This window comes from Homo sapiens, chromosome 12 (genome assembly GCF_000001405.40).
Source record: "Homo sapiens chromosome 12, GRCh38.p14 Primary Assembly".
In the NCBI taxonomy this organism is placed as follows: Eukaryota; Metazoa; Chordata; class Mammalia; order Primates; family Hominidae; genus Homo; species Homo sapiens.
In genome coordinates, this window is record NC_000012.12 from 77,199,105 (window position 1) to 77,343,283 (window position 144,179).

The 144,179-nt window shown below is 38.4% G+C and overlaps 1 long non-coding RNA gene across 6 annotated transcripts, besides 3 other annotated features; it reads right to left on the minus strand.

Moving 5' to 3' along the window:
- Positions 1-20,498: 20,498 nt before the first annotated feature.
- On the minus strand, positions 20,499-118,130 carry LINC02464 (long intergenic non-protein coding RNA 2464). 6 transcript variants are annotated; one of them, NR_187544.1, is made up of 7 exons: positions 117,826-118,130; positions 113,046-113,126; positions 44,438-44,551; positions 30,470-30,570; positions 29,812-29,978; positions 29,432-29,727; positions 20,499-20,708 (listed from the first exon to the last, which is right to left on the minus strand). It is a non-coding gene; the product is annotated as a long intergenic non-protein coding RNA 2464 (long non-coding RNA). The 6 variants fall into 6 exon arrangements; NR_187546.1 differs by lacking the exons at positions 30,470-30,570; positions 44,438-44,551 and adding exons at positions 74,698-74,967; positions 82,220-82,296; NR_187543.1 differs by lacking the exons at positions 30,470-30,570; positions 44,438-44,551 and adding an exon at positions 26,427-26,666.
- Positions 38,901-39,402: an enhancer, noted in NCBI's record as "H3K27ac-H3K4me1 hESC enhancer chr12:77631785-77632286 (GRCh37/hg19 assembly coordinates)". NCBI's record gives its function as "activates a minimal SCP1, AML or CMV promoter by ChIP-STARR-seq in primed H9 embryonic stem cells {active_cell/tissue: H9 hESC(primed)}" and the evidence as "EXISTENCE:reporter gene assay evidence [ECO:0000049][PMID:30033119]".
- Positions 40,605-41,106: an enhancer, noted in NCBI's record as "H3K27ac hESC enhancer chr12:77633489-77633990 (GRCh37/hg19 assembly coordinates)". NCBI's record gives its function as "activates a minimal SCP1, AML or CMV promoter by ChIP-STARR-seq in primed H9 embryonic stem cells {active_cell/tissue: H9 hESC(primed)}" and the evidence as "EXISTENCE:reporter gene assay evidence [ECO:0000049][PMID:30033119]".
- Positions 125,862-125,921: a silencer, noted in NCBI's record as "silent region_4678". NCBI's record gives its function as "represses an Ori minimal core promoter by ATAC-STARR-seq in GM12878 lymphoblastoid cells {active_cell/tissue: GM12878}" and the evidence as "EXISTENCE:reporter gene assay evidence [ECO:0000049][PMID:35858748]".

Sequence of the window (144,179 nt, forward strand, 5' to 3'; positions counted from 1 at the left end):
TTTCTCAGCTGCCTCAATTATACTTATCAACTCTGCAAGGGCATATTCATTTTGTTACCGTATTTTTTATTTGTGACATTTATATTTGATTCGGTTTCATAGTTTTCAGCTTTCTGCTGAAATTTCCTAATTGTTTATGAACATTGTCTGCTTTTTTTCACTAAAGTCTTTACTACGTTAATCATATTTTAAATTCTTTAATAATTGCAAGATTGAGGTTATATCTGAGTCTAGTTCTGTTAATTGCTTTGTGTTTTGAAAAGGTGTTATGCTTTCTTGTCTTATTGTATGTTGTGTATTTTATCTGAAGGTTGGACATTTTATGTAGAACAAGAGAGACTGAGACTAATATTGTTTACGTTTGTAAATGTCCACCTTTTCTTTTGCTAGGTTTTAGAATAAAGATGTGAGGGAAATTGAGTCAATCTAATCAGGAGTGGAGCCGGGTGTGGTTTTGTTGCAATTGTGAACCTCAGCATGCCACAGCCTTGAAATTCCTTGTCCTTAGATTAGTGGCTGGTTTGTTGGAGAATTTTATTAATATCTGTTCCACCTTCAGCTTTAGGCTTTCCCTGCATGCCTGTGCCTCAGACTGGGTCCCTTTCCAAGCTTTTGGGCCTCTCCCAGCAATAGACTGCTATTACTTATTGTGCAGTGCTTGCTGTCTTGGTTGTACTATGTGGGGTGCAGGACACTTAGGCTTTGTTATACTAGTTCAGCCTCAATTATAGGAAAGTACTTATGTTCCTGAGGATGAGACATTTTCAATGATTGTTTCACTCTCCCAGGTGTAGGAGAGCACTAATCATCTGAGTTTAGGATGACTTCTTGCCTTTCCTGGAAGAGCAAAAGAATTTTATCTATTCTCTTTCTCTAGCTGCAATAGATCTTGGCTTTTTGCCCAATATTTAGTGGGTTTGCTGAATCTTCCCTCAGCGGTGTAAGGCTTTTGTTGCCTAAGAAAGATGGAGAGAAGAATCCAGGTGGAGTTTTGTAATTTTGCTCGAGTGGATAATATTTTCCTCCCTCAGCTGACTTTATAAGAAAGGCTTCTTACCTGTAGTCCCAGCTACTTGAGAAGCTGAGGTGGAAGGAATACCTGAGCCCAGGAGGTCAAGACTGCAGTGACCATGCCTCAAAAAAAAAAAGTCTTCCTCCTAACTCTTTAGTTGCCCCACATCTCTCTTGTTAGTAAGTAAGGTCCATAGAGGAGCTCCTGTGAGTGGGTGCAAATTCTCTTTGTGTTTGTGATCCCCAAGGTTTCTATTCTCTCAAATTAGGTAACACTTGGCTTTTAGCAATTTGCTTAAAATTTTGGTTGTTTTCTTCTCATCTTATATACTGTCCAGTGTATTCTCTAGCTAAGTAAGGACTTATACTCTTTATCTCCTGTCTTTCTTTAGATTTTGTGTTTGTTTGTTGCCCTGAGATTGTAAATGTCTGGCAAAAGTTATGAATTTGTAGATTATTTTACTTTTTTTGTAGAAAGAGTGAGAGCAGCACTCTTTCCAGATTTCTAAATTCAAAAGAGAAATCTAAATTCAGTTTATTTTGAATTATTATTATATAAGACAAATCTCTTATCACTGATTTAATCATGATATCATATACAATATGTTTATTTTTATGTCATATACAATGTGATACAATATCATATACAATAAGTGATACAATATACAATAAATATATAATACATATAATTAGAGATACTTGAACATGCATTATAAATATTATAAGTTTTGGAATCAGATAGACCTGGGTTTGAATCTTAGACCTGCCATATTCTTGCTATGTGACTTTGGAAATATATTTTTTTGTCTGAATCTCCAATTCTCTCATCTGTAAAATGGAAAGAGAAGTACCTATGCAATACAGTTCTCTTTAGGATAGTATAGAACATGTAACAGGTGCCTATTAATGTTTTCTTGGTCAAAGATTACTTGGTTACAAAAATAAAAACTTCTTGTTCAGCATTGAATAAAGGCAGTTTATTGCAACAACTAAACGATTAGGCCTCTCCTAGAAGGGTGGAGAGAAGAGGTATTTCAATTGTAATACATGGACTTTTACTTTTGTGCTCTGCCATTAATGTGACTTAACCACCAATTGGCTTAGTCACCATATTTCTTTAAATTTTAAGAGTGGACATCTGCTTCATTCAGCTTAACCTAGCACTGGTTTCTTTTGGATTGTTGATTATCTCTGGGCTCATAGTTGTGGCTAGGGAGAAGGAGGCAGGTGATATGGTTCAAACAAGGTTCTGGAGACTTTGGGCAGAAGAAGCTTATTTGGAAGAAGCTATGAACAGCTGGACAATGACTGCTGTCTCCAGTTCAAGACTAATTTTTTTTACTCTTCCTTTTCAAATAATCTTTGCTTAGGATGAAACAGCAGATTATTTAACATCTATGAAAATTATTAAATTAATTTTATAATTCAGCCTGAACTTCACAAATTAACATGGATCCTTTTCTATGTACATAATACCTACATTTGACACAAATATGGCCACCTTTCCCTAAACCATTACATTTTTACACCCCCAATACATCCTATAATAATAGAAAGGAAGCCATCTTTGATTAATCTCAATGGACCAGGCTCACTTCTTGACTGGTAAATGCTTCAGGTGGATGAGTAGACAGACTGTTGTGTTTGAATACCAGCTCAGCCATTGACTAGCTATAAGATGTAAATTACTTATCTTCTCAGTTTCTTCTTTTCTAAACTGAGAATAACAATAATAACACTTGCCTCACAAAGTCATTGGGGGATTAAATCGGATGACACATATGGAGTACTTAACACATTGCTCAATAAGTTATAGGTACATAATAAATATATTTTTGTTCTTATGGTAGTGGCATGCCTCACCAGAGATTACATTTGAGTTTTTCCTCATGAAAGGGGATAGAATAGTGGAAAAACCAAAGACAGTTCTTCTGCCCACCCCTCAACCCATAAGAGTGGGCATCGTATGTTTAGGGGAGCATATTTAGGGAAGACTTCGTTAGAGAGTAATCACCTTTGAGTCACAGAAGGCAGCTCCTTTATGAAGTCTCCCTCGTTGGAACAAGGGAGTGATCTGTCAGAATTATTGAGAAACCACATTTTCCAAAGAAAAGAGATGCAATCACATCTTTCATGTGCCATGAACTTGTGATTTTAAAAAATCGTCTAGACTGCTACATGGATCTCCTGTAGGAAGCAAAAGGGGCAGTATTTAGGGTCTTTGAAGGGGTAACCATCTGATCCACACCTAATCAAGCACTGTGAATGCTGGCCATTACTCTGTGAGAGGGTAGGGAGTGACCCCTAATGAGCTGATAAGGCAAAACTGCAACCCTGGGGACTCAAGTGTAGGACATTCTTTGCCAACCTTAGCTCTGAAGAAGTAGGGTGGTTCTACTCTAAAGAACTGAGGTGTCCTGCATGTTAATAGCTGGTGGCATTTCATTGTAGAGTGGGCAGCTTCATCTGTCAGACTTCGGAGGACAAGTTTTCAACAATAACACCATGTGGCAGATGGAAGCAACATGTTAATAGCTGACATCTATTGTGCATTTACTACATACTGCACAATTCTAATCTGTTTTCATGAATTGACTCATTTAATTCTCATTACATATTTTATAGGTGAGGTAACTGAAGCCAAAAGAGGTAGTAAATTACCCAATTGAAAAAGTGACAGAACCAGAATTCAAACCCAGGCAGTCTCTCTGGAGACTCTGTGACTAGCCACTATATATGATGTGGACATAAATGATCTTTCCAATAGGCAGGAGAAGGCAGACAAATCTCCTGTTGCACTGCATGTATCTGCAGGAATTCGGATGATTCAGAGGGAGAATGAGAGCCCCATGAGAAAGATTTCTTGCTTTTGCATAAAATGTGACCATATTAATAATATTATTATTGTAGTCTCTAGGTAATTTTCTACATATGATTTTCCAATTAGATGTTAACCTCCTTGAGGAAATAGACTGTTGCTAATTTGTTTTGTAAACCATATTTTCTTTATAATACTCTGAAGAGCATTCTCCTTATAGGAGATAATTGGCAAGGTTTCTGTGACAGAAAGATAAGACTAGGCCTAAAAATTAGATTTAGGCAAATTGAACGTGGAATAATACCTAAGAACTCATGATGTATTTAGGTTTCTGGTGACTGAAGCCTTCGGTTTCACTATTGCTAGGAAATCATTTATAAAGAAAATTCTGAAACCATGGTTTACAAGTTACCCTCCTGAGAAGCACCTTAAGTGAGTAGTTTGAGTGGCACACATTCAACCTCCTTTTGTGGGTAGAAGTGACCCAACGTAAGATGACAGTGACTATTTGTCAATACAAATCTTTTCAAAATATAGGTCAACAGGAGAAAGAACATTCATTTTCATGTTACCTGGGTTCTTCTATCTCTTGGGAACATGTCTGTTGATGTGGAGCTTGACACCAATGCCATCTGAATTAGTCCCTGCTAAAATTTTCAGGAAAAAAGCCTATTATCCTTGCATTTTTTGTGTACTGAGAGGTAATTATTTAACTATCAATATATCCAGAGCACTGTAGTATTTTATAAGCAGTCTCAAAACAGTGACGACCAAAAATCAAAGCATGATCATTTTCCTCAAGATATAACAGAAATAAAAAATGACACTTTTTTACCCAGCAATAAACTCTTTTAAAGAAAAAGTTAGGAAGGAATGATGGTATCTTACTATAGATTCTTAGAGAAAGCAGCAAATGTCACTGCACCACAAAAGAGAAATTCATTGGCACTTTTAACAGTACCTTATTATTTTCTCATTATAAAAATTATACTTTATTGTTTGAAAGTATAAATTGTTCATATTTGCATATAAGTGAAAAAATGAAACTACCTGTAACCTCACTATGCAACAATAACCACTGTGAATATATTATTTCAGGGTTTTCTTTATTCATCTAGATTGAGATGTAGATCTACATTAATATCTACATAACCTTTCCCACCTCGCTCTCTCTCTAGATCACAAAAGTGACATCACACTGGAGATATTTTGTTGTGTGTTTTCTTCTACCTAGGCTAGAAATTGAAACATTCTCCATTGTGGCAGAAATGGCTGGTTGAGTTACAAAGACATGAGCTCCCCTTCCACAGTGGGGAGCTGTTGCTGAGAAGCAGTTGCCCAGCCAAGAACTGCATCTTCCAGCCCCTATGCAGCTATGTAGGCAGGATGTTACCACTTTTGGTAAAGTGTAATAGGAACTGAAGTGACGTGCCACTTCTGGGCCAAGGAGATTAAGTATGTGCTTAACTATGTGCTTCCCCCATACTTTCATTCATTTCATTCATTTCCAATTTAACTCGGAGGCCACTCTTGTACTTTTCCATTGCCATGAGAAAACATGACATCTGGATAACCTGCTGGTCCCAGGAGGAGAACAAAAGACACATGGAGCAGAGCCACCCCAGCCTCCCCATGATGTGAAGCTGTACACTGAAGCAGAGCTACCCCAATTGGCCTGCAAACTTGCGATTAAGATATAAATGATTATTGTTGTATTGCATTAAGTGTGCAAGCTAATGTACGCAAAGTACATGTAATTGAGTATGGAAAGACAGATGTGTCTCAGAAAGAATTGTGCCTGCTTTATTTCTCTTAGCATTTTGTCCTCTAGGGATGTCCATATTGTCAAAAATGGCAGGAATTCCTTCTACTTAAAGGCTGAATGATATTCTGTTTTCTTTATTATTCATACATTGATGAATACTTCAATTGTTTTTATGTCTTGGCTATTGTGAATAATACTATAATCAACAAAGAAGGGCAAATATCTTTACAAAGTGATCTCATTTATTTTTTTGAGTGGGGTGGGTATTGATCCAGAATAGAAAGAAAAATACTCCATGATCTCACTTACATGTGGAATCTAAAGAGAAAGAAACTAAATACATAGAAACAGAGAGTAGAATGGTAGTTACCAGGGGCAGGGGGTGGAGGAAATGGGAAATTGTAGGTGCAAAGCTGCAATTATAAAGATTGAATAAATCTAGAAATCTAATAGTAGCATGAGGACTGTAGTTAATAATATTGTACTATACACTGGAAATTTGTCACAGGGTAGATTTTAGATACTCTTAGCACCAGAAAAGAAAAAAGTAACTATATGAGATGATGGATATGCTAATTTCCTTGACTATAGTAATAACTTTACTGTATATGTCAAAACATCATGTTGTACACCTTAAATGTATACAATAAAAATTATGCATGTGGTTTTTTTTACAAAGAGCCTTTATTATAATCAAATACATGGAAAGCCTCCAGAGTTTATGAGAAAATGGTATTGGCAAAACAACCCCAGCCTAGACTAAAACAAATTGATACTTTATGAGGTAATAAAATAACTCCTTAAGATTCTGTAGGTAGAAAACAGGCTAAGAAAGCTATTCAGGATTCAAGAGTGGTGAATTCTCTACTGCTCTTTTCAGAAGTGACCAAGGAAGAGAATGTAAAAGGAAAGCTCTTCACCTGTACCCACGAAGGGCTTTGTCAACACCTTTGGAAAACAATGCACTAGGCAAGAGACTCCCAGGGATCAGATCTTGGGTCAAATCAAAGAACATATTTTTCCCTCAGAATAAAATGGCAACATATTGACAATGGGCTTTCAGAATCGCTAAGGACCAGTGAGCAATTGCCATGCGCCTCTCATTCTTTCCTTTTTCAAGTGCGAGTGTTTATTGTGGGTATCTCGTCCCAGTTCCACTGTTGTATATTGAATGCAATGAGGGACGGTAACTTATCTGTTTAGATCATGGGTCTCTGGATCACACAGGGAGCACAACAGGATTTTATGTTGGCCATGAGATCTTGAACTCTGAACCAAATGTTATCAATGGACAAGACACTTTTGGAGACTTGAGATGGGGGTGAGTATATTTTGCACAGGAAAAGAATATAAATATTTATAAACAATATAGAGAACTGTGATATATTAGACAGTTGCTTAGAAATATTTACTTCCTTCCTTCACCCTGACCCTTCTCATCATTTCACCCTGGCCACATGACTTGGCCCTGGCCATATGACTTGCTTTGGCAAATGGTACATTGCCAGGCTTGGTTCAAGCAAATGCTTGAAATATGCTTGAGTTATAAGTCTTACCTTTTTGTGCTTCTGTCTTTGTCATGAGATGTACAAACCCCTGGCAATCCACTGGTCTCAGGTGAAAGGTAAGGGACACATAGAGAAAAACCACCCCAGTGACTGCCACCTGAAACAAAGCTACACAGATCACCCACAAAATTGTGAACAAGAAATAAATCTTTTGTATTCACATGAGTTTGAAGTTGTTCCATGACATACCTATGTGGCTTTGTCCCTCACCCATTTCATGTTTCTGCTAAAATGTTACCTTCTTAGTGACTGACTCATCCTATTTAAAATAACAACCTTCACTCAGGCCAACACATTGCATCCGTCTTCTCTGCTATATTTTTCTCCATAGCGCTTACCACCTTCTAATATACTATACAGCTTATTCATTTTGGGGGTTTATGGTCTGTTCTCACCATCTAAAATATAAGTTCCATTTGGTTAGAAATTCATGTCTGTTTTCTTTACTGTTGTATCCGCAACACCTAGCACATTGCCTGGCACATAGTAAGTGCTAAATTTTTGCTAAATGAATAGACTAATCAGTGTAAACATGGAAAAAAATACCAGAAAGAAGTATAGAAAATATCAGTGATGGATATCTCCAGTTTCTATGAATGTGGGTGATTTCCACTTTCTTTATATTTTCTATAGTTCCTAAATAATGTACAACATATATGACTTGTTTAATGAAAACAAAACAACTTTAAAAAATTATTTCAGGTAGGCATAGAAATCTCAGAGAGTTTTTTCTGTTTATTTTAATATTATTGGGATTGTCCATTTCTTAGTAGGCAGAATTTGTGTCCTAGTATATCTTGTGGCATAAGGATATGTGGGCAGGGGAGAGTCAAAACAGAAGACAAGTGGGCCAAGGAGAGGAATTTGAGAAGCTGAGAGTTGAGAATGGAGACTGGGTATGGGAATCACATCCTAGAAATCAGTTCCATACGTCTCTGCACAAATCTGGGCAAATTTTATTTTTCATCCTGTCTCAAGCTAAAGTGTTGCCAAGGACTCTCATTTCTCACTATTCTTGAGCTTTAAGATGAGTTCAACTTTTACTACTTCTTTAGACATTTTAATGATTTATTTTACTGCACCTGTAGATTTATGATGAAACCACAATAAGGAATCTAATTAATAAGCCCCTAGTTAAAAAAATGTTGCTGTCCTATTTCATAGGGTACTGGTCAGGATACTGAAACAGCAGCAGTAACAATTGTAGCCAGAATAATACTAGTAAGACATCAGGTATTTGCCAAATTATTAAACTCCAGTTAGAGGAGCTGGAGTCATTTCAGAAGTTGCTTCTTGTGGACTGAATGATAGCTTTAAGTCTGAGATGACCATCACAAGTTGTAACAGGACTATGGATGAAAGTAGCACAGGCATATCTCAGATAGATGGTGGGTTTGGTTCCAGACCACTGCAATAAAGAGAATATTGCAATAAAGTAAGTCACATGAAATTTTTTATTTCCCAGTGCATATAAAACTTATGTTTACTATACTGTATTTTATTAAGTATTCAGTAGCATTATGTATTAAAAAACAAAATACATATATTAATGTAAAAATACTTTATTGCTATAAATGCTAATGATCATCTGGGCCTTCAGCAAGGCACAATGTTTTTGCTGGTGGAAAGTCTTGCCTCAATTTTGATGGCTGCTGACTGATCAGGGTGATGGTTGCTGAAGGGTGGGGTGGGGTGGCTGTTGCAATTTCTTAAAAATAAGACAATGAAGTTTGCTGCATTGATTGACTCTCTCTTTCGTGAAATATTTCTCTCCAGTATGAACTGCTGTTTGACAGCATTTTACCCACAGTAGAACTCCTTTCAAAATTGGAATGAATTCTCTCAAACGCTACAGCTGCTTTATCAACTATGTTTACATAATATTTTAAATCTTTTGTTGTCAGTGGAACAACGTTCACCACATCCTCACCAGGAGTAGATTCCGTCTCAAGAAACCACTTTCTTTGCTCCTTCACTTTTGTTCACTCCTCATCTGTTCAAGTTTTATCATGAGATTGCAGCAATTCAGTCACATCTTCAGGCTCCACTTCTAATTCAAGTTCTTTGCTATTTATACCACATCTGCAATGTCTTCTTCCACTGGAGTCTTGAAGCCCTCAAAGTCATCAATGAGGGTTGGAATCAACTTCTTTCAGAATCTGGTAAATGTTGATATTTTGTCCCCCTCCTATGAATCATGAATTTTCTGAATGGCATCTAGACTTCTGATAAATTCTTTCCAGAAGGTTTTCAATTTACTTTTCTTAGATGTGTCAGTTGAATCATTGTCTATGATAGCTATAGCCTTATGAAATGTATTTCTTAAATAATAAGACTTGAAAGTCCAAATTACTCCTTGACCCATGGGCTGAAGATGGATGTTGTGTTAGCAGGCATGGGAACGACGTTAATCTCCTTGTACATCTCTATCAGAGCCCTTGGGGGACCAGGTGCATTGCCAGTGAGCAGTAATATTTTGAAAGAAATGTCTTTTTCTTGAGCACTAATCTCAACGATGGCCTTAATCTATTCAGTAAACCATGCTGTAAACAGATATGCTATCATCCAGACTTTGTTATTCCATTTATAGAGCATAGGCAGAATAGATTTAGCATAATTCTTAAAGGCCCCAGGATTTTCAGAATGATCAATGAACATTGGCTTCAACTTAAAGTCACCAGCTGTATTTAGCCCTTAACGAGAAAGTCAGCGTGTCCTTTGAAGCTTTAAAGCTAGACTTTGACTTCCTCTCTCTAACTATGAAAGTCCTAGATGACATCTTCTTCCAATATAAAGCTATTTTGTCTACAATGAAAACTTGTTGTTTAGTGTAGCCACCTTTATCAATTAACCTCAGTAGGTCTTGGGATAACTTGCGGCAGCTTCTCCATCAGCACTTGCTGCCTCATCTTGCACTTTTATGTTACAGAGACAGCTTCTTTCCTTAAACCTCACGAACCAACCTCTGCTACCTTCAAACTTTCTGTCTGCAGCTTCCTCAACTCTCTTAGGCTTCACAGAACTGAAGAGAGTTAGGGCCTTGCTCTGGATTAGGCCTTAAGGGAATATTATGGCTGGTTTGATCTATCCAGACCACTGAAAGTTTCTCTATATCAGCAGTAAGGCTGTTTCATTTGCTTATCATTTGGATATTCACCGGAGTATCACTTTTAATGTCATTGCAGAACTTTTTCCTCTGCGTTCACCACTTGGCTAACTGTCTGATCTAAGAGGCCTGGATTTCAGCATATCTCAGCTTTTTACATGCCTTCCTTACAAAGCTTAATCATTCCTAGCTTTTGATTTAAAGTGAGAGACATGTGACTTTTCCTTTTACTGGAATGCTTACAGGCCACTGTAGGGATATTAAATGGTCTCATTTCAATATTGTTGTGTCCCAGGGAATAGGAAGGCCCAAGCAGAGAAAAAGACATGGAGAGGAAGAGAGACTGGGAAATGGCTGGCTGGTGGAGCAGTCAAAACGCACACATTTCTCAATTAAGCTTGCCATCTGATATGAGTGCAGTCTGTGGAGCCTCAAAACAATTATAATAGCAATATTAAAGATCATTGATCACACATCACCATAACAGATATAATAACTGACACTTTTGATATATTACAAGAATTACCAAAATGTGACACAGAGACACCATGTGAGCACATGCTGTTGGAAGAATGGCACGAGTAGATTAGATTTGCTCGATACAGAGTTGCTACGAACCTTCAATTTGTAAAAATATGCAATATCTGAGAAGTGCAATTAAGCAAAGCACAATAAAACAAGGTGTGGCTGTATAGCACGGGGTTAAGGGCATGGGAATTTGGAGTATGATGGAATTTGATTTAAATTTCAGCTCCATCTCTTACTAGCAGTATTGTCTCAGCAAGTAACTAACTTTTCTGAACCTCACTTTTATCACATGCAGTTGGGAAAAATACAGTTGAAAAAAGATGCCATTTGTAAAGTGCTTAGTATTTAATCACTAGCAAGTACTTAATAAATTCTAGTTGCTATTACTACTATTGCTACTCCTATGACTATAATTTTCTTAATTAATACCTGCTTAGCTTGCTAGAAGGCAGGCTGGCAAGCTGGCCTTTCACAAAATGAAGAGAGGAAGAACTTGTGAGAAATCTTTACAAAAATTTTTAAACTTAAAATTTTTTATGGGTACATAGTAGGTATATACATTGATAAGGTACATGAGATATATTGATACAGGTATATGGTGTGTGATAATCACATCAGGGTAAGTGAAAGATCCATCACCTCAATATTTGTCATTTTGTGTTACAAACATTTCAATTATACTCTTTCCACTATTTTCAAATTTACAATAAATTATTGTTAACTGTAGTTGCCTTGTTATTCTATCAAAACTAGATCTTATTCATTCTAACTATATTTTTATACCCATTAACCATCCTCACTTCACCCCTCTTCCCCGCTAGCCTTCTCAGTCTCTGGTAACCATCATTCTATTCTCTCTTTCCATGAGTTCAATTTTTGCTTTAATTTTTAGCTCCGTCAAATGAGTGAGAACATGCAAAGTTTGTCTTTTCATGTCTGGCTTATTCCACTTAACATAATGTCCTCTAGTTCCATCCATGTTGTTGAAAATGATAGGATCTCATTCTTTTTCATGGCTGAATAGTACTCCATTGTGTACATGTACCACATTTTCTTTATCCATTCATTTGTTGTGAACACTTAGGCTGCTTCCAAATCTTGGCTATTGTGAATATTGCAGCAGTAAACATGGGAGTGCAGATATCTCTTTATTATATGATGTCCTTTCTTTGGTGTATATACCAAGCAGTGGGATTGCTGGATCATGTGGTAGTTCTGTTTTTAGTTTTTTTGAGAAACCTCCATACTGTTCTCTATAGTGGTTGTACTAATTGACATTTCTACCAACCGTGTACAGGGGTTCCCCTTTCTACACATCCATGCCAGCATTTGTTATTGCTTGTCTTTTTGATAAAAGCCATTTTAATTGGGGTGATATGGTATCTCATTGTAGTTTTGATTTGCATTTCTCTGATGATTAATGATCTTGGGCACCTTTTCACGTACTTGTTTGCCAATTGTATTTCTTCTTTTCAGAAATGTCCATTCAGATCATTTGCCCATTTTAAAATCAGTTTTTTAGTTTGTCTATGGAATTATTTGAGCTCCTTATATATTCTGGTTATTAATCCTTTGTCAGATGTATAATTTGCAAATATTTTCTCCCATTCTGTGGGTTGTTACTTTACTTTGTTGTTTCCTTTGCTGTGCAGAAGCTCTTTAACTTGATGTGATCCCATTTGTCCATTTTTGGTTTGGTTGCCTGTGCTTGTGGGGCATTACTCAAATCTTTGCCAAGATCAAGGTCCTGGAGAGTTTCTCTAATGTTTTCTTTTAGTAGTTTCTTAGGTTGAGATCTTAGATTTAAGTCTTTAATTCATTTTGATTTGATTTTTATATATGGTAAGAGAGAGTGGGCTCAGTTCATTCTTCTGCATATGGATATCCAGTTCTCCCAGCACCATTTATTGAAGAGACTCTCCTTTCCTTGGTGTGTATTCTTTGCACCTTTGTCAAAAATGAGTTCACCATAGATGTACGAATTTATTTCTGGGTTTTGTATTCTGTTTCATTGATCTGTGTGTCTGTGTTTATGCCAGTTCCATGCTGTTTTGATTACTATAGCTCTGTAGTATAATTTGAAGTCAGTAATGTGATTCCTCCAGTTTTGTTCTTTTGTTCACAATGGCTTTGGCTATTTTGGGTCTTTTGTGGTTCCATATAAATTTTATAATTCTTTTTTCTATTTCTATGAAGAATGTCACTGGTATTTTGATAGGGGTTGCAATGGATCTGTAGATTGCTTTGGATAGTATGGAGATTTTAACAATACTAATTGTTCCAATTCATGAACATGGAATCTGTTTCCATTTTATTGTGTCCTTTAACAATTTCTTGCATCAATGTTTTATAGTTTTCATTGTAAAGTTATTTCACTTATTTGATTAAGTTTATTTCAAAGCTATTTTATTTGTAGTTATTGTAAATGAGATTACGTTCTTGATTTCTTTTTTAAATTGTTTGCTGTTGACATATAAAAATGCTACTGATTTTTGTATGTTAATTTTGTATCCTAGAGAAATACATTTAAAAAATACTCCTAAGATTCCCAACTTTTCACTAAGTGGTGGCTGTTGATTGTATTATCTTTTTGAAATTTAACAGCAGGGCATTACTATATAGCTTCCACAGTGTCATAAAATTTGGTACATCTTGAACTTAAGTGATGCTACACTGGCACAAGCTGTTGTTTCTTGAGTGTTCTAGCAATCAATACCTATCCTGAATCACAGCTGTGTTGATCAAATCTATCTATCTATCTATCTATCTATCTATCTATCTATCTATCTATCTCTTTTTAGAGACAGGGTCTCATTATGTAGCCTATGAACTCATGGGCTCAAGTGATCCTCCTGTCTCAACCTTCCAAGTAGCTGGGACCATATTTTTTACGGGGAAAAAAAAACTTAGATCAAATATTGTGTGTTCTCATTCATATGTGGAAGGTAAAAAAGTGAATCTTGTGAAGATAGTAAAGTGGTGGTTATGAAAGGCTGGGAAGGGAGGAGAGAATGAAGGAAAAAAAGAGAATATAAATATATTTATTACCACTGAACTGTAGGCTTAAAACTGGTAAAGAAGGTAAATTTTATATGTATATATTTTCCTCATTTTTTTTAAAAGAGTCTAGAGCACCACCAGCATGGAGGATTGCAGCAATTTCTCCTGATAAATATGTAAGACATAAAATTCAGTGGATGGACAGCAGAGAGTTATGAAACACTCCCCTTGACTGAAAAACAGTACCGGGGGAAAGCTAATTCACTCACATTACACATTTTCTTTTTAATCAGGATTTCCTCAAATTAAACATACATTGATGGGCAATGTAAACATCTCATGTGATATTGAAACAGTTGTCAACATCCTTAAGGAATTAACCCCCCTCCCTCCATGTTGGGCCTTTGCTGCCCTGCTGGTCTTTTTTTGTTTTTGAGTCTAGCCTCATTACATTAATAGCTCAAAACCTTCTCAGGCGTGTTAAAAATAGATTGCAAGAGAATTGAATGCAGTGTTTCCCTCCTCCCTCCCACTTTTTTTCTTGACTCTAATATAATGGCACTCCTCAGAAACAGTCCACGGAAATCCAGATTTTCGCAGTGGCTTGTGTGGGAAGTGCAGACTATTGTGTGCAAGTGTTGCAGCCTACTGCTTGGCAGGAAGTCGTTTTTCGGAAAAGTTAACTGAACAAACACCTTCCATTGTCTACAGAGGTTGAAAGTCCAATGAAATTTCCTTATTGCTATCTCTAAAGCAATTTGGTGGCTGTGATTACATTTAACCCTTTATTTCTAAAGTCTCATTTTTATTGAAGGCTCTTCCCTTCAGTGATTCTTAACCTTTTCTGATTCTCAGACTCTTTTGAGAATTTGGTGGGACAATAAACTCATGTATTCTTTTTTAAGGGGATCAACAGTTCTTTCTCTCATCCTCTCTCCCATGTCAAACTGTAGCAGGTCTAAGTCATTAATTATCAAGGGAAAAACTCTAAAGAAGAGAAGGTGAGGATCCAATGCATTTCTCATTTCTTTTATTGCAAATTAATTTTTTTTAAAGGCTGAGCTTTGCTGTGAACTATTTTAAAAGCTGTTAATCACTTTCATAGTCTCATTTATCAAAGTGATAATAATACATAGGCTTAGTTTTCCTGTGCTGTAATACAACTGAAAAAATTAACATTATAAATGAATATACAAAGAGTTCGACCAGAAAGGCAAAAATAAAAAATAGGCTACATTAAATTTGGTGATGACTGCTTTCATACTCTAAATATTTCACATTGCTTCAAAAGAGAATTTGTGAAAAAGTCTTTAAACAAAAAAACACATCTTTTGGTTTAATTTAAGATTGTAAGATTTAGCTATTCCACGGTGGAATTTGTTGACTCATAAGATAGTGAGTTTGCTGTCATTGGGAATATTCAGTAAAAGCATACTTACATTATGTGTCAGGTATATCAAAGAAAACCTTTCTGTTCTGTGGCCAGATAACTTCTATCAGGCCTTTGCATCAGAAATCCTACAAGTTAAAACAGAATTTAGTTGGTCTATAGGAGGAAAACTTTTGAGATGTATTTCTTTTTGTTTTCTTTTTTCCTATGCATATGACCAAGGCAATGGTTTTAATTAGTGCTGAGATGGAGTTCCAACTTTCCAGTATCATTTACTTTCTGTATGGTCTTGGATATCTATGATGCTATTACATGAAAACTACAACCTTTTCCCCAATGTCTAGAAAGTGACAAATTGTCCTATTATTCACTGGGAATTGATTTGGGAAGAGGGAAACTATTGTGTTACCTTCAGGGAAAGAGTACATCTGAATCAACTCTTTTTATCAAGTGCTTCGATTTTTGTCCCAAGTATTTTGATTAACTAAAATTTGAGAGTGTATATATAAAAGTATTCTTTTCTCATCCAATCTGTTGTTATTTATGTTGAATGTATGGGTTGTGAATTGCCAGGTCAAGTAAATGTGATGGCATTTAGCATCTATGGCTATTTTCCAAATGGATTCCTCATAACAAAGCCTTTGCACAATCTGAAATCCATTATCCTGAAGCTTTCCTATAGCCCTAAATTTGGTATATGTATTACTCAGCTCAGGCTGCCATAACAAAATTCTATAGACTGAGTGGCTTAAACAACAGAATTTGTTTTCTCATGATTCTGGAGGCTGGAAGTTCCCTACAGGGTGTCAGCATGGTCCAGTTTTAACAAGGGCTGTCTTCCTGGTTAGCTTCCTGCCTTCCTGCTATGTGCTCACATGTCCTATTCCTAGAGAAATCTCTCTCTTTCTCTCTCTCTTTCTTTTTATAAGAAGAGCAATCCTATCAGATTAGGAACCCATCTCTATTATCTCACGTAACCTTAATTATCTCCTAAAAGCCCTATTTCTAAATACAATCACATTGGAAATTAGAACTTCAACGTATGAATTTTGGGGAGGACACAATTCAGTCCCTAGCAATATCACATATGTTGATATGGTTTGGCTGTGTCCCCACCCAATTCTCATGGTGAACTATACTCCCATAATTCCCATGTGTTGTGGGAGGGACCTGGTGGGAGATAATTTGAATCATGGGGGTGGTTTTCCCCATACTGTTCTCATGGTAGTGAATAAGTCTCATGAGATCTGATGGTTTTATCAGGGGTTTCTGCTTTTGCTTATTCCTCATTTTCTCTTGCCACTGCCATGTAAGAAGTGCTTTTTGCCTCCCACTATGATTCTGAGGCCTCCCCAGCCACGTGGGACTGTAAGTCCAATTAAACCTCTTTGTCTTCCCAGTCTCAGGTATGTCTTTATCAGCAATGTGAAAATGGACTAATACAGTAAATTGGTACCAGAAGAGTGGGGTGTTGCTGAAAATATACCTGAAAATGTGGAAGCACATTTGGAACTGGGTAACAGGCAGAGGTTGGAACAGTTGGAGGGCTCAGAAGAAGACAGGAAAATGTGGGAAAGTTTGGAACTTCCTAGAGACTTGTTGAATGGCTTTGACCAAAAGCCTGATAGTGATATGGACAATAAGGTCCAGGCTGAGGTGGTCTCAGATGGAGATGAGGAACTTGTTGGAAACTGGAGCAAAGGTGACTCTTGTTATGTTTTAGCAATGAGACTGGTGGCATTTTGCCCCTGACCTTGAGATTTCTGGAACTTTGAACTTGAGAGAGATGATTTAGGGTATCTGGCAGCAGAAATTTCTAAGCAGCAAAGCATTCAAGAGGTGACTTGGGTGCTATTAAAGGCATTCAGTTTTATAAGGGAAGTGGAGCATAAAAGCTCAGAAAATTTGCAGCCTGACAATGTGATAGAAAAGAAAAACCAATTTTCTAAGGAGAAATCCAAGTCAGCTGCAGAAATTTGCATAAGTAAACAGGAGCCAAATGTTAATCCCCAAGACAATGGGGAAAATGTCTCAAGGGCATGTCAGAGACCATTGTGGCAGCCCCTCTCATCTCAGGCCCCGAGGCCTAGGAGAAAATGGTTTCGTGGGCTGGGTCCAGGGTTCCCATGCTGTGTGCAGCCTAGAGACTTGGTGCCCTGTGTCCCAGCCACTCCAGCTGTGGCTGAAAGGGGCCAATGTAGAGCTCAGGCCATGGCTTCAGAGGGTGCAAACCTCAAGCTTTGGCAGCTTCCACACAGTGATGAGCCTGTGAGTGCACAAAAGTCAAGAATTGGGGTTTGGGAAGCTCCGCTTAGATTTCAGAAGATGTATGGAAATGCCTGGATGCCCAGGCAGAAGTTTGCTGCAGGGGCAGGGTGCTCATAGAGAGCCTCTGCTAGGGCAGTGCACAGGGAAATGTGGGCTCAGAGCCCCCACACAGAGTCCCTACTGGGACACCACCTAGTGAAGCTGTGAGAAGAGGGCTACTGTCGTCCAGACCCCAGAATGGTAGATCCACCAAAAGATTGCACTGTTCACCTGGAAAAGCCACAGATGCTCAATGTCAGCTCATGAAAGCAGCTGGGAGGGAGGCTGTATGCTGCAACACCACAGGGTCAGAGCTGCCTAAGACCATGGGAACCCATCTCTTGCATCAGCATGACCTGGATGTGAGACCTGGAGTCAAAGGAGATCATTTTGGAGCTTTAAAACTTGACTGCCCTGCTGGATTTCAGACTTGCATGGGCCCTGTAAACCTGTTGTTTTGGCCAATTTCTCCCATTTGGAATGGCTGTATTTACCCAATACCTATACCCCCATTGTATCTACAAAGAAACTAGCTTGTTTTTGATTTTATAGGCTCATAGGTGGAAGGGACTTGCCTTGTCTCAGATGATACTTTGGACTATGGACTGTTGGGTTAATGCTGAAATGAGTTAAGACTTTGGGGGACTGTTGGGAAGGTGTGATTGGTTTTGAAATGTGAGAACATGAGATTTGGAGGGGCCAGGGGCAGCATGATATGGTCTGGCTGTGTCCCGACCCAAATCTCATCTTAAAATGTGTTCCCATAATTCCCACGTTTGTGGGAGGGACCTTGTGGAAGATAATTGAATCATGGGGGTGGTTTCCCCCATATTGTTCTCATGGTAGTGAATAAATCTTATGAGTTCTGACAGTTTTATCAGGGGTTTCTGCTTTTGCTTCTTCCTCATTTTCTCTTGCCGCCTCCATGTAAGAAGTGCCTTTCACCTCCTACCATGATTCTGAGGCCTCCCCAGCCATGTGGAACTGTAAGTCCAATTAAACCTCTTTTTCTTCCCAGTCTCGGGTATGTCTTTATCAGCAGTGTGAAAATGGACTAATACATATGTCTATCCTAGAGCTTTTTCAGAAAAGTTTTGGACACCTGTCAATGAAAGAATGGGAAAGAATTTCATTATAACATGATGTCACCTATATATGTTATATATACCATTATAACATGATATCACCTATAATATGTTCTTGTGACATGGGCTATGTATAAAGACATCAAATTTCCAATATAATTGAGACAGTTAAATATGTGCAGATGATATATGACACACAGAATGAATTAAATCAACGTGTGATTTTAAACTAATTTAAGTAAGTAAAGTGAACAGCTAGATGTAATGAAAGATACATCTTTTTTCCTCTACAACAAACAAAACCCAGAAAGGTATTCACTCTGCCCTCGGGTTCTGAATTTATTTGGGGGAGATTAAAAACTATACAAACAAATTGTACATTAAAAAGGGAAGCCCAGTTTGTGTTAAGCATTGAGTAATCAGATTAGACAAGAAGTGTAGTGTTCACAGTGTCATGGTAGGGTGAGAAGGTAAGGGAAGATGCTGATCTTATAGGGTGTAGGATGTAGAATAAGCTGGGTAGTGATGAAAGTTGAGGATTTGAGGGGATCAGAGAGGGCTTCTTGGAAGGGGCCCTTGGCTAAGCAGTGAAGGACAAGAGACTGGGATAAGGGAGCAGGCAAAGCAAGCAGACACGTGCAGCAGCAGGAAAGAGTGCAAATAGCGTGTGGGGTAAACCACAGGCAGGGACTGTAGCTGGAGGGGGAAGGTCACGCATGGAGGGAGAGAGAAGAGGTGGAGTAGCTTGTCAGAATTTGTATCCCTGAGGGCCTTGTGGGCCATGTTTTACCATGTAGACCACAAGACCTTTTCTCAAATGAAAAGCTTATGTGAAAGCTTAACATTCATGACCGATAAGGGCAAAGCTGCTCTAGTTAGGGCCAGAGTGGGGGTTAGAGTCTCGCCTCCTCCTCACCACCCCTGTCTGTTGCCGTCCCTGCAGCTACCCTGGTAGCTCAGACTGGCATTTCCTGTCACCTGGATTATAGCGACAGCTTCCTACTTCCAGTCTTGTCCCATTTCATCTACCCTCCACACTGTACTAGAGAGCTTTCTAAAAGGTAGTTCTGATTTTGTTGTTCCTCTATTTTAATCCCTGCAGTGGCTCCACACTGCCTTTGAGGACAAACCTAAAATTCCTAGACCCTACCTACTGCTTTTCTTTCCATTCTTGCATCACTTGCATCACACTTGCACACAGCTTTATGTTCCACCCATCCTGAAGGGCTTGAAATTTGTCTTGCTGAGCCCTTGGTTTTGTTGCTGTCACTGCCTGCCAAGGCCTCCATGCCAACCTCCGTTTAAGCCTCTGCTCAGTCACCTTCTCCAGAAGATCTTTCCTGACTTCCTTTGCCCCCCAAGTGGATCTGACCATATTTTTCTTTGTTTCAACTGTATCCATGAGTACAGATCTTTTTTTTTTCTTCACATTTTGGCTAGTTTTGTTTTTTGTTTTTGTTTTTCTCTTTCAGCTTTTATTTTAGAATCAGAGAGTACACACACAGGTTTGTTACAAAGGTATGTTGTGTGATACTGAGGTTTGGAGTATGATTGAACCTGCCATCCAGGTAGTGAGCATAGTACCCAGTAGGCAGGTTTTCACCCCTATTATTGTAACTCTGTGTGGGGACAGATATGAGATATGTTAAGAAAGTCAAACTGACAGGATTCTGTCAGGGAATGGATATGGGTGAGGGAAGGATTTGGAGGTGTCTGGAAAAACTCCCAGGCTTCTATCTGGATTGACATGCTGCACTGTCAGAGAGAACACAGGAGCAGAAGAGTTCGGAGAGGGAGAGACAATGATTTTTGCTTTGGTAAGGTTAAGTTTGGTTTGTCTGTGGGGATCCAGGTTGAGTTGAGCAATAGATTGTCAGATATATCAGCTTGGAGCATAGAAAAAATATCTGAAGGTACACATTTGGCAATCAACAGGCAGGTGGTAGGTAAATTTATTGGTGTAAATAAGATGATTCCAGGTGAGACTTATGTGAGAAGCTAAGAGAGATGTGGATGAAGTGGTTAAAGAAGGTGGAGTGGAAGCAGATGTCAGAAATCATCCTGGTTTCATTTTCTCCATCATTTTGGTCTTTGGGGCCACAGAGATAACAGAGCAACTTCACAAAAGGCCTGCAAACAGAAAAGTTATATGTATTATTCAGGCCTGGGCTACTCCAAGGCTCAATGAGGTGGCCAATCTTATCAAAGGCCAGATGATTTATCCTGACTACCACAATGGGGAAATCTCTCTAATTTCGTTATATAGTATTGCATATAATACCAGTACAATTATCATTCAATATTTAGAAAATATAAAATATAGTAATATTAAAATAGGGCTTTGAGCTTTGGGAAATTTCTGATTATTACAAGTTGATTACTTAAGTAATTTAGACACTATTGAAGTAGTGTCTCAATTCTCTGAATGTAGGAATTCTGTAAATGTTGTTCCTAGGCATAGAAGTACATTTCCACTAGAAATTATTTGTTTTTCCAAATTAACATATAAACAAATAGATAATACATTTTACAGCAAGAGAAAAGTAAGTATGGACACATTATCCCAAAGATTCTCTGTATTCTTTACCAAGAAGAAAAAAAAGTCTTCTTAGTCACAGGAAAAGAGAATAATAAATGTCTAATCATAATGTGTGGACTAAGTGACTTCATCTTGTGATAGATGAAGGTGATAGATAATTCCCTTGATGTCAAATGTGTGTTAAGTTAAATCATTCAAGCTATCTATGATGGCTGCTATGTTATTCAGTGTGAGCATTTCCTAGAGCTAACACTTTTTATTTATTCAAACACTGAAGAAGAACTTTTTTAAAACTAGAATAAGGGGGCTTTTTAGTTTTCTGGAGTGCTATATTTCATTAAATAATAACCTGTAGAAATGGTACCAGTTTCTACATGTGGGTTTTGAAGGCTGGTCTCAGTTGTCCAGGGCACTGGACTCATTTTCTTTTTTTGGGGGAGTGCTCATTTTCTACAAGGTGTCAATGAATAGGCAGGATGGAAAAACAGAGAGGCTGCCTCTCAGCCAGAGCAGTTAAATCAACCTTGGCCCACTGGGTAACTTGTCTCAGCCAGGCTACTCTTATTTCTATGTGGTCAATGAGAGGAATATCTCATGAGAAATGAAGAAGAAGAAAAAAGAATGATGTAATTTCCCTTATACCCTTCCTGGCAGGATTTCTATGAATATTCATTACTGCACGTGGGACATATATATTTTATCAGATCTGGGCTTAAACATAGAGGTACCTTTGTGCAGAAAGAATAATTCAACATGGACTCTGCATTTTTCTTAAGGAGGTATGAAATATTCAGAGCTTGTATAAATTAGGGACATAGGCGTATGCTAACTTGTTTCCAAATGTTTATTTTCTGCTATCTACCCATAATTGTCTAATTTGGGCAGTAACTATTTTTGTCTTAAAGTGAAAATATGCCTTCAAGTCAAGCAAAAATTATGTGCAATACGTTTCAATTATTTTATAATAGGAAATATGTATTTTCATTAGGTAGTATACTTATTTTTCAGAACTTTCTTGTTTTTTAAACTAGAATTTGATAAAGATGAAATGTTTATGCTATCATTTTCATTGTACCATCTGTTTAATTGTTTATTTTTACAAAAACAAAGATTTCCCATGTCATGTTTTTAGATATCTTGGGGGAAGAAATTTCAAAAAGCATTTTAAAGCACTGGTAAATATGTAACAAGTTATATTTTACATATTTTAAAAATATCTGGCTGGGTGTGGTGGTGTGTGCCTGTAGTCCCAGCTACTCAGGAGGCTGAGGCGGAGGAAGGCTTAAACCCAGTGGTTCAAGTCCAACCTGAGCGACGTAGCAAGACCTGGTCTTTATGAAAAACGTTTTTTAGAAATATATTTCAAAATAAATTAAATCAGAGAAATTTAAATGATATTTCAAGGTCAAAAATAGAGTTAGGAAGAAAATTGGGGAATACTTTCTGGTTCTCTTTAGCTCTAACCTCTCTCCAGCTCTAGCCCTGTATACAAACTCCATTTAGATGTCTTTAAGCTCCAAGTAGAACCCATCTTTATTTCTACCAGACCTGTTTCTTCATTATCTTCTCCATTTAGGACAGTTGTATCATCAGTCATGCAATTGATTAACCCCCAAACTTGGGTTCATTTTTTATTCTACTTCTTTCATCCATCCATCCTGTGGCAAGTCCTGTTGGTTTGACCTCCAAATTACTTTTCACTATTCTGCTGCACCCAAACTCGTCTGAGGCACCAGTACCTCTCACTCTGATCACTGCAATAACCTCCACAATGGCCCATTGGTATTACTTTCTCCCTTCTACCATTGATTTTTTCTTATTGAAACAAACAAACTCAGAACAAAACACTGCTCCATTTAAAAACCTCTGTAGTTAGAAGAAAACTCAACACTCTTAACCCAGCCTGTGTGGTCTGTCATTTGCTTTTCCCCTCTGGCCCTGTCTCCTCCTGTTCTCCCAATAGCCTAAGTGCTTTCTGACTTGTTCATCAGTCTATCCACAGCAGAGTGCCAAGCTCACGAGTAGGCACTCAATACATCTGTCAAATTTATGAGCAAATATTATACATATATTTTTCTGAGCCTAAAAAGAAGTTCTCTTTTGCCTCAGTGATAATCAGAACTCAAACTAAATCTTTAGGTGGATGTTCCTGTGAAATTGTGGGGTCAATAATCAATAAATGAAAGTTTAGTGCAGTCAGGGCCTGTTGTGTCACCTGTACTCTGGTCTTTCCTATAGGCTTAGTTAGCTACAGCCAATGCTGAGTTAAGATAAGAGTGATTCAAGGGCCTGAATTTTATCAGCAGGTGACTCAACTTGATGTTGCCTTAATACCAGCGCAACCCTGATCTTGTACCCTTACACTTGAATTTCTGTCTCATTTCTGAACCCAAGTTCATCTCTTGTGCCTTGGTTTGGTCACTGAGTTTCTGCCTGTTTCCTTCTGCCTCAACAACTGCTCAGCAATTCCTTCCTTCCCAGTCCAGGACTCTCCTATATTCTCGTGTCTGTGTCACTCGACCTCTATACCCAATGTCTTACTATAAGGAACATTGCCATAGATCTCCTCTAAAACTGATCCTAGTTGGGGCCCGATAGTACCACAGCTATCCATATGATGATGAATGAACAGCCACAATATTGAAACTAAGCCTTTAGAAAACACCCAGAGCTATTTATGCATAATTGTGTGAAATCTCTCAAAAGTAATTAAAAAACAATTACAACAAAATCCCCATGGTGTTCAGTATTTGCATAGTCCTCAAATATTTCTAGCTTCTTTAAAGCAAGGAAAAACAGAAGTAAGGACGTAATGTAGAGCAGCTTCTCATGTCCTGAAACATCAGTTCTAGTTATGGACCAAGTGGGCAATGCTTAAGGTAATGCCCTTATAAATTACTTTTCAAATATTGGAACTCACCATTGATTCTATCAGAGAACCTGGATCCCACCATGACAAATAGCAAATCTCTTTTTTTCTAGAAGGATATTTATATGTTTAGAGGCATTCTACTATTGGAGATATAATTTATGCCTTTTAAAGAATTTAAAATTATAAGGATAAAAATTGTAAGGTTATAATTATAAGGATATCAATTATAAGAATATAATTTATACCATTGCAGTTATCTTGTTGGGAGTTTCTGCTAAACTATAATGCACAAACAAACCAAAATAATAACTCTATTACTGTTTTTTAAAATTGAAATAATACTTTGGAGTATACATTTAAATGTTATGATAACTTGGAAAACACAAAAACAGTAAGTTTCAGTACTATTATTGGGGATATATTTTATTGTTAAGGTGGAAATAGGAGAAAACAAATGAAAATAAATTTTATGAAAAATGTTCATTTAATCTAGTAAACTTCACATTCCACAATTGATAATGTACCATCAGCTGAGAACCACTAGTCTAAGAATTATTAAGTTACTGTTGTGGGTTAACTTGTGTTTCCCTAAAAGATGTCAAAGTCCTGACCCCCAGTACCTGTGAATGTGACCTATTTGGAAATAGGGTCTTTGTAGATGATCAAATTAAAGTGAGGTCATTGGGGTGGGCTCTAATCCAATATGACTGGTGTTCTTACAAAAAGGGGAAATTTGGACACAGAGACAGGTACATTCAGAGGGAGAATGCCATCTGAAGTTTGGGATGATGCAACTGCAAGCCAACAAACATTAAAGGTGGCCACAAACTACCAGAAGCTAGGAGAGAGACAGGGAACAGATTCTCCCTCACAGTCCTCAGAAGGAATCAATCCTGCCAACACCTTGATCTTGGATTTCTATCCTCCAGAGCTGTGAGTCAATGAATTTCTGTTGCTTGAAACACCCAGTGTGTAGTGCTTTGTTATGGCAGCCCTAGCAAACCAATGCAGCGAGTCGGCTAGTTCTATGCATTATTGCGCGTGCACTCTCTCTCATTTAAATACTATTGAGCAACAGTAGAATGATTTCTTCCCCAAATTTCTACCTGACAGCTGTGCTATCTTCTATTTACTCCTCCTGGTCCTCTCCTTTCCTGCCGCTCTATGCTCTAGGAGGCGTCTCTATGAACAACATCAATGGACTCCCTTGCCCTCTGGATTTCACTAGGGTTCATCCAGTGGGAGGCAGCAGCAAGTGATGCAGAGACAGACAGAAAAGTGAGGTTGAGGTATTCTTTGCCCTGGTTCCTCCTTTTTCTCTGGCTGAAGGTCACAGTTCCTGTCAGGTCTCACAGGTGTCCTCTCCATACAACATGACTCTCTGTGGCCACTCCCTCCATTGCCCCTACAGGCCCAGCATGCTGCCCTAATCCCTGTGGTTCCCCCAACCCTGCCGCCACACATTAAACCTTCCTCAAATCATCTCACCTTCAGTGAGCCTTCTGTTTCCTGCTGGGAAGCTTGGGCTATCAAACTCAGTATGTAAAAACATGTGAAAATGCTGATGATTGGTTTAAGGTAAGAGGTATGGTCTGGGGCCCAGTTTCCTAAACTTTTAAAACAAATGCCTTCGAGACTTTATAGTGGTTCTAGTTTTCTGGATCCTTGAAGCCTAGAAGCATAAATTTAAATGCCCCCAAGGACCAGTCAGGTAGCAAAAACAAGTGGAGTGGGGGCATTGGGGCAGGACTTTGGGGACTTGTGGAAGAAGCCGCAGTTGAAAGGGCTGCAGCTACCCAGCTTAAGCTGACTTTTTGCCACTTGGAAATGTGAACCCAGTGTGCTAAGACTGATTTTTTAAAAAAATAGAAGCCAGAAATCATCACTATTTTTATGTGGATGCCATGGTTATTTAATACTATCAACCAGTCAAACACTATGAAAACACAGTAGGCTAAGAAAAATAGTGCTGCAATCTAGATTTGGGTCACAGGCCACAAATCTGTGACCTCTGCTCAGCTCAGTCATTGCATCCTCTTGGATGGCCAGGAACCACCTGGACCACATGACCCTAGACCCTCTGGAGGAATTACAATATAACAATATGCCTAGGTTGTATTAAATTAAAAGTTGATGCAGAAGAAAACATCCCTACCATTTGTGTAATGCACTTTTGAAGACTTTTTTTTTTTTACTAGATTGTCATTCTTTCCTTAAAGATATACAAAATAATTTTTTCTCTAGAATTTAGCTCCAGAAAAAAAGTCTATACTTTTCCTTAACCAGAAAAACACACACCTTGTTTTTCTGGTTAAGGAAACAAGTAATAGAGTGGCTCCTATGTCAGGCATCACACTTGGTATTTTACTTAGAGCAAGCTAAGCTCTAAACTCTGAAATCCCATTGACTAAACACCCAAAGTTAATCTTTCACTTACACAAAGTCCTCTATGGGTCAGGTAACTCTCCACAGCCGCTATTTCCTTTGTGATCCAAGCTGCCTGGATGGGGTGGCGCCACTGAATCAATATGTCTGCCTCACAGAGGTGGTGCGGGGCTTGTGTGGCCTCAGTCTGGAAGGAACACTGTGTTGCTTCTCCTCACAATTCATTGGCCCAAACTAGTTTCGTGCCCCTGTAGAATTGTCAGGGGGCTGAGAAATGTAGTTTTTCCATGCACTCGGGAAGGAGGGGAGATCACAAGTGGTGAGCGCTAGCCATGTCCTCTATAGAGTCATCTTCAATCCATTATCTGAATGCTATGAAAGCTATTATAGTTCTCTTTTTTTGCCTTTGATGACAGAAGCTCAGAGCTACTAATTGTAGTATAGAGTTTTCCTAAATATGCTTCAGACATTTTTCCTTCTTCCTTCCCATATTAGGTATTCTTTCTTATTTTAATGTCCTTATTGTTTATATACTTTTTTTCTTTAGGTAAACTGCTTCTGAGTCATTGTGGAAGAATAGTAAAGGAATTAATTAATGGAAATAAATAGGAAAAAGTGAAATATACAGATGTTTGCTTCATAGCTATCACTGATGCTTAACCAGGGTTCTTGAGTCTAACAAGAGGCATGGATACTAACAATGGTGATGGTAGCAACAAAACTAGTCCTCTACTCGGCAGGGCCTTTTCTCTCCTGTTCGATCAGTGTTCTCCAGAAAACAAAAACAAAAACAAAAACAAAAACCAGAATCAATGGGATGTGTATATATAAAAATAGAGATTTATTTTGCAAAAGTGGCTCATTCAACTATGGAGGTTGACAAGTCCAAAATCTGTAGTTCCAGTCTGCTAGCAGTCAGGAAGGGCCTGGGGACAGGCCTAGGGAAGAGCTGATTTTGCAGTTCAAGACAGAAGGCAGTCTGCTGGCAAAATTTCCTCTTGCTTCAGGGAGGTGGGGTAAACAACTAATACAGCAGGACAGCTGGCAAACAAACAGACATCTGTGAGCTGTCCAAGAGTATGTTATTGCTATTATTCTATTCAGGCCTTCAACTGATTAGGTGAGGCCCAACCACATGATGCAGAGAACTCTGTTTTACTCAGAGTCTACTGATCCAAATGTTAATATCATCCGAAACACCACAGAAACATTCAGAATAATGTTTGACCAAATTTCTAAGCATCATGGCCCCAACAAGTTGACATAAAATTAACCTTCACACCTACCATGCCCTTCCCTGAGATGGCCCTTGTGAGCTCACTGTAATCCTACCGTCTTGCCTCCTTGTGGGTCCCAGTATGCATTGACAGCCGTTGCTATACTCCTGCCTGGTTCTGACCTCACACTGCTACCTACTGTCTTCACCCAAGTCTCCCTTTTCATTGTAATTCTTTTCCCAGGTTCTCAAGAATGGTGGCCCTGTTCTGACAGTTTTCTTACAGTCCTTTGCCAGAAGAATTTAAGATAAGCACCTCCAGAGGCTTTTTGATACCCAGTGATAAGCATCTTGGAGGATATTTCAGTAGCTTTATTTATTTATTTTGAAACGGAGTCTTGCTCTGTCACTCAGACTGGAATGCAGTGGCACGATCTCAGCTCACTACAACCTCCGCCTCCTGGGTTCAAGTCATTCTTGTGTCTCAGCCTCCTGAGTCGGTAGCCTTATTTATTATGGTAAGGAGTTCTCTTTCAGTCGCTACCACTTCTCAGAATCCCAAGCCTGTTGCGGCTCAGGGTGTCTTATTTGACTACAGAGTGTTCTGGGGGCTTTGATTTCCTCTCATTTTGAGACCTTGTCAGTCCTAACGAATTCTCTCTCACAGTGGACCATTAAGTTGGCATACAGCCTGGGTAACATGGCAAAATCCCATCTCTACCAAAAAAAAATAGATACATGAAATTAGCCAGGCATGGTGGGGTATGTGTGGTCCTACTTACTTGGGAGACTGAGGCAAGAGATGCACCTGAGCCCCGGAAATCAAGTCTGCAGTGAGTCATGATCCTGCCTCTGCATGCCAGCCTGGGTGACAGAGGAGACCGTGCCTCAAAAAAAAAAAAAAAAAAAAAAAAAGGTGGCATAGATATGGAGCTAGAGGCAGGGTAGCTGCAACCAAGTGGTGAATGTTTCTGGCAGAAGAACGTTAAAGGTTTTTATAAACGTTTTGTTCTAATGATCGAATGCATATTATGTGGCAGGTTCATGTGCTATTTAATTTCTCACAACAACCTATGAGATTTACAGTATAGCCCACTTTACAGATGAAAAACTGAGTCTCAGAGAGGTGGATTCACTTACAGATAAACAGCTAAGACAATAGCACAACTGGGAAGGGAACAGTCATCTGAGAGACATTTAAGAGTGCTCTGTTGGCCGGGCACGGTGGCTCATACCTGTAATCCCAGCACTTTGGGAGGCCGAGGCAGGTGGATCACCTGAGATCAGGAGTTCGAGACCAGCCTGGCCAACTTGGCGAAACCCTGTCTTCACTACAAATACAAAAATTAGCCAGGCATGGTGTCTGGCACCTGTAATTCCAGCTACTCAGGAGGCTGAGGCAGAAGAATCACTTGAACCCAGGAGGTGGAAGTTGCAGTAAGCCCAGATCGTGCCACTGCACTCCAGCCTGGGTGACAGAGTGGACTCCATCTCACAAAAAAAAAAAAAAAAAAAAAAAAAAAGGAGTGCTCTATTGCCACTCTACTTCCCTGTCTCCCAGACCGAGGAGTCCATGTACAAGATGAACCTTCCTCTGAAACTCCAGCTAAATGGCAATTGTTCAGAAATGGATTTATTCCATATGCAATAATTAATAATATTCCACGATGGTCCATTTATTGGTAAGTTGTCAATGACTCAAATTCCTCAAGATCTCCACCTTAAGGGGATTAAAGAAAAACCAGCTCTAAGGAAGGCATATTATTTATAAAAAGCTGAGGTAGGAAGCAAATGAACTTATCTCCAGAGATAATCTCTTTAAGCATGAAGGAAGCACCTACCTTGACTTCTTAGTTCCTTCTCTAGAGCTACTTTCCTGACTGAGATAGGAATGTAGGATAAAGTGAGGTGTCCTCTTCCTGATGCTGCAGCTAAGATTTTCATCTTGCTAGGGTATACAAAGCACTCTCAGGCTCAGCAGGAAAATATTGAAGTTAAGTTTTCTCTCCCCTCATGAGCTTTATCAGATTTTCATGCTACAGAGAATAGTGAACATGCTGGAGTGGCAGCGATAAATGAAAAGTCCCCATGGGTGAAGGGAAGACATGATCACCACCAGCACTCTACTTTTTCATTTCTGCTGAACAAAAAAGAAATGGTTTAGCAATCTGTGGGTAACTATTGTGTCATAAGGAAAACATGCGATTGGATTTGCACTTACTTCAAGGATAAATGAATCTCTTCTTAACACTCATTGACTTCATTCTTCAACTTCATCATTTTCAGTTTTCAACCTTCTTTCTCTTGAGGAAAAGAAGAGGAACAGCAAGAAATAACATTTGGGTGCTCTTCTACATAAAATAATTTGATGAGACCTTTTGATAACACCTAGGAATGGACAGACATCAAGATAGTTTTAGACATCTCCCTATTATTTGCAGGTACCAAGAAGCTAATGAACAGTGCAAGAGCAAAATTAATACAAACTCAAAAAAAATTATAGATTTCAAATGAAGTGTTTATTTTTAAAGAATAGGATCTATGCCTTGAGAATGATATAAAATTGGGCCACTAAAATCTTTTTTATTTCCTTATCGGATAGCATTTTAAAACCAAATTTACATGGACACATAGTTGAATTGGTCAATTAATCCTGTAAGATGTATGAAGACCCCAGTTTCCTTCCTCAATTTAGGGGATGCTGGTTATGTTAATAGATTTTAACAAATGACAAAAGAAGCGGAGCTAATTAACTCCTGTTTTGTTTTCGTCTTCTCTAACAAAAACGATACTCTTAAAACAGGAAAGCATTTATCAAGCAACATACAGGATAAACTATAGTTTAACATGGGTTAAGGTGTAAAGAGAAAACAACCTACTTTGGATGAACTCAAATGTTCATGCCTTAACAACTTATTTCTAAGGATGCTGAAGTAACTTTTTAGGTTCATTTTAGAACTCTGAAATTCCAAGCCATCACCTGGAGAATGAGAAAGTGTGTAAGAAAGGTAAATGTCCTATTTAAAAAAAAAAAAAAAAAACAACAAAAAAACAGGAAATGGCTGCTTAAATTCCAAAGTGACTTTGCAAAAGATAATTCACAGCATTTAGAAGCAAATGAAGTGGTCACTAAAAGGCACTCTGATTTTCCACTCTGGGTTCCCAGGATATCTAGTGTGTCAGTGAGTACAGAGGGTGGCATTGCTGCCTTTCCCTTTCCTCGTCTCAGTAAGTTTGGGAGCATATGCTACAACAATGTTATAGCTAGCTTTCAAAAACCATTTGAAAAAACATTAGAATATCTTTGTGAATAATACGGAGAAAGTTAGGCTGAATGACAGTATGGCACGGTGATGTTGTGGTTGTTTGAGCAGTGCTATCTCCTCCTTCTCCTCCCCACGTCAAAAGGTTACTATAGAGAAATGTCAAGCATCAGCATAACTGAGTGAATTAAAGCTGTTGAAATTTCAGGCATCAGCGAGGCAATGGGGAGATGGTTTCTGCAAAGGTCTTTTTGGCATCCCCTCAAATAATATCAAGTTGGCAACTTCTTGGTTATAGTTCCTGACGATAATATCCCTTGAGTAAATATTTTTAAAGCCCAAAATGAGCTTTGCAAAGAATGAGAAAAGCAAAACAAAGGACTGTTTCATATTTAAGATTTAAATCTCTGTTCTTGGACCTGTGCCTAGTTCTATCAAAACAGTGATATCCATCCAACAAATCCCATACAAACTTTCTGCAGTGAACATCTACAGAAATGCTGATTTTCTAAATGAACTATTGAAAAACTACTTTATTTTCTTTATATTTTAAAAAGCTCTTTAAAAAGCTAAATGTATCGAGACCATCCCGGCTAAAACGGTGAAACCCCGTCTCTACTGAAAATACAAAAAATTAGCCGGGCGTAGTGGCGGGCGCCTGTAGTCCCAGCTACTTGGGAGGCTGAGGCAGGAGAATGGCGTGAACCCGGGAGGCGGAGCTTGCAGTGAGCCGAGATCCCGCCACTGCACTCCAGCCTGGGCGACAGAGCGAGACTCCGTCTCAAAAAAAAAAAGCTAAATGTGCCTAATAAGTGTCACTTCAGAAAACTTATTTTCACCATGAAGTAAATAGGAAGATGGTTTTATTATTTTTACAAATGACAAATAAAGCCCTTATACATGAGTTGGACAAGATAACTGACTGAAAAAACTGGTGTCAGACCAACATTTCTCATCTCCTTTCCTTGTGTAACTTGCATTAACTTTTTTTGAAATGAAGATTTTTATTAAATAAAATTTGTATCTGTATTTGTATTTGTATCTGAATTATTTTTATTTTTATTTTGAGATGGAGTCTTGCTGTATCACCCAGGCTGCAGTTCATTGGGGCGATCCTGGCTCACCGCAACCTCTGCCTCCCCGGTTCAAGCGATTCTCCTACCTCAGCCTTCCGAGTAGCTGGTATTACAGGCACATACCACCACACCCGGTTAATTTTCTGTATTTTAGTAGAGATGGGGTTTCACCATGTTGCTCAGGGTGGTCTCAAACTCCTGAACTCAGGCACTCTGCCCACCTCAGCCTCCCAAAGTGCTAGGATTATAGGTGTGAGCCGCTGTGCCTGGCTGTATCTGAAAATTTGATACTGAGGTAGAAAAAGCTTCTTCACTGTGATATTTCACAGTGACTGGCAAGATGGAAGTCTTGCATCTATGCTCTGACAGTTTGAAAGGAGGAAAAATGCAGCTTGGTTCACTGTTTAGGGTGCTACTTTGTTCAGTTGTACAGATTTAATAAATCCTGCCATGTTGTGGTTCAGCTTTATTTGGTTTTGTGCTCACCCAAACTCTTGAGAATAAACTAAATCACTTTCTCTCTCTAGTACTGTGTTAGCTCTGTGCCTTGAATGGAAATGAAATGCAAATGCTTTCATTGCACTATTCCCTTGTTAATTTATCACGTTTAAACACAGCAACATATTGGAAAACCTTGTTATTTCGTAATCTTCAGATTCTTTGCACAATGATATTAAGAACAGAATAATGAGTAGAGATAAGCCAAAGGGAAGCACATTTCTACAGGGCGACTGGCAGCGGTCCCACAGCCATTAGTGTGTGGTATCTGGTGAAATTGCTGGAGTTGGCTTGCCCTCCGACTTCATGACAGAGCAAAAAAGAAGGAAGAAAAAAAAATCCCCAGAATTAGAGGAAGTGAGTGAAGCACCACTTTAGAGTCTTAATTATGCTCTAAAATCGTTTATTCTCTCCTTCAAAAATGTATGTTTTGGTAATGCTCATGCTGTGTGGATTTGTAGTTAAAAGTTAATAACAAATACTAATAAAAAGCAATACGGAGTTTCAACTTCCAGGAAAGGATGAAGTGAAAGAAGTGTTTAGCAGGGTATAGCATAAACTCTTACACCAGAGGTACCCAATAAACATTTGTGGACTTGACTGATGCTTCATGAGTGGATTTAGAAGCTGTTCTGTTGTAGTCTTGACATAGCAGGAGTAGAAGTGCTAACCACAGCCAGATGTTGGGGATCATCCAAGAGGCTAAGTTTGTGGGTGGGAATAGGCACTCAGAGATGATTATACACACATGAAGGGAGAGATAAAAGGTGTTGGAGCTTCTTCCTAGTTGGCTCTTCTTTCTTAGCACATCTTTTTATCCAAGTTGGAGCTCTGACTCATCAGATTTGGTTTCAAATCCCGCCTTAGAATAAACAAACATCACTCAACATGCATTTAGACAACATTTTACAAATGGTTGCAACCTAAACCTACTTTCCTTCACATATGCCATTGTTCTGGACCTCATTCTCAAATCTCAACAATCGTGTTTCAAAAATAGCTGGTATGGTTTTCTGTAGAAGTTTTTGACCTCAGGAGAACATTGGTGAGCTTGATTGCACATGAAGTCATAGAGACATTTTACATGGCATTTGCTGACCATATATATCATCCAATTTGTTTTATAAATTTTGACCCTCTGTGATGCCTGTCTCCAATTCTTAATATGTATTAATAGTTTAAAATTTGGATCAACAAATAAAGCCTAAACAACCCCTGAGGCAGTTTTTGAAAGTATTTTGTCCACCAAAATTCTATTTTAAAATGTTCATGTCTGTTTATATATTCTCCAGTATCATATTATCCTATTAACCCGTTGTCTTACCTAATTTTCTACCTCCTTTTCTCCCTTCCTTTTTCCTTCCTTCCTTCCCCCTCCCTCCCTCCTTCCCTCCCTCCCTCTTTCCTTCCTTCATTCCTTCCTTTTTCCTTTCCTTCCTTCCTTCTTTCATTCCTTCCTTTCCTTCTTTCTTTCCTTCCCTCCCTCTCTGATATTTGATAATGTACCTTACTTGACCTTTCCTTTCCTTTTGTTTCCTTTCTTTCCTTCCCTCCCTCTCTGATATTTGATAATGAACCTTACTTGACCTTTCCTTTCCTTTTGTTTCCTTTCTTTCCTTCCCTCCCTCCCTCCCTGATATTTGATAATGTACCTTACTTGACCCACCTTTCCTTCCTTCCTTCTTTCCTTCATTCCCTCCCTCCCTTCCTTCCCTCCTTCCCTTCCTCCCTCCATCCCTGATATCTGATCATGTACCTTACTTGACTCAGCCTTAGAAAGCCCCCTTCCTTCCTTCCTTCTATCCATCCATCCATCCATCCATTCATCCACCCATGGGGGGTGGTGGAGCTATTTACTAAGATTGGCAAGACTGAGAGAAAGAGGGGTAATCAAGAGTTCAAGTGCAGACATAAACATTTTATATTTGAAATGTTAGCAAATGTCCAAGTGAGGATGTCAGGGTACAGGGTATATGAGATAGGAGCCCAGAGGAGGGGGTTAAGCTATAGTTAGACATTTGAAAATCAACAGTGAATTAATATGCTTATAGCCACAAGATTCAATAAAATCGCTTAAAGAGTGAGTGCAAGTAAAGAAAAGAAACGGCCAAAGACAAAACTCAGGGCATTCTAACATTTCAAGTTCAGGTAGAGAAAGAGGTAAAATAATATTTGAATGTTAATGCAATTTTATTTTAAAGAGTCACTCATCCCTGTTGACCTGCTATTTATTTAGAGTTCACATAATGCATAGTTATCTCTTTGGAGAACTTTAAAAAAATTGCTGTTTTTAGTCTAGAATGTCTGATGGAAGTTGTTTGGCCCAGGACTGTGAAGGTGATCATATTAGTATTAGGAGTATTAGTTGCGAGGCCAATTCTTAGATAATGGGGCTTTCCAAGGCTGAGTCAAATAAGGTACGTTATCAAATATCAGAACTACAAAGGTGTCAGTACCTGTCACGGGGAAAATGTAAAATGCAATTGGGGAATAAGATAGGAGTGTCTAGAACTGGGGATCTCAGAAAAGTGAAGGTAAAATTGGGAGGAAGCAAGATAAACAAAGGTAAAACTAGTAGGTCAGAATAAGGCTGTTTGAGATGAGGCTGGAGTTTGAAGTCAGTTCAAGAACCAATCTCCTAAACACTTTCTGCCATATTCCTTTTAAGCTGTGCCTGAAACAGCCAAACCACATCAGACAAAAGCTACCCTCCCTCCCGCCACTTTTTTTTTTGGCATTTCTAATTTTGAAATGCACAGTCAGTTTCTCCCAAATGTTCTCCTCATTTTCAATTCTAATGATTAGAATCATGCCCAATGCTTCCTTCTAAGAGTATCACTCAGATTTAATCAACATGACTGAGTGTTAGCTATCCACCAGGCTCCAGGCTGGTCAACTGCTCAAACACTGGCTTATTTTTAGGGATTAAATTGTCATCTCAGAAAAGGCAGAAGTTCATTTTAATAGCTTACACTGCCATAGTTTAGAAACCATGTGTAAATTTCCTAAATCCTCTTGTGTGCCATATTCACTTAATAGTTTGTCTCATCTGGAATATTTGAAAATTTAGTCCTGTATGATTTAAATATGGTGTCAGGGGAAGTCTTCACAGTTAATTTTCTTCTCCCATGCAGAGAAGGACACATCTGACATAATATAACAAGTCACATTGCCAGAGTAAGAATAAATAGCAAGCTATAAACCAACAAATAAGAAACCGAGTCATAAAATGAAAGTGCTTTAAAAATGTGGCCAAATACTGTTATTGTGGAGAAGCCTGAATCTGGCATTAAATTACGCCAAGTGGACCTTTGGCTATGTTATCCAGGTCATTGTCTTTTCTGAGACCAGATTTTTTTTTTTCCTGGGTTTTCTGGGTTCTTAAGACCCTCAAGTGAATTAATGGGATTAGAGAATCATTTTCAAAATTTTAAGAACTTAAAGAACATTTTACACTTACTCATCCGGGACAAAGCTACACCAGCTCAGTAAAACTTTGTATCTTTGCCCTTACCTTCATTTTCCAACTGTACCATCATATCATTTCTGACAACCTTGTCAGACCCAGAAACTTCAATGTGTTCCTCTAGTCTCAGTTCTTCATCCCCTTTCCAATGGGATGCTGGTTACTTTATCATGAACAGATTCTATTAATATATCTTCAAACCAACACACATGAATAAATTGGTTACCCACTAAATGGTATACACTCCCTGTCATGTTTTCCACTTGGAGTTGATCTGTTCCTCTGGAGAGGCAGGATGGGCAGGAGAGCAGCCAAGCTTTCCCATCCCCAGATGTTAGGAGACTGAGCCTCTACTGTGTCCCATTCCAGGGTTCTCCCGATCCCTTCCTGTCAGGGACGCTGCTGTGTACATCAGATGGATCAGTGTCATAGGAAAGAGCATGATTTGTTACTTGACTAGGACCAGTAGCAGAAAAAGAAACTCTTGAGGTGCACAAGCTTAACTCTTTTACTTAACGTCATCTTCTTCCCCTTCAGGACAGTGCTCTTTGTCTCTGGTAGAAACTTCTCTCAGGAGACCCCCAAACCAGTAATTAAAAATATTAGATATCTATTAGAATCACCTGAAGAGTTTATAAAACTCAGTTTTTTAATGTTTTTTTTGTCTGTTTTATTTTTATTTTTATTTTTTTGAGACAGAGTCTCTCTCTGTCACCCAGGCTGGAGTGCAGTGGCACGATCTCGGCTCATTGCAACCTCCGTCTCCTGGGTTCAAGTGATTCTCCTGCCTCAGCCTCCGGAGTAGCTGGGATTACAGGTGTATGCCACCATGCTTGGCTAATTTTTATATTTTCAGTAGAGACATGGTTTCACCATGTTGGCCAGACTGGTCTTGAACTCTGGCCTCAAGTGATCCACCCACCTCAGCCTCCCAAAGTGCTGGGATTACAGGCATGAGCCAGCATGCCCTGCCAAAACTCAGCATTTTTTTTTAAAGCTCCCAGGTAATTCCAATGTCCCTCTAAAGATATCCACCCCTGCAATATGCCTTCTCCCAGGTTCCAGCTAACAAGATCAAAAGAACTCTGCCTCTTATTATCATCTCATTGTTAATTTGCATTTTTTCCTAGCATAATGTCATTATGATCAGGTGGAGGCAGCCAGGAGTAGAATAGGTACAACTGAGTTTGACTAAGACTTTTGCCTCTACTTGGTAAAACTCTGTGTTCTTGGCTGCTCCCACTCTTGAGGTTAAAAGAATGCAAGCCACTTCACATTTCTGCCAGTTTGCTTTTGTTTTATTCTTCTCTCTCCACATGGTTTGGCTCTCTCTCTCTCTCTAGAAGTAGTTCTGGCTGATCTACAAAATTTCTCCAGAATTTGATATTTAATAGTTTGATGTCCTTCCCATCTTTTAAATACTTGATTTCCCCTCTCTGGTCAATATTTGCCTGTCAATAGTAGATCATATCTTATAAAACTGGGTCTTATGGTGAAAGAGAATAAAAGAGACTTTGGTGAAAGAGTGGGTGATTTAGAAAGTGTCTGTGCTTGGGTCAATGGTAGAGATTTTAATCACCACGTGGTGAAAGTTGAAGGTATCTTGGGCTCACTGTTCAGGGTAGCAGAGACGGCTCCCTGGCCTGCAATGTCTGTTCAGGGTACATAGCAATGCCTAACTGGGGTCTTTACCAGAATCAACCTGCAAACCACAGACCAGGCTCCATCCCTGAAAGGAACTGGCTTGCTCTGACATTAGTGGTTTTGAATTAGGTCAAATATTGCTGGCTTCACAAGGTCTCCAACTACAGCTGGGACCTCCACTAGTATATGTACTGAAGTCACATCAGCATTCTTTTTGAAACATCAGGGTTAGCTCATCCTTTATGGGCCAGGCATATTCATTTCTATGGGTATCTCTTGCTTGACATCATGAGTTGTGCCTCCCATCTAAAAGAAGACCCCAAATTCACTGGTCCCTGAACCAAATTTCATTCCATGATCAACCAGCTTCTCTATATTCTCACTTTGTTTACAGAATGCTCTTGTTATTTCTTTACCAGAACTAAAATATGACTTCCTCATGAATGTATGTCATTTCCACTGGATCTCCTCAAATTCAGGGACCATAAAGTCAAAAGATGGTGTCAACCTTCTGCCTTCTCTACAAAATGTAATTTCATTATTCTTCCATCTTCATGAGAAAACATTCTGCCATTCTGAAGATTCTGCCATCTAGGATGATGTCCTTTCTCTCTCATCCCCAGCATCTACTTCCCTTGGTTAGTTCCTTATGTGAATTATAAATGTGGGCAACTGTTTCACCATCATCATGTCCAACACAAATTCTAACATTATTCTTGCTATATTAGCTATATTTTGTTTGTGAGTAGAGAAGGGTGGAAATTTGTATATTATACTTCATCTGTGCATAAAGTAGGATGCTGTTTAGAAGATAATTCATCTCATCTTGCACTTTAGTCTCCATTTTCCTCATAGTGGGAAAGATAATGATAACACCAAAAAAAAAAAAAAAAAAAAAAAGAAAAAAAAAACAAAACTAAAAAACCCAAAGCTTAAGCTTATCCTTTTGAAGTATGCAGTCTTTTTGAACTTTAAAACATATCTTTGAGGTTGTTTCAGGTTCGTCATTTGGATAAATGATCATTTAAGTCAATGTTGCATTCTTTATCAGGGTAATTTCTCCCCTTTCTTAAAAGGAGTTCTCTTTTATCCTCTTTCTCAAGAGAAAGTACAAGAGATGCTAATAGACCTCTTAGCACTGAGGCAGAGGTTCCTGGTCTGAATCTACCTGGACCATTGCTGGTTTTGAATGCAGTGGGCTAAGCTGATCTTACCCTAGGCATTGGCGTTGGCTGGGGTGTAGCTAATCCTGCTTGATGCTTTGGGGAGTGTGTCCTGGTATTCATATAAGTTAGAGGCACCCACCACAAATTCCTTGCATGCTGTGGCCTTCTCATCCCTACCTAAAACCCACTTCTGGTTCAGTGGTTCTCTTAGCACCTCTATGTACTCATTGGGGGTTCAGAGACAGGGAACCCTCAGCCAATTACTTTACACCATGCTGGAGTATGCGGTGCTCTGTGTTACTCTGTGCCATAATGGAGTATGTGGTGCTCTGTGTGAACTACCCTTGACTTGAACAGCTAGTTACCTTCCTCAGACCCTTCTAATCCCTTGTCCACAAGATCTCCACTCACACCTCCAACCAGAAAGTAAAACACAAGCCTTTTCTGTTTATAACTTTCCCTTCAAATCCCCTAAGATTTCTGTGCAGCTTTCTGCCTTCTGCATCTTCCTTTCTTCTCATCTGTATTTCTCAAAACAGAGGCTGCTGCTCCCAACATGGTACTGAAACTGCTCCTCATAAGGCCACAGGAATTCTTCTAACTGCTCAGGCTTTTCTGTATTTTCTTACTGTGCCTCTCTGCTTCATTCAACATCCTGGTCCCTTTATTTTTTAAATGCTGCTCTTTCCTCGTTCCACTCAGAACCTTTTGCCTGTTTCCTATATTGTTTTCCTTTCAGTGCTGGTGTTTATGGAAACTCCGTCCTTGAATTGTTTCTATTCTTATTACAGCCAAATCCAGGAAGAGAGGATATTCTCCCTGAGTGACTGCTTTTATTGTCATGTTAAAACACTTTCTTTATATGGCTGCTGCAAAAAAATATGTGTATCTCCAGCTCAAAACTTTTCTCCAAGCTTTAGACTCAATATTGAACTACCTCCTGGATAGCTCCAGGTCTCCCAGACTCAACATATACAAACTGAACTCATCATTCTTTCCTGCTTTTAAAGATATACTATATTTTAAATCTCAATCCAGCCACCAAAGCTAGAGAACCTCATCTTTGGTTCCTTTAACTTTTTAAAATCACATATTTATTAAATCCCAACAAACTTCTTCTTCTTCTTTCATATCTGTCAATGACCTGTCAGTCATCTACCTATCTATCATGTAGCTATCATCTCTCTCTCTCTCCTATCTATCTATCTATCTATCATCTCTCATCTATCCATCTGTCTTCCACCATTATTTGTCTACAAAGAAAATTTCCTAAAAGTTTACATATAGTAAGATGGTTAAATGTTAACACAAATAAAAATTTCAGAATAGGGTAAATATACATTTTCTAGAAGGGGAAAAAGAAATATGTAAATAATTAAGACCCAAATTGTTAGTTGTTGTTGCCATAATTAAACCTTAAATTTGGCACCAAACTTTTGAGCAGCTAAAGTAAAAGTAAGACTAGGTCAGTTACCTAACTCTTCTTATTAGAGAAAACAAGGGAATCTTCGTAACCTAAGTTGAAAACTCTGATTAGCTGAAGCTTTATGCTGAGAAAGGTTTTCTTATCTTTTCCTTTTACTTAAAGGTCACCTGAAATTAGCCCTTTAGCCAATTCCCTGTGGAAAATGTCCTTTGAGTATTTAATGCTGTCAAACCTCTCTCTGAAAGAAAGATCTTTTTCCATTTTTCCCAGCCTGACTGTCTGAAGCTGAGGACCTGTATTCTCTGTAGTAGTTCCTAGTCCTCCTGTTTGACTTACAGTTGTTGTTTCTCTTTCTTAAAGTTCAGGTTTCTTTGCAACTCGCATTTTCAAACCATCAAACTAGTTTCAAGCAGATTTACATGTTTAGAGATTTTTAGTTTGGGTCTAAGTTGTGTTCTCTTTTGAATTCAGATATGTCTAGACAAGCCCATGGGCCCAGTGGGGCTGACTCACTTGCCAGGGCCATATTTCATCAAATGATAGGGGAGTCTTTGAAAATTGTACCTGCATTAATGCCATTAATGGGTAGTGAGAGTGCCTCTTACAGTTATGATTCATGAATGAAGCAATATCTTTACAATGGATGCTTGTTAGCCTACATCTACATTGAGAAGAAGAATATAGTAGTATCTTCCGGCACTAGAGCAGGGAGGCCACACACAATGTTTCTAGTATTTGTGCCATCCCTTCACTGGGAATAGAGGTGGCAGTGGTGTGTTGTGACGGAGGCTTCCAAGTACACAGTGCAGTGGTGAAGAGCTCAGGCTGGACTGGAATTCTGGATCTGCTTTCTCATGTAGTGGCCATGGGGCAACTTCCTTTGCCTCTCTGAACCTCAGTTGCTCTGAGGATTAAAAATAAGGCATGTGTCACGCCTGTCATCCCAGCACTTTGGGAGGCCGAGGCAGGCGGATCACCAGGTCAGGAGATTGAGACTATGCTGGCTAACACGGTGAAACCCCGTCTCTACTAAAAATACAAAAAAACAAAATTAGCCAGGTGTGGTGGTGGGCGCCTGTAGTCCCAGCTACTCAGGAGGCTGAGGCGGGAGAATGGCTTGAACCCGGGAGGTGGAGCTTGCAGTGAGCCGAGATCGCGCCACAGCACTCCAGCCTGGGGGACAGAGCGAGACTCTGTCTCAAAAAAAAAAAAAAAAAAAAAAAGGCACGTGAAGTAGTTGGCACACAGTAAGTGCTCAATATCAGATATTCCCATAGAAATGTGGGTGAAGGGAGGGGGAAAATGACATGCCATCACAGGTGAAGGATAGTTTTGGACAGCTCAGGTGAGATACCCTGTAGGGGCTTCATAAGCCAATTGAGGAAAGGTTTGAGGAGGGCTGGAATTCTTCGACTATATAATATATGGAAGCTCAATAGACCTGTGTGGTCTCATTTCCTGTTTGCAGAAATTGGGTCCTGACCCAGGGATATGGTAGTTTATAAGAATTAGGATGAGAAAGTCCTTGCTTGAGCTTCTTTCCACCTCTGGATTTATTAAAGTCATATAATCTAGAGTCCTTTATATAAGGTTTAGAACTGTTTCTAAGCTTGGGCTTTATCCTATAAATATTATACAGCTATATTTGACCTTTCTGTAATATTTTACAGAGTCGACAGCTCCCTTTTTCTTGAAGTTGTCTTTTCCCTGGACTGCTATAAAACCAACTTCTCCTGGTTTTCCTCCAGCCATTCAGATATTTCCTTCTTGGTTTTCTTCTTGGAAACTAAGATTTTTTTCCCTTGGCATTTCTCCATTTTTAAACCTCTTAAGTAACCATGTTTCCCAAGATCGTATTCGATCTTTAGAGATCTAATCGTCTCTAGCATACCGCAAACCCATAGCATAACCCACCATTTATAGGCAGATGACTTCCAAGTCTGTTATTGGAGCTCAGATCCTTCTCTTGAGCTACTCGGTCTATATACCCAACCATGGCAGCATCAGCAAAGATGGCTTAAAAACACAATTGTTGGGACTGAGCAGCAGCCATTGAAACAAATAGGGGGGTTTCCATTCACACAGGTGCCCACTTGGCCTCAACCATTTTCCAGCCCCAGGTCTAGGTGCAATCATCTCAGTGGGAAGAGTACAGACACTGGATCAGAGAGCTGGGTCAAATGATTTCTACTGCTTTTTAATTGTGTAAACTTGAGAAAGTTAACTCCAAGCAGACTTCATTTCCCCATCTTTAAGATAGAGATAGTGTATACTTTTAAGAATTTGTTATCTCGCAGCCTAATGTATGATTCTGGGATGTACATATGTTCTTGCTCTTTGTTAGATTTTATACATTTTCTTCTTGGAGTATTTTATTTTAAAGGGGGAAAGGGCTCCATACATACAATTATGACAATGTTAAGTGGTATTTTTCCAATATTTCATTTTAAATTACCTCTTCCCTACTGGTTTGATCCAGCTTGCTAGAACATGTATTGTAATGTCACCTTGGTAACCCAGCCTTCACTCCATTGGTTAGAATGTCCCAAGGTTGTCCATTATATTCCATCTCCTTTCTTACCCTCAAGAAAGCAAATGTCCACTATATTAGAATTAGCCTTTAACCCTTAACAATCTGTTACCCACATTTTAAAATTTGTTATGGGTTTTTTATTCCTAAACTGTTAAATAGACTTTTTTTTGCATGGAAGCAGATTTTTTTCCCCCACAGTTTTGCTCTGAAAGCCAAGCGTTTGTGGTCCATAGTTTTATGATCGAGAAGTATATTTCCTGTTGATAAAAGAAAGAATCCAAAGTTGCTTCCTTCCTTTCAGTATGCTTGCTTTAACAATTTAAGATGGGTAGGGAGATTGTCCCTCTGGAGTTGCTACTGTGCTCAAGCAATAAATAGATTGAAAAAAGAGGGTTTTAACCTGCCCTCTCCAATTGACATAAGCCAGATTTTTCTTCTTCTTACTACTCTGCCTTCTTAGGGAGTCTGGATTACCTGATCTCAGTTAAGAGATGATGATAGCCTTTCAGACCCTCAATATTAACTTTCCTGATGTCATTACTAAATCTGTTTGTTTGCTCTTATCCTAAGCTCTACAAAGCTGGGTGATCTACTGGTGTACATGATCTCTATCTCATTGCTCTTGAGAAAATCACTTTCTTCACTCACAGTTATTGGTATAATGAAAAATGGACATTAAACAAAATAAAAAATCAAGTTGAAAACAATGTTCCACTAGGATATGCCTCTGAATTACGTTAACATTATTAATATATCTATTCTCATTTCCTTGTAAATGTAGTCTACTCAGTGCTTTATTTCTAGTGATCTTTTCTTTTCCTAAATGAACATGTAAATTAAACTACATATATAATGGTCTCCAAATATGTATATATATGTATATATTTTTTTACCATTTGGTTACTTTAAATAGATATAAATTTGAAGCATAACATTGCTACTTGGTTGGATTAAATGTGATATTTCTTATACTCTAAGCCAGATTTTTTGTTTTGAAAAATTAAGTAGTACATAAAGGAAGTATAAGGCATACAAATGGCTAAGTATAAAATTGCTTTTGAAGTTTTCTGTATTATCGTGTCCTGTAATCTAGAGAAGAGAGTCAATGTGGAATCAGAGAAAGAGCATTGCTCTGTGAGTCAGCACATCTACAGTATCCCAGCTGGGCCATGCACCAGCTATGTGACCCTGAGCCATTCCAGTCACCTTCATAGGCCTCAGTGTCCTCACTAATAAAATGAGCATAGGCTGGCTGGATGTGGTGGCTTATGCCTGTAATCCCAGCACTTTGGGAGGCTGAGGCGGGCGGATCACTTGCGGTCAGGAGTTCGAGACCAGCCTGACCTACAGGTTGAAACCCTGTCTCTACTAAAAATAGAAAAATTATCTCGGCATAGTGACACGCACCTGTAATCCCAGCTACTTGAGAGGCTGAGGCAGGAGAATCTCTTGAACCCAAGAGGCAGAGGTTGCAGTGAGCCGAGATTGCACCATTGCATTCCAGCCTGGGTGACAGAGCAAGACTCCATCTCAATAAATAAATAAAAATAAAATAAGCATAGGCTAATAGCATATTTCGAGTTTACTGTAATAGTTATTATGAAGAACGAGCTAGTAGAACCGTAGAAAAATACTTCAACTTCAAAAAGAATTTGGAAAACTTGCAGAATTTCTTATAGAAACAATCCTTATTTCTATAAGGATGTTTGGCATAGGCCAGATGATATAATAAAGAGTTTTACAAGTCCAGAGAAGAATTATTATATAACCCTTACCATATAAGCTTCCTTATTGTTCAGAGGAACTGAATGTGTGTTGGAGCTAGCATATATGTCTTTTGCTTTCAGCATCTCAACTCTTCTCCGGCTTTAAGGAGTTTTCTTATAAACCTGTGAAACACAAAGCTATTGGCTACATTTGCTTTTCTACCATTGGCAGAAAATGCCCTTTCTGTTAGTTCTGTTTGTTGTCAGCATCGGCTGGAGAGAATTTCCTGTGTTTACTCTTTTCTTCTCTCTACACTTAACCTGTACTTGGAAGGCAGAATGATATTGTGAAAAGAGCACTAGACTGGTTGAGATCCTTGAAGTAGGTTCTAGACACAGTTCTATCAGTAACTAGCTCAGTAGCAGTTACACATCATTTAATTTATCTTTGCTTTATATTCGTAGAGTTGTAGAAGCTCCAGGTTTGAAAAGATAAACATCAACAATATAAGATAGTTGATTTTGGCCGGGCGCTGTGGCTCACGCCTGTAATCCCAGCACTTTGGGAGGCCGAGGCGGGCGGATCATAAGGTCAGGAGATCAAGACCATCCTGGCTAACACGGTGAAACCCCGTCCCTACTAAAAATACAAAAAATTAGCCGGGCAAGGTGGCGGGCGCCTGTAGTCCCAGCTACTCGGGAGGCTGAGGCAGGAGAATGGCGTGAACCCCGGGGGGCGGAGTGTGCAGTGAGCCGAGATTGCGCCACTGCACTCCAGCCTGGGCGACAGCGAGACTCCGTCTCAAAAAAAAAAAAAAAAAAAAGGTAGTTGATTTTACCTGTCCCTTAAAAAATAAAGACGTACTTAAATCTTTTAAACACCATCTCCAATGAAAGAATGTATAATAAAATAGACTTGGGAGTCAGAATTGAACTTAAATCCCTGTTTAGCTACTTACTACCTGTGTGACCTTGGGAAAATTATTTATATTCTCCATGCCCCAGGTTCTTCCCTCTAAAATGTAAATAATAATATGCCACATAAGGTTGTGATGAGGATCACATGAGATAATGCATGTAAAGCACTTAGTATGGGGCCTGACAAATGGTGAGATATTCAATAAATGGTTGATGATGACAATGGTGATGACGGTAATGATGATGGTAAAGAAAATAATAAAGATGATGTTGCTCAGACTCAATTTGAGCACTGATAGTGATGGACAACTATTACTATCTAAGATAGCACACTCTAATTTGTGAAATTATAATGGCTAGAAGTGTTTTCTTCTAGCTAACCAAAATTACATCTTCTTATCTCCAGATATTCTTTGTCCAAGTTCTGCCTTCTAGGATCATAACTGCCTTTTATACATTTGAAGATGGCTATCACATCCCCTACACTACCCGCCTGTTGTCATAACTCCCTTGATTGTTTTTCTTTTATTTTCTTCCTTCCAATTTCTTTCAATCAACTTCTATTTAACTATCGAATTCTTGTCATCGACCCCAAACCAACTCTTTTAATCAACATTGATATACTAAGATGTAGTAGTCTTCATTTCCAAGACACTTAGTAATTCTTCAGGTTAATATTCCTTTTCTGCATCTGAAGGAGACCAGAGGTCACTCAGGGCATGGGCCAGCCTTTATGTGTACCACAAATTCTGCTCATTTATTCTGCATCTGGGAGAAAACTCTATTTTATTTATGGTTACAGTGTACTTTACAAAGTTTATGGAGAATATAGGTTAGTAGTCCCAATCCAATGATGATTTTTAAATACAAACACTCATAACATTTTTAATTACCCTAAAGGGTTAGACTGGCTAATCAAATTTCATTTTAGTAACATCCCCCCTGAAAGTTGAGCCTTTTAAAATATTACACAACTCATCCAGAGAATAAGCCTGTGCAACAGAGAGACTGTAGTATTATTTTCTTCAACTTTACAGAGATATAAAACCAGAATTTTCTCAGGGACAATGACCAAATTGCTTCTAATTACAGGTATTTCCCAACCAACTGGCCAATGGATAGGTTTGTATATATCATGGCAGACTGGCCAATTTTGAAAACATATTCTCTCCTTTTATACAGAGTTGTCCTTTATACAGTTGAAGACAACTTTGTATCTCACTCATTTGCCTTGTATCATTGTACTTGCCTCATCCACCCTATCAGATCATAAGCTCTTGCAGGACAGAGAATTTCTCTTATTCTCCCTGGTGTGTCTTGTTCTGCCTAACATAGCACCCTGTTCCAAATGTCACTCAATAAATCTTGTTGAATGGAATTGAAATAAGGACTATAAAAGCTGAGTGAACAGGTGAGTTTAGTTCTGAAGGAGACAGAAGATACATATAGCCATATGGTGACATTGTATATTCTGAAGTTTTAAGAAATTTATATTCAAGTTTCCAATTTCTATTATTCATTTTCATCAGTTGCTTATAGATGGGTCAATTTTGATCATAGTAAGGGTCAAAATAATTCTCTAAATTATGTTAGAATTAAACATTTATTACCATTAAAGATAATTGAAATGCAATAATTATAATTGCATTTTTCACTTTTGTTTTCTTCACCCATTATTAGTGGTGATTATAGCATTGCTTAGGAATCAAAGATGACTAGTATTGATTCTTGTTGACAAAATTTCATTCAACCATTTGTTTCAACATTTATAGAAATACTTATTGAAAAGCCAGTCCCCCAAATGGATGTTTTAAGTATGTGAATAATTCTTCTCAGCTCTTCTGCACTAATTGTGCTATGATCTTTTTTTAATCCCTGTGATATTGTAATAATCCATAGTAAATCACACTTACACTCTTTTCTGTCTTAAAAGCAGGTAATTAAAGTAGGATATGACAGAGTGAGACAGAAAGAGAGAGAGAGAGAGACAGAGAAAGGGGGAAAGAGACACATACAGAGAGAAGGGAATTGGTCTCCACTTTTTCCTTTAATCCACATTCTGCCCAACACCTTCCTGCCATCAGGGATCAATTTGTCATCCCTTCAGACTGAGCTCCAGGCAGGATTGATTCTGAGAATTAATAATTGCTTGGATGATCTGGTTCAGGATCATTTTTCATCAGCACCTCTCAGAGGCTGGCTTATTCTATTTATTCAACATTCAACAATATATATTAAACACCTACCATGTATCAGACACTGTGCAACTTTAGGAAACAGGAACCTTTCTGTAGTGTGCCTGTATAATTTTTGGCTGCCCAGTATCCCTTTACAACTCTCAACAGCATCGTAATGTTTTGGGGGCACCATCTCTCTCTCATTTGTGTAGCTTTGCAGGGCAGAAGAGTCTAGGTGGGTGCCTCTTACCAGAGAGCTCAATGGGACTAGAGACTCTGAAGAAGGCATACAACCTCTGTTCAACCAGTCGCAAGGTCTTTACTGGTCTTTTGAATCTTCAGTAATTGAACTAAACACAGGAGTGACCTTGGCGTTCACTCATTGCAGCAGTGGTATGATGACGTGAATGTCCATAATATGAAGCCACTGCTAAAGTTTCTCTTTCTCGGCCCTCCATACTCCCTTTCCTGTCCAGAACAGAGCCTGTACCTCTGACTTTCTGTCAGTTCTATGAATATATTAATTCGCTCCCATATTCTTCTAATACATTTCCTGTGTTTAAGTTAGGCAGAATTTGTTTCGGCCAAGGGCACTCAGTGATGCACCTTGGCCCACAGCTAGTGACCATTCCAGCATCCCAAAAACTCCAAGGACCAGGCATTGTTTAGATTAGCTGAAACTATTGAAGTTCACCTGGTTTGTATTCATATCTGAGCCCACCCAAATTGTCCTAGACTCTGGGTGGTGAGAGCTCAGAGCTTTACATGCTATTTCATTGACATCATATGAAAATTTAGGCCATTACTTATTTTCAGCAAAGAAGATAAAAAGGAGCTCTGTGTCATAAACAACTACCAGCAGAGGGAAGGAGGGAGAGATGAGGATATACCTTACAGGCCTGTGCCAAAGGAAAGAGCAGCAAAACCTAGCTCAGCCCCAGGATGAGAGAGGCCATAGGAAGTGAACACAGATATCCCAATATTTTCCAGATAAGAAAGAGAGAAAACGGGAAAATGAAATTCCCACAGGTTTGAGAGGGTTGTGTGGGAATGTAAAGGAGATAACTGCCAACATTCAGTGACATGCTCCAGGCCTTATCCCAGGGGAACCCATGAGACTAATCGTGCTTTCTCAGGAACACTCACGTCCACAAATCTTGGCTCCACTTATCTGCCCACACACATGCTGGAAGGCCATCTTTGTCCCAGGCCAGATCCTAGAGGGTTTATAGGACAGGGTTATCCATGCCTCTGTGTGTGTGTGTGTGTGTGTGTGTGTGTGTGTTGTGAGTGTGTAAGGAGAGAGACACACACACAACTAAGTTCTAACTTTGTCAGGACATCTTCTTGTTAGAGAGAAAACCCTCTTTGGAATGTCTTATTCAGTCTCCCTAAATCTCCTCTTCCCCTCGGCCCCTCCTATTATCTACATGTTTACTCTCCCTGCTCCTCCAAACCCAGTGTAATGGGCGCTTCTTTAACTGTGCATTTTGATCCTGTCTCCAGACCTTTCCTTTACCCTTTTTTGGGGGGGGGGGACTTAGATATACACAATCCTTCTTATTTCTTCTGCAAACTGAATAATTATCCTAGTGTTTTGTTCAGTAAGAAAGCTATTCTGGAAATCTAATTTTCCTTCCAAGAGTTGCATAACAAATTTGGGAGCTTCAAACATCTGTAATCCTAAGAAAATTTTAGGGATTTTTTATAAACCCCAAACTCAGACATACACAATTTTAAAAACCATAAAGTAAGTTTGCAAAGTGAATGTCTTCTCATTCTAGGTATTTTTATCTCTCCAGTACAGTTTCGCAGGAGTGTTTCCTTACTAGTCTTTTCAAAGTACTTCTTGCAGTTACTGATTTTCAGGCTTAGTGTCTTTTCAAAGATGCTTTTCTGGGGACTGTTGATTTCAGGCTGTTTCAACTGCATGAGTTATGCAAGTGTGATAACTTTTTCTCCTTCTAAAAAGAGATGCTTCAGCCTATTTTTTTGTGCTCATAATAAAAGCAAAAGATAAAGACCAGCGTTGGGGATTAGTGTAGACTTTGCAGAGATAGGAAGAGCTAAGAAAATTTATATCCCAAATCAATAGCACAATCAAAGCTAGGAATAGAGGACGGATGATAAAAATGAAGCTTCAAGTTAGGCAAATAATTACATCTTTATTGCATTTATAATTACATTTTTATTAACATTACCCTTTTATTTGCTTCTTCAGATATTTAGGGAAACACAAAAAGTTATTCTGACTTTAGGAGTAAGAAGTTATGTAAGATCTAGCTAATACAATGTGTCTGCTGCATGAAACAAGTATTTATTGAATTTTGAAAGTTCTCTTTTTGTCAAGTGATATTAGTTCCCCAGTAAGTGTGTTGCACTGTGGACTCTTGCTGAGTTTGAGAAATTTAGAATCTAAGGGGAATTTAAAATTTAACTCCTATTTTTAAATACAATCTGTGCATGTGTATATATATACATAAACACATATTTAAATAAAACCATAAACATATCTGAGGTTAAATACACATAAAGCAAAATTTGATGAATTTCTATGCATCACTGAATTCCCTGTTGTCTCTTGGAAGTAAAGTGTCTGTTTCTAATAAACTTATTGATATGAATGCCAAATGAAACAAAATGTCATAGGCAAGACAAAGAACTGATTGAGGAGTTGGTTGACTGTTTACCAGTGTGTTTTTTTTTTTTTTTTTATCTCCAGTATTACTGCTATTAATGAAGAACATGTGTCCTCTCACACTTGATTGTGGGAAACTTTATTACTAGAGGTAGAAAGAGCATAGAGATGTACCTCTGAGCATGGCTTCCCTCTTCTCTGTTGACCAGCAGAACTAATCTCTTGGTTTGTCTCTTTTCCATGGTAGCCCTGACAAAGTGGGCTATAACCCTCCATAAATCATGGGATGATTGTAGTTTTACAATCAAGGTCTGTATCAGGTAAGACTCATTCAGCAGCAAGTAATACAATTCTCAACTAACAGAGACTTCTAAAATAAAGATTTTTAATTTTAAAATAAAGGACTTCTCACTTCTCACAGAGTGAGAAATCTTAGAGTAGATGGTTCTAGATTTGGTACAGAAACCCAAAGTTCATATCAAGGAACCAGCACTTTTCTATCTTTCTGCTCTCTCATCTTCAGTTTTTTTATGTTTTAGTCTTCAAGTTACAAAGTGGCACTGAGGAAGCATTACGGCCTCTGGCCACCGTGTTTGATTCAGTGAATACCTGGAGGAAAAGGGCTTTTGTGTGTGTGTTAGGAAAACAAGTCTTTCCCAGAAGATCCTTATTAGACTTCCTTTTGTGGCTCATAGGCAAGAATTGGGTCACATGTTCCTCTACTCTCATAGCTGCCTGGAATACTGGCAAAAAATGATTAACTAGCAAAGGATAGGGCTGCTATGATTTGCTTAGACAAACCAGGAGTCATCTTTACAGGCTGGGCACATCGACTCCCTTCCACGCTACAACATTGGCAGGAAAAGCGGGAAAGGCTGTTGCGCAATTAAGTTTTCCAATTTCCCAGGCTGTGACTTCCATGACATCTCCCTCAGTCTCCTGTGACTCTGCAGTGGGCATCCTCAGAACCTGACTCTTGCTTCACCTTGGGTTCTAGCCCTCCAAGCAAAAAACCTCCCAATCATCGATTCATAGAGAAAGGCAGCTTATTTCTTGTGACTAGGTCTAACTTACCATCCCAAGGTTTGTCACATATAATTCACAGCTTCATATTTCTGTGCTTCTCCAGCTATTTTTAAATTTTAAACCTAAGAGGTTCCAGCTTCAAAATATGCCTTTATTGGGCTGAGTACCGTGGCTCACGCCTGTAATCCCAGCACTTTGGGAGGCCAAGGCGGGTGGATCACCTGAGGTCAGGAATTTGAGACCAGCCTGGCCAACATGGCGAAACCCCCATCTCTACTAAAAACACCAAAATTAGCCTGGCGTGGTGGTGGGTGCCTGTAGTCCCAGCTACTTGGGAGGCTGAGGTAGGAGAATCGTTTGGACCTGGAAGGCAGAGGTTACAGTGAGCCAAGATAGCACCACAGCACTCCAACCTGGGCAACAGAGTGAGATTCCATCTCAAGAGAAAAAAAAAAGAAAAAAGAAAAAAGAAAAAAATGCCTTTATCCTTTTTTCCCTCCACTATGGTTGCTTTTATCTGGGTACGAAATAAAAGGAGATACAAGTCTGTTGCTTATCTTCTCTAATTTCTGGACCCATAAGCCTCTGCCAGAGGATAGCTTGTGATGTATGGCATCTATGTTCCCTTGTTTCTGCTATTAAATACGCTGCTGGCTGTTCTACCTCTCCCATAAATGTTTAACTAATGTGTATAATGGTTCTTTCAGAATGGGTTTTTCATTATGGAAGTTATTTTTCACCAAAGGTGTGTCACTATTTCTAGAATAGTATTTTAGTATGTTTTAAACTCAATTTTTGTACTAGTTTCTTCACAGAAGAAAGGGGGTAGTTTTTAGACATTTTACATAATTTATATGTTGGAAGGTATGCAACTATTCATTTAGACTTTATTTACACTTAACAACTGATTTGAAAACAATTGAAAATGCAGATAAACTGGTGTTATTTATGTTCATGTTTGAGCATACTAGGTGATGTTTACAAGTCAGAAATTTACCCTCAAAATAATATTGTTGTTACAGATAATGAACAATATTGAATACTCCTGCAATCCAAGATGAAGAAAAATGAAGTTAATGAAATTAATTTCTCAGTTTTGAAACAGTTGCTTCTTTTAGTTTTTTTTTAATATTAGAGGTCTTTTTATGTGGAGTTTAATTTTTCTTTCTTCTCCCATTTTTAGTCATCTTTAATTTAGCAATAATTGCTAAATGAGTAATTGTCACAATAAATTGCCCCATTGTCTTGATCATCTAAAATCCAATACAGGTGTCAATTGGTTCACAATAGGGAGGTTCAGAAAGTGGCTAGTGTTGAAGAGAGAAATATGACTATAGAGGAAGAGCCCAAATTGCCCACTATAAAAATTTAACTTAATATTTTTAAAAATTAAAGCTCTTGTAATATGGGGAGGGCCCATCTGTATCCCCTATTACTCCACAAAGGAAGCACTCAAAAATACCTCCAGAAAGGAAAGAAAGATAACAGTTATGCTTCCTTGGGCCTGAAGTCTTGTCTGGCAGATCTTTATAATGAAATGAAGGCGGAGACAACAAGTCATTTTTTTTTAATTTGCTTCATTTTCTTAAAAGCCATATACCCCAAGATACCATAGAACCGAGTAAAATAGCTTAGATACTGATTGAAAAGGCAGACTCAGAGTCTAGAAATGCAAAATAACAACCCATATGCCAAACCACTTGCATTGTAAGGCTGGATACTTCTGAAGGAAGATTTTAAAGGCGACAGAGAATTCCAAATTTGGAACCCACAGAGACATCTGGTATCTTAGAACTTTCCATTTTCCTTTGGCAGATATTTCAGTGAATTTCCCACCTTGGTCAGAGTGTATAATTATTTTTTAAGCTTATTCTAATTTTAACATATTCTATTTCACTGTTACTGTGAAATGGCCCTACTGTCAGGACCAACCATTTAATTTTAACACTTAGGTCATTTAGCAATTTCTTAGAAGAGCCAAATAAGGGGGTGGAATTTAATTAACACAATAGGTACACTATTGACTTTTGTGGGTATTTGTGGCATTTATGTATATTTCCAACTTTTGGTCTTCAAACAGATGCATGTGAAATAAATAACAGATGAATCAAAATACAGAAATGGCATTGCATTCCAAATGGCAATGTTCATCATCAGTGCTCATGAAGTGGCTCTACCAAAACGGTCTTAAAAGGTATCATCATGATAACACTTGCTTCTTGCAAACCATTTGTTAATGGCTGGTCTGTGTCTACTTGAAGTATTCATTAGTTTGGATCCACATTTGCCCAATGTGGGTAGTAGGATGGGATGGGAACTTGAGGAGATTGATGAGGCTTTATTACTGTGAAGAAATGTACTAACACGTGCATACAAGGATTACTGAGCAGCAATGAGGGCTCAGTTGAAATTGCATAGTATGGATATTTAATAGTGTCAACCATATCGATTTAATGACTCAAACAGTATCATAGAATTGTGTCCATTTTAGAGTGGAAAGGGATCATCTTATCCAACTCTCTCAATTGGCAAGTGGGAAAACTGAGGCATAAATAAGCTAAGTAAGTGGCCCAAGTCTACATAGTAAATGGCAGGGCAATTCTAATTTCTAGACCTAAATGTAAGACCTGAAACAATAAAACTCCTAAAAGAAAACATAAGGGAAATGGTTCAGGACATTGGTCTGGGAAAATATTATATGAATAAGACCTCAAAAGCACAGGCAACAAAAGCAACAATAAACAAATGAGATTATATCAAGCTAAAAATCTCTGCACAGCAAAGGAAACAATCAACAGAGTGAAAAGACAACCTCCAGAAGGGGAGAACATATTCGTAAACTACTAAGCTGACATAATTAGTATGTAGATACTATACATGTCTACATATCTAATATGTTCAACAGCAAAAAAGCAAGGTGATTAAAAAATGGGCAAATGATCTGAACAGACATTTCTCAAAAGAAGACATACAAATGGCTAACAAATATATGAACGAATGCTCAATATCACTAATCATTGGGGAAATGCAAATCAAAACCACAACGAGGTATCATCTCATCCCAGTTAAGATAGCTATTATCAAAAAGACAAAAAGTAACAAATGCTGACAAGAATGTGGAGAAAAGGGAACTCTTATAAACTGTCATTGTTAATGTAAACTAGTACAGCCACTATAGAGAGCAGTATGGAGGTTGCCCAAAAAACGAAAAATAGAACTAACCATATGATCCAGTAATTCCACTACTGGGAATTCATCCAAAGGAAAGTAAATCATTATATTGAAGAAACAACTGCACCCCTGTGTTTATTGCAGCACTATTCACAATAGCCAAGATATGGATTCAACGTAGGTGCCCAACAGCAGATGAATAGATAAAGAAAATGTGATATATAATCACAATGGAATACTATTCAGCCATATGAAAGAATGAAATTCTGTCATTTGTTGCAACATGGATGGAAATGGGGTACATTATGTTAAGTGAAATAAGCCAGGAACAGAAAGTTAAACACCACATGTTCTCACTCATCTGTGAAAGTTAAAAAAAGTTCATTGCATAGAAGTAAAAAGTAGAACAGAGGATACTAGAGGCTGGTAAAGGTAGGGGGAAGGGAGGAATAGGGAGATATTTCTTTGAAGGGTGCAAAATTACAGCTAGATAGGAGGAATAAGTTCTAGTGTTCTATAGTGCTGTAGGATGAGTATAGTTAAAAATAATGTATTCTATAGCTTCAAATGGCTAGAAGGAGGATATTGAATAGTCCCAGCACAAAGAAATGATAAAAGTTTGAAATGATAGGTATGCTGATTACCCTGATCTGATCAGTATATATTATATGTATTGACACATCACTATGTACTCCATGAATATGTACTATTATTATTTGTCATTTTTAAAAAAATAAAAAATAATGAATATTACGTTAGAAAGACACGGTGGCCATACAATATTCAAAGATGTTTGAAAAATCTAGGCTTGCAGAACTATAGATTGGTCCCGCTGGAACTTTCTCTATTAGTGAATTTCACTGACAGTATACTTACGCTTCTTATTCAAAAGGAAGCACAGCATAAAGTTACTGGTATTCAGATTCCCTCATTTTATCATTAGTAAAGCAAAAGTAATAAATTGTTTCTTAGGCAAAGTAGGTTAAAGAATTATTGGTCTTTTTATTCTTCTGCATTTTTTATGGGGTAAATTCGCAATTAGTAAGGATTATTAAAGTCTCAAATTGCCAGTTTGGGGGCTGAAAACTGCTAGGAGCCCTGCTATATTTGCTTTGTTTTTTTGAACCTCCTGAAGTTGTAATAAGGCTTTATAATTTGGCAAGTGTAATGGCTGGTCAAAATACAACCACTTAGTGCCTCTTACCTTACATCTGTCCCTGTTCATACTTTTATATCACCTGTTTGGCTCTGGTGTATACTTAGAGACAGTCTAGTGTGACTGATCCTTTGATATAAAACCTAGTTTATTTCCTAGAATGAGATATCCTGTGGGCTAAATAAAGTGAAAACAATGATGGTAATCAATGCTATATTAAGACATGACTCAGAGACTCCCTTGTAGTAGCACTTAATATAGAAAGATGTTTTAAATATGGAAAATATTTTACAACATAGATAGCCCATTCAATATCCCTTTAATTAAAAATTTAAAAATTTATTCATCATTTCTGGATATTGTGATCATAAACCTTTTTATATATTTTATGTGTATATTTCAAAATGTCTACAAAAATAAGTCACATTTTAAGAAAAATACAAATGTCCTTTTTACTCAAAGAATAGCCAAGTAACCGTAAAAATTAAAGCATAAAAAAGAAGTCTCCTTATTCAATGTAACAAAGTTAAAACATATTGTGGCTTAGAGGATTTGGATGTTTTTAAAAGGAGGATGGTGGTAGAAGTAAACTTTTATACTTTCCTGATTGGTGTTACAGAGAATAATGAGAAGAGATAACAAGTAAGAAAATACATAAACAAAATTACAATAGAAATGATTTTAAGGATAATAAGCATTCAAATGCTATTGTCATCTATAATGATAAGGTACCTCTTTTTTAATGTGGCAACTGAGTTGATACTGAACTTTCAACACACAGGGAGTACAAATAACCTAACCATCAGATGGAAGAATTAAACAGAATAATAATACTTTACATTTATGAAGCATTCTCTTGCGTTTATTTCCTCACATAGAATAGTTTACGCAGACTGTGTTTTTATAGGTCGTAACTGATTTAATACTTACGGTGTTATAAGATGAGCAAGGCAGTCATTTTTTATGCCCATTCAATACAGAAGAGGAAACATACTCCAAGAGGCAAAATGATTTGCTCAGGCTGAGATGGTGGCTTGGTGTCTTTTCATAGCTTGATGGTAAAATACCTGTTTGTCGAGCTACATCTTTGTAGATGGATTTAATTTTTGCCCTTGTGTAATCTCTTCTTGTCCACTGAAACATTACCCTTGCTCTTGATGTAGTTATGTTTCTAAACACTAATTTATTATTCAAACTCTTTTGATAAAAAGAAAAGGCTATGTTTAAAATATTTTAACAATCAGAATAATATGGGTAGTAACCAATCTGAATGGTTGCTGGATCAGGCACTGCTTCATCAGGATGTCCCACAATCAAAGGTCATGGCCGTATGGGTGTGTATCAGCTGCAGATAAGTGCTGTGACAGAAAACCCAGCTCACACTGTTTTAGGGAATTCAGGAGAATTTTTTGACATACATAACTGAGCTGTCCAGATATGTCCTTATTTAGACACAACAGGAATCAGGGGTGCAAATGATGTTACGTCTTTCTCCACCTCTTAGTTCTTTTCTCTGCACTGACTCCATTTTCAGGAGGCCTTTCCCTCCCTGTGGTACAAGGCGACTTACGGTGGCTCCGAATGAATTTACATCCTGTTTCCTTGGCAAAAGTGAGTGTCTCTCTATTGGTTGCCTCGGCCAATGCCTTGGACAACTTTAAATTGGCTGTGATTGTTGTAAGCACTGGGGATGGCAGTCATCTCCACCCAAACTGTTAAACTAGAAATGGAGGAGGAGAGCTCCTGAAGGAAAACCTGTGGCTGTAACCCAGAGAAGGGAGAAAAGCGACAGGCAACGACTATAAATGTCTGCTCTACTATCTCTTTCATCAGAACTTTCATACAACTTTATTACGTTAAATACTTTTTTAAATTATAAAATAAAGGTATTCTCATTTGGACAATTTTAAAGATGAAGTAAAATATAAGAACAAAATCTATAAAGAAAAATGTAAAAATAAGACATGCAGTTGAGTTGGAATTAAGGGTTTATTTCTAATTCATTATGACACTGAAGCGCAGCCTGTGGAATAGAAGTTTTCCTAGGATCATTTACTAGGTTCCTAACTCCGAGAGGCCCAAGACTCTACCTTGTGTTCTCAGATAATCTCACGCAGAATTGAAGTGAAATCACAGCTTGTCTAGAGGAACAGCAGAAATCTTCAGGGCAATAGCTGCTGGTTTTGGTGTCACTCTCCTTGTAGGGTTTCAATGTTCAATGAGTTTTGAAGACCTGCAGATTCTTTGCTTTTGTGCTAGTGCGAGAATGTGCTCAAATATTTTCTTTATATTGTATCCAGCATTTAGTTGTTTCAATCAGTGGATCATTTAGTGTATGGAATCTGCCATAATGTTAAAAAATAAGGTGATCTTTTGTTCTTTTGTCTTGTTTGCTGTTCTATCTTTTATTCCTGACCTATTTCAAACATAGTTATTTCATAGTTTATATCCAGTAATTCTGATATCTGAAATTCTTGGCAGTCTAATTCCGTATGGTGCTGTTGTTTCTGTTGACCCTTGTCTGGGTGAGTCTTGTTTTTTCATGTATTTTGCAAGTTTGGATTGTGAAGTCATGGTTACTGGGACTTTGTATGTGAGAATCTTGGGAGGAAGCCATCCTACATGGAAGATTAAGACTTGCCTTTGTCAGGAAGCTCAGCCTTTTTTCATTCTGGGACCACTTTAAGCTAATGTGTTGGTTTGGGGTTTCTGGGATGACACATGTTGCATAAAATCAAATAGCCTTCCCAGGTCTGTGATGTGGTCCCAGCTGCAACTCCTGCCTTGCCAGGTCACAAGGCCTTTCTTGTTTCCTGTTGCTCCAGTGGCCACTAACACCTGAACCTCTTGGTTTCAAGATTAGGAAAGGCTCCAAGATCAGCCATGGCTTTAGCATCAGTCCACTTGCCACCCTCCCTTCCAGCAATCTGGTCTGTTTAGCTTTCTATTTCCCTTCAATTTCTCCTTGTTTATTTCCTTTCCCTTTTAAATTTTAGAATGAACAGATTTATCTGTTCAATTCCTCTCATCCGAGTATCAGCTCTTAGACTCTAATTTTTATCCTATTGTTCTGCTGTATTTTGAATAATTTATTTCTGCTTTTAGTTTTACTTTTTAAAAATTCTGCTCTCCACTGGTTTGTTTTATTGTTATCTTTGTTGTTATTCTTTGTTTTTCTTATTTATTTTCTTCAGGTTTTCATTTGCAAGTTTTCTGTGTCTTTCTCTTTTGTATGTCTTATGTTAGCATGTACTGGACATTTTTAGTTAGCATATATTATATATTTCTAAGTTAATTCAATAATAAATGTATGTTATAATAATAAAAGATGAAAACATAATAAGTGATAAAAAATAAGTGACAGTAAAAAAAATAAAAGATAAAAAGGGACAAATCATAAAACCTACTCTCATTGAAGGAGGAAAAAAGATTCATTATCTACAAATAGTAGATATAATATTCAAGAAATTTAAACTATTTATATATATATATCTGATATATTTCTTCCTTTCTGTCATTCTTTTTGTTGCCTTATTTATTTTGTTTTCAGACTTTTGCTATGTAGTTTAACTATTTAGACTATATTTTGTGACTGACAAGAATATGAACATTAAAAAATATATCACCTTGACATTTGAAAATAAAGATTTTTACATGGTTAACTCTATAACTATTTGTTCGAGCCAATTAATTGTATTATTTATTTTCTATCTTTTTTAATATATCAAAGGTAGAAAGAAGTATATTTTAAAAAGTCTCTCTCAACAACTGTATTTTTGTCTTTTTTTCTCGTATTTCAACTACTTGTGTGTGTGTGTGTGTGTGTGTGTGTGTGTGTGTGTGTGTGTATGGGGTTATACCATGCAGTCTGTTAAGGTTCATTATTTTCAAATCTTTATGGAGTATTGTGCCTTTTAATCATCTAAATCTTGAATTACATAGTATGTTACCTAAACCAATTATTCAATTTCTATTTATAGACAATTATAAATGTTTGAAGTAAATCTTTTAATTTTTCCCTATGAAAAATGGGGACTTCAAACCACTTTTACTTACTTTCATTCATTTAATCAAAAAATAATTGTTGATACATATCATATTTCTCTAGGCACTGTTAAAGTTGTAAAAAATAAAGATAAAAGTCCTTACCTTCTTGGAGCTTAATTCTAATGGGGGAAACAGGAAATAAAACAAAGTAATAAAACAGGTAAATAAAACAAACTTTCATGGATTTAAAGAAATACATTTTTTTTTGGCCACAACTTATCATCTTTGAGATAAGGATGCCTCTTAATAACTGATGATATATCATAGTTTAGTTGGACATGTCTTCTTTGGTATAATATTTTTAAAATGGTAAGCCTTGTAATTAGTGACATCTTAAATGAAATATCGTAGTGTGTCGAATAAATGTTATGGGGAAAATGAGGCATATAAGGGGGATGGGAATTTCTGGATAAGTTTTGCATTAAACATATTTTGATTGATCTATAATATTTGTACATATTTTGGGGGTACATGTGATATTTTGATAACTGCATGCAATGTATAATGATTATATCAGGTTAGCTGGGCTATCCATTACCTTGAACATTTATCATAAATATTTCATTTTTAATAGGATGGTCAAGGGATGTTTTCCTGAGAAGGTAACTTTGAACAAAGACCTAGAGATGAGAGACTGAGTAGGACCATAGTATTAGTCCGTTTTCATGCTGCTGATAAAGACATACCTGAGACTGGGCAATTTACAAAAGAAAGTGGCTTAAGGGACTTACAGTTCCATGTGACTGGGGAAGACTCACAATCATGTTGGAGAGCAAGGAGGAGCATGTCAGGTCTTACATGGATGGCAGCAGGCAAAGAGAGAAAGCTTATGCAGGGAAACTCCCCCTTATAAAACCATCAGATCTCGTGAGACTTATTCACCATCATGAGAACAGCACAGGAAAGACCTGCTCCCATGATTCAATTGCCTCCCACCAGGTGCCTCCCATGACACATGGGAATTCAAGAAGAGATTTGGGTGGGGACACAGCCAAACCATATTATTCTGCCCCTGCCCCTCCCAAATCTTATGTCCTCACATTTCAAAACCAATCATGCCTTCCCTTCAGCCCCGCAAAGTCTTAACTCATTTCAGAATTAACTCAAAAGTTCACAGTCCAAAGTCTCATCTGAGACAAGAGCCTGTAAAATCAAAAGCAAATTAGTTACTTCCTAGATGCAATGGGGATACAGGCATTGGGTAAATACAGCCATTCCAAATAAGAGAAATTGGCCACAACAAAGGGGCTACAGGCCCCATGCAAGTCCAAAATCCAGTAAGGCAGTCAAATCTTAAAGCCCCAAAATGATATCCGTTGACTCTATGCCTCACATCCAGGTAACGCTGATGCAAGAGGTAGGCTCCAAGGCCTTGGGCAGCTCTGCTCCTGTGGCTTTGTAGGGTATAGCCCCGCTCCTGGCTGCTGTCACAGGCTGGCATTGAGTGTCTGTGGCTTTTGCAGGCTGTCAGTGGATCCTCCATTCTGGGGTCTGGGTGATGGTGGCCCTTTTCTCACAGATTCACTAGGCAGTGCCCCAGTAAGGACTCTGCATGGGGGCTCCCACCCCACATTTCCCTTCTGCACTATCCAAGCAGAGGTTCTCCATGAGGATCCTGCCCCTACAGCAAACTTCTGCCTGGGCATCCAGGCATTTCCATACATCTTCTGAAATCTAGGCAGAGGTTCCCAAACCTCAATTCTTGACTTCTGTGCACTTGCAGGCTCAACACCACATGGAAGCTGCCAAGGCTTGAGGCTTGCCCCCTCTGAAGCTGTGGCCTGAGCTCTGTGTTGTTCCCTTTCAGCCATGCCTGTGACACAGGGCACCAAGTTTCTAGGCTGCACACAGCATGGGGACCCTGGGCCTGGCCTGGGCTCTTTTTTGGTTCCATATGAACTTTAAAGTAGTTTTTTCCAATTCTGTGAAGAAAGTCATTGGTAGCTTGATGGGGATGGCATTGAATCTATAAATTACCTTGGGCAGTATGGCCATTTTCATGATATTGATTCTCCCTACCCATGAGCATGGAATGTTCTTCCATTTGTTTGTATCCTCTTTTATTTCATTGAACAGTGGTTTGTAGTTCTCCTTGAAGAGGTCCTTCACATCCCTTGTAAGTTGGATTCCTAGGTATTTTATTCTCTTTGAGGCAATTGTGAATGGGAGTTCACTCATGATTTGGCTCTCTGTCTGTTATTGGTGTATAAGAATGCTTGTGATTTTTGCACATAGATTTTGTATCCTGAGACTTTGCTGAAGTTGCTTATCAGCTTAAGGAGATTTTGGGCTGAGATGATGGAGTTTTCTAGATATACAATCACATCATCTGCAAACAGGGACAATTTGACTTCCTCTTTTCCTAATTGAATACCCTTTATTTCTTTCTCCTGCCTGATTGCCCTGGCCAGAAATTCCAACACTATGTTGAATAGCAGTGATGAGAGAGGGCATCCCTGTCTTGTGCTGGTTTTCAAAGGGAATGCTTCCAGTTTTTGCCCATTCAGTATGATATTGGCTGTGGGTTTGTCATAAATAGCTCTTATTATTGTTAGATACATCCCATCAATACCTAATTTATTGAGAGTTTTTAGCATGAAGGGCTGTTGAATTTTGTCAAAGGCCTTTTCTGCATCTATTGAGATAATCATGTGGTTTTTGTCTTTGGTTCTCTTTATATTCTGGATTATGTTTATTGATTTGCATATGTTGAACCAGCCTTGCATCCCAGGGATGAAGCCCACTTGATCATGGTGGATAAGCTTTTTGATGTGCTGCTGGATTCGGTTTGCCAGTATTTTATTGAGGATTTTTGCATCGATGTTCATTAGGGATATTGGTCTAAAATTCTCTTTTTTTGTTGTGTCTCTGCCAGGCTTTGGTATCAGGATGATGCTGGCCTCATAAAATGAGTTAGGGAGGATTCCTTCTTTTTCTATTGATTGGAATAGTTTCAGAAGGAATGGTACCAGCTCCTCTTTGTACCTCTGGTAGAATTCGGCTGTGAATCCGTCTGGTCCTGGACTTCTTTTGGTTGGTAAGCTGTTAATTATTGCCTCAAATTCAGAGCCTGTTATTCGTCCACTCAGGGATTCAACTTCTTCCTGGTTTAGTCTTGGGAGGGTGTATGTGTTGAGGAATTTATCCATTTCTTCTAGATTTTCTAGTTTATTTGTGTAGAGGTGTTTGTAGTATTCTCTGATGGTAGTTTGTATTTCTGTGGGACTGGTGGTGATATCCCCTTTATCATTTTTTATTGCATCTATTTGATTCTTCTCTCTTTTCTTCTTTATTAATCTTTCTAGCGGTCTATCAATTTTGTTGATCTTTTCAAAAAATCAGCTCCTGGATTCATTGATGTTTTGAAGGGTTTTTTGTGTCTCTATCTCCTTCAGTTCTGCTCTGATCTTAGTTATTTCTTGCCTTCTGCTAGCTTTTGAATGTGTTTGCTCTTGCTTTTCTAGTACTTTTAATTGTGATGTTAGGGTGTCAATTTTAGATCTTTCCTGCTTTCTCTTGTGGGCATTTAGTGCTATAAATTTCCCTCTGCACGCTGCTTTAAATGTGTCCCAGAGATCTTGTATGTTGTGTCTTTGTTCTTGTTGGTTTCAAAGGACATCTTTATTTCTGCCTTCATTTCATTATGTACCCAGTAGTCATTCAGGAGCAGGTTTTTCAGTTTCCATATAGTTGAGTGGTTTTGAGTGAGTTTCTTAATCCTGAGTTCTAATTTGATTGCACTGTGGTCTGAGAGACAGTTTGTTATAATTTCTGTTCTTTTACATTTGCTGAGGAGTGCTTTACTTCTAACTATGTGGTCAGTTTTGGAATAGGTGTGGTGTGGTGCTGAGAAGAATGTATATTCTGTTGATTTGGGGTGGAGAGTTCTGTAGATGTCTATTATGTCTGCTTGGTGCAGAGCTGAATTCAATTCCTGGATATCCTTGTTAACTTTCTGTCTCGTTGATCTGTCTAATGTTGACAGTGGGGTGTTAAATTCTCCCATTATTATTGTGTGGGAGTCTAAGTCTCTTTGTAGGTCTCTAAGAACTTGCTTTATGAATCTGGGTGCTCCTGTATTGGGTGCATATATATTTAGGATAGTCAGCTCTTCTTGTTGAATTGGTCCCTTTACCATTACGTAATGGCCTTCTTTGTCTCTTTTGATCTTTGTTGGTTTAAAGTCTGTTTTATCAGAGACTAGGATTGCAACCCTTGCCTTTTTTTGTTTTCCATTTGCTTGGTAGATCTTCCTACCTCCCTTTATTTGGAGCCTATGTGTGTCTCTGCATGTGAGATGGGTTTCCTGAATACAGCACACTGATGGGTCTTGACTCTTTATCCAATCTGCCAGTCTGTATCTTTTAATTGGAGCATTTAGCCCATTTACATTTAAGGTTAATATTGTTATGTGTGAATTTGATCTTGTCATTATGATGTTAGCTGGTTATTTTGCTCATTAGTTAATGCAGTTTTTTCCTAGCCTTGATGGTCTTTACATTTTGGCATGTTTTTGCAGTGGCTGGTACTGGTTGCTCCTTTCCATGTTTAGTGCTTCCTTCAGGAGCTCTTGTAAGGCAGGCCTGGTGGTGACAAAATCTCTCAGCATTTGCTTGTCTTTAAAGTATTTTATTTCTTCTTCACTTATGAAGCTTAGTTTGGCTGGATATGAAATTCTGGGTTGAAAATTCTTTTCTTTAAGAATGTTGAATATTGGCCCCCACTGTCTTCTGGCTTGTAGAGTTTCTGCCAAGAGATCAGCTGTTAGTCTGATGGGCTTCCCTTTGTGGGTAACCCCTCCTTTCTCTCTGGCTGTCCTTAACATTTTTTCCTTCATTTCAACTTTGGTGAATCTGACAATTATGTATCTTGGAGTTGCTCTTCTTGAGGAGTATCTTTGTGGCATTCTCTGTATTTCCTGAATTTGAATGTTGGCCTGCCTTGCTAGATTGGGGAAGTTCTCCTGGATCCTGCAGAGTGTTTTCCAACTTGGTTCCATTCTCCCCGTCACTTTCAGGTACACCAATAGATGTAGATTTGGTCTTTTCACATAGTCCCATATTTCTTGGAGGTTTTGTGCATTTCTTTTTATTCTTTTTTCTCTAAACTTCTCTTCTTGCTTCATTTCATTCATTTGATCTTCAATCGCTGATACCCTTTCTTCCAGTTGATCAAATCGGCTACTAAAGCTTGTACATTCGTCACGTAGTTCTCATGCCATGTTTTTCAGCTCCATCAGGTCCTTTAAGGACTTCCCTGCATTGGTTATTCTAGTTAGCCATTCGTCTAATCTTTTTTCAAGGTTTTTAACTTCTTTGCGATGGGTTCGAACTTCCTCCTTTAGCTCGGAGAAATTTGACCGTCTGAAGCCTTCTTCTCTCAACTTGTCAAAGTCATTCTCCGTCCAGCTTTGTTATGTTGCTGGTGAGGAGCTGCATTCCTTTGGAGGAGGAGAGGTGCTCTGATTTTTAGAATTTTCAGTTTTTCTGTTCTATTTTTGCCCCATCTTTGTGGTTTTATCTACCTTTGGTCTTTGATGATGGTGACGTACAGATGGGGTTTTGGTGTGGATGTCCTTTCTGTTTGTTAGTTTTCCTTCTTACAGTCAGGACCCTCACCTGCAGGTCTGTTGGAGTTTGCTGGAGGTCCACTCCAGACCCTGTTTGCCTGGGTACCAACAGCGGAGGCTGCAGAACAGCGAATATTGCTGAACAGCAAATGTTGCTGTCTGATCGTTCCTCTGGAGATTTCGTCCCAGAGGGGTACCCGGCCGTGTGAGGTGTCAGTCTGCCCCTACTCGGGGGTGCCTCCCAGATAGGCTACTCGGGGGTCAGGGACCCACTTGAGGAGGCAATCTGTCCGTTCTCAGATCTCAAACTCCATGCTGGGAGAACCACTACTCTCTTCAAAGCTCAGCTGGAAATGCAGAAATCACCTGTCTTCTGTGTCACTCATGCTGGGAGCTGTAGACTGGAGCTGTTCCTATTCAGCCATCTTGGAACCACTGGGTATATTTTCAATAGCACCCACTCCTGGTACCAATTTACACTATTAGCCCATTTGCACACTGCTGATAAAGTCATACCTGAGACTGGGCAATTTACAAAAGAAAGAGGTTTAATGGACGTTCAGTTCCATGTGGCTGGGGAAGACTCACAATTATGGTGAACCTCAAGGAGGAGCAAGTCACATCTTATGCGGATGGCAGCATGCGAAGAGAGAGAGCTTGTGCAAGGAAACTCTCCCTTATAAAATCATCAGATCTTGTGAGACTTATTCACTGTCATGAGAGCAGCATGAGAAAGACCTGCCCCATGATTCAATTACCTCCCACTGGGTCCCTCTCAGAGCACATGGGAATTCAAGATGAGATTTGGGTGGGGACACAGCCAAACCATATCAATCACCACATGCAATTGTGCAGGTCATACATACTCTGCTTAATTTTAAGGCTGCCATTCATGCAAATTATGTGGAAAGCCTCACAACTGCACTCAGTGGCTATGAGACAGAGCTATGTAGATATCAAGAAGGGCATTCTAGGCAAAACTACATTATGTACAAGGATGTTGAGTCTGAAGTGCACCCTGGCATGTCCAATCACAGAGTAAGTGTGAGGGAGAGTAGTAAATGAGACTGGAGAATTAAGTAAGGGTCAACTTTATAGAGTCTTATGACCACTGTAGGACTTTTGACTTCTACTCTGAGATGGGAAACAATTTTAAGATGTGGAAAAGGCAACTGACAACATCTGACTTACATTTTCAAAGGGGTTCTCAGAGTCTAGATAGATTTTGAAGGTGTGTAGGACCAACAGGGTTTGCTAATGAATTACATATGGTGAGTAAGTGAAAAAAAGCCAAGGATGTTTCCAAGGTTGGGGACCTAAGCAATTGTTCTCACTCCTCTGTTTCTTTGTTTATATAGCCTATAGTTTAAAACCCAAATGGTCCTTATAAAAATTGTTGATAACATGTATTTTTAAAAAGTATTATCATTGATATTTAGACTCAGTTTTGTAACCAAATCTATTATTATGTATACATGTCACAGTTTAACTGGTTTAGTTCTCATCTGCTTTATTACTATTCTTGGGTTCATGTTTTGAACTATCTTTTGATTCCCAGGACTATTACCACATCTGACCTCTGCCCACAGCTTTCTACTCTGTAGTTTCATATTTGCAATTTCCATTTCGATATGGGATATGATGTGTAGGCAACACAAGCAAGAACAATGACTTTTTTTCCCCCCAATATCTATCCATATGATAGAGAATGGGTATGACAGAAAGATGACTACTTAGTTTTCTGCATGCAGAAAAACTTTGTATTTCTGAACCAGGGGAAAGATAGAAGATGGAAAAGCATCACATACCTACTTACAGGAAGGCAGGTCTGCCCTTTTCTAGGGGTGCAACTTGGGTAGGCCACTGATTTGGTCTTTCAATCTGGTTCCATTGACTTTGTGGAAAATATATTTCCCTGATTCTGGAAGCAGAGTGATTATTTGGTCTTGTTTTCAGTGTTTCTGTTTATTTTTCTCTTGCTCTAAACCTTCATATATTTTAGGGGGCGCTCATGCAATGTATGTGTCAGGGATAATTTGTTAGGCATTATTTTAAGCAACATACAGTGCCTTTAAATTTCCCATTACTAGATTAACAAGTTGCCTTGATTGGAGAAGACGTCAACTGAGAATAAGTTAACGTACAAAGGGAATATATTTCCATTGGATCAGCAGCGTTCTGACTTTTAATAACATTTTAAAAGGGCACCATTGCCCTCACATAGAATTACCACATGGAACATTTGTGAAAAATGACGTCTTGTGTGACATCATATGTAACATCCCACTCTTTTCTCTCATATAGACTTTCGATTTGTGTTTCTCTTGAGTAGAATTTTAAAACAAAATCCCTCGCATATATTCTTTTATTTATTCATTTATTTATTATTATTATACTTTAAGTTTTACGGTACATGTGCACAATGTGCAGGTTAGTTACATATGTATACATGTGCCATGCTTGTGCGCTGCACCCACTAACTCATCATCTAGCATTAGGTATATCTCCCAATGCTATCCCTCCCCCCTCCCCCCACCCCACAACAGTCCCCAGAGTGTGATGTTCCCCTTCCTGTGTCCATGTGTTCTCATTGTTCAGTTCCCACCTATGAGTGAGAAAATGCGGTGTTTGATTTTTTGTTCTTGCGATAGTTTACTGAGAATGATGATTTCCAATTTCATCCATGTCCCTACAAAGGACATGAACTCATCATTTTTTATGGCTTCATAGTATTCCATGGTGTATATGGGCCACATTTTCTTAATCCAGTCATTTTGAAATCTAATGGAAGAATATTGTTTTCATCTGGACCAGAAAGTAAAGAAGCTTATCTAGAAATGTAGGATGCAACATTCGAACTGTGATGATGTGGTTTTGGGTAGTGCCTTGCTCTGCCTTGGTTGCTTTGTGCATCGTCATGTTGAGGTATATTTGTGGAAACTGCTGGTATCTGTGTTCATGTGCACTTCAGTGGAACACCAAGATGTATTGCCTCTGTGAACTTCCTAGAATAGCAGCTCTAAGAATGCAGCTTTTATAGTATATATAGGAATGGCCAATTCCTATATATTTTTGTATGTATTTTTTCTATATTATATATAGAAAATATATATTATATACAAAATATATATTATATTATATAATATAATATATTATATATATATTATATTATATAATATATATATAATATATATAATATATTATATATATAATATATTATATTATATATATAATATAATATATATATTATATATTATATAATATAATATATAATATATTATATATAAAATATATGTATGTGTATATATATCCACATATATAGTTATATATTATATATAACATATATATTATATATAACATATGTGTATGTGTATATGTATGTGTATATATGTATAAGTATGTATGTATGTGTATATATAACATATATGTATGTGTATAGATATAACATATATATGTATGTGTATAGATATAACATATATATGTATATGTGTGTGTGTATATATATATGTATGTATTCTGGTATAAGTCCTTATAGGCAAAATAATATTGTCTCTTTTTAAATGTTGGACAAGGCTAGTGCCAGCCCATCAGGAAGGCCTAAAGCCTAGCCATCTGTTAACAGAAGGAAAGAAGTGCTACCAACTGAAGAGAAATGGCCTTGCACTGAAGGGAGTTTTCCTTAGGATATTCTAGTCATCATTTGTGAGTTTTGCTTCATTGAACAATAAAAACAAAAGCTGTTTTATGTTTCATGTCCTGCTTAATCATGGCTTCAGAATTCTACAATGAAGAATTTCTTTTATGGGTGATGGTGGGTTGTCAATATTCTACTGAATGATATTTTAATATAATTTAAACTTAATAGGGTTATGGAATTTGCAGATGTATACCTAGCATTGTTATTCCCAGATAACTTTGATAAAATATCTTAATATCTTATGGAAAGAATAAATAGTCCATGGTAGAAATAGAGAAAGTGATGAAGACAACTTACTGGTATTTCTTTGTTCTTCTCCAGGAAGGGCCATATGGGGTAACTTCTGGATGTTGCCATGGCATTTGTAAACAGTCGTGCTGGTGGGAGTGTCTTTTAGCATGCTAATGCATAGTAATTAGTGTATAATGAGCAGTGAGGATGAACAGAGGTCACCTTCATTGCCTTCTTGGTTTTGGTGAGTTTGGCTGACTTCTTTACTGCATCCTGTTTTATCAGCAAGGTCTTTGTGACCTGCATCTTGTGCTGATCTCCTGTCTCATCTTGTGACTAAAAATGCCTAATCTACTGGGAATGCAGCCCAGCAGTTCTCAGCCTTATTTTACCCAGCCCTTATTCAAGATGGAGTCGCTCTTGTTCAAATACCTCTGATAATGTGACATGCCTGTTCCTGCTTTGCCTTCTGTTATTAGTAAAAGCTCCCTGAGGCCTCACCAGATGCTGAACAGATGTTGACGTCATGCTCCCTGTACAGCCTGCAGAACCATGAGCCAATTAAATGCCTTTCTTTATAGATTACCCAGCCTCAGGTATTCCTTTATAGCAATGCAAATGGACTAATAAAGGGCCTCTTCTGTGTATTGCAAGAAATTAAAAGAAAGAAACAAATTTTAATACAGTAGGGGAAATGACATGTTCTGTCCAAACCATGGTAGAAAACAATCAGAATCAATTTGTCTTGTCATTCCTGTCTAGTTGCTAAAGAGATTATTCTATTTTGTTGGTGGGGATTGGGGAGAGCTAATATTTTATAGTCTTTCTGTAGAATATGATTAATTTTCTTAAAAAAAACCCCAAAAACTTAAGAGCTAGTGTTAAAAAATCTATAAATTACTTTTCTTTTTATTGTGTACTATAAGCAACTATGCATAATCTCCCACAAATGTCTTTTAACTTCTGTAATATTTAATATATTAAGAAGTTATTTAATTTCAATATTATACTTTAAATTTTTAAAACCTAATAAATAACTCGACTAAGAAAAAAAGCATGTGCCATTGGACACAGTGTGGCTTATTCTATTGTCAATATTAATTGGAAGGGTTGTGGGAATGGTCAAATTAGACCAGATTTTTCAAAATAACAGAAACTATAAGAATAAATCATATTTACCTTTGGGAAGTATTGAGGTAAATGCTTAGAAAAACAAGGCCGTTTATTTCGTTATTCTTCGTTCTGAGTCTCTGTTGGTGCTTTTCCTGGCTGTCATGCCCTAGTAACCTACTGAGGTCTCAGGTGGGGAAGCCACAGTTGGCCAGCTGTTCTAAATAATCTGCAGAATTCATTATCTATCTGTGAACAGTGTTGAAGACTATAAGTATAGCCTTCTTTTAGAAAAACCTGTGCTACAAAGACTGAAACTCACAAGGCAATCTCACAGATCATTATTCACGCAATAGAGAACTTTTTTTTTTTTTTGGTTTACAAAAGGAATTACCCTGAGATCTCTGCAAAAATCAATATCCATGTGCACCAAAACACAAATTGACTACCACAATTTATTTTGACACAATTTTCAGGAAGACTCATTGAGAAAGTAAGTACATTGAATTCTTTCTAGGGATTTTTAGAAAGGAATTTTTATTGTAATTGAAGAAATTCTCAAAATTGTTATTTCTGATAATTTTTTTTTTGCCATTCAGATCTTGGGCAGGAGTTTTAAGTCCAGATATTAAATATTAATGTACATTTCTCTGTTGAGTTGCTTCCATTACCAACAAAGGATGGATTTTTCTTCTGGAAAGTGATCGTTACAGCTTTTTAGTGGAATGCTTTACTGGTTTATAATATGAAAAGGAATCTTTGAATATTGGGTAGCTATTCTTATAAATGTTACTTAAGAAGATAGGGGATTTTCATATCTAAAACCTTAATATTGATGTCAATGGGGTACACACATGGGAATGTGAGCTATAGAATTGGGTCTTTTATTAGCAGTTACCTGATTGGAATACTTTCTATAGCCAGGTTTAAATCTCTTTTAAAGCAAAGGAAGATGATTGCCTTAAGAAGCTAAGTCAGTCAAGCTCAATAGGAGACTGTTTGCTGCACAAATAAATGCTAATGCTGTGGAATGTTATTTGTGGCAGTCTACTCCTAAATACCTTAACTTTCTCTTTTGCTATTCCAAATGCTCAATTAAATTCTTCAGTTTTTTTTTTTCTTGTGGAGAATAACTTGAACATACAATTAGTTCCATCTGAAGCAAGACTATATTAACCTGTTATTTCTAGGCTGCATTTGTGTATTTTATATACTAGCTTTAAAATGATTCAATAATGAATTTTCAAATCATGACAAAGTAATTCTATTAATGCACTGAGATATGTGGTTGAATGAATGCCAATTTTTAAGGCAGTATTACATTATAATGGTTTCCAATTAAGATTTTCCTTACTATAAATTTTTTATAGCACTTTTTTCTGAATCTATTTTCATAGTTTATGCTACTGTAGCAGGACAAGCCACAGACAAAACCCCTCAGACACCGAGTTAAAGAAGGAAGGGCTTTATTGGGCCGGGAGCTTTGGCAAGACTCATGTCTCCAACAACCAAGCTCCCTGAGTGAGCAATTCCTGTCCCTTTTAAGGGCTCACAACTCTAAGGGGGTCCACGTGAGAGGGTCATGATCGATTGAGCAACCGGGGGTACGTGACTGGGGGCTGCATGCACAGGTAATTAGAATGGAACAGAACAGGACAGGGATTTTCCCAGTGCTTTTCTATACAATGTCTGTAATCTATAGATAACATAACTGATTAGGTCAGGGATCCATCTTTAACTACCAGGCCCAGGGTGTGGCGCTGGGCTGTCTGCTTGTGGATTTCATTTCTGCCTTTTAGTTTTCACTTCTTATTTCTTTGGAGGCAGAAACTGGACATAAGACAATATGAGGGGTGGTCTCCTCCCTTACTGCTACTGAGAAACCACACTAAATAGAAACAAAAATGGATTTCAAATAAGACCCAGGAGTAGGACTATGCTCATTAGAGATATAAGAAGATAGCACAAATGTATATCTTTTCTTATAAAGCCAGTGACAAGGAATTTGAATTTTATTGTGCTTTTATTTTATAAATTAAAGGACATTATTATTTGGATAGTGCTTTGGAAAACATGACTTTATTTTGAAATGTTTTTTTTTTCTACAAAATGTTGAGTTAGCAGGTTTATGTGGCAATAGAGAAACAGAAAAATAATGCAATGAAGAGCCAGCTATCATTGAAAAAACTCTCCTTTTGAAAGCTTATAGTGGAAAATATGAGACAGTGATGCAAACGTTTTCTGTACATACTAAATTTATTATAGAAATTATACATTATCATTTTATGAAATTAAAATCTAATCTTGAATTTGACGTCAAGGAGGGGAAGTTTGAATTGGAACACTATGCCCACTCTGTTTAGTAAGACTGAGGAACTTGATTCCTTTAGCCTCTGATGAAGGAAATTCAGTGCTTTATAGAGGAATTTAATGCTCAATGCAACCATGAAATTCTTACATATATATATATATATATACAAAGCAAAACTTCTCTTTATAGTTTAGCTATGAAACTTAAATTTATGACAGCAATGTATACAATTGTACATATTTTATTATTTAAAGCAAAAATACCTATTGGTTAAGATTAAAAGAATCTTCAGAGAGAAGTGCGATGTGTGGACTTTGTTTGGATCCTAACAACCACATCTAAAAGGACAGTTCTGAGATAACTAGGGAAGCTGAATGTGGATTAGAATGTTGACAATATTAAAAAGATTTTTGAAAGTTTGTTGGGCATAATAATGTTGCAGGACTTTTCCTTAGTTCAGCTAAAGACGAGGTCCTTTTCCGTCCCACGACCATGAAAATTTAGGCTTGCAGATGGGTTGAAGGGTGAGTAAGACAGGGTTTTATTGGGTGAAAAGGGAAAAAAAGGTGAAACAGCGATCCTCCGCAAAGCCAGAGTCCCTGGTAGAACGCTCCTGCCCACAGCTTGAATTCCAGGTTTCACACAGGAAGAGGAGTGGGGGCCAGGCTCCTCCCCACGGCAAAGGGCGCAAACTTTCTTAGGCTCCACCGCAGTGCGCATTCTCAAGGCACTGGCCAGTTGGAGTTTTTCTGGGGACCCCCTCCTACCTGGCTGTCTCAATAATAGAATTGTGTTTAGTTTTTCTTTAATTTTCTTTTATCTGTTAGAGATAATTTGCCAGAGTATTTCTAGGAGAAATAATATGGATTTCAAATAATATAGCATTTTCTTTAAAATACTCCAGGAATAAACTTGAAGGGGGTTGGTAAAACAAGAACAGCAGAAAGTTGATTGTCAAAGCTGAACAAAAATGTATAAAATCTTTCATAATAAAAAGTTGAAAAAAGTAAAGTATTTATATCAGAATATATTCATTCAAGGGAGTATTATCATTAAGAGTAGTCACCTTGGAAGGGTTTATGCTTATTATGTATGATTCCAATAGTAATAGTGTTAAAGTAGCTCTGAAACACATCTTTCGGAATTGCACTCATAACAGTGGAATTCTCAGGATTTGAGCCACATGGCTTATGTTGGTGTCTGGGTTTCAGAAGGAGCAAGGTAGTGTAGTCTTTGTCAGTAAACACAGTGCATTCAAAGACAAGAGAAAAATTTAAAGTCAGAGTTTATTTGGAAAAGTAGTAGTTCAAACATTGGGAAAATCATTGCTAACACCTGGTTCAAAGACTCAGAGGTAGAATCAAATGCTGGATTCAAGATCTACGAGTCTGGAGTAGAATGAAGATGAGATGGAGTTGAGAAATACTGTTAAACAAGCTGAGGGCAGAGGAGTATGATTAGAGAAGAGCTATGACCATTGGTAGGTGTCCATTGCTCCCCTAGGTGGGCGGGTGGGTGGGCAAGAGTATAGGCAAAAAGCCCACATGGGAAAATCAGGCACCTTATCTTAGAAGTGCACCTCAGCGTGGAGCCTAGATTTGATCACCCAGTTTGGTCATCTACTTTTAGTCATTGAACTCAGCTCTGAATGACTTTTGTCTATATTTACAAATGAGATCTACCCTGAAGAAATGCCACTCTGGACAATATTAAAAAAAAAAATATGCCACAGGTTCTAAAGGTCATTCCAAAGTAAGAATTTGCAAAAGACTAGCCAATAGAGTCCTTGAAATAAACATGTGGCTCCCTTTCTTAAAGAAGGCAAAACTTGTTTATATAATGTAAACATTCATTATGGTTGTTAAAAATTCAGCCATATTACTTTGTGATTATAGCTCAAAACTGCTATTGCTTTGTACTTTCTAACTTAAAGATGACAAGATTAAGTAGTATAACTAAATTATAATAATTCAGAGAAAAGGGAAGGGTGTATATTTGTGTTTGTTCATATATTTGTTTGTGTATATGTGTGTGTGTGACAGAGAAAGTGATAGATAGAGAGATAGAGAAAAAATGAGAGACATTTATTTCTACCTCTGAGCAGCTGCCAGTTCTACCTTCCTACCTCCTACTTTAATGTAATCTATCTTGGATCTTATAACAATTGACTCGGTCATTGATTCATGTGAGAAGCAGCACTGATTCCTCTAAAAGGTTGTCTATTTATTCATTAAATGTCACCCACCTTGTCATATACCATAGCATGAGAGCACCTTACCTGACCCTTGGGAACATTGAGATAAATGCAGTCACTTCATTTCCTCCTGCATGGATCCCTCACCACCTCGCCAAACAAAAATGAGGATGTTGTTGATAAATGCAAGGTTGATGCTGACACACGTTCCCACTCACACACAAAGCAGAAAAACAAGGCCCCTCATGATTGCCATCTAGACAGAAATCATTGCAAAGGAGCCCTTGATGCTGCAGGATCCCTCTTCTGTCACCACCCATATGAACTGGAGATTGCTCTGCTAGTGACACTACCCTGGGGAGAGGAGGGAGGAAGACATTTGCAAACATTTCTTCTTTTCTTCTTTGCACATCTCACAGTCATACTGTATACCTGACATCTGACACATGAATGCATTATCAAATCATTAGTCCCCATCAAATATGTGGTGATTGAATCTTCTGTCAGTCAGTGCAATATAGATCCAGAAGAGAAGTAGTTAAGTGGTAATGGATTTGCTCTAGGCATTTCACAACCTATTGGTCCTAATTGGACTGAAAAAGGGTTGCTACAGAAGACTTGAAAATTTAAATAATGCATTTTATAGTTCTCATATATTTTTCCTAAACAAGCCAACATGAACTAGGAAAAAGAAAGATTTCTCAAAGTAATATCAGGTTTGGTTTTTCAAAACATATAGCTGAAGTTTTATTTGTAATTGATGAAGTGGCTTAGCAAATCTTAAAATGGTATTCTGGGCATAGTGCATGCAAGAAGCTTATAGCATGTATTACCTAAAAGATGTAGTTGCAAAAGAAATTTAAACTGATCACTAGAAACACAAAAAATAAATTGTAGAAAAGCACAGATTTCCCAAACAAGGAGCAGGATGTGATCTGAAATCGGCATGGGTCCTGTTGATGTTAAACTTGGAGAAAGAAGAGCAGAGAGGTCATTTATTACACAAGCTTTAATGAGCTCTCTTGCAGCAGCAACGGTGGAGGTACTCTGAAATATCCAGAACCCTCAGATGCAACGTTTGGAGAGACACACAGACATTTGCAATAATCTATAGGAACAGTGGCAAAAGCATTAATTAAAGCTGTTGCAGTTTCTTGCAATCCAATGAGATTGAGATTTCAGCTAGTTGTAGTACAGTAAATGGAGGAAAGAAACCAAAGCTGTTTGTCTCATATGCAGGCCAATTTTGTATGCACAATCAAATTTTATTTCTTATATTCTCTAACAGCTGCTGAAACCCATTGAGGGTTTGGAAGTCATGATACAACATTAGTAAGAAAATTAGAGTGGTGGCAAATCATAAGTTGCTTTCTGAGCAACACAGTAGGAGGTCAGTTAATATTAAATATCCACAGCCTGTGTGCACAGTCACATTTCCTAGGAGAGTCTAAGCAAAATACAGCCTTCGGGGATACACACTTAGTAGTTTTTGCATAACAATAACTAAGATGCTGATGCCAGCTAATGAAATTCTAATACTGAAGAAGGGCCCCCAAGGCTTAGAACAAAGCTCTCTAGGAAAACAAGGATAGACTCCCTGTTTAGAAAGTAAACAGTCAATGTCATGTATTTATTAATTCAACATAAATTTATTGAGGGCTTTTCCTCTGTCAATTTTGGATAGGCCCTGGAGATGTCCTAGTGGGAAAATACAGAGTCTATCCCTTAACCCATAGAGTTTAACGACTAGAGGGAAACAGATTTTAATGAAACATCCACATAAATAAGTGTATATTTGCAAACTGTGAAAATTGCTTTGAAGTAACCGTACCTAGTACTACAAAAGCATGTAACAGAAGAAACTGACCTTAACTGGGGAGGGTAATCAGAGAATATGAGGAGTGACTAGGAATTCTAGAAGGAGAATGCAAGATAACTCTTTTTAGTAGGAAATGTGCAAAAGGTCTTGACCCAAAGAAGCACAGTGCTTTTGAAAACTGTTGAAGAGCATAGAGCAAGGAGTGTGATATGAAATGAGATAAAGATGGAGATGAATACACATAGGCAGACACCAAACCCATGAAGGCCACAAGAATTTTTTATCCCACAAACAATAGGAAACCACTGAAATTTAGGCAGAGGGGTGTCATAAGCCTATTGATGTCATCACTTTGGGTAAAATATTAATATTAAAATATTATTAACAAAATACTAATATGAAGAATGGATTTGAAGAAGGCAAGAAGATTGATATAGCCAGTGGCCCAGGAAAAGAGGACGGCAGGTTGGACAAGGATGGTAATGAAATACTTGGAGAGCCATGAACAATTCATGGAGAGATATTTAGGAAGTAAAATACACCGGTATTAATACAGTTTTAGATATGGAGGAGGGAATAAATAAGAAGGAGGTGTTAAGGACGACTCCTTGATTCTGACTTCCATAAGAAGATGGATAGAGAACCCTGGAAAAGTAACTGGTTTATTACAAGTTCATTTGGGGGCATACATTGAGTTTGGGCTAACTTCGGTGCACATAAATGGAGGTTTTTGACTCCCATTAGACCTAGATCTAAGCCAAGAAGTCTGGGATGAATATACAAATTTTTGTGTCATTAAAATGTGGAAACTGAAGCTATGGGTATACATGAAATCATCAATGGAAAAAGTAGAAAGTGGAAAGAGAGGGCAGATAGGACAAAACCTGGAGGAACTATAATATTTAACACAGTGATTCTCAAAGTATGGTTCCCTGTCCAATAGCATGAGAATTCCCTGGGAATCTATTGGGATTGCAAATAGACCTAAAGCATTATAAACCCAGGGGTGAGGCTCAGCAAACATGCTCAGCAACAGGCCTCCTGATGTTTCTAATGCCACTGGTATCCGGGAGAATAAAGGAGGACATGTTTGTGAAGATTACTGAGACTGAGCCACCTGCTAGATGGTAAAAAGAAAACCAGAAATGTATGGGGTCATTAGGGTAAGGGAAGAGAATAGTTCAAGGAGAAGGTCAAGGTCAGCAGGGTCAAATGGTGGTGGGAGATCAAGTGAAATTGAGACCACTTTTGACTTTAGAGAAAGCTGTTTCGGTCAACGCTTGGTATGAAAACAAACTGGAGTGAGTGGGATAGGAAGAAAGGGAATAATGAATATAAAAAATTCTTTGAAATTTGAATAGGCTAGGAATCTGGAGGAGAAAAGGGGATGCATTTTATGATATTAATGTCATGAACATGTTTAAATGCTGATGGAAAAGAGATGTAAGATTCAGAGGAATATAGAGGAGGCAGATGTAGTCCATTAGTAGCGAGAGTTCTTGGGAAAGTAAAGGGCATGGTCCAAACCCAGACAGAAAGATGCATCTAGATCTACTTCTCTCTTGTAGCTTAAGGCATGAGTGAACAGAGCACTGTTTCATACCATTTTCTCCTGCTTATGCTCCAGCCACATGGACTTTTTTTTTTCTTCTTCCTTTTTTGGGCTCCTTGAACCTGTAACAAATGTGTCCTTCTTTGGGACCTTGGTCTTCCTTTTCCCTCTTGATCTTCCCATGGCTGACTTTAGTCATTTCAGCCATAATTTAAATGCTAGCTTCTCAGAGAGGCTTTCCCTGAGCACCGTATCTTATGTCTCACTCCCTATAACCATCCCTAATCATTGCCTACTGTGTTATCCTATCTTGCATTCCTTATGGCACTTTTCCCTCTCTGAAATTATATTATTTGTTCACTGGTAGGTAACTTGAAGGGAGAGAGCTTTGTCCTGTTTGTGGGTACAGCTGTAGTTTTTAGGATGGTATCTGGAGTATAGGTGGTAAGCAATCTATAAGCAAACATTTGTTGAAGGAAAGAATAAAAGAATGAGTTTAGATACATCTGTACATTTGATACAGGGAGGTAGAGGAGTTTTCTTTGGCTGGATTCTATTTTCTCTCCAAGGAATAAAAGGGAGATCATCTTCTGAGACCAAATTTAGGGGAAATGGGGATGTTAGAAGTTTGTTGATGAGTGGAGAAGGTTTTAACTAGTTCAGAACGTGGTGGGGTGAGCATACCACAGAAATCCAGAAATAATCCCAGGCAGTATTAACAGTCAATTTGAGGATGATAAGCTTGAAATTTGACTGGTACAAATTGCTCTGCGGGGTGACTCTCCCAGTGATATTCAGATAAGTGGATGAAGACATGGGAAAAATGACAATTGGATGACTTAGTGTTGGTATTTTTCTAAGTGGTGTAACAAAAACTCAGGAAGCCCAGGAGACTTTGGAGTACTGGCAGGCATGTTATTGGTGTCCTAGACTTCAGGGCCTGATGAGTTTAAAGGAATAGTTGAACAAAAAACATCAAAGTTGGGAAAGTTGTAATCAAAGAGTTAGATGTCTGAATTGGAGATGTTATAAGAGTCACTTCCATGATACCAAGGATGAATGTGTGGCTGAGGTGGAGATGGAAGAAGTACATCTAGAAATGAAGATCAGTGAATTGGGTTTTTAACTTCTAAAGTGTTTTGAGATCGTGAAATATTTCATAATCCAACCAGAAATTTCAAGTCTTAATACTTAACTAAAAATAAGAACAGATAATAATTAGCTTCCAAATCCCAAACCGTGAGTGTAATTAGTAGGTGTAATCATAATGGTAGCATGTCATTTTTGTGGAGGCCGTAGAATTGCATCTCTGAATTATGAATGATACAATGAAAGCTTATTACTTCATTACACTAATTAAGAATTAGTGATAATTTGGTTACCAGCTAGACTGATACTTTGTTTCATTAGCGAAAGAGTTATAGAGTAAGAAGAAATGTATTTGTATATTGATTCTGTCACTTTTATCTATGTGTATGGCTTCAGGCTAGCTTATTTACTAAGTCTCTTGTTTTTGCATCTGTGAAAAAGAAAATTAAATGTCTTACAGCATTATTGTGAAGATTAAATGAGAACATGTAGGTGAAAGGGTTTGAAAACTATTAATCCTCATTCAGAACAAAGGCCTTATAATCTACAAAAATATACGTGTTAAGGAAATTCATATTATCATAATTTTTAATAAGCAGTCAATAAAATGCTTTTTTACAAGTAATTTTTAAAGTATTATTACAAATAATATATCAAATTACAATCATTCTTAATTACATATTAAAGTAGACCAAAAAGAACTGGCCTATTTGCCAACTGTATATAAAATTAATAAAAACGCATTTATTGAAATTAGTTTAGAATCCCAATTTTCCAGTTCCCAGAGTATACATTTGTTTTGTTATTTTAAAGTATAGCAATTCTAGGACCATGACTCTGTATGTGTGTGTGTGTGTGTGTGTGTGTGTGTGTAGCATACCTGTAACTTCTATAACTTTTTTCTTTTTAGAGCAAAGTACACACCCATAATTATTATTTTCATCTGGATCTCAACTAGTTCAATTGTGGAAGCATCAGTTTCTTATACCAATAATTAAATTGATCAGTACAATTTGTCTATTAAAATCACATACTGTATTTTATTATAGTTTTGTGGTATTTTTATTTGAGGAGACATGCAGTGGCTCAACCTAGTATTTGATGTTGTGAGCAGAAAGAGACAGATGAAAGAGGTAATTTATTTATTTGTATCAAGAAATGGGGACAAACATCATTTTTACAATATGATCAATGAGGCCAGGCGTGGTCGCTCATGCCTGTAATCCTCACACTTTGGGAGGCTGAAGTGGGTGGATTGCTTGAGCCCAGGAGTTGGAGACCAGCCTGGGAAACATGGCTGTATTAGTCTGTTCTCATATTGCTATAAAGAAATACCTGAGACTCAGTAATTTATAAAGAAAAGAGGTGTAATTGGCTCACAGTTCTGCAGGCTGTACATGAGGCATGGCAGCATCTGCTTTTGGGGAGGCCTTAGGGCGCTTTTATTCATGGTGGAAAGCAAAGTGGGAGCAGGTGCCTTACATGGCAGGAGCAGGACAGAGAGAGAAGAGGAGGTGCTACACACATTTAAACAATCAGATCTGATGAGGCCTCATTATCAAGAGAACAGCACCAAGGGGATTGTGAGAAACCATTTATAAGAACTCTGTCCCCGTGATCCAATCACCTCTCCCAGGCCCCACCTCTAATATTGGGGAATTACAATTTGATGGGAGATTTGGGCAGGGACACAGATCCAAACCATATCAATGGCAAAACCCTGTCTCTACAATTAAAAAAAATACAAAAATAGTGGTCATGGTGGTGCACGCCTGTAGCCTCAGCCACTTGGGAGGCTGAAGTGGGAGGATGGCTTAAACCTGAGAGTTGGAGGTTGTAGTGAGCTGTAATCACACCACTGCACTGCAGCCTGGGTGACAGAGCCAGATCCTCTCTCAAAAAGAAACAGCCAGCCAACAAACAAACAAAAAACAAAACCCAGTAGGAACAATGACCATATCTTCAAATCTTCTACTTACTGACTTGACGATACCTGTAGTCAACCCCTCCCATGCTTTTTACCTGGTTGCTCAATGGGAATCTAACTACTCCTGTGGATGAAAAATTATGACTGTATTATCCAGTGTGTATCTAGGCACTGCCTAATGAAGACACCACTTGAAAATTCTATGAATATTTATTTTGATTGCTTACATCTAGGTTGTCTCAAACTATTAAGAGAAGGAAGCTAGGTTCTTTATTTTCCCATCTCAACTCACTGAAGTCCAGGCTCACCTGTCTATCAAGTGAAAATGGTATTTAATTGGTGGCTGCTGAGAACGTTTAACAAAAAGTCACCAATACTATTTCCCATGCTGTGGATGGTTTCTGAGTTTAATTTGCCAGGGCACCAGCAAATATGCATACATTTTCAGTAAATATTTTGTTATTTTACAATTCTTGGAAGGAAATTCTTAATTTATGTTTTTTCCTTCACTTGTTATGGAAAACATTACTCAGGAACAATACAAATCATTGTACCATAGGTAGGAGTAAGGGAAGTAGAATATTTGCAAGTTGCATGTAATAAAGGGGAAACAGGTCAAATACAATATTTGTAACAATGATGCAAGTTTTTTTCCCTTCAAGTTGGATACACAGGAAGAAATGTAATTAAGCAAACGAAGTTTGTGATTAATGTTGCCTCCTGATTAAAAAAAACCAACACAATGATTTGAATTCTTTTATGTTTTTCCATCTTCTGGAAGATCATAAAAGTCAAACCTGGGCCATGTGGCTCACAAAGAAAACATTCTACACACACTGTCTTTCAAGGAAAAAGTCAAAACTTAATTTTTACCAAGAAATGAGGAGAAACCTCTCATTTTTACAATATGATCAATGATCACAAAATAACTCCACATCCTCTATGTTTTTTCCTCCACTTGTTACGGTGCCACCTTTGATTACAGAGACCGGGAAACTCATTTCCTTTCTACCCTTGAGTGGCACTAGCATGGGGGCCTGGGTGTGCCAACATGTTCTTTAGTGTCAGTGACAGGTGGGGACTCCTGACCAGGCAATGAACAGGGATGGATGTTTCAGGGACTAACCAGTCAAAGGGGCTAGTGTCAAGGCAGGGCAAAGGCCAAGAAACAGAAATCCCAAATAATGTCTGGCACTCTGCAGTCCTTGTCATGGCTTACCTCACTCGCTACATCCTCCTCACACTTTGATTTTCAGCCACATGGAGCTTCTTTCATTTACTAGAGCAGTAGTGTATCTAGAAGCAGAAAGAATGTGGTGGGACCAGGGGAGACACACTGTGCGTGAACACATGCTTCAAAAGCAGTGCTGTTTCAGAATGAGAGGTGGGGAAGGAGGTTGAAGACAGGCCCCATATCACCTGGGGGCAGACCCTGACTACACTTACGATTCAAGAGGCCACTCATATACTCATTCTCTCTCTCCCCAATCTGTCTACATGCAGTTCCTTTCCCTGATCTTCTCTTTTCTCTTGGATGACTGTTACTCATACTCTAGCCCTCAGCTTAGACATTACTTTCAATAGGAAGCTTTCCTCCATCTCCCCCAGTCTGGGCTAGGTGCTTCTTTTCTATGTCCACGGCCTCATTCTGTAGCTCAGCATTCATCCCACAGTTTTATAATAGCCTAGTGCCTGGATACTTCTGTAATCCAGATACTCTCTAAGGAAGGACACCCTGGCTGTCCAGTATTTCCTGTGTCTGCCAGACCTCCTGGAATATAATAGTGATGTGACAAATACTTGTTAAATGGATGAATGAATGATGAATGAACTGCAACAACATGCATCCCATCTCCAGTGGATTGGAACTACAGTTCTGTTCTAATGTCACCGTCACATCTGTGTCAATGAAACATCAGAACTGCCATGGAAGAAGGAAGTACATGTGTTTTGTTTTTGGTGTAACCATTAATTAGGAGGCCTTAAAATAAGTCTTAAAAGATTGCACTCAGTTAATTGATTAAAATATCAATATCTATGTAATGACTTTATTATTTATAAAATAGTAGAATGTACATGCATGATGGTATAAGTTAATGTTTATGCAGCTTCCATAACTATTATTTATGGCAGTGAATATAAATCTGAAATGACGAACATTTTTTTTAAAGTCTGAAATAAGTCGCATACCTACAAAGCCATTTGAGGATGGTATGGTAGCTGTCTTACTGCTTTTGTGTGAGAGTAGGTGGGAAGACACATTCTAGAAGTGTTATCACTTAAGACAACACAAGGAAAATTTCTGCTGAGGGTCAAGTTTGAACTTAAATATGATGGGTGAAAATAAACTTTGGTAACACTCAAAAGAGGCTAATTATAATGAATTTGAGCTTCCCTGGGAAATTCCTAACAGGGATTTGACAGTATTAACTTTGAGTGGGGCAAAGGTTTTTATTTTAATAGTTTGTCATACACATAGAATGTGGGAGAAAGGACCATTTTCATATTCTACTATGTCCTCAGCATCTCTTTTGGGAGGAAATTTCTCAATTGTGTTAATTCCACTGTCTAAATAGCTCTTTAATACACACCCCACTTTGTTTCTTCCTACCTACTGCAACTAATTTGAATGGCTTTCCTCTGTATTTTTAACCTATTAGGTTGGTGCAAAAGTAATTATGGTTTTGTGATTAAAAGTATTAAATAATCACAAAAACCAAAATTACTTTTGCACTAACCTAATATTGCTGGGCAGCCCTCTCATGGGCTCTTACTTGATTCTAGTCTCTTCATTCTTAGTAAATTTGCTGCATCCATTAAAGCAATAATCTAAAGCAGGGATTGGAAAATCTCTTTCTGTAAAGGGCAAAATATTAAATATTTTAGACTCGTGATCCATATGATCTATGTTGCAACTATTCAACTACCTGTAGTATTGCACATGCAGCTATAGACAATACATAAATGAATGAACATGGCTGTGTTCCAATAAAACTTTTTTATGGGCACTGAATTTCATGTAATGTTCACATAAATTATTATTATTCTTTTGATTTTTTTTCCAGCCATTTAAAGATGTAAAAATCATCTTGCTCACAGGCTATACAGAAAGAAGAGGTGGAGGTGGGTCAACTTTGGCTTATGGGCCATGGTCTTTTTTTTTTTTTTTTTTTTGAGATGGAGTCTTGCACCGTCGCCCAGGCTGGAGTGCAGTGGTACGATTTTGGCTCACTGCAACCTCTGCCTCCCAGGTTCAAGGGATTCTCCTGCCTCAGCCTTCTGAGTAGCCGGGATTACAGGCACCCGCCAGCACACCCAGCTAATTTTTTGTATTTCTAGTAGAGATGAGGTTTCACCATGTTGGACAGGCTGTTCTCGAACTCCTGACATCGTGATTCGCCCTCTTTGGCCTCTCAAAGTGCTGGTATTACAGACATGAGCCACCGCGCCCGGCCAGGCCATAGTCTTAAGTGTGACTGTGACTTTCTCTTGACACACTTAAGATACTGATTCACCTGCTGTGACAGGTGGCCACTATACATTGGCTTAAACTAGATGGCACTCACAGTGGAGGCCCTGTTCCAATGTCTTCAGTCCCTGTGGATCTCCATTCAGTTTTAAACATCTTGGAAAGAGAGAGTGACTGGCCTAGTTTGAATTGAAGACCACCTTGTAGACAGGATATGGTGGCATATTGTCAATGATACATCCAACAAGGTAGCATGAAGTGGGTGAGAGGCAGTTCCAAGAAGGGGATACCTTTCCACACAAGAAAAAACCAGATATCTGTTACAAAGGTTTGGGGAAGATATGCTAGATAAAAGTTGATATTTGTTTTTGCATAACTGTCCAAGAGTAATTTATGTGTGGAACACGGAACTGAGGATCCAGGAATCTTCAATCTATTTGGTCCCATCCTCAAGGCTTTGCACTCATTTGCATGATCCAGATTGCCTCACCATCACTGTGTTTACATTCCCAGTAGAAGGGGAAGAAGGCAAGGAGATGGCAAGTACCTTCCCTTTAAGAGTATAGCCACAACTTGCATGTATTAATTTTGTTTACTTCCTAGTGGTCAGAATGTGGTCACATGGCCATATCTAGCTATTGAGAGACCCTGGGAAATGTATTCTTTATTCTGCGCATTGATGTGTCCAACTTAAAGTTGCAAATGCTAATGCATAAAAAGAAAGAAAGAAATGGAGGCAGGGACATCTAGCAATATCTGTTCTTATCTCTCTTTAGCATTCTGAGAGAATAATCTGGCTTTACTAATCTAACATCTTTAACCATTCCCGTCCAATTTTCCATCACTTCTCAATTTGAATCTGAGTTCTAGTTTAACATGTGTAGTAGTTCCCAAAGGCAAGACGACTTCTTGCTTTTGCCAAAGCTCCTTTGCTTAGAGTACACTCCCTGCTTCTTTCTATCTGGTAAAATGGATATTCTCTTTCCAAGAGAGTTCACATTCACATGTTGCTTCTTGAAAATTCTTTCCCTAAATTTAAATTTGTGTTGTATTATCCCATGCTGGGATAGAAGCTGCTAAGTGCAGTAGTAAAATCTCAATCTATGTTTGTTGAATGAATAAATGATAGGATGCCTTTACCCATCATTATCCAGATGGATTTTACTGCCTGTCAAGAGTCTGTTGGACTCAGAGAGGAAAAGGAGGCAGGCAGGGAGTGAAGGGGTGGAGGAAGGAAAGATTGGTTAGGGTCCTCTGATTTAAAGAAACAAAATTCAGTCTCAAAAACTTAAACAAAAGAGGGCTTACTAAACACATACTAGGGAGCTCCAAATTAAAGAAACACTCACAAAACAACTGGGTCTGAGGATGAAAAGGAAACAAAGGAGCACAGGAGAGCTTCTCAAGCACACACAATGGATGCCCTGTTCCAATGTCTTCAGTCCCTGTGTGTCTCCATTCAGTTTTAAACACCTTGGGGAGAGAGAGAGGGACTGCCCTAGTTTGAATTAAAGACCACCTTGTAGTTACGATATGGTGGAATATTGTCAGTGATACCTCCAACGAGGTAGCATGGAGTGGGTGAGAGGCAGTTACCCAAAGAAAGGGATACCTTTCCCCACAAGAGAAAAACAGGTGTCTATTACAAAGGTTTGGGGCAGCCATAACATATTTGTGCTCCACCACTGCTCCTTGAAGATGTTTTCTTATTCTGCTGTGGAGGTAGCATGCTAGTCTTGGAACTCTACTCATGGCATGGCGGCTTGAGGTGGTAGGGGCTTTTCCGTCCTGTGGTCTGTCATGGGAGTCTTAGCTTACAGTGTTGACAGGCTCTATCTCTGTGAGTCTTTTCAGGAGTAGAAGAGGAGGACAAGGACGTAGAAAAATTCCTGATGACATTCCAAGTGGAGAAGAGAAAGACAAGAAATGTAGGCTTTTTTTTGTTTTTCAAAGAAAGATGTTTTTCCTGAATCTAGTTCAAAATCATTGATTCACCGTTTTGATTGGTTAATCTCCCCCACAAAAGGAATTAGAGATGAGATTGAAAAACTACCTTGTTTTTATTATTACTGTCATTCCAGAAACCCAAAGCAGAGGGCTTTACTATAAAATTTATATATACCCAAGATAAAAGAAAGAAGATATAGCTTCATCAAAGCTACAGAAATTATGTATCATTAAATATCTTGAACATAAACGTGGTATTAGGGTTGAGACAAAGTAGTATATGTAGGAATATATAGTAAATAACATGAGAGACTAAACTGAAATTAAAAAGATTTGGAGGAGAAAGACCTTTGACAAACACATCCGTAGAATATCTTGAACAATGACAGAACATTGGCAGTAGAAGCTTTGGAGGGAAACAAATTATTCTGAGGGAAAATGTGAGCTGATTCTTAGGAAGTCATACCAGGTGCATTTACCTATGAGGGCTTAGCTGAAACAGCCAGCACAGACACAGGCAAAAGAACTACATGGAGAACAGTTTAAGACACTGAAAAATTGCATAAATGTCATGTGTTGCATCAGGCAGTGTTTAGTGCAAGAAACAAAAATACTCCATGCCTTTTTATTAGGGATCTAGTACATGAAATTTGATGCTTATAAATTATTACAGGGAAAGAAGTGGGTTCTAAGGTGGACCTCCAGGAAAGACTTCCAGAAGAGTTCATAATTTATTTCAGGATCCTACCACCTGTCACATCATGAGGGGTGCTATGAGTTCAGGCATATATCCCAATGATCTATAATAAAGCAAATCTGTAATAAAGCAGCTGAAGCAGACAACTTCCTCTCATCACCTGGGAATCTGGAGAATGGACCCACAGCTGTGATCCAAAGATTAGAAAGTCAGAAGTAAGAAACTGATGCAGTCATCTCTTAGCACCTAGACAGCTGACAAACAAATGCTGGATCACTGCCGATTATTGCTGATACCAGCTCCCATTTCCATGGCACTGTATGCCGACAAGGAAAAACAAAAAAGAAATAGGACAAATTTTTCACCTTAACGTTTTTCTCCCAAATTGTGCATAGGTGCATCCAATTGGCATAATCTAATTTGCATGAAGAATCTTAGATACAAGGGAATCTAAACATTTAGTTTTAAGCTTTCTAGTCCCCCCAACTATAAGAAAGATAGAATGGAGCTTAAGAATGCTAACCTTACCGAGCACCTGGGGAAAGAAGTGGCTGTGGGTGCAGCTTCAGTAGACTTAAACGTTCCTATCTGCCGGCTCTGAAAAGAGCAGTGGATCTCCCAACACAGCGCTTGAGTTCTGCTAAGGGACAGACTGCCTCAAGTGGGTCCCTGATCCCCATGTCTCCTGACAGGGAGACACCTCTCAGCAGGGGTCCACAGACATCTCATACAAGAGAGCTCCAGCTGGCATCTGGCGGGTGCCCCTCTGGGACGAAGCTTCCAGAGGAAGGAGCAGGCAGCAATTTTTGCTGTTTTGCAGCCTCTGCTGGCGATACCCAAGCAGGGTCTGGAGTGGACCCCCAGCAAACTTTAGCAGACCTGCAGAAGAGGGGCCTGTTAGAAGGAAAACCAACAAACAGAAAGCAATAGCATCAACATCAACAAAAAGGATGACCACGCAAAAACTTCATCTGAAGGTCACCAACAGCAATGACCAAAGGTAGATAAATCCACAAAGATGAGGAAAAACTGGGCAAAAAGGCTGAAAATTCCAAAAACCGGAATGCCTCTTCTCCTCCAAAGGATCACAACTCCTCACCAACAAGGGAACAAAACTGGATGGAGAATGAGTTTGATGAATTGACAGAAGGCTTCAGAAAGTGGGTAATAATAAATTCCTTTGAGCTAAAGGAGCATAATCTAACCCAATGCAAGGAAGCTAAGAACCTTGAAAAAAGGTTAGATGAATTGCTAACTAGAATAACCAGTTTAGTAAAGAATATAAATGACCTGATGGAGCTGAAAAACACAGCACGAGAACTTCGTGAAGCATACACAAGTATCAATAGCTGAATCGATCAAGCAGAAGAAAGGATATCAGAGATTGAAGACTAACTTAATGAAATAAAGCGAGAAGACAAGATTAGAGAAAAAAGAATGAAAAGGAACGAGCAAAGCCTCCAAGAAATGTGGGACTGTGTGAAAAGACCAAACCTATGTTTGATTGGTGTACCTGAAAGTGACGGGGAGAATGGAACCAAGTGGGAAAACACACTTCAGGATATTGTCCAGGAGAACTTCCCCAACATAGCAAGACAAACCAACATTCAAATTCAGAAAATACAGTGAACACCACCAAGATACTCCTCGAGAAAAGCAACCCCAAGAAACATTAATTGGCAGATTCATCAAGGTTGAAATGAAGGGAAAAATGTTAAGGGCAGCCAGAGAGAAAAGTCTGGTTACCCACAAAAGAAGCCCATCAGACTATCAACAGATCTCTGCAGAAATCCTGCAAGCCAGAAGAGAGTGGGAACCAATATTCAACATTCTTAAAGAAAAGAATTTTCATACCAGAATTTCATATCCAGCCAAACTAAGCTTCATAAGTGAAGGAGAAATAAAATCCTTTACAGACAAGCAACTGCTGAGAGATTCTATCAGCACCAGGCCTGCCTACAAGAGCTCCCGAAGGAAACACTAAACATGGAAAGGAAAAACCGGTACCAGCTAGTACAAAAAAAATCCAAAATGTAAAGACCATCAACACTATGAAGAAACTGCATCAACTAAAGGGCAAAATAAATAGCTCGCATCATAATGACAGGAGCAAATTCACACATAACGATATTAACCTTAAATATAAATGGGCTAAATGCCCCAATTAAAAGGCACAGACTGGCAAATTGGATAGAGTCCAAGACCCATCTGTGTGCTATATTCAGGAGACCCATCTCATGTGCAAAGACACACATAGGCTCAAAATACAGGGATGGAGGAATATTTACCAAACAAATGGAAAGCAAAAAACCAAAACCAAAACAACAACAAAAAAACAGGGATTGCAATCCTAGTCTCTGAATAAACAGACTTTAAGCCAACAAAGATCAAAAAAAGACAAAGAAGGGCATTACATAATGGTAAAGGGATTAATGCACTAAAAGAGCTAATTATCTTAAATATATATGCACCCAATACAGGAGCACCCAGATTCATAAAGCAAGTTCTTGGAGACCTCCAAAGAGACTTAGACTCCCACACAATAATAGTGGGAAATCTTAGCACCCCACTCTCTATATTAGACACTGTCAATATTAGACAGATCAACAAGACATAAACTTAACAAGGACTTGAACTTAGCTCTGGACCAAGCAGACCTAATAGACATCTACAGAACTCTCTATGCCAAATCAACAGAATATACATTCTTCTGAGCACGACATAGCACTTATTCTAAAATCAATCACATAATTGGAAGTAAAACACTCCTCAGCAAATTCAAAACAACAGAAATTGTAACAGTCTCTCAGACCACAGTGCAATCAAATTAGAACTCAAGATTAAGAAACTCACTCAAAAACACACAACTACATGGAAACTGAACAATCTGCTTCTGAATGACTACTCGGTAAATAATGAAATTAAGGCAGAAATAGCAAAGTTCTTTGAAACCAAGGAGAATGAAGACACAACGTACCAGAATCTCTGGGACACAGCTGAAGCAGTGTTAAGAGGCAAATTTACAGCACTAAATGCCCACAGAAGAAAGCAGGAAGGATCTAAAATTGACACCCTAACATCACCATGAAAAGAACTAGAGAAGCAGCTGGGCTCGGTGGCTCACGCCTGTAATCCCAGCACTTTGGGAGGCCGAAGCAGGTGGATCACGAGGTCAGGAGATCGAGACCATCCTGGCTAACACGGTGAAACCCCGTCTCTACTAAAAATACAAAAAATTAGCTGGGCGTGGTGGCAGGTGCCTGTAGTCCCAGTTACTCGAGGGGAGACTGAGGCAGGAGAATGGCGTGAACCCGGGAGGCAGAGCTTGCAGTGAGCCAAGATCACGCCACTGCACTCCAGCCTGGGTGATAGAGCGAGACTCCATCAAAAAAAAAAAAAAAAAAAAAGAACTAGAGAAGCAGAGAGCAAACAAATTCAAAAGCTAGCAGAAGACAAGAAATAACTAAGATCAGAGCAGAACTGAAGGAGATAGAGACATGAAAAACCCTTCAAAAAATAAATGAATCCAGGAGCTGGTTTTTTGAAAAGATTACCAAAATAGATAGACCGCTAGCCAGACTAATAAAGAAGAAAAGAGAGAAGAATCAAATAGACACAATAAAAAATGATAAAGGGGATATCACCACTGATCCCACAGAAATACAAACTACTATCAGAGAATACTATAAACACCTCTATGCAAATAAACTAGAAAATCTAGAGGACGTGGATAAATTCCTGGACACACACACTCTCCCAAGACTAAACCAGGAAGAAGTCGAATCCCTGAAGAGACCAATAACAAATTCTGAAATTGAGGCAGTAATTAATAGCCTGCCAACCAAAAAGCCCAGGACCAAATGGATTCACAGCCAAATTCTACCAGAGGTACTAAGAGGGGTTGGTACCATTCCTTCTGAAACTATTCCAAACAACAGAAAAAGAGGGACTCCTCCCTAACTCATTTTATGAGGCCAGCATCATCCTGATACCAAAACCTGGCAGAGACACAACAACAACAACAACAACAAAATTTCAGGCCAGTATCCCTGATGAATATCGATGTGAAAATCCTCAATAAAATACTGGCAAACTGAACCCAGCAGCACATTAAAAGCTTATCCACCACAATCAAGTTGGCTTCATCCCTGGGATGTAAGTCCAGTTCAACATATGCAAATCAATAAACATAATCCATCACATAAACAGAACCAATGACAAAAAACACATGATTATCGCAATGGATGCAGAAAAGCCCTTCGATAAAATTCAACACCTCTTTATGCTAAAAACACTCAATAAAATAGGTATTGATGGAACATATCTCAAAATAATAAGAGCTATTTATGACAAACCCATAGCCAATATCATACTAAATGGGAGAAAGCTGGAAGCATTCCCTTTGAAAACCGGCACAAGACAAGGATGCCCTCTCTCACCACTCCTATTCAACATAGTACTGGAAGTTCTGGCCAGGTCAATCAGGCAAGAGAAAGAAATAAAGATATTCAAATAGGAAGAGAGGAAGTCAAATTATCTGTTTGTAGATGACATGATTGTATATTTAGAAAACACCATCGTCTCAGCCCAAAAACTCCTTAAGCTGATAAGCAACTTCAGCAAAGTCTCAGGATACAAAATCTATGTGCAAAAATCACAGGCATTCCTATACATCAAAAATAGACAAACAGAGAGCCAAATCATGAGCAAACTCCCTTTCACAATTGCTACAAAGAGAATAAAATACCTTGGAATACAACTTACAAGGGATGTGAAGGACCTCTTCGAGGAGAACTACAAACCACTGCTGAAGGAAATAAGAGAGGACACAAACAAATGGAAGAACATTCCATGCTCATGGATAGGAAGAACGAATATCGTCAAAATGGCCATCCTGCCCAAAGTAATTGATAGATTCAATGCTACACCCCTTAAGCTAGCATTGACTTTCTTCACAGAATTAGAAAAAACTACTTTAAATTTCGTATGGAACCAAAAAGGAGCCCATATAGCCAAGACAATCCTAAGCAGAAAAAACAAAGCTGGAAGCATCATGCTACCTGACTTCAAACTATACTACAAGGCTACAGTAATGAAAACAGCATAGTACTGGTACCAAAACAGATATATAGACCAATGGAACAGAACAGAGGCCTCAGAAATAACACCACACATCTACAACCATCTGATCTTTGACAAACCTAACAAACACAAGCAATCGGAAAAGGATTCCCTATTTAATAAATGGTGTTGGGAAAACTGGCTAGCCATAATGCAAAAAACTGACACTGGACCTCTTCCTTACACCTCATACAGAAATTAACTCAAGATGGATTAAAGATTTAAATGTAAGACCTAAAACCATAAAAACCCTAGAAGAAAACCTAGGCAATACCATTCAGGACATAGGCATGGGCAAAGACTTTATGACTAAAACACAAAAAGCAATTGCAAAAAAAGCCAAAATTGAGAAATGGGATCTAATTAAACTAAAGAGCTTCTGCAGAGCAAAAGAAACTAACATCGGAGTGAACAGGCAACCTACAGAGTTGGAGAAATTTTTTGCAATCTATCCATCTGACAAGGAACTAATATCCAGAATCTACAAGGAACTTAAACAAATTTACAAGAAAAAAACAAACAACCCCATCAAAAAGTGGGCAAAAGATATGAACAGACACTTCTCAAAAGAAGACGTTTATGCAGCCAACAGACACATAAAAAAATGCTCATCATCTCTGGTCATTAGAGAAATGCAAATTGAAACCTCAGTGAGATACCATCTCACACCAGTCAGAATGGCGATCATTAAAATATCAGGAAACAACAGATGCTGGAGAGGATGTGGAGAAACAGGAATGCTTTTACACTGTTGGTGGGAGTGTAAATTAGTTCAACCATTGTGCAAGACAGTGTGGTGATTCCTCAAGGATCTAGAACCAGAAATACCATTTGACCCAGCAATCCCATTACTGGGTATATGCCCAATGGATTATAAATCATTCTACACATGCACATGTATGTTTATTGCAGCGCTATCCACAATAGCAAAGACTTGGAACCAACCCAAATGTCCCTAAATGTTAGACTGGATAAAGAAAATGTAGCACATATACACCATGGAAAACTATGCAGCCATAAAAATGAATGAATTCATGTCCTTTGCAGGGACATGAATGAAGCTGGAAACCATCATTCTCAGCAAACTAACACAGGAACAGAAAACCAAACACCACATGTTCTCACTTGTAAGTGGGAGTTGAACAATGAGAACACATGGGCACAGGGAGGGGAACATCACACACCAGAGCCTGTCAGGGGGTGGGGAGCAAGGGGAGAGATAGCATTAGGAGAAATACCTAATGTAGATGATGGGTTGATGGGTGCAGCAAACCACCATGGCACATGTATACCTATGTCATAAACCTGCATGTTCTACACATGTATTTCAGAACTTAAAGTATAAAAAAAGTTTTACTTCTTTCTTTCCAAAAAAAAAAAGAATGCTAACCTCCAACACCCACTGTATATGTGTGGTGTCTATTTACATGTGTTGACTTCTAGTGTGATTTATTTACTTAAGTTGACTTTCTGTGTAGCTTAATAATTAATGTGGTTATACATAAAATATACACATTTTGAAGAAAAATTTTCAAAGTCAATAACCCTATCTTCTTTGATTCTTAGACTCTTTTATTTTTAGGTTGTCTTTTGCACTTTCTTATTTTTTCCCCTTACAACATAGAAACTCTGGCCTAATATAAAGTGCTTGATCCTTGCAAGTTACCAGCTTGCCCTTTTGTTGGCTGTCTCCTTTATGCAGCAATATAAAGAGAATACAACCACAGTGAGCTAATTTTTACCTAATTTCCTTCTCCTGGGGAACAAGACAAGGGAATGTAGTTTGACCTCAATAAAACAAAATGGATTTGTACTAATGGCATACTAGAGAAAATCCATTAAAGTCGTTTCAGATGATAAAAAAATTTGTTGAGATTTTTTAGACCATATTAAGGTTTTTAACAGAAATAACTTTAATTTTCTTATCATTGAAATAAAATTAAAGTGCAATTTTTTCTCATTTATCTGGCTGGAAAAAAGTGCAAAGGTTTGAGTTAACTGATCTACCGAGCTGAACACACACAAATACAAGTGAAGCTTTTGAAGATGCTAGGGCAATTTATCCAAGACACAGATTCATCTAAGGCCATTCTGTATTAGTACTTTTTGAACCTAAAGAAGCAGTATATTGGGGAAGGAAGAGTCATACTTTAGGACTAAGGTTTCTTAGAGGTCCCAGATAAAAGCAAGCAAACAAACATGTAAATATTGGTCATATTTTGTAAGATGAGGGGATAAGATAATTAGAAAGAAATACTTTGTGGTCGTTGCCACTGGGGGACATTTTAATGGATTTTTCTATTCAGTGGGAGATAAAGTTCATATTTAGCTCCCTTTCTCCTGCCGAAGAGAATGTTTCAAGCACCCTCTACTTACTACAGGGCAGGAAAGCACATGAGGCCAACTCACAGCAGAGGATGTCAGACTTAGAGAAAAGCCATTCCTGGTTAATAACTAATTCGTGGCAGGCATTTTACGAAGCACAATGGTTGGAGAAAATATTCTTAGGAATAATAAACAAATACATTAATTATAAGTCGAATCAACTTTCAGCAAGTCCATAAATAGAGATTGAAAATAATATCTTTGATGCAAAGAAATAACATCTCAGAGGAATGTGGGGTCAGGAGATGTGGACACTATGGCCGAAACTGGCTAGCTATTTCAAATTTTCTTTTTTTTTTTTTTTTTGGTATTTTGCTTTTCTAAACTTCCTAACCCCCCTTGCATGTGACTGAGTTATGACCAATGGAATGTGAGAAAAGAGACACAGGCCACTTTCAGGCCTTGGCCCATACCTATCTCAAGAGAGCCTTTAGGGTGTACAAACAGGATATTTATTGGGCCTGAGCACAAAGGCAAGTCAGAGGAAAATATATTTTCATACACAGGTTTATAAATATTTTCCTTCAAGTCCAAATGTTGAAGCAACCTTTGTGCTACGGGCATTTTTGAATGTGAGATTGAGCTTTTGCTGCTTGAAAGGAAGAATGAGTCATTTTAAACAAATGACCTAGCAAAACACCAGGGATCTTGATATAGAATCATCAAATCAACTTGTACCTGACTACTTTGCTCTCCAACAAAATTGCATAATTTTTCTTCTTTAAAGCCAATATTAATTAGATTTCCCTTTGACTTCTGTTAGTGTTCTCCTCCAATGTCTTTACTGGAAAGAAACATTTCTCTATATCTTGTAATTTTCCTTGCATAGGATTTCCACACTGAAGTTTGTTCTTTATGTAGGTTAAAGAACATAAAAACTTTAAAACTTTTAGTTTCTTGAATAAATACATGTATTGAACACTATGTGACAGAGGATGTACTGATGAGCACAAAAAAGTTATGGTTTTTGCCTTATGGAATGGGGAAGATGATATTCATCAAAGAATCACACAAATATAGTAAAATTACTACTTTGATCAGTGTAGTTACGGAGAAACAAATGACAAAATGAGACCTGATAAGACCTGGTATATTAGTCCATTCTCATGTGGCTAATAAAGACATACCTGAGACCGGGTAATTTATAAAGGAAAGAAGTTTAATAGACTCACAGTTCCATATGGCTGGGGAGGCCTCACAATCATGGCAGAGGATGAAGGAAGAGCAAAGTCACATCTTACATAGTGGCAGGCCAGAGAGCTTGTACAGGGGAACTCTCATTTCTAAAACCATCAGATCTCATGATACTTATTCACTACCAGGAGAACAGTATGGGGAAAATTGCTTTCATGATTTAATTATCTCCACCTGGCCCTGCCCTTGACACGTGGGGATTATTACAATTCAAGGTGAGATGTGGGTGGGGACACAGCCAAACCATATCACCTGGTAAGAGCTTTCCTGAGGAACATGATCATGGAGCTGGAATTTAATGGAAGAGTATCCTTAACCAATTAAAGAGTAGTGTACCTCTGGGGGTAAGAAGTGGGGATAGATTTTCAGCATATTAGAAATACCTATGGTAGGTAGAAGCAAAGACTGTGGAGAAATCAGAAGTAGGCAGGTATGGGGTATGGTGGATCACAGAGAATTGGGGAAGGAACAGCAAGATGTCCTTGAAGGGAAGGAGATTGTGAGAGCATGTGGTACCAAGGTGTAGAGGCACAGGTTTGTTTTTTTCCCCCAATAATAATGAAAAGCCATTGACATAATTAAGAAGGGATTTGAAGTTGGAAGGTCCATTTAGAATGATATAATTTGTCTTTGGCTTATTTTTTTCAGTTCAAGTTAATACTTATCGGAAAATTAATTATGGTATTTTCTGTCATTACATACAGGGAAACACATTAAAGTATCCAAATAGGAGCTATGCAAGACATCAAAAATAGGGTCAATTTTACTCTCCACAGGAACACGAGTATTGTGTTTTCAGAAACAATAGGATTCTGAATTGAAGGATGAATGCACAATTTGCACATAATGAAACCTTCTCCCAAACAGAGAGAAATCAGCCTATTCTAAAGGTATTAATTGCTTCTGTGAAGGGACCTTTGAGGTCTTTTTATTATTATTTTGCATAAGATCTTTCAGCTTGATGAGAGACTGAGTGTTGGATCTAAAAAACACTTTGAAGATGGTAATATTATATTCCCAGTGGATTGCAAGCCACAGTTTCCATTAAATTATGTAAAATGACATATCAGAGAAGCCTACTGTTCAGAGTGATCTATACCCACAGATTAAATTTTTAAAATCTGTTCATGTGCAGTAGAGAAAAGGGATTGAATCATGAATTGTTGATATTTCACACCCAAGAAAATGCACTTTTAATTTATCAGTTGCCTAAATGGAATGAAAATGTAAGCAGGGATTGGAATCTTATGATGCATGATTTCTACTTAGGAAGAGAAAGTAGAGGGCTTCATTTCTTTGAGAGTTTCAGCCTTAGCAAAGGACTTTGGTTGATATCAGGGACAATGACCTGGCAAAATGAATGTCTTCAAATCTAATGCCTAAAACCATACAAACAGGTGGCAATGCTTGGGAACACCACAGCAATAAGATTAACAAAGAACCAAAGAGAAGAGCCTGACACTATCAGGGACCATCTGGAATTGTGTGCATAAACAAGAGGTGATTGATCTTCTTTTACTTATTTTTTGAACATTTGTTTATGTGTGTGGTGCATAGTTTGTTTTCTTCTTCTTATTCCCTAAACTAATTTATATGTCCACATTCTGTTTTTCCTCAAATGCTGTTATCATATATGCAAATAAGGTGCTTATATTTTTCATGTAAATGATTTTTCAGAACTTCTATCCATTACCCCACAAAGAGTGAAAATCTGGTTTTTAAGCCTGTGCTATTTGAGAAGGGGAATGTGTTCAAAGTCACCTTTGGATTAGCTTTTAGTTTCTTGACAGACTTTATCCCAAGGGACCTTTTACTCATTAGTCACAGTAGGTTCTCTCCTGCATTCAAGGACTCAGAACTCTCTCTTTGGTAATATAAGGTATTGTCAGATAAAATTTCTGTTCTTTTCCTTTAAAGGTTTGTATTGAGCATAGACCGATGGAATCCTAGCCTTTCTGAATTGAACAAAATCTTAGAGGTTATCTTGTCCAGTCTTCTGGTTTTAAAAATGAGGAAAATAAGGTTTTAGTATATACTGCCTAATGAAAAGACCTGTGATCCTGAAGCCAAAAGACTTGGCTTGGATCCACCCACCCATTCATTCATTCATTCAGTCATTCACCATCGACTGTCTGCCTGGGTTTTAGTCTGCAGGATGCTTGGCAGTGAGGGTATTAAAGCAAGAAGGTAATAGTCTCTCTTTTCCAGAAGCCAAAAACTAAGGGATGAGAAAGACACACTAATCTGGGTGATCCTAGACAAATAAGGGAAACAGAGAGATTCTGTTTCCTTGTCTTTTAATTGGCAGTAACAGTAATAGTAACAATAACAATCTCCTAGGGTCAAACTGAGGAGGTGGGAAAAAAAAAATGAGGTTGACATAAAGCTCCTTTTGGGTATCCCAGATAGGTAACTAAGAAGCATCTGCTTAACAAAGTCTTTTTTTCCCCCCCGAAACAAGGGGTGGAGCTGAAAAATATACTTGGGAAAGATCTCTAGGGAAAAGCTGGTGGTCTTTCACCCTCCTCTTCCACAGTGAATAGAGAAGAGATTGCCACTGTGTTGTGAATCTCTCCCGTTTTTTGCCTCTTGTCTCTTGCCAATGGTTAGAGCTGGGGTTACTTCAGTGCTTTGGAAGTTTCTTTAGGAAGAAGACCATTGGTTTTGCTGTAGAGGGAATGGAGCTGGGTTTGAATTCTGGTTGCACTTATCAGCTGTTTGACTTTGGGCAATATTTAGTATTTCCTGAAATCTGTTTGCTATCATAAAATGGGGTATTGGAGCATCTGCATGCTTTGGCTAGAAGAGATAGATACGTGAATTATTTCTCTTAGCCCTGCCAGTAACTCTCTTTTATTTAGCTGGGGTCGATTTGAGAGAAGGCCTAAAATATCATCTGATACTTCTTAAATTTCCACCAGCTATGGAGTATAAAATTACACAAACATTGGGAAATTCTTCTCCTATGAAATAAATACACACTCCCTTATGATCCAGATTGATCCCCCCGCAAATAAAAGTATGTTCACACAAAAACTTCACATGAATGTTCAGAGGAGCTTTATTCACAATATCCTTAAACTGGAAACAACCCAAATTCACCTGCCTATCAACAGGATAGAATGGATAAACAAATGGTATATCCATACAATGGTATACTATTAGACAGTAAAAAGTAAAATACTGACTGCATTTGAAACAACATAGATGAATCTCAGACATACGGTATTAAGTGGGAAAAATAGACACAAAAAAGTACTGTATGATGCCATCTATATGAACTTCCACAACAGGAAAAACTGATTTCTGCTGATAGAAATCAGAATAGTGGTTGTTTCTGGGAAGTTTAGAATGGACTGGAAGCAGGCATGAGGGAGCTTTTTGGGGTGGTTGTATGAATGGATATCATATCATCAAATTTTATACTTAAGATTTGTGCATTTTCTTGTATTTCAAGTTTACTTCAATAAAAATACGTCCACCAATGAAAGACCCATTCAGCTTGGCAAGTTAAAGCTTCTGGAAGAATAAGCAGGAAGCATAGAAATCATTCTCGTCTTTTGCGTGAATTAGCTTAATCAATTGCTGTCTTGACAAAGAGAAATCTGTTTACAGCAACCTGAGAATTGGAGAATTATGCTGAAACTCTAAAAACAAATATTTTCAATATATACATATATGGATCTAGAGATCAGCCTAAGACATATTTGCAGTAGTGGGTCTCATCTGAGAAGTGTGTGTGTTCGCCAGGAGAATGAGCTTCTCATATTGCCAATTGCAGGGAGCATCATTGACTAAGGACTCCAATTGCTGGACTCTGAAATTCATCACCCAGTTTGTGCTGAGGCCACATTTCCCACAGCATGCGCCTGCCAATGACTGGGCGCAGCTGGGTTACTGAGGCAGACCTGTCCAATTAGAGATGAGGGCTTCCTTTGAGAGGCAACTTTGGCTTGAGGACTTCTCGCCTTCCACTATCTCTATCCCCACAGCCTCACCAAACGTTCTTAGAATGTACTAGACACTAAGATACATCCATCCAATCTTTCTCTCTCTCTCCTTCACTTGTGGTCAGACCTGCATCAAGATCTGACTGTCCTCCCAGCTTCTGCCCCTTTTCTCTTGCAGGTAGATCCCTGGTGCATGTCTTACATGTATCATTCTGTTTTGGTATTTGCTTCTTGAAGGATCTGACTGAAAACATGTGTGTGCAATGTGCGTGTGTGGGTGGAGGGAGGGAATCAGAATCAGGCCACATTTTCTAACCACACCCAACCCTCTTGTCCATCTTTGCTGGACACTCATGGGCGTGCAGCAGCCATAGCATTCAGGCACCTTGGCAAGATTACAAAACATTTGCTAGGCCTTCTCATGCTCCTTTTTATAATAAATCTATAGCAAAAAGCACAAAGCAGCTGTAGCCCAGGAACAGTTCTAGTGCCATTCGTAATATTAATACTTGTGATACTACTACATATCATGATACTATTAGAACTAAACCTTCACTGCTTTGAATCTTGCCTAATTTCTTTCAGGCCCTGTGTTAGTTCCTAAAGTTGTAATGTGCAGCTTTATTATGATCTAGTATAAATCTGAATCTGACCTACGAATATCTTTAGATTTTTTTCTTTAATAGGTAAGATCATTAACAACCTTACCCTTAAAAATCAAAGTAATGGTAAGAGTTGAGTGATCTCTCAAAATATATCATAGAGAATGCTGCGAATATTTTATCTTTGAAGGAAGAGATTTGTCATTTGGAATCTGATTTTAAGAAGATACATTATTTTGCTCTGAGAATAAAACTAAAAAGGCATTTACAAAGTTTGATTGAGCTGACTATGATACACAGGACATTAAGGGCAAGATTTGCTGAATATTATTCATTAGCAATATATTTTTTAAAATAGGCTTCTTTTACCATGTAGTGAGATGTTGCCTACTGGGTCTAAAAAATGTAAAATCTACTCAGAAGATTTGGCATAGGTTAGGGTTAATCTTGTCAGAGACTGTGGTCTAATACAAAAATGTGAGAACTTTATGATTAAGTAAGAATGATTTGTGCTTTGGTGAAAAGGGCTTTCTTTAAAGGGAGACTTCAGTATACATAAAATATTTCCGAAAAGATCCGCTTAAAGCTATTAACACAGATTGCTTCCCAGGACTGGGACAGAGACTTGGGCTTGGTAGGAAACTTACTGTTTGCATCCTATGCCCCTACATGCTGTTTAAACAAATTTCAAACCATGTGACTATGTTACCTTTTAATAAATAAAAAATGTTCAGATAAAATCTAGGACATGTGACAAAAGATATAATAAGGATATAATTTGGAGAATACAGCTTACGGTTGTAAATGAATATAAGAAAAATAAGCAAGTGACTGGCCATCTTCATGTGAGCCTTTGGAAGGCAGAGTATGACTACTGCAAGAGAAATCAAGAAGGAGATTGTTCAGTTATGATATATTTAAAAAGGCTTTTTATACACATCATGGTTGTAATTCTATAAGTGAGTCATTTGGTGTCAGCTGGTGATTCATAACTTACTGGATATTCTGGTTAAAATGTCAACATCGCTTAGAATGAAAATGCAGAGGTATCAAAAAATCAAATGTAATATTTTAGGGGAAATCAGCAGACCATTACTCTGTGACCAAGCTCTGTTAAGTGAGCATTATCTCATGGTGTTTTTGCAGAATCAGTCTTGGTATATGAAAGTGTGATTAATATTGTGCACTATGAAAGCTAATGCTCTATATTTTTGTTCATGGCTCTATAACCACAGATTTTTAAAAAATTAACATGCAACACATACAGGGAGGAATTTTAAAGGACACTTACACATTGAGAAGGAACTTTATTATATGGCTTTATGGAGTTCTATGTTTGTTTTCTTTCACGGGGTGTCAGAAAATCTTGTTGATATTAGAAGCCTACAGCTGAGTTTTAAAAAAATCAACATAAGGATTTGAAAATCCAGCTATGTTCTCTTTTGCTTTTCAATTTCCCACCAGAATTCCCTGTAAATTTTATGGTTCATACAGCAGGAGGCAAGTCAGGTGGTTCTTTTCACCATTCTGCAACAGACCCAGTGGAGGAAGGTCCTGAACATAGACTCAAAGGTTATTTTAGTAAATCTGTAACTCACTGACTTTAGCAAATTTGCCCTTAATCTCTGTGTCTCATATTCTGACTTGTATCCTCCTATTTTCTAGAACATTTATGAACTTAATGTGATGATAGATTATCCAGAAAGTGTTTTGACTTCTTAGGAAAAACAGTATGATCTATGTAGTGAGTTGAATGGTGGCTCCCCAAAAAACACCTCTAACTGGACCACCTAGAAACTGTGATGAGACTTTCTTTGTAAGATGAGATCATGCTGGATTCTTTGGTGGGTCCTACACTCAATGACAAGTATCCTTATAAGAGACAGAAGAGGCAGGGACACAGAAGAGAAGTCCATGTGAAAATGGAGGCAGAGATTCGAGTTATCCAGCCACAAGCCAAGGAAACCCTGGAGTCACCAGAAGCTGGGAGAGGCAAGGAAGGATTCCCCTCTGGAGCTTTTGGAGGGAATGTGGCCCTGCTGACACCTTGATTTCACTCTGTCCTCCAAAACTGTGAAGAAAAAAACATCTCTTGTTTTAAGCCACCAAGTTTGTGGTAATTTGTTACAGCAGCTACAGAAAACTAATACACTTTGATTCGAAGTACTCATTGCTATCTGACCTTAAATCATATGATCAAGCACAGGAAAGTTATTTATGAAAAGTTATATAGGTACTAGTATATATAGTATATAAGGGGGCGGGGGTGAGCCGGGCGCAGTGGCTCACGCCTGTAATCCCAGCACTTTGGGAGGCCGAGGTGGGAGGAATGCTTGAGACCAAGAGTTCACGACCAGTCTGGGTAACATGGCAAAACCCTGTCTTCATAAAAAATACAAAAATTAGCTGGGCATGGTGGCATGCACCTGTAGTCCCAGCTACTCAGGAGGCTGAGGTGGGAGGATCACTTGAGCCCAGGAAGTTGAGCTGCAGTGAGCCATGATTGCACCACTGCACTCCAGCCTGGGCAACAGGAATGAGACCCTGTCTCAAAAAAAAAAAAAAAAAGAAAAGAAAAGAAAAGAAAAAGTGGTGTGATTTATGACAGATTCTCAGCTGGGGGCAATTTTGTCCCCCAAGAGACATTTGGCAATATCTAGAGGCATTTTTCTTGTCACAATATAGGGGGATGTGCTACTAGCATCTGGTGGCTAAAGCCAGGGATGCTCTAAACATCCCACAATGCATAGGGAAGTTCCCCTAAAACAAAGAATTATCCAGTCTATAAAGTCAATAGTGCTGAGGTTGAGAAATCCTTGTGCACGAGAAAGCCTATAGCACTGTGTGATTAAAACCTTAGCTCTGCCATGAATTTGTGAGCAAGACAATTTATCCTGGGAAGTAAACCTTTTGAAGCTTTAGTTTTCTCATCTGTAAAACACGTTGATACCTGCCAGGCCTTTTTAAAGTTTCAAAAAGATAAAGTCGGTCAAGGAATTTTATACTTTAAGAATCCTTTAATAGTAACAACATGATTTCATTATTACTATTCCTATGTCTTTAATGCAAACAAAAGCAAATCTTTGATTTTTAGTTAATATCGTAGGAAGTCCACAATAGCGAAGTTCACTGAGCCACAGGGGAGCCACTTTTATACTTTTATGGTTATTATCTCCCATAGAATAGTTCTCAGAAATTTCATGAGTATTATTGTTTAATGATGTTTTTCAGTGGCAAGGATACTCTGGAGGTACTCATAAAGTTTCTCTGGGGAGCTTATAGTTTATGTCAGATAAATAACAAAATCGAAGCCAAATGGAGAGTTGAAATTTTAAAGTAATACGCACGGTAAAAGCAGGGCTAGCACTATGTAGCCTTTACAGTGATTTTGGTATTTTTTTTCCTAATGGTTATTAAAACAACCCCATGAAGCTAGTTGACAAGTGCTGTCTTCATTTGACTTAGGGGCAAACTGAAGCCCAGAGCAGCAAATGTGCTTAGACAGCAAATGGCAGGGCTATGATTAGAACTCAGATGTTCTGCTTGTTCCACTACGAGGCGTCTGCAAACACCAGCACGTTGAAATAGGGTTTTAGTAATGATCACTGGAGTATGTCATGAAAAGTGAATATTTATTTGAAACTCAAAGGCAAAAATTCTTTGATAGGCATTTCTAGGAAGAAAATTTTAGTTATAATACAGAATGTGAGAATTAAACTTGTTTCAGAAGCAGGCTGGGAAAATTCCTATGATGCTCAATCCCAGGCCTTCATCTAAGAATTTTTATTGAACACCTAAAGTATAGAAAATGGTGTTCTAAATGCTGTAGGAAGGGCAGAGGCGAGAAGAAATAAACATGATGTGTAATTCAGAAGGGTTGTATACTAAGAGAAAAACAAATCTTTTAAATCAATTTATGCCAAAATGTAATGGCATATATTGATTATTGATTAGTGGCAAAGAAGGAATACATTAAAGCAGGGGTTCCCAACCCTCAGGCCACAGACTGGTACTGGTTTGTGGTCTGTTAGGAACTGGGCCGCACAGCAGGTGAGCAGCAAGTGAGAGAGAGAGTGAAGCTTCATCTGTATTTCCAGTCGCTCCCCATCACTCACATTACCACCTGAGCTCTGCCTCCTGTCAGATGAGTTGTGGCATTAGCTCCTCACAGGAGCATGAATCCTATTGTGAACTATGCATGTGAGGGATCTAGTTTGCATACCGCTTATGAGAATCTAATGCCTGATGATCTGAAGTGAAACAGTTTCACCCCAAAACAGCCCCTCTGCCACCATGCCCCACATGTCCGTGGGAAAATAGTCTTCCATGAAACTGGTCCCTGGTACCAAAAAGGTTGGGGACTGCTGCATCAAAGAGACAATTTACCAAAAATAAGATTCATTCAATACTAGTCCATTGAGACAGTTCTTTAAAAAGTGAGGGGTTCTTTTTTGGTGAAACAAGTATGGAGAAGACATTGTATCCACTGATTCTAAAATGGTGTGTGTGTGTATGTGTGTGCGTGTGAGTGTGTCTATAAGCAGCAGGTGTGACATAGCTGTACTTGTCTACATATCAGTGAACATAGTTATTATTCTTGGAATAATGAAAACTTCTGGATGCTTCAGTCACTTTACAGACCATTTGAGTCCTTGCCTGATCTCTGGAAACTTCTTTGACATCTTCTAGTCAAGAAAGTGCCAATATCAAAACTTCCATAATAGATACAAGTAGCTTGAGATGATATTATAGGGACCATAGTAAAACACTCTTAAATATTGTGTCAGCAGTGCTCTTGATGACACCAAAAAATATTGTATAAAAAATGATAGCGAATCTTAGTTTGAAAAGTTATTCAGAGAGTCAGATTCTAAATGTGAAATTTTGTTAATACTGTAATCAATTACCTTTGCCTTTTTATATATGCATGTGGCTGATACACAACGAAACTCTACCTATAAGTTTGCAGCACTGTCAGTATTTAAAAAATTATAAATGACTAATAAAACATCATGTCATATTTGGTATTATTATTTCTTACTTAACAATACTCAAAATGATATATCTTAATAGTATTATATGACAATTTAAATTCAATGAATATATTTACCTCTTGTAATGCATGGAAGGATATATACCTCTACATATCAGCATACAGAAATGCTAATAATTATGATATTAGAGGCCCTAAGTTTTACAGTAGAGAAGTAGATTAATTTTTATATACATTTTATGATAATCCTTCTACTATAAAATGTATGTCTTGTATGACTTAATTTTATATTTCTAATATCAGTTCATAATACAACTTTCATAAAGACATGCAATATATGCCTACATTAGAACTATGTTAACTTCTAAAACTGTTTTTGAGATAAATATTTACTTTCTTTAAATAAGAAGGATTATTTTAATTATTTTCAAAGGCAGGTACTCTAATCAACCAACATTATTCATGTCCTTAACTTACTATAGGTCAGTTCATAATAAATTAGGCATTTGAAAGAAATTCTTTGAAATTAGATTTCAAAGATTAAATAATTTGATTAAAATTATTTTAATTAGATTACCACTTGACTGAAATAAACAACATATGTGTTAGAGTAGCAATAGCACTTAGGATGGTTAGTTTTATGTGTCAACTTGACTGGGTCATAGGGTACCCAGATATTTGGTCAAACATTATTCTGGGTGTGTTTGTGAGGATGTTACTGAATTAGGTTAGCATTTGAGTTGGTAAACTGACTAAAGCAGATTGTTCCCCCTAATGTGTGTGGCCCTCATCCAATCAGTTGAAGGCCTGATCCAACAAAAAGGTGGAGGGAACTCCTCCTCCCTGGCTGCTTGAGATGGAACATTGGTCTTTTCCTGCCTTGACCTTGAACTGAAACATACTCTGCTTGGGGCTCCAGCCTGCCAGCTTTTAGACCATCAGCTCTCTAAGGTTCCCAGTTTGCTGACTGCAGATCTTGAAACTGCTCAGCTTCCATAATCATGTGAGCCGTGCATATATAAGTATACAACCTATGGTTCTCTGGAGAACTCTACACCAAACCTTATAATTCTTTCCTTTTCTTTTTATTTTGGAGACAGGGGCTCACTCTCACCCAGGCTGTAGTGCAGTGGTGTGTTCACAGCTGACTATAGCCTCAACCTTCTGGGCTCCAGTGATCCTCCCACCTCAGCCTCCCAAGTAGCTGGGACTACAAGCGGGCACCACCATGCCTGGCTAATTTTTAAAATTATTGTTTGTAGAGATGGAGTCTTACTATATTGCCCAGGCTGGTCTCAAACTGCTGGGCTCAAGTGATCCTCCTGCCTCAGCCTCCCAAAGTGCTGGGATTACAGGCCAACCTTGATCATTCTTTTTAGCCTCTCACTACTCAAAGTGTGACCCTGGACTGGCAGCATTGACCTCACCTGAGAGCTATTAGAAATGCAGAATCTCAGGCCCCACCCAAGACCTACTGAATCAGAATCTGCATTTTGACAAGATCCCCAGGTGACTTGTATGCACATTACATTTGAGAAGTACTTCTTTAGACTATTTTGAAGTCTTTGCCTATAATTTGTGTTACTAGAGTACAAAAGAACCTTATAATTATTTGACATTAATACTTCAAGGGAGGCACAATAGGGAGATTGTAACAAAGTTTTTTTTTTAGAATTTTGCATAATATTTGATGAATAATTTTGGAATGACAAGAGGAAAAAAATTACCTTTGAAATTTATATTCCTGGAAAATTTTAAGGTTTACCAATTTCCAAATAATAATATACTACAATTGACATCTGGTTATTCTGTAGCAATAACAAGCAGATTTCTATAATTAACATTACAAATAAACCTTGTAGATACCACTGTGAACACCTTCAAACATTTTAACATTGATTAAGAGTGGATTGCACAACTGGCCTGTGATACACTGTGGCTAATAGTAATAGTAATATCTTGAATTTTCTCATGCAAAGAATAACATTAATATAGCACTTTAGAATTTTCAAATAAAGTTCACATACATCAATAGCCTATAAGATTCTTTCGATAAGCTTGTGAGATAGCTATAGGACATTTCTTCTGAAATACTTTTATAATTATTACTTTTCTTATATATTTACCTTTTTCAAGTCAGAAAAGCCAGTTTAAATTTAAATTTAATAAATATATTTTTTGATACTGGCTCAATTTTATTATTTTCAATTATTATTAGTACCACTCCTATTGCTCAAGCAAGACTAGATTTTGTTGTTGACTGAGTTTTCCTCTTATTTATATTTTTTGTGGCAAAGAAATCAAGCACTATTGCTTCTTTCCTTGGCAGCCCACTTGCCTCCTTTCTGAGTGCAACAGGGAAATGGCCACGTGTAATTCATTTGACAGCCTCTGCTTTTTGTTTCCGAGGAAGTAACTCTACTTAGTTATCATCACCCAAAAGTGTCTTGCTGTTGGGCAGAGATGAAGTTGCTATTGTATCTGCATGTCTAAGGTAGGATTTAATTATGAGAGAAGAAGATATCCTATCACACTGAAATTTTATCTTGCCCAAGGGACATTTAGGCATGGGAGGTTAGCCAAGAGATATCAAGAGAGCAGCTGATGCAGCTGAGACTGGATCTCAGTCCTGGAGAATTGGGCTGCTGGTGCTTAGAGGAGTGAAGAGGACTACAGGGTACTTGTCTTTTGGTTTAGATAAAACAATATTTTACTCTGAATACAGGAAATAAACTGCCAGTTTTGAATATTGCATTATAATAACTTGGTGTATTTGAAAGACAGTAATGTAAGAAATGAGAAAATTGCTTTCTAGTAGTTATTCCACTTCACAGACACATTTATAGAATTTTCAGACAATGTGTTAAGAGGAAAGATGATTTGAGGATATAGAAGTATCACTTCTATGAGATCAAACTTAAAACTGTTTTTACTATATTATGTGAACAACATCCAGTTTTTTTTTTTTAAGATTTGAAATTCCCTGGTTGGGTTAAAAAAATAATTCATAAATGTAAGATTGGGTGAACAATTAAGCTGATTAGTCAAAATACATATTTCTTTCTAAAACTAATTAACTGTTCACAAGAATATAATATAATGAAAAAGACTTTGTTTCTAAGAATTCAAAGCCATAAAAGTAAAGGGCAAAGAGACAAGGAGAGGTGATGTAGAAAAATGGACTCATTCCATGCATAATTAAACAAAATTAACTCTTTCATGAAGATTCAAGATTGCTAATTAATACTAAAACTTCAACTTTTCAACATTTGCCATTGCAATCACTTAGCTTCTATCATACTCCCTCTAATCTCTCTCTCAAGAGGTTTCTTTCTTCCTGCCTTCAAACAAGCAGTTTGCTCTATCTTGACACAAGAGAACAAAACAAAAAAAATTTCTAGCTAGGCCTCACTATTCCCCCAAGGCACCACTTTGTATTTATTGTTCACTCCTTTCCTGCCAAAATTCTCTTTCCAAAGTCACTGCCACACTCTTCGTTCTTAAAATATTTAACATAAGGAAAAGCACTGAGCATATAGCTGGTACTCCGATATTTGTACCTTTTTTCCTTGTATAAATTCCAAGGGTTTATTTCCAGAGTCTTTGGCTCCTTTGATCTCTCCATAGTAGTTAATACTCTTTACTTCCAGTTGAATTTCCCCCTTCCGGTTTTCCATGGTTTCTCTCTGTTCAGATTTCTGTGTTACACTGGCATTTGTCTCCATTTGTAAGTCACACACCACACTGTTCTCTCTTTGACCACACTTGCCTTGACTTCTTTGATGACTTATCTTTTTCTTCCCACTCTTTCCCCTTGATGAGCTCATCCACAAGGCTACAACCCATGCTCTAAGATGCAAAAGACTCCCAACTCTGTATTGTAACTACTAATCTCCTTACCAAACAAAGTCAAATTGTTTGTTAGATATTTCCACTCAGATGTCCTACTGTTAGCACAAAACCAATATTTTTCAAATTCGATTAATTATATTTGATGCTAAACCAGCTGCATTAACTCCCACTTCCTCTTGGCATCAGTATTATTCTCATCACTTAAAGTCAAAACTCCTGTTTTTTGCTTGATTTTTTTCCCTTTTTTATTTTTTGGTTTATTAAGAAGCCTAATCAATCTCTAGATTCAGTAAGGCTTTTCTTAGAAAATGTCTCTAGTTGCTATTCCATCGTTTTCATAATTTCTATAGCCAACACAAATATTACAATCTTTTTCCATGTCTTTATGGATCACAATGATGCTCACTTGGCAAATAGGAGACACATTTCAGTTTTATTAATCTGTGCATAGAAGAGTATCCCACTAGAGTTTAGCTTTTTTAAAAAAAATTTCTCTCAAGAGACGTGCCAAAAACTTGCTTTGGAATCAAAAAAGGTATCCTCAACCTTCATCATCCCCCAAAGATATAGGGGTTCTTTCATAGTAGGGTAAAACCACCTTTGGTTGACAGAGGCCTACATTCCTCAGAAGAGTAACAACCTTGTGTTTGGAGAATATAAAATGAAAAGATCCCCAACAACCTGGGGAGGGAAAGGGAAAGTGGTCTCTGAGTGGCTCACACTGAACCAATCCAGACCCCAAAGAACTGAAAGCCAAGAGCTACAGCATTGGAAACTCAAGTAAGGGGTACCCTTGCCCTTGTGTTAGCACTGAGGGAACGGGCTCCTGCTTCCATGCTGAACGACCATAGCCTGGAGCTGGGTTATCAGGTCATTATTTCAGAAATGGGTTGGCATTGACTTTTGAGTTTTATAGAACCCAACTTCCATAGTTCCAACCACACAGTAACAAGAACCACAGTGTACTAGAGTCCAGTGTTCACCCTTATTGGATGTGCAAATTGGGCTTCGTGGATGCTGAGGGTTTTAGTTGATGAAAGGAGGGTTCTCAAGAAGAATATACGTGACTATCTACTAATAAAGATACTAGGGACTCAAGATATTATGGGGAAGGTGAATTTTTTTATTATTTATTTATTTATGTATTTATTATTATTATTTTTGAGACCAAGTCTCACTCTGTTGCCCAGGCTGGAGTGCAGTGGCGCCATCTTGGCTCACTGCAACCTCCACTTCCTGGGTTCAAGCAATTTTCGTGCCTCAGCCTCCTGAGTAGCTGGGACTATAGGCATGTGACACCACACCCGGCTAATTTTTGGACTTTTAGTAGAGATGAGGTTTCACCATGTTGCCCAGGCTGGTCTTGAACGCCTGACTTCAGGTGATCCATCCCCACTTTGGCCTCCCAAAGTGCTGGGATTACAGGCGTGAGCCACCACACCCGGCCAAGGCATTTTATACTAATTTCATATGCAAGCATACTATAATTTATAGGATATCACAGGTTTACTCAGGATAATCTCAGTTTAAACCTGTTATCCTGGTGTAATTTTGAATAGTTTTCTCTTTATCTTCAATGGTTTCCTAGTTTGGGTGATGTATTATGTGATTTCCCTTCCTATAAATCCAAAATTCTGAGGTATTGGTTTGAGGAGGGGCCTCTTACCTCCCATATGAATTAATATTGGGACTTTGGTCCTCAGACACACACAAAAACTATGCATTTTTTGAAATACTTGACCAATCAGCTTTCCCACAAAGACCACAGGCTGCCTAGTATGTCCATTTTTATATAAACTAGAGAAGAGAGTTGTAGGCTTCCTCTACCCCTCCACCTTCCCCTCAGTGGGCAGGATGTGCAATGTCTGCTCTGCTGTGCATATTCCACAGAAACAAGAGGGACAGGATAGTTCTTTAGTGAAGGAATAGAATTCAGGCTTACTAGCAAGACAAAGCTCAGTGAATCTCAGACACTGATCAATTGGAATAGCTTCTCTCTTTTGGGTGCATGCAAGAATGTTGCTTTTAACTCTTTTTTTTTTTTTTAATAGGAGAGAAAACTCTTACATGGACAACTCCCAAAATGAATGGTGTGACTTCTTCAGCCTATGGTTTTCTAATTGGTCTCTTTGTTCCCCACATATCTCTTCTTTAGTACATTTTACACTTGATCACTGCAAAACACAAACATGAATTCAGATTGAACTTTCAAGGCCCATTACTATCTGGACTCTGACTCTGAATTTAACTTCATCTTTTTAGTTTTTTTATGTCCAGGTCAAGTATTAACTTCCTTCATTACAGAGCAATCTCAAATGTAATGGGCAATATGAATGATCCTGGGATCCACTGAAAATGAAGATTCTGATCCACGGGTCTGGGTTGGGTCCAAGATTCTGCATTTCTAACCAGCTTCCAGGTGATGTATGTATTGCTGCTCCTCTGGGCCACATTTTTAGTATCAATACTCTGTAAGGCCTAGTTAAACGTCTCAAGCTCAGTTTAGACCTTTTTCTTCAGGACGTCCAAATTAAGAGTTGCAAAATTGTCTTTGATTGTTCTTAATGACAGACTACTCATTTTGAAGCATATAATCTCTAGGAGTCCTATTTAAGTGTTTCATTATCATATGCTGTCATCCCATGTAGATAGAAACTCTTTTAGTGCAGGCATGGTTTTCTATAACTTTTGCAGTCTTCTGTAGTGGGGTTACACTGCCTTGCACGTGGTAGATCAACAATAAATATTCTGATTATTCTTGAGAGGTGACTTCCAACTGTTCTATCACATGAGATCCTGAGATACATTTAAGTGTACAGTTTGGCAACACGCAAATATTTTAAGCAAATTATAAAATATATTGAAGTTAGAAAATCTGACCCATCTGAAGAAAATACTTATTTAAATTATGAAGTTACAATGACAAAGCAAGAAGTAAAGTTCTTTGCATATTAAAGGTGTTATAAATCTCAATAGATTTCAAGAACTAGGTTAGGGAAGAATATGTAATATTGGTTTGATTATACTAGTTCTGGAAAACACACAAATCACAAAATTATTGGTTATCATCCTGAAAATTATTTCTAAACTCATTTATGTAAAATTCATTTATTGGCCACAAGTATAATAAACTGTTGTGGGTAGAGTATATCCTCACAGTGAGTTCCTATTAAAGAGTTTTGAAGCATTTCAAAAGATAGACGGTCTACAGAAATAACATGCTGTAAACACTCTTCAGAACTTTAAAACAGAGTTGGAAACCTCCCACAGACATCAGGATGTAACAGCCTGTAGAAAGGCTGGTGGAAATTTTAGCAAAATAAAGGAATAAAATGGTCATAAATCTTGACTAAAGACTTTGAATCTCAGTTTTCAAATGAATATATTGATTGAGTCATCTCTTAAAGTTCTCAAAGGAAGTCTTATGTTCCTGAGTAAATTTTATGGATATAGATGTTTCAAAATATGTGCTTTGCCAAGGGTTTGCACTTGCCTTCAGTGGAGCAAATATATGTCTGCAATAACTTTAACCTTTTCCTCATGAAAATCTCATCACTTCTTTAGGATCTCATGGTTCAGGAAAGAAATTGAAAGGACCAAATATTTTCTTACCTTTACCTCATTTTCTATGGGATTTTTATCCAATTTTGCTTCATTTTCAAATTAATGAAATATTATTTGGGCATTCCCCACTTATATTCTTTTTGGTAGCATTGTTAAGAAAGAAATGGTTCTTATACAAACGTTCTTAAGATGTGTCTTACTCTGTTTTGTGTTGTTATAACAGAATACCACAAACTGGGCCATTTATAAAAAATAGAAATTAAATTCTCACAGTTTTGGAGGATGGGAAGTCTAATATCAAGGTGGCAATATCTGGCAAGGGCCCTCTGGCAGCATCATCTCAGGCAGAAGGCTGAGGGGCAAGAGAACACAAGCGTGAGAGAGAAGAAAGGGGCCAAACTCATCCTTTTATCAGAAATCCCCTCCAATGATAACGAACATATTCCCTCAATAATGGCATTAGTTCATTGAGAAGGGCAGAGCCCTCTTGGTCTAATCACCTCTTAAAGGTCCCACCTGTTGACACTGTTGCACTGGGGATTAAGTTTCTAACACATAAACTTTGGGGGATACATTCGAATAACAGCATTCCATCCCTGGCCCCTAAAATTCATTTCCTTCTCACATGCAAAATACACTTATTCCACCTCAACAGCCCCAAAACCTTAATTAATTCCAGCATTAACTCAAAAGCCTATAGTCTGGAGTCTCATCTGAGTCAGATACGCGTGAGACTAAAGGCAAGATTCATCCTGAGGCAAATTTCTCTCCAGCTGTGAACCTGTGAAACTAACATTACATATGCTTCCAAAATACAATGGTGAAGCAGGCATAGGATAGACACTTACATTCCAAAAGGGAAAAATAGGCACAAAGAAAGGGGTAACTGGTCCCAAGTATACCTAAAACCTATTGGGGAAAATACTATTGTCTCAAAGATGGATAACAGTCTCCTTTGACCCCATGTCCTGCATCCTGGCACGCTAGGGCAGGGTTTGTACCCCAAGACCTCAGGCAGTCCTGCCCCTATGGCTTAGCTGGGCTCAGTTAATGCAGCAACCCTCATGGGCTGGAGTCTCATGCATGCAGCTCTCCCAGTCTGGAGTTGCAGATTGGCAGCTCTATAGTTCTGGGGTCTCTGAAGTGGCCTGTCTCCTACAGCTCCACAAGGCCTTGCCCTAGTGGGGACTTTCTGCAGTGGCTTTACCTCTGTGACAAGTTTCTGCCAAGACCCTCAGATTGTCTAATACATCCTTTGAAACCTAAGTGGAGGTCACTTTGGTGCCACAGCCTGCATAGTTGGCATGTTTGCAGAGTCAGCATCATGTGGACACTGACAAGGCTTACTGCTTGTGCCCTCTGGAGCTGCAGCATGAGCCACACTTGGCCTGCTTGGACCACAGCTAGGGTAACCAAAGGGAGTTGTGCCAGAATTCAGGGAGCAGAGTCCCAAAGTAGCATAGGGTAGCAAATGCTGAGGTCCCAAGACACCTCTCTGGAAACCTTGCCCTCCTAAGTTGTCTCGAAGATCTCTGAAATGCCTTCAGGGTCATTCTCCCATTGTGTTGATGAATAGAACCTAGGTTTCTTCTATTCATATTAACCTCTTTAACAAAAGGTAGCTTGGTCATGGTCTCAGCATTCCCTCCCAAACATTCTTTTTCATTCTTTACATGGCCAGCCTGATAGTTTTCCAAATCTTTCTGTTCTGCTTCCATTTTAATTATAAATTCCATATTTCAATTTCTCTCTTTCCTCATTTTATTGTGCACAGCTACAAGAAGCCACACAGCACCTAGAACACTCTGCTGTTTAGACATTTCTATGGCCAAATATCCCAGTTCATTGCTCTTAAGCTCTGCCTTCTACAAAGTCCTAGGACACAGACACAATTCTGCCAAATTCTTTACAACTATATTACAAGGATGGCCTTTCCTCCAGTTTCCAATATGTCATTCCTCATTTATTTCTAAGATCTCATCTGAAAGGCTTTTACTCCCCATGTTTCTACTGGCATTCTAGTCATGACCATTTAATTAATCTCTAATAAATTTCAGAATTTCCTTATAGCTCTCCTATTCTGATCCCTCACTAGAATTGCCATTAACACTCCATTTACAGCAATCTAGGCTTTTTTCTAGCCTGCTCCTCCAAATTCTTTCAGTCTGTACCCATTACCCAGTTCCACATATTCAAATATTTATCATAGCAACAGCCTCACTTCTCAGTACCAATTTTCTGTCTTAGTTCATGTTGTGTTGCTATAACTAAATACCACAGACTAGGTAATTTATAAAAAAAAGAAATTTATGTCAGTTATTGGAGGTTGAGAAGCCCACTATCAAGGTATCAGCATCGTGTGAGGGCCTTCTTGCTGTATCATCTTAAGGCAGAAGGCAGAAGTGCAAGGGAGCACAAGTGTGAGAGAGAGAAAAGGATCTAAATTGATTCTCTTATCAAGAACCCACTCCTGTAATAACTAACCCACTCCCACAATAATAGCTTTGCCTTCATGACTGAATCTCCTCTTAAAGGTCTCGCCTTTCAACAATGTTGCATTAGAGATTAAGTTTCCAGCAGAAGAACTTTGGGATACATATTTAAACCATAGAAAGCTATTAGTGCAATTTTCTTATAAAGGATATAATCTTTACCAGCCCCAGTAGCTGACATTGTAACTGGATACTGCTTACAATTAAGGGTGGGGACTTAAATAAGCTTTGATTCTTAGGTTGATTAATGATAATTGGTATTAACATAGGACAAACACAGTTGTTTGACACAAGTAGTAAGTACCCCCTTTTTGGGTACGACTCTTGATAGAGCTGATAATGAAACTGGCTTTGTAAGTGCTTACAACTTCAACAAGTTTATAAATTACCAGGAAAACCTCCTAGTCTGCAAAACATCAAGGAGACAGACATTAGCATTTCACATCTGCTCTTCTGTGACAGTTATTATAGGAGCTGAGATATGACTCTGCATTTCACATCACATGATTCTGTTTCCATCCATTCTTACAGTGTCTTGGATTGTGGATTGTGGCTTGAGTCAGTGTTTATGCAGAAGAGTTACACAGTGAACAAAATGTCAGGGGGTCCAAAATGAAGTGCCACAATTTGTCACAGAGTTGGGGTCCTAACTGAGCTAAATTATAGACTCTTTTTAGTAAACAGAAAATAATTTTTGAGAGTAGAAAATCAAACTAAACCTCTGCACACACATACTGTCTCTCATACACACGTATACATACTTTTGATACTATTTGGGGGCCAATAAGGAAGCATTTAAATAATGCTTTTTAATGATTTTAATGAAACATATGCAGATCAGAAATATGATAGCTCATTCTTATCAAACATGTAGAGTGAACACTTACATGTACATTTTAATATATTAGGAGCTCAGAGGTTTAAGTTTTTACTCAGTAACTCAGAGTTAAAATATAGATTAAAATACCTTTATATATGTATGTGTGTATAAAATTTGATATACATAACACACATATATATATTACATAAAACGTAATATGTTTTGAATATTTGGGGATTATATTCATTGACAAGTAGCTTTAGGTTAGATGAGATTATGGAGAAAAGCTGTCTTCATGCTATTTTTAATGAGTTATTTTAGCACTTAGTACCTATTTGCCCATTATCCACATTATTTGTAATATGTTGACTTTGCTATGTTTGAACTTCCAACATCTACAGAAAGGGGGCATTCTACGAGTGGAGTAAACAAATCAATAAGTCGGTCTGTGTTAAGTTTTTAGTTCCCAAAGGTACCTTGCCAAAAGCATTAATGGAAGCCCATAACCAATAGTTGGAAGCTAATGAAATCTCTCCCCAGCTGGCCCTTTCCAATCCCTTAGTAAGAGAAAAAGGTACGCTCTTGTTACTATGCTTGATGGAATGAAAAGTAAAATTGTACACTCTATCCACCACTAGTTACTACGAGAGTTCAGGACTGTTCCTTCTCTCTTTTTATTCCATGTAACTTCCCATTTAAAACTAGGAACTTTGAATGCATGGAAATAAACAGAATTTTCTTCAGAGGAGAAATTTTATGAAGAACTGTTGATCTGAGGCACAAAATTCTCATGTTTATGAATTTTTCACATATTCAATTAGACTCCCTACAGGGCTGAATGAGGGGTGATACTAGCTTTCCATTTATAATATTTTATACTTATTCATTGGCTCTATATCCACTGATAAGGATAATTCAGTGGATAATTCCTCTTCCTATATATTGAGCTACTGAAGTAGAAATTCCCCTACCTAATTCTGGATTCCTGAAAGAAAGTGGAACAACAGTCTTTTCTTGGAGTCTCTACCTAGCAAGTCCCTCTTGAATTTTTATTTGTACTGTCTCTGTGTGGCAAGAAATGCTTCCATTTTTCTAACTTTATCTTTTCTCTGTATCATCAAGCCCGTGAAAAAAATTATTCTCCATTCCATTTTATTTTTATGCTAATTCTCCTATTTTTGCTGGTTTTTCCCAATAGATAAGAAATCTGTGTAAGGGTTGACCAACCACTAACTTTTTTTTTCTGTCTACAACTAGAAAATCAGGATTGTCCTAACAGAAACAAGGCAGCTAGTTTGAAGAAATTGGATATACTCAGCTTGTTTTGATTCTATATTTATTGGTTATTTATGGGAATATATGCCTGCCAGGGAATTCCAAGTCACAAAGCTTAAGGCAGGTGCCAACCTCCTCTTATTTCATTACCTCAGTTTGATGTCAGAGGTAGGGATTTTTGTAGAATTTTTAGACCATAGCATGGATTACTGTGATCAGCATTCATATAAATTTAGTATAAGAAAGGGCATTTTGATAGATTAAAAAATCATGAAAATAGGTAAAAGTGATTTAATGCTAAAAAAGATAATAATCTGGATATATTGTGGTTTCAAACACTAGATATATTGTCTGTCTGTATTGTGTGCACTCTATGTTTTGTAGAGGTTTGTAATTCTACTGTCATAGTTTACAATACAGAAAAGTATAAATCTGCTGCTACTGGTGTTCATTCAATCGAGTACCTCTAAGGAGTCCACACAACTGCTTATAGCTCTTAAACTTGTCCTTATTGAAGATTCTTGGTGCTGCTGCTCTCTAGATCAACAGTAAGCGTTGTCATGAAGCCTTTGGGAGAGAAAGAAATGTAATTCTGAGCACTGATGAGAACAGAAATGCAGGAATCACAGCTGGCCAGTCTCATTTTCTTCTGGGTTACCAAGGCTATAAACAAGGGAGAGTGGGAATGGCCTGGAAATCAATTTGCAGAATATTTAAAAGGTCACCGTGGTCCAGAGTAGTGTGCTGCATTACTTGGAATGTATGATGTGAACAAACGTGTATGCCATATCTCTAATGACAACAATTGTGATACAAGAGAGGAACACGGTGCCCGTCTCCTGCTAATGGTTTTAGAATAGACTGAAACATATTTTCAGGACTCTAATTTAAGCTCACCTTATACCATGTTTTTGGGTAACTTATTTTGTAGCGATTTTATTTATCTATTCTTCTTTAAACTCTTTATTTTGTAAAAGTTTTAAACCTGTGGGAAAGTTACAAGTCTATTACAATTCACCTATATTCACCTCTCACTAACATTTAGTCACATTTGTATCCTCTCTCCTCATATATATTTATAAATGTATACATGTTCACAGACATACATATGTAGACACACACATTCTTTTTAAAAAATATTTTTAATTTAGCCGGGCGCGGTAGCTCACACCTGTAATCACAGAACTTTGGGAGGTCAAGGCAGGCAGATCACATGAGGTCAGGAGTTCGAGACCAACCTGGCCAACATGGCAAAACCCCGTCTCTACTAAAAATACAAAAATTAGCTGGGCATGGTGGCACATGCCAGTAATCCTAGCTACTTGGGAGGCTGAGGCACAAGAATAGCTTGAACCCAGGAGGCGGAGGTTGCAGTGAGCAGAGATTGTGCCACTGCACTCCAGCTTGGCTGACAGAGCAAGACTCTGTCTCAGAAAATAAATAAATAAATAAATAAATAAATAAATAAATAAATAAATTTAAAACTTTTAAAAACCTTCTTGTAGAGATGAAATCTCACTATGTTGCCCAGGCTGATCTCAAACTCCTAGCCTCAAGCAATCAACGTTTTAAAGCACTGGGATTATAGGTGTGACCCACTGGGCCTGGCCTCTTATATAAAAATTTATTTTTTACCCATGTCAGTGTAAGTTTAGCTGAAACCTCCTAACAACAGGTATATTCTCTTAAATAACTTCACTGCTACTTTTTTTCAGTGGCACGATCTCAGCTCACTGCAACCTCTGCCTGCTGGGTTCAAGCAATTCTCCTGCCTCAGCCTCCCGAGCAGCTGGGACCACAGGCATGTGTCACCATGCCCGGCTAATTTTTTGTATTTTTAGTAGGGACAGGGTTTCACGAGGCTGGCCAGGCTGGTCTCGAACTCCTGACCTTGTGATCTGTCCGCCTCAGCCTCCCAAAGTGCTGGGATTACATGCGTGAGCCACCACGCCAGGGCCCTTTCAAAGACAGGTAGTAATCTAGTCTTAAGATTTTTCTGATTGGAAAATTTACCTTTTCATTATTTTTTTCCAGGGGATCAACTTCATAATGAAACAGCCTCAGATGTCGGTCTATAATGGACACTCTCCACATAAAGGCCTCCTTGTTACTCACAGCAACCTCCTTTCCAATTACTCTTACATGCCCTTTCTTTTCATCATCTTTCTTTACTTTTTGTTCTCTTTACATTTTTCCTTCACAATTGATATTTTAAAAAGCCACTTACTGCCATTCTCTGTTCACCTAAACAACTTAATTACATTTCTGGGAGTTGCTTGGCATTTTTAAGTATACATGCCTGAAAAAAAGCAATCTAGGTGACATTTTGTAGCTTGGTGATGACTATTATTTCCTCCAGGCTTGGTAGGAGATTTCAAACTTTAAGATCTTTCCAGAGTTAGTTCAGTAGCTGATGTAGTTATTAACATTGCAGTTATTTGAAAAAACACAGGCAAAACAAATACTGATAATTTACTCTTAGAAAGCCTTTTCTCTTGTCGGTAACAGCACCTGATGCTTTGGCTGGCAACTCCGAACTCTTTTAGGATATTTTCCTGAAGCCCTCCTCTATTAAGTAGAGAAATTCCACTGATCCCAAGGAAGTCTCAGGGAAAAAAAATGCAATTTAGTAGTCTATTGCAGAACTTTTCAAAAGCAATTGCCAAATAGAGGCAGGGTCTCATACTATAAAAAGAGCTTATCCCTGAATGATCCTCCCTCAAGGGTCCAAGTTAGTAGCCTGAAATCAATTTAAGCAGCTGAAAGGATGAAAGAAGATTTCATGGTCTAGGGTGTCTTATTTTGAGTGCTCTGGTTGGGGTTTTCTTTGGCCGCTTGACTAGAGGCAAAGATTAGTGACACAATGCTGGCTTTCAGTCATCTAGCCTTCTATGCCTGTGGAACGAAGCTGAGGCTGTGGAAACTAGGGGTCCTGTTAATGTCTAGGTTTAGATGGGCAGGACTTTCATTGTTACATTCACACCAAGTCATTAAGAACAGCACTTGCCTTTTTAAGAATAACCAGGCTCTTCTTTCCTCTAAAAGCAGTGACAGGAAGAAGAATAGCCTCTTTGGAAGGCAAATTGGGCTCATTTGTGTAGCCAGAAAAAAACAAAGTTTTGATTAGTTTTTTCTTAGGCCTTGAATCTGGTGGTTTGGTTTGAGAAAAAAGGCAAACATCTTTCTCTCCCACCCTGAGATTTTCCTGCAATGTAATATAGTAAATGAACTCTTCACAACCATATTCATAACTAAGGTGCCCTTAGCTTTTAGTTCTGAATGATTTTTTTTTTTTGAGACGAAGTCTAGCTCTGTCGCCCAGGCTGGAGTGCAGTGGCACGATCTTGGCTCACTGCAAGCTCCGCCTCCCGGGTTCACGCCATTCTCCTGCCTCAGTCTCCCCTCGAGTAGCTGGGACTACAGGCGCCCGCCACCATGGCCGGCTAATTTCTATTTTTAGCAGAGACGGGGTTTCACCGTGTTAGCCAGGATGGTCTGGGTCTCCTGACCTCGTGATCCGCCCGCCTCCACCTCCCAAAGAGCTGGGATTACAGGTGTGAGCCACCCCGCCCGGCTGATAGTTTTCTTTTTTCTGATCAAGTAAGTAGGAATAGGTAAAAATAAAAATAAAAATAAACTACATGCGATTTTTCCATAGTTTTTTAGGGAAAAGGATTTTCTAAAAATTCAGCCATTTTCTAAGTTGTTTTCTTGATGGAGCCACACCACATTGGTATGTTGTAATAGGTTCCTTTTGAAAACAAAGTAACTCTCAAGATTCTTAATATTTAATTGCAGGGGCCTGGCGCATGACAGGACAGTGGTCCTCAAACTGTGATCTCTGGGCCTGCAGCAGCACCATCTGGAAACCTGTTAGAAATAATTGTTAGAACTTCCATAGTAGGAGCTCGACAGATGTTTGCTGAAGATAATGTGGGGTTCTCAATTGTAAAGGAGAATAATATCACTAATACCACGTGGCAAGGCAGTGACTCCCAAAGTTTCGCGTGCATCAGAATCATCAAGAAGACTTGTTGAAATGTAGATTGCTGAACGCCACCCGCAGTGTTTGTCATTCAGTAGATCTGGAGTGCATTTCTTTCTTTTATTTTTGAGACAGGATCTCAAGCTATTGTCCAGGCATGATCTCCGCTCACTGTAACCTCTGCCTCCTAGACTCAATCAATCCTTCCACCCCAGCCTCCCAAGTAGCTGGGACGAAGGCGCGTGCTACCATGCTCAGCTAATTTTTTGTATTTTTAGTAGAGACTGGGTTTCACCATGTTGCCCAGGCTGGTGTCAAACTCCTGGGCTCAAGGGATCTGCCTGCCTTGGCCTCTTACAGTGCTGGGATTACAGGCCTGAGCCACTGCAGGGCCTCTGGAGTGCATTTCTAATGAGTTCCCAGGTGATGTTAATGTTACTGTTCTGGGGCCTCCACTTTGAGGACCATTGTTCTACAACAGTGATTTTCAACCTTACCTCAAATTAGAATCACCTGGGGTTGATTTAAAATCTATTGAGGACTTAGCCCCACCCCAGACCAAATAAATCAGATTCTCTGTAGGTGGGTGTAGGCACGAGAACCTTTAAAATTTGTTCAGGTGATTCTAATCAGCAGCCAGGTCTGAATTCCACTGACGTTCATCTCAACAGAAGTGGTCCTCAATCCTGATTTCTCATTAGAACCACCTGGAAGGCTTTAAAAACCTTGTTGCCTAGATCTCAAATCCTAGAGATTCTGATATAATTGGTTTGAGGTGCAACTTGGGCATTGAGAGTTTTGAGAACTCCTCAGGTGATTGTAATATGCAGCTAAAGTTAAGAACCCTTGCCCTAAATATACCTTCCAGCTATAAGAATTTCATGTTTTAGTATAATCCTATGTAAAAGATACAACATTCAAAGAAAAGAAACATTCCTATGCTGATTTAATCTATAGACATTATATAGGTTCTAAGTTTATCTTGAGCTGATTTCATTAACTATAAAAGTTGGTATATTTATAGCAAATTAGCTAAGTTTTGAATTAAAGCCTTATCCTAAATGGCCATAAAATCCATTTACTTTCCAACACACTTACTTTTTGTTCACAATATATTTTTTGTTTGGAAAGATATCCAAATAATTTCATCAATCATACTTTAATTTATTCACACATTTTCTTGCCAGTTAATGGTTATCTCTGTTATAGTAAGATACACTAGAGCAGAAATATAGACAAGCAAAGGAGTCTGGCCCCATCACCATAATGGATTACTATACTTGTCTGCTTTGCTTGACTCTTTTACAAATTTACACAGCACTAAGGATATGGTACAAGGGTAGAGCAAGACTGCACAGAAATGACAGAGGCCAGAGGAGCCCCTTACATCCGCTGAGGAGACTGCACTTCAGTAGACTACTGAGTCAGGGAAGCCACAGTAAAGCTTTAGAGGTTCCTACCCTAGGCTGTGAGGGAGACCCCTTCTGGGAGAGGGGTGGTGAGAGCTCAAGTAATATTAACCAAAGTAACAAAATGCTCATGAATATTTACAATACACATGAAACTTACTTATACCTGTGGAAAACTGCCTTTGTGCTGCTTATAGTAAATCAAACAAATCATCCCTCCCTCAGTTCTGCAACAGCCACCAAACAGCTGTGTGATGTTGAGCAAGCAACTTCACTTTTCCAAGTCTTAGATTTCTCATATGTAATATAATATTTGTCTTGCAAGGTGTTTTAAGGAATAGATGAGGTAACATGCAAAGCATTTAACCCAGTACCTGATACATACAGTACAAGGAGTTCAAAAATATTAATTCTCCTTTCTATCTCTGTCCTTTCTAGTACTATCACGAACTTTGTCTTTGATCATCATCACAATCATCAACAACAAAAACCTTGTTTCTCTTCTCCCGCTCTCATTCTCTTTCACTCCCCTACCTACCTGAACATTTATTGAGCTGCTACAAAGTCTCAGCCAATGTGCTAGACCCTTGGGAATACAGGGATAAATAAGTTGCCATCCTTTCCCCTAGTACATACATTCTAGTGAGGAAGCAGACAAATAAATGTACTATTATTATTCCTAATGTGTGAAAAGTGGGTATAGAGGCAGCACAGAGAAATGGCACCTAAACTTTGTTGTAGGATCTGGGAGTGTTTGTGGAGGCATTCCAAAGGAGTTTAGTCTCAGGGGTTGAGCAAGTGTTACCCAGATGTGGTGGTGTGGGATGTGGAGAAGAGTTGGGTTGGGAATGTGAGAGAATTCCTGGTGGAGAACAGCACATGTACAGATGGGGTGAGAACAGCATACGTACAGGTAGGGGTAAGCTGGTGCTATATGAGAAAGCATGGAATAAGTTATTAAGTTTGACCTGCTTGGGAACTGAGGGGCAGGTGTGAGGGATGAAGCAGGAGTAGGTAGGGGCTAGATCACAAAAGATCTATGCCAGTGTTTCTCACAGTGTGATTCCCAGCCCAGTAGCATGATATCACTTGGGATCTTGTTAGAAATACAAATTCTTATACATCACCCTGGACTAGACCACCTGAATAAGAAAAGTTGGGCATGAGGCCTACAAATTTTTAAAAAAGTCATACAGGTGATTGCAATGCATGCTAAAGTTTGAGAAACACTCTTTGCTGTGGTTTGAATATTTGTGTCCTTCCAAAATTCATGTAGAAACCATCTCCAATGTTATAGTATTAAGAGGAGGGACCCTTGGGAGCTGATCAGATCATGAAGTCTCCTTTCTTATAAAGGGGATTAAAAGCCTTGGCCCTTTTACCCTTTGTCCATGTAAGGACACAGTGTTGGAAGCAGGGACTGGGTTCTCACCAGAAACAGAACCTGCCAGCCTCTTGGTCTTGGACTTCTCAGCCTCCACAATTGTGAGAAATAAGTTTCTGTTGTTTATAAGTTAACCAGTCTCAGGTATTTTGTAATGGCAGCACAAAGGGGCTAAGAAACTGTTCTATGCCCTAACAAGAAATGTGGTCACTTTCCTGAAGGAAATGGGGATATATATAAAGATGTTATATAAGACTCGTAATATTTATTTGGAAGGCTTGCTCTGCAAGCAAGGTGGAAGAGCAACATGAAGGAAGCGTGGTGGAGGTGAGAGGACTGGAGGTTAAGTTGGTAGGGAGATACAGGAAAGAAGCTTATGACACTTGAGTTAAAATGTAGCATCCTTCCTATGTGTAGGGCTCATAAAAATGTATAGTCTAAGATAGAACACAGAATACTCTATGAATCCTGCCCACAAGGTGTTGGTAATCTAGATTCACTTTTTTTTTCTGATAATGCCATCCATATGTATGGAGCGTCTACTACTGTATGCCAGAGTGACTCTGGAATCGGTTTGGTTGATCTAGACAAGACCATAAGGAGAGTCCCCTTACTACCTCTTCTCCAGGGGAGGGATTCAAGTTGAACTAGTACTTCAGAGACTGTTTAGTAATATCATGCATGAAAGGTGATGGTTAGGACAGAAAAATAAATGGATTGCATCATAATTCCTCAGGTTCTCCAAATATGTGGTGGTCTCAAACCATGTGAATTGGTCTGCACATCCTGTTTGGGTTGCGTGTCAGCAGTTGAGATCTGAGCCTTATTTGTAACAGTGAAACAGTGAGAGACCTGCCCACTGAAAGCTGTTTTTCAGCTAGGAATAGAAAAGGGCCAGGCTAGACTCCTCTTTCTGCTGGATCTTGCTTCTTCTCAGCAATAGAAGTAGACCTGCCTTCCTAGCTGTAGAGAAAAGGTGCCGGTAGGCGGGCAGGTGAGCCTGTGGATAATCCTGGAGTAAAGGTTCAATAGACCTTCAAGTCTATCCTACAGGATTCGGAGTGAGGGGAGAGAAAAGGAGACGCTTCTCTGGCTGAGAGAGGAAGAGAAAAAAAAATCCCAGATATCTGACAGCTATATCTTCCCATCACCACCTTCCTCTAAACCCATGCCTCTCTGTTTAGTAGGACATAAAATGAAGAGTGACCCACCCCCCACCCCCAGCCCATCCCCCGTTTGTAGGTGTGCTTTCAATGAAAATAAGTCGGTGTTCATGGACGGAAACTAGAGCAGCTGAAAATAGATGCAAGACTTGTTGAGCATACAAATCATTTCCCCCTTAGTCTCCAAGGGAGGAAAAAAAATCCCTCTTACTCTCCTTGCAGCCTGTGTTCTGCATTCTGGAGAGGAAGCTGAGGCTGGTCCTCAGGCGCTCCTCCCGCCGTTCCCGCAGGAAACTTTTCTCGCAGGGCCCGCTCCGTCCATCCCGCGCGGTTCCAAGACGGTGGGCCTCCCGTGGGCTCCTCTCCTGGGCAAGGGCCCAGACCCCGCGACGCGCCTGTCTCTTTAAATTCCAGCTGCGCGGCTGGGAAACAGCGCCACTCGCCGCCCAGGCCGGCTGGAGGCTGAGAGCGAGCTCGCGCTTTCGCTCCCGGCTGCGCGCCGCGGAGAGCTGGGCTCGGCCCGCGGGCTGCTAGGTGGCGGCGGCGCGGGGCGGGGAGGCGCGGCCCGGCGGAGGAGGGAAGAAAGAGCGAGCCGGGCCGGGAGAGGCGCCGCGCCCGGTCCCGCGCCCGGTCCCGCACCCGCTCTCAGCGGCCCAAGCAGTTTCTTTCTGGGTGACAAGAATGTGCCTCGGTTGGTTTTTCTTTTTTTTCTCCATCTCCTTAAGACGATTTCCATAGTAACCTGATCAAGTGGCTCAAAATCGCAAACCTGAGGATTTCCGCGGCCCGCCGGCAAGACCTCGGCCAGGTAACGCTGCGATCTCCTCCTCTTCCATTGCAAACCGCTGCGCTCCTTGCAAAGTTCCTTTTGTGGAAAATCGCCCAGCCCAAGGGAGCCCGGGGTATTTGCAACAGCGTGTTCATTTCCAGGTGCCTGTCACGGGTCTCCTCCCTGCTGCTTCTCCAGGACCCATGATGAGATTATTTTTAAAAATTGTTTTTGGTCGTCTCCCCCGCCCCCTCCCCTTCTTTATTTTTTTCCTCTTCGCTGCACTCTTCTCGGCTTTTCCCCTGACACTACTGATGGGGGTGCGGGGGGACGTCGGGGATGGGGGTGGCCAGCGCGGTCCTGGGAGTGGCGGGTTCGGATGGGCTGGCTGCGGTGGGCCACTTTGGGCATCTCGGCGTGGCCTGCGCCGGGGTCACGGGGAGGGCTGTCAGCGCCAGGGCGGCGGAACCCGAGGTCTCCAGACGAGTGAGGGAGGGATGCAGGCTTGGGGGTGATGGAGCGCTTGGCTGGTGGCTGGTGAGCGTCCATACATCATAGCTCTCCTTCCCACTCCCCCGCCCCTCTTCGGGATTCTCTCTTTCTCTTTCCCCGTCCTCATTTCTTTCTTCCTTTACTCACCACTCGCTTCATTCTCTTCCTTCCATTTCCTCTTTTTTTCTCCCCTCATTTCCTTTTTTTCCTTTCCCTTTTAAAGAAAGGGGAATCGTTTGTAACCCTTTCGTTCTACCAACGTGGAATAGCTGTGAAACCTGCAGCGTGGTCACCTCAGCCTGGTCGTTTTCAGACCCGTCCTCATCCATCAACATATTTGTTTCCCGAGTCTATTGATCTCCCTGAATTCTACAGAAATGCATTCTAAGCTAGGCGCCTGTATGTCAGAATCAGTTCTGCAGGTAGCTTCCGTGCTCCAAGTATGACATGTATTGTAAGGGCTGCATCTGTTTTAAACCCACATAAGCCATGGGTATAAATAAATGTAGCTTTGAAAAAAAATCTGGCCTTATTCTAGATAAACTTCCCTCTTAAATTACTGATATACTCTTCTCCCTCTTTGACATTTAATTTTAGGAAAGTTGGGAGACAGGTTCTTGTCCTCCAGTTTTTAAGGAGCAGGCAACTTCTATTATCTTAATTTTCTCGTCTTTGAACATCACTCACGTTTGCACTACCCAGTCAGTGGAACGAGTGGGTCATAATTAAGGTTCAGATTCTAGCTTCCAACGTCCAAGCTGGCTGGAGTGGCAACCTCTGGTACAGGGTCCTAAGAAAACTGGAGAGCCAGGCAGACCTTGCCAAAGAATAAAGGCATAGCAACTCTTTTGTGAAATATCGAAATTCAGACTGTAGTACTGAAAACATGAAAATACAATGAAACCAGGCTTTTAGTTTGTTTTTGGTTCTTAGCATGGGTACAACTAGGTAGGTATAAATTAGTACTTCTTAAAAATGATCCACTCTAGTTTAGAACCTATTCTGCCTTGTTTTTGTTAAGGCACTTCCTTACTATGGTTATATATTTTTTTCTTTGAAACATAAGATGTCTGTATCATGTGAAAACAAAGGCAAAAACCAGGAGGACTTTTATTTGTCCATAAAAATTTTATTTCTGGTTTTTTTATTAAAAAAAAATCTAGTTGTTTTGCTCAAGTTTTCCCGAGGTCAAAATATTTCACGTGGAAAAATGATTCTAATCAATGAGGTTCCTCCGCTCTGTTTTAGAGGTGCATATAGTTTATATAGAAAAAAGTCTCAGTTTGAGAGAGCTCTATTTGCCTCTTTTCCTTTGTCTGCACATTTGTCTTTTAAATTCAACTATTAATATAGGATAAAGGATCTTAGGGCAGAGAATAGATCAGGCAGAAGGGAGACTACTGATATAATAGAAGATATGTACGTAAACCAAGAGAAGTAATTATTGGCATGCCACTCCACACAGTTGTTGTCTTTGTTTTTAGCCAATTTAAAGGCTGTACACTGAAAATGTATTATTTTCTGAATTCTGCACCTAATGCTGTTCGTACCCAAGATCATATTTATCCAGTTCAGTTGAATATTTACAAAAGACTTAAAATTCCCTTGCCACTGAAATCCAAATAGCATGTTCTTCTTCTAAAATTTCTTTTTTTTCTAGTGAACAGTGATAGTAGTAATGGTCCTGCATTATTGTTTTTATCTGACTTCCAATTTTGGTGTTCCCTGGGTGGGTGGGTTTTCCTGACACATTTACAAGATGCTTTTGGCAGGTTGGCTGGAATTTGAAGGCACATTTAATTGTAGGTGCAATAAAATATTCATTTTCTCTTGTTCTTGGTTTGAGATGTCATGCCCTTTTGGTCACTTATATTTTGGTGTGACTGTGTGTGTGTGTGTATGTGTTTGTGTGAAGGATTTAACAAAGTCTGTTCTAACTGTCATGTGATTTGAAGTTAAAAGGTATGTTAGTGACAAGCCACAAATTTCTCTTATTTATAGTACATTGATCCTGAAACCATTTTTTCCCTTGTGATTTCTTCTGTGCATGGATCATTTAACGAAAGGTTGGCAATGATGAGCTATTTTTTTATAATAGGAAAAAAATTCCTCAAGTTTACTTACCAAGTCATATTTTTATACAGAGGGATTAGCAAATATTTCTGATCTAATATTTTAATAGACTGAATTGCTGACCACTGCTAATTACCAAGAATATATTTTCTTAATTCTGAAATTGCTGTACCTCTCAAGTTGTCTGGAGGACTCCAAGTGACCCAACTTGTAACTCATGGCAACAGGAAGTGGTTGTTCTGGGTGCAAGCTGAAGTGTGGACATGGACCCGTACTTTGTTAGCACTCGGGGACTTGATATGGAAAGAATTAATGTACTGGCTTTTTTGTATAGATGAATGTTAACTTTCTGACATTAGTCAGAACTACATCTCCCAAGCCTTGTTTTGCAGTGTCTGTCCCTTTGCTCTTCACTTACAGTAAGTCCTTACTTAACTGACTTGATAGGTTCTTGGAAACTGCAACTTTAAGCAAAAGGAAGTATAATGAAACACTTTTATCACAGGCTAATTGGTAGAAACAAGACTTAAGTTCCCATGGCATATTTCTGGTCACAAAAACATTTCCAAACTTCTCAAAACACTTCAATATTAAGCATTCAAATACATGTAAACTATGTATATATGTAAGAAAGGTTACTATAAACCAGATCAATATTTACCCAATTATTTAAGTTCAGGGTCTTAGGTGGCTGGAGCCTATCCGAGTAGCTCAGGGCACAAGGCGGGAACCAGCCCTAGACAGGACACCATCCTGTTGCAGGGCACGTTCACACATGCCCACACGCAGGCTGGGACCATTTACATGTGCCAATTCACCTACCATGCACATCTTTGAGACGTGGCAGGAAGCAAGAGTACCTGGAGAAAATCCATACAGATATGGGGAGAATGTACAAACTCCACCCAGACAGTGGACCCAGCCAGGAATCAACATTTGGGCAACATTATAATGAAACGAAGTTGAATGAAATGATGTCGTTCCACGACCTGCTGTACTTGAGGGGTGTTATAAAATTCTCAGAAGACAGAGGTTTAATGCTATCTTTTTAATAGAAAATAACTTATAGAGAAGTGTGCACATGTGACTTTGTGTGTAGCAGGAATCATTAGGATGAGAATCAGACGTAAGAGGTGGTGCCAACATGAGGAATGTTGAGATTCAGGGAGCTGTGGATGGAAGTAGAAGCCAGAAGGCCAGGGTTAGGTTCCTACTTCTTACTGTTTCAGTTATTGCAGTGTTGGCCTGTTTATTCACAGATGTCACCTAGCTTTGTTTTCTCAAGAAGAAAAATGAGCATAATCTTTCCTGTTATGAATTCTTAAACACACAGGACATAACCACAGACACAGAGGTGCACATATGTAGCAGTAATGGATACTAAATGATACACTCGGAGGAAACAGAAAAGACTTCTGAATAGAGACTGGAGATACTTCCTTGGACCATTGATGAATGGGCAATGATGCATTTTTGTCTTCCATTCAGAAGGCTAATATATTGCTCTCTATGTTCTATGGATAAAGGCAGTATATGCTCAAGGATGAATCACATAATATGCATAATAAATCCAGCAAGCATTACCCTTTTACTTATGTGACTGCAAGTAGGAATACATTTCCCCCACTCTAACCATGTAAGATTTCTTTCCCTTCTCCCATTTTGTAAGCAAAAGTAAGTTCCTGAAAGGTTAAATGGACCTCAGGATGGGAAAAATCCCCAGAGCTATCTTTCTGCACAGACTTCATTTTTTCTCCCAAGTCTGACTGTCAACTGCGATATCTGATATGAGGCTCTGGTGCTGATGTTTCCATAGGTCATCATCCTTCGGTGTCCCAGATGAAGTCTCAGGTCGAACATTGCAATAGCACAGATTCTGAATTTAATGCATCATTAAAGTTGGTTATGTAACCCAATGGCCTTGTTAAACTCCAGATTTTTAAAATTATATGTATTTACTATTCTCTTATTTTAGAATGATCTCACAATGTTCACAAGAAATAAGCCCAGTCCCTGCAAAGACTTTAAAAGCTGCTTGTTCACATCATTAGATTGTACAACGCTTGTACAATGACACTTTTTGCTAATCTATGCAACATTTTTGTAACAATTGTGCACATTTTAACTACTTCAGATAATCAGGACCTAGAGACTTCAAGATCTGGAAGCATTGCTGGTGACATAGAGCAAAAACTTTCTTGAGAATAGGAAGTCAGTGTTTTGACAAGTGATTTATAACAGTTCAGGTATAGCCAGGAAGGTTTGAAACAAACCTTAAGTATTATTTCTTTCATCTTGATTAGTATATATTTATATGTGATCTATTTATGTATATTAATAGATTTTTGGGTCTTATAGCCAGCTTTCATTTTTCTCTATTGGAAAAGATCTAAGTCCCCATCCTTCCTTGGTGGCTTTTGGTAGGTTTGTAGACAAAACATTGAAGAATCAATGGTACCTTTTATACATTAATACTGCCAATATGACCATAAAATCATATTTTTTGGGAATTTATTCCCCCGATCAAAAGAAGCATTTGTTATTGAACACAGTCTTATGCTACCTTATTAAGATGTATCAAACACCCTGATTGATCAAAAACACCTCAGTCCATTTTAAGGCAGTATTGCCCAGCAATTAAAGATGTAGCTTCTGGAGGAGTCTTTCTGAGTTTGAATTCGTACTCTTCCACGTACTATATAGGTGATCTTGGGTAAACTTCTTGAGTCTCAGTATCCCCATCTGTAAAATTGTTGTAGAGAAGAATTTTTGTGATGATTAGGTGAGAGAATATATTAATGTAATATTTAGGAGAGCAACCAGCATGTAGCATATATTCATTACATATCAATTTCTATATTATTGATGTTCATACTGCTGATGTTGAAATGCACAGGAAGGCCACAGTTATTTTCTGTTTAGATTGATTTTTCTTTTAAAGTCTGAACATAAACTGTAATACTGTGCTTATTTATGTAGGAACTGTGATCTCGTCTCCTCCTTTTCCCATCTCCCCCTCTCTACCTTAGTTTTTCCTTATAGTCTCAAGCTGAAAACAATGACCAGGTGCCTAAGAGATAAGAATACTCTTTCTTTTGAACTCATGGCATTAGCAGTGACCTGGATGAGATTGGAGGCTATTATTCTAAGTGAAATAGCTCAGGAATGGAAAACCAAGCATTGTATGTTCTTACTTATAAGTGGGAGCTAAGCTATGAGGATACAAAGGCATAAGAATGACACAACAGACTTTGGAGACTTGGGGAAAGGGTGGGAAGGGGGTGAGGGATAAAAGACTACAAATAGGGTGCAGTGTATACTGCTTGGGTGGTGGGTGCACCAAAATCTCACAAATCACCACCAAAGAACTTACTCATGTAACCAAACACCACCTGTTCCCCAGTAACCTATGGATATAAAAAAATTAAAAAAAAGAAAAAAAGAAAACTCTTTTTTGCAGGGGGCAGGTAAAGGGTAAGAGGGCATCCCATTTTTGAGTTTCTAGAAAAGCTTATCTTAACCTATTTTTTATATATATAGTGTGAAAGTTATCCATGAATGGCTGGGCGCGGTGGCTCACCCCTGTAATCCCAGCACTATTGGAGGCCGAGGTGGGTGGATCACAAGGTCAGGAGATCGAGACCATCCTGGCTAACACGGTGAAACCCCGTCTCTACTAAAAATACAAAAAAAATTAGCCGGGCGTGGTGGCGGGCGCCTGTAGTCCCAGCTACTCAGGAGGCTGAGGCAGGAGAATGGCGTGAACCCGGGAGGCGGAGCTTGCGGTGAGCCGAGATTGCACCACTGCACTCCAGCCTGGAGGCAGAGAGAGACTCCATCTCAAAAAAAAAAAAAAAAAAAAAAAAAAAGTTATCCATGAATTTTTCTCGAAAGTTGAAATCAGGATTAGCTATAGTATAATGTGTTATAAAAACAACAAATATGTGACAAACATAAATTTCTGGCTTTACTATTACAGAGCTGTTCACTTACAAGCTGTGACTGCCTACTAAAACCCCAATGTAATCCAATACTACAGGTTTGCTAAGGAAGGTTGTGGAATAATTTTTTTGTGAAGTCATTTGAAGTCTTACTTATGAGAAGATGTCATTTGGTAAAAGATGTAATATTTCATTCTTAATTTATTTTTCTTTGTGTGCTCCAATATTCTAGGCTTCATTGCATAAGTAATTTTCTTTCATATTGAGATGGCCTTATCTGAAAAATGAATTATTGAATTATTATACCTATTTAAAAAGTTTTATTATGGAAAGTTTTGAATGGACGTGAAAGTAGAAATGATGACATGATGGATTTCAATGGATCCATCATTCAGTTTCAACAAGTTAGGTAACCTCTTCAGATCCTTTCCTGTGATTCTCTGACTATAGAAATTTTAATTCACTCTGGTTTTGAGAATCTAGAATATCTGCTTTTTAAATAATATTGATCTACTATTGATAATATTGATGCTAAACTGATATAGATATTAACACCAAACATTTAATGGCAAGTCAGTAAACTAATATACACAAAATGATGAGTGAAAAATGTGTTAGAACTGAGCAAATAAAAGAAATCAGGGTTAGAAAACACAAGATTAGTTTGATTCAACATTTAAGCATCTCCTTGAAAGAGCTCATAAGATGTCATGATCAATATATTATCATATGTAAGAATACTTTTCAGGAAATTGTACAATAAATAGTTCTAAAAGTATGTTGAGCATTAATCTTTCATTAGGAAGCTCATCTCAAGATTGTAACTGTCAGACTCGGAGATAGTCCCCAATGACCTTTTCCTATTGCTATTCATGCTTTGTGAAGTCCCCTCCCACGTTATATATTCTGTGTGATCAATAGAAGATGACGGAAGTGATGGTGTATGACTTCTGAGGAAGTATGACTTCTAAGGCTGTCATAAAAGATATTGCCATTTCCACCTTCCTCTATTGGATCACACACTCTGGAGAGAGCCAACTGCCGTGTCTTGGGAAGACTCAAGCAGTCCATGGAGATTCATGTGGCAAGAAAGTGAGGCCCTCTGCTAATAGCTCCAATTTACCAGTTGTATGAAGGAGCCACCTTGGTAGAGGGTCCTCCAGCCCTGGAACTCTTCAGATGACTGCAGTCCTGGGTAACATTTTACATCCTCTTGGGAGCCCCTGAGCCAGGACCAACCAGTTAAGATATTTCTGAAATCCTTACCCACAGAAGCTGTGTGAATTATTAAATGTTTATTGTTAGAAACTGCTAAATTTTGGAGTAATTTGTTATGCAGCAGCAATAGATAACTAGTATTTATAATTACAACCCTGAGGCAGTTTAAGGTTTTTGTATTAGTTATCACAGTTTTATAGATATGTAGAAGTGCCAGTTAATAGAGTTCTAGTTGACAGAAGGCTATTTAAATCTGTATTTGCCACAGTGAATAGCTAACATTCTACCTTGTTTTATATTTTTAACTCCTGGGAATGAATACTCTGTAGACATTATCTATAATGAGTGCAGAAGATACAATATCTGTTCTTTCATTAGTTGCTAACCTGGATCTCAATCTTGATTCTTCCTTTTGGCAATATATCTGTTAAAAATTCAACTGTTTTGGAATTTTGAAAGAAAGCAGTCCTGGAGGGTTGAGGACTGGGACATATTTTGGCAGAAACTTGGGTAAACTTTTGAAATAGTATTATAGTTTACCTTCACGTTATCCCCAAAATCACCCCTGTCCCCAGCATACACACAAAAAGGCCTTTGCCGCATGGGCTTTTATTGTCGTAGAAGCTTTTCTTCTGTTTTCCAGTGAACTATGTAAGATTAAAGTGCCCCAAATAATATATGACCCAAATAAGGCTCTGGTGAGATATTATGTTGTATCCATTCTTCATCAATTTGTACTTTGTTCTTTTGTGTGTATTGCTAGGTTTTCCTTCTTAAGCCTGGTTCTGGACGGTATGTATCAACCTGTTTCTCTCATTGTTGTATTACAAGACTAATAAAACCTAAAAATTGGGTATCACTGTGGGCTGAGAGAGATTCTGTATACGTACAAAGTTCTGATACATCCTTGCAGGTAAAATGGTGTGGACTGGAGAACCAAAAAAGACAACAACCTCACTTTTTACTTCATGGATCTGTTTAATTTTATATAAATAAATTATCCCATAAAAATTTAAATGGTGGCTGAATCTTTAATATATATAAGCACCAGGAACCTTTGATAATAGAATTAAAGTTTTTTAGCCTTTAGATTAGTGAGATTACTAGGTCATTTTCCTAAATGTGCCACCACTTGTCTTTTGATTTACAGCATAAGGTTTTTTTATGTTTGCTGTTTAATTTGTTAGGTAGGGTAACTAATTGGAATCTTGCCTCCAAGAATTTTTTCAGTTCTAAGGTTATCTTGATATAAAAACAGTGATGTTGTTCACTGATCTATGCCAATCTCATGCTCTCTGGGAATTGAAATTGATTTTTTTGCTTTATTTTTTTGGTCCTTGGCATACACATTTATGTACCCTTTGAACAAGCATGATGCAAAAGGACTCAGGAAAACCAATAAGTAGTCATTCAGAAACTGGTTTTCAGGACATCACAAATTAGTTGCATCACAAGCCTCAGGATAAAACTAATGAAGTCACTAGTTCTTCCTGGTATTTTTATGTTTGAGCACACAGTGTGCAATAAGAACTGCCTTTAGAATTGAGAACAAACAACATAGATCTGATTTTTCTGGTCCTCATGAAATATGTAGAAATTAAACGACTCCTAGTTGTTGGGGAAAAGGATAGATGGCAGATGTACATAGAGCCTGGGAGTATTTTCTTAGGTGTCTTTTGATAAGCATGCTTTTGTTTGTTAGTTAGATAATGGGTCCCATCTTGTGTGCTTGTTTTATGTGCATCGCACATGGGGCATTGCATTCATTTACTCCATGAAGTAAACATGATGTTTAAGCAAAAATGAAGTTTGTAGATATATAGTAATGGTCATATATACTATATGAAGGTAACAGGTGTATAAGAATGAATAAAATATGCTTGCCCTTCAGAAAGTTGTAATATATTTAATTTTTAATTAAAACATTTAAAACTTATTTTTCAGAGTGTTTGTTATTTATAGCTAGACTTTACAATTTATTATGGCCAGGCTGTGCTCAACACAAGATTCGGTTGGATCAGGTAACCATAATTGAGCATTATCCTGAGTTCTACACTGTTAATGAATGCTAATGCTCTTTTGAAGGTCTCCTATTTATGGCCTCAATAACCATAAAGGCTTTTCTGCCTATAGCAGATAAAGTCTGAATAATGTCACAGGAAGTTGCATGAGAAATTATGCCGTTACCTATAGCTTTTCCCCTTTTTGCCAGCTAACTAAAAATGTTCATTTGGGATATTCCCATAGGGTAAATGTCTGTATCATACCTCAGATTTTTTTTTTTTGTCAGAGTGGTAAAAGCATTTCATGCACTTTTGAGTAAGTTTCCTGATATTAGTGCTTATTAATTGTATATTAAAAATTGAGGTGGAATTTTGATAGTAGTATGGTTAAAGTCTCAGAAATACCTGAACCTGCCCTGCCAATTACCTCTGTCCCTGTACAGAGTCCCCAGGGAAGATGCATGCAGGCAACAGCAGCCAAATGATAATCAGAATACCACTTTATTAATAGCTTGAGATGGTGCCAATTACCCATAAGGCAAGGCTCTTTGGTAAAAGGCCATTTGGAGCACATATTTTTGGCTTGTGTCTCTATATGTACATTTTCAGTATGGATTCCCTCTAGCCTAGCTACAGTTCAGGAAAGAAGTCAAAAAGAGAAAGAAATGGTCATGCCCCTAGAGGGGTTCTAATTTCAACTTACCAGGCATCTTCATCTAAGAAGTTAAAAGAAGGCAAGAGGGAGTAGACTTTAGTTTTAGGCTCTTCAATGTATAGTGACATTGTCTGCTAATATTTAAGGTCCAGTCAGTGTTTTTGGATCTGACATATGAAAAGAGCAACTGCTCCTTTGAAGAGGATGGACAGAGGTTGACCTGAAGAGGAGAGACAGGTCCAGTAGGATGGATAAATCATGGTACAGGTCAACCTGAAACCCTTGGAGTAAGAAATGTTTCACAGTTTGGACTTCTTCATATTTTAGGAAAACAATAAGGTGTATGTTTGTTTTTATGTCTATATACAATTATATGTAAACATATACACACATATGTCTATGTACAGTCATGTATGCATATACACACATATACACTGTACTTAATATATCAACCTCAGTGTGGGCTAAGGAAGCACTCCTTGATTAAAAATATTACTGTTTCCTTAAGAAAATACATGAAAATGCACAATAAGTGGCTGTAGTGGAATATTGCCCCCTACCCCATGTCCACATCTCAATCCCCAGAACCTGTGAATATGTCACTTTTCATGGTGTATTAGGCTGTTTTCACATTGCTAATAAAGACATACCCAATACTGGGTAATTTATAAAGGAAAGAGGTTTAATGGACTTACAGTTCCACGTGGCTGGGGAGTCCTCACAATTATGGTGGAAAGTGAAGGGGAAGCAAGACACATCTTACATAGCAGCAAGTAAGAGAGAGCATGTGCAGGGGAACTCCCGTTTATAAAACCATCAGATCTCATGAGACTTATTTATTACCATGAGAACAGTATGGGAAAGCCCCGCCCCCATGATTCAGTTACCTCCCACCGGGTCCCTTCCCCGACACATGGGAATTATGGGAGCTAGAATTCAAGATGAGATTTGTGTGGGAACACAGCCACACCAGATCACATAGTAAAAGAGGCTTTGCAGATGCGATTTAGGTTTAAGGACTTGAAGATGATGATATTATCCTGGATTATATGAGTGGACCCAATTTGATTACATGGGTCCTTGAAAGCAGAGAATCTTTCCCAGCTGTGGTCAGAGGATATGATGATGGAAAAATGGTCAGAGAACTGTTACCTTCCTGACTTTGAAAATGGAAGAAGGGAGCTCTGGTAAAACAAATGCAGGTGGCCTCTAGCAGGTGAGAAAGGTAAGGAGACATATTCTCACCTAGAGGCTCCAGCACAGAAAGCGGTTTCTCTGGCACCTGGAATTTTAGCCCAGTGAGAACCCTGATGAACTTCTGACCTCCAGGACTGTAAGATAAACGTTTGTGTTTTAAGTCACTAAGTTTGAGGTAATTTATTACAGAAGCAATAGAAAACTAATAAAGTGGGATAAGGAGCTGTAATCTTATTTTATTTCAGGTGAGGTTATGAAAAACCTTTGGGTTTTTAGAGCTTTGGGGTTATGAATTGCACTTAGGGATTGTAGACCTGTAGAAGGAATCGGGAATCTTGGTATTTTAACTGAATGATCTTATTGGGTGTGAATTTTTAATTCTAGCAGAAAGCGTTCCTTATAAAAATGTATTTTGGTTGTTACCTTCCCAATACTTCAGCCTTTGCTGATTTTTTTAAAGTTGTATTAACTTCCGTTGCCTTTATGGATCTTATGCTGGATGATGATTTATCCGACCAACTTGGCTGATCATGGGCCTTGGTTCACTGTAAATCAGATTAAGTAATGTATATGAAGGGCCTCACACTCTAAAGTACTGTGCAAATATACATTGGTCCTTGTTGATTATTTTTATTATTGAGCACCTGCTTTCTGTCCCTCCTTCCTTCTAGGATGGTTGGGGGTTGGAGGGGAGGAAATACTGCAGGGTGATTTTGTGAGTGTGGCAGTGGTACCGCCCCTTTCTCTGGCTGCCAGAAATCCCTTCCTGTACTCAGTCTTTACACTGTGTGTGGCTCCAACGGAGGTGGCGACTGGAATGAATGCCTCACCACAGAAAGACTGGATACCCTTGGGCTCACCCATGTTCCTCATTGTTAGCCACCTAATTGCATGAACATTTTAAGTGAGGAAGAGAGATTATCGATGTTCTGGTTCTTCTCTTGGCAGAATCCAGGGCAAAGTCCACATACTGAAACTTGCTGAGAAAATATACCGTAAAGTATAAAGCATATTTTACCATACAGGTCAGCTGTTCACATTACAAATGCAGTATTTGTTTTTCTTGTAATGCTGTGCCATTGTAGTATACTCCATTATTATGAAATGATTGTGGCTGTCTGATTCATGTTTGAAGTTTATGTTTTCAGTGATCTATTTCAGAATGATGATATTACCTTTGATTCAAATTAAACTGCCAACTCTTGTACTGTCCTTAATCTGTAGCTGAATCTTCAGGAACGTCAATTTTCCTATTGATCCTTTTGATGTCCAGTCACTGGAGGAATGTCATACTGTGCCTGAAAATTATGCGTGTGGTTGCATTATTGTTTTTCCTTCATTTTTTTTTAAGAAAACTGATAGGTTTTGAGCTATAGTTTACAATCAATATAAGTCCAAACTTTTTTCCTTGTTAAAGACATGTATCTTCTCTTTGCCTTAATATTCTCATTATCCCTGCCCCCAACACAATGCTTTGTCTTTCCAACATTTTTGGTATGATACATTTGAAATCTTTTCTTTGCTTTTGATGAAAGTGATTGCAATTCAAATACAACTTGACAACTTTCTCTAGACAAGTCATGTCTTTGTAATCAATAACAAGATAGTTGGCCAGGTGCAGGGGATCATGCCTGTACGTTGGAAGGCGAAGGAAAAAGTATTGCCTGAGCCCAGGACTTTGAGACCAGCTTGGGAAACATAGTGAGACTCCATCTCTACAAAAAATAAACATACATTTGCTGGGTATGGTGGTGCACAACTGTATCCCTGCTACTTGGGAGGCTGAGGTGGAAGGATCGCTTGAGGCCAGGAGGTTGAGGCTGCACTGAGTTGTGATAGCACCCTTGTACTCCAGCCTGGGTGACAAAGTGAGACCGTGTTTTAAAAACAATGACAAAAAACAAATATGGCTATTTATGTCAAAGTTTTAAATAACTTTATCTAGACCATGGGCTCAAGTAAAAAATTTAGCATATTAGGAATGCTGTAGAGAAATTTTCTCACCTGAAATCTATCCTGGAATTGCTATAATACGTAATTATGATTTTGTTTCAATGCTTATTGATTCCACTGAATTCTAGTTGAAGTATTTATTTAAAAAGTTGCAGAACCTGGAGAGTGCCTTATTCTTCACACTACAATGTATTAGGCTCAGGCTAGCTGCTGGGGGTGAGTTTGGAGGGAAAAAGGATGTAGACCTTAATAAGTTTATTTCTAGTATGTGAAGTAAGACTTGTGCAAAGGTGTAGTGCTGTAGAAAAGTATGAGTTTCTGTAGAGAGGAGCAGATTAAGGAGGAGAAATCTGGGTAGGAAATGCTGAACGCTTAATGGAAGAAGTGGCATATGAACTATGAAGGGTGGCATTTGGATGTGCAGAGATAGAAGGAAAGATATTCTAACCGGGAAATGGGGTAGTGAATTATTCAGGCAAAATTCTGTTTACTCTATGGCAAATGGGCCTTTAGGAGTCACCCTCACCCTGCCCTGCCTTGCATCCAGTTGTCTTCACCACACCTTCCAGCTGTGTTGAGCTATAGGGAGTGTCCTGCAGGTGTCAAACTCTTTCCACTTCGAAACTGTGTGAACAGATGAATTTCTGTACAATGAGACTTTCACGTGGAGTTTTTAAGACAATTCATATTAAGGTGTGGGAATTGCTGTTTGTAAATGACTTCTTCATAGTTGTTTAGTCTGGCCAACCACAAAGTCCTAGCTTTCCAGAGCTTGTATTTAGGGGATGTGTATTGCCTGACTCCACTAATGCCACTTGTACATTCATTCCTCTGCTTATTCTCAAAGCAGGTCTATTCTGTTCAGTGCTCAAAAGACATGGATGAAAGACAAAATAGTTGCTTCTGAGCTCACCGGTGATGAGAGACTTTTTTTTTTTTTTTACTTTTTTGAAAATATAAAACAATCATAGTTGTACTTAATGTATGAAGAAAGTGTATGGAAACAGAGGTGGGTGTGACAATTCTGCCTGGTGGCTAGGCATCAGGGAAGAATGCCCAGAGAGGAGATGCTTGAGCTGAGTCATGAAACATGAGTGGGGGAACCTGCCAGATGGACACAATGGAGGGGGATGTTTCAGGATATGACTGCAAGTGTACAAAGGGAAGGGAACATGAAAAGTTTGGGGACAGTTAGTCCTCAGGAACAGGACTGTGTGCATGGGACATGTAGAGCATGATGAAGCTGGAAGGGTAGGCAGCCCATGTAGTGTATAAATTCTAGATCAAGGGTTTATGCTTCATTCTGGAGGTAGCAGTGATCGTTGAAGGATGTTAAACAGGGATGCCATATATATATTCCCTTTGAGAACAGGTGTCAGGATGATAACATCTTAATATAAAATTGTTCAATGCAGAAGCAATACTAGGTGTCAGCTAAGAGCTGAGGCTTCACAATATAACATTTCTTATAGGCGGTATGAATGGGGTCAAATGAACTTCTCCATAACTCAGTTTCTTTATCTGCAAAGTGGGGCTAATAATAGCAGCTGTCTCTGAATTGGTATGAGAATTAGATGAGCTATTGTTGCCAAAGAATCCAACTATTATAGTAAATGCAATAATCATGTGCATTTACTATGCATTCTAATTTTATTAAGAATAGTGACTAAGTGTCCAATGAGAAGGTGGTAGAGTGAGAACTGAAAAGCACTTGAAAGTCAATTGGAGTCTGTGTTTTAACTTACTAATGAAGTCCAGAAGCTATAAGATGAATTTTAAATATTTCTTAATCTGAGGTTGTTTTGTTTACTGGACTGAGCAAAGACAACTGGAAAATGAGAAAAGGTAGAAATTAAAAATGCATTGCTAGTGTGGCAAACAAACAGCATCTGGGACCCTGACTGGTATTAGCCTGATTCAGGTGAGGTTATTGAAACTCCACTGCACAGTTAATATTATTGTGTCCCCATACTGGCAAAGGTAGAATCATCACAGGGAAATTTACAAAACATAGGGAACGCTGAGGTTGGAAGAGCTTTACCACCATGACTCAATTGGCCCAGGTCAATGTGGCCTGAAGTCTGGGCCACCAAAATGGTGCAAAGGTTTCCTATGACTTCTGCTGGCCTTTTAGGGATGAATACTAATCAGTAAAATGTGGATAACCATAAAATTGTATGTTTGAATACTCAAAAATCTCTCATATACTATACTTAGTAACTTAAACATATATTTAATGAAAAAATTTCAGAAAAGAATGAGGCACAGATTTAGTGCTTCAGCTGGTAAAAGCGTATTAGTGTGTGCAAAGTATTTCACAAACTGCCATGCACATTCTAACTATGTGATAATACCTATATGTTAAATATATATATTTGTATTATATATATTACATCTATATCTATATATCATAGGTCTTTCTGTTATTAAAAAGCAAAATATCATTTTTAAGAAGGAAAGATAGACTGATACTTCATAACATATCTGTGGTTTTGTTAATTATAAGTATATTTTCTTTGCTATTTAAAAAGATGTTTTGATTCATCTCCCTAACACTTTAGCAAATTTTAAGGTAATAACCATTATAATTTTTGGCAAGAGAGTGATTTTATTTCATGGGATTTCCAGTTAATATTGAAACATTCTATTTTATTGGATAGATAAATCTAAACAGCAGGTCAGGACTTTTATTTTTGTGTTTTGTTTTTTTGAGACGGAGTTTCGCTCAGTTGCCCAGGCTGGAGTGCAGTGGCGAGATCTTGGCTCACTCCAACCTCCGTCTCCTGGTTCAAGCAATTCTCCTGCCTCAGCCTCCTGAGTAGATGGGACTACAGGTGCGTGCCACCGTGCCCAGCTAATTTTTGTATTTTTAGTAGAGATAGGGTTTTGCCACATTGGCCAGGCTGGTCTCAAACTCCTGACCTCAAGTGATCCACCCACCTTGGAGGACTTTTAAATGTTTACAACTTCTCATCTAATCTCTCCAATGTTATACAAAGCAGCAGTCAGACCTTGGCCCCTTTTGCTGAGCATTTACTTAAAGATTAAAAGATGAATAATTGCTACTCTCCCAGTCATGTGAATCACTAGTACCAAAGGAAGGAACAGTGGAAGTTTTTAATGAGTTGGTGCTGTTAATAAAAAAAGAGGTGGGTGGTAAATTATATATCCAAGCCCTTGAAAATTAACCTCCAGCACACGTTATTAGTTTCTTTCTTTTTTTTTTTTGCTTAGAGTTACAGTTTAATTTTTTGATAAAGCAGTTTATTGCCCTCTAAAAGATACTTAAGTTAGAAAAAAGTGTTGCTTATCCGAAAGGATCAATTTATCAATGGCCGTGTTGTGCTGTTTTTTTCATTTGCATTGTGAACCCCCTTTTAGGGTTCTTGTTAGAAACCTGTGTGGATTTATTTGTAGAGTAGCACACACTGAATTGGACTTAAGGATTAAATGAATTCCATGAACTAGAAGGATGACCTTGTAAACAGGAAAAGATTTCATTATATGTTTTCCTTGCTATCAGTGTAATAGAATTTGTGTTGTATGCCTGATGTTCAGACCTTTCTTTTTTATTTTTGCATGAATTATATTAAAAAAAGATTGAAATTTATCATCCAGACAGCAGACAATAAATTGGCTGAGTTCTAATTGTGAGGATTATAGCACTACATTTTATTTTCCCTCTGTCATGCTCAGCAAATAAATAATCCCGTTTACACTTCAGCCTCCAAAACATGCTTGCATCTTTGGGCATGATGGGAATACCACGTGGGCACATAGTTTTATGGTCAGAATCCTAGTTATGTGGATTTTTATTTCTTGTCTATGTAGCCAACTAGTGTAAAGTCTGGTATTTTGTGCAGGTATTAAAGCTCTGTTAGACTGAGAGAAGATAAAATAGAGGGGGGATGAAAGAATTTAACTGTCAGTTTCTGTTTCTGGTGGAAATACAGCCCACTGCTGCTGTATGCTAGAGAGGGAAGCTTTGGAAGCCTCAGAATGATCAAGCCAAATGGTAAAGTTCTAACAGTTTACTGCTAATTGATTAGCTTTATGTATAAGGAGGTGCAATTATATGCTATTCCAGCCAACTCTCTTTTTAAAGTTTGTCTGACTTTTAAACCAGATTAATTCCGTCTGTTCAAAATATCCGCCCCCTGCCACCCCACCCCCGCTTCCGTACAAGGGCCTGATTCATTTGACCAAAGACCTAGGCCATGACAGCCAGCTGTGACAATAGGGGGTAAATTAAAATAGCCTATGGCCAGGGTCAGACCATCTCTGAGAGATAATAGAAGAGTCCCTAAGGCCTGGTGAATGAAAGTGTTCAAATTCTATTGTGTACTCTGGTTAAGAACAATCTATAAAAAGGTAGCATTTAAAGTACATGAGAAGCAATAAATCATTTCCTCTTTCTACAAATTGGTTTAGAGAAAATCTCTAGGACTACAAAAGGATATTTTACTGTTTCTATGGCAGTTTAATATTAATAGGAAATACTTATTTGGTATATATTGTGTTGTTACATTTATATAATTCTTCTGATATTTTTTGGAAAGCCTTTATCATATGATAG